General features: G+C 39.3%; 9 protein-coding genes and 1 long non-coding RNA gene across 14 annotated transcripts in view; 6 read left to right on the forward strand and 4 right to left on the reverse strand.

The window, feature by feature from the left end:
- Positions 1-4,301: 4,301 nt before the first annotated feature.
- LOC121854364 lies at positions 4,302-14,497 on the forward strand. The gene is made up of 9 exons (XM_042348986.1): positions 4,302-4,444; positions 5,649-5,748; positions 5,959-6,116; positions 6,604-7,578; positions 7,795-8,284; positions 10,277-10,440; positions 10,709-10,813; positions 11,269-11,385; positions 12,092-14,497. The coding sequence occupies exons 1-9, from the start codon at positions 4,319-4,321 to the stop codon at positions 12,473-12,475; spliced, it is 2,619 nt and encodes an 872-aa protein (XP_042204920.1). The 5' UTR covers positions 4,302-4,318; the 3' UTR covers positions 12,476-14,497.
- A 3,305-nt stretch (positions 14,498-17,802) lies between these two features.
- On the forward strand, positions 17,803-20,890 carry LOC121854392. The gene is made up of 5 exons (XR_006086542.1): positions 17,803-17,891; positions 17,979-18,021; positions 19,663-19,821; positions 19,909-19,956; positions 20,841-20,890. It is a non-coding gene; the product is annotated as an uncharacterized LOC121854392 (long non-coding RNA).
- Positions 20,891-21,364: 474 nt separating this feature from the next.
- LOC121854390 (sodium-dependent glucose transporter 1-like) lies at positions 21,365-57,455 on the reverse strand. Of its 4 annotated transcripts, XR_006086541.1 has the most exons (9): positions 57,301-57,447; positions 54,370-54,617; positions 53,244-53,370; positions 51,563-51,727; positions 49,718-49,905; positions 23,632-23,720; positions 22,902-22,989; positions 22,137-22,223; positions 21,365-21,675 (listed from the first exon to the last, which is right to left on the reverse strand). XR_006086541.1 is itself a non-coding variant. In XM_042349051.1 (6 exons), exons 2-6 carry the CDS (start codon positions 54,541-54,543, stop codon positions 26,089-26,091), a joined length of 729 nt encoding a protein of 242 aa, XP_042204985.1. In that variant the 5' UTR covers positions 54,544-54,617; positions 57,301-57,448; the 3' UTR covers positions 25,967-26,088. The 4 variants fall into 4 exon arrangements, 3 of the variants coding, with proteins under 3 accessions (XP_042204985.1, XP_042204987.1, XP_042204984.1); XM_042349051.1 differs by lacking the exons at positions 21,365-21,675; positions 22,137-22,223; positions 22,902-22,989; positions 23,632-23,720 and adding an exon at positions 25,967-26,163 and having other exon boundaries at positions 57,301-57,448; XM_042349053.1 differs by lacking the exons at positions 21,365-21,675; positions 22,137-22,223; positions 22,902-22,989; positions 23,632-23,720 and adding an exon at positions 39,338-40,095.
- Positions 57,456-67,810: 10,355 nt separating this feature from the next.
- Positions 67,811-71,049, forward strand: LOC121854421 (extensin-1-like). The gene is made up of 4 exons (XM_042349093.1): positions 67,811-67,825; positions 68,114-68,302; positions 68,819-68,929; positions 69,160-71,049. Exons 1-4 carry the CDS (start codon positions 67,811-67,813, stop codon positions 70,408-70,410), a joined length of 1,566 nt encoding a protein of 521 aa, XP_042205027.1. The 3' UTR covers positions 70,411-71,049.
- A 2,034-nt stretch (positions 71,050-73,083) lies between these two features.
- Positions 73,084-76,130, forward strand: LOC121854325. Its single transcript, XM_042348922.1, has 5 exons — positions 73,084-73,322; positions 73,705-73,836; positions 74,171-74,335; positions 74,780-74,864; positions 75,478-76,130. Exons 1-5 carry the CDS (start codon positions 73,155-73,157, stop codon positions 75,570-75,572), a joined length of 645 nt encoding a protein of 214 aa, XP_042204856.1. The 5' UTR covers positions 73,084-73,154; the 3' UTR covers positions 75,573-76,130.
- Positions 76,131-83,579: 7,449 nt separating this feature from the next.
- On the forward strand, positions 83,580-85,245 carry LOC121854345. Its single transcript, XM_042348952.1, has 5 exons — positions 83,580-83,809; positions 84,106-84,237; positions 84,359-84,523; positions 84,771-84,855; positions 84,958-85,245. Exons 1-5 carry the CDS (start codon positions 83,630-83,632, stop codon positions 85,050-85,052), a joined length of 657 nt encoding a protein of 218 aa, XP_042204886.1. The 5' UTR covers positions 83,580-83,629; the 3' UTR covers positions 85,053-85,245.
- Positions 85,246-88,557: 3,312 nt separating this feature from the next.
- LOC121854288 lies at positions 88,558-94,042 on the forward strand. The gene is made up of 5 exons (XM_042348856.1): positions 88,558-88,790; positions 89,062-89,193; positions 89,426-89,590; positions 90,450-90,534; positions 93,163-94,042. The coding sequence occupies exons 1-5, from the start codon at positions 88,620-88,622 to the stop codon at positions 93,255-93,257; spliced, it is 648 nt and encodes a 215-aa protein (XP_042204790.1). The 5' UTR covers positions 88,558-88,619; the 3' UTR covers positions 93,258-94,042.
- A 3,027-nt stretch (positions 94,043-97,069) lies between these two features.
- LOC121854332 (probable RNA-binding protein 46) lies at positions 97,070-124,430 on the reverse strand. Of its 2 annotated transcripts, XM_042348928.1 has the most exons (9): positions 123,688-124,430; positions 110,030-110,198; positions 109,002-109,152; positions 107,234-107,266; positions 106,697-106,799; positions 106,179-106,250; positions 103,253-103,331; positions 100,949-101,161; positions 97,070-98,699 (listed from the first exon to the last, which is right to left on the reverse strand). In XM_042348928.1, exons 1-9 carry the CDS (start codon positions 124,405-124,407, stop codon positions 98,584-98,586), a joined length of 1,656 nt encoding a protein of 551 aa, XP_042204862.1. In that variant the 5' UTR covers positions 124,408-124,430; the 3' UTR covers positions 97,070-98,583. The 2 variants fall into 2 exon arrangements, with proteins under 2 accessions (XP_042204862.1, XP_042204863.1); XM_042348929.1 differs by lacking the exon at positions 107,234-107,266.
- A 4,178-nt stretch (positions 124,431-128,608) lies between these two features.
- On the reverse strand, positions 128,609-129,289 carry LOC121854422 (probable RNA-binding protein 46). The gene has a single exon (XM_042349094.1). The coding sequence runs from the start codon at positions 129,287-129,289 to the stop codon at positions 128,609-128,611; it is 681 nt and encodes a 226-aa protein (XP_042205028.1).
- Positions 129,290-130,449: 1,160 nt separating this feature from the next.
- LOC121854262 overlaps positions 130,450-144,179 on the reverse strand; it is a 20,400-nt gene continuing 6,670 nt past the window's right edge. The window contains exons 5-7 of the mRNA XM_042348803.1: positions 140,967-141,071; positions 139,021-139,269; positions 130,450-138,432 (exon numbers count right to left, since the gene is read on the reverse strand). Of these exons, the coding sequence (XP_042204737.1) occupies positions 138,217-138,432; positions 139,021-139,269; positions 140,967-141,071 (570 nt within the window). The 3' untranslated portion in view covers positions 130,450-138,216. The remainder of the gene's footprint in view (positions 138,433-139,020; positions 139,270-140,966; positions 141,072-144,179) is intronic.

The raw sequence follows: 144,179 nt of genomic DNA on the forward strand, positions 1-144,179 counted from the left end.
AAAATGATCATGACTGGTTGTAGTATAGTGATGATCATACTGGTCATTAATACGACTCAACACCTAAAGAATCTCTTGAATGACTTAGTGTTAACATTTCCAGGTGGGAGAGATGATGTGGCCAACCGCCATGTTTTATCTCCTCGTGTACGTGGCAGGTGAGTAGTCCTGGGCTCTCACTAACACCTACAGTACATAAGTACAGAGATGATAGACAGAAAACATATATGGGTAGAATGGCAATCTGGAAGACAGTAAAAGAGGAAAGTAGGTGTTTATATATATATATATATATAATATATATATATATATATATATATATATATATATATATATATATATATATATATATATATATATATATATATATATATATATATATATATATATATATATATATATATATATATATAAATAAAGACATTGGTACACACATTGATCTATTATGTAATTTAATCATTTTATAAATATATTAATACCATCCAGAGATCTTGTACAGTAAAAATATCAGATGATCAGACACATAGTAAAGAAGAAGGCTGTCTATTTTGTATTGAATAAATTATGCACTGTACTGTACTGTACGTGATGGTAGCACAGGCTCCAGTATCTGTAGACTATTATTGAGTGTTTGTTTCATTATCACACACTCGATAGAACTTAAAATGGTAAAGTTTTACCTTACACACTAGATAGTATTTTGTTACAACAACACAATAGGCGATAAAGAAGCAGGTGTGGTCTTATGTTTTATGGGGCTACCTATCTTCCTCGTCTGGTCACGGTACTGCAGGTTGTACTATTACACTTAAGTGTGAATCATGTACTGTATTGTCATTTTTGACAGAATACTTGGAAGTGGTGAACATTTGATCATTTTTGTGACAATGTTTCCTACAGTTTCCTAGAAGATGATAATTGTCCCTTTGGCTGAGCTGGCCCTCACCCATTACCCTGAAATGTGCAGGTTTTCAAGGAAAGCGTTTATTCAGAAAGACGACACTTTTGAGTGAATTCGGAGGATAATCTATTTGGTTATTACACTGTATTGATTCGTGTGATACTATATTTAATATGTAAGAACACTTAAGTAGGTTACTCACCTTGGTGTGTCCTTGTCCAAGTGTACGCAGTATGTCATCAGTGTTGGCTGGAATAAGAATACATTTAAATAACGAATTACTGTATTATACCTTATAATATATCAGTGATTTAAACATAGTGACAAATACATTTATAAAAATAAAACAATAACAGACAAACCTGTTTCTAAATTGATGGTATTTGTTTATACAGGTTAAATATACCATGACTTACAATAAGTTTATACAGTAATACAATTTCACAATTTTATACATGTTCTTATACAAATTTAATCTTATCAACTATCTTGAGACTTATGTCGCTAACTGTGGGTTAACTAGTAGGTTAAAATTAAAGGTCAACACTAAAATTTTCACCACTTCCCACTAGGAAACTGTGAGACTATGTAAAACACAAAGCAAGAAAAATCAATATAACTCAACGTTTTAATGAGAATTAAATCCTTGTCCTCTCAACTCTAGCACTGTGGTGAAGTAAGAAGCGTGAGTTGGGGGTGGGTACAGTGTAACACGTAATACACAATAAAGACAATATTGAGAAGGAATCACATAGAAGTCCTGTTTTGTTGCACCATTGCAAAATAACTTACCGTCTACCGTACACTGTCATTATCTTTAAATCTTGTACTAAGATTAGCAAAAACTTCAAGAGAAACACTTGAAATGTATAGAAAAAGAAGAGTAAGATGCTTTGGTCATATAATTAGGGATGAGGGGATAACAACAGAAATATTAATGGGCATAGTTGAGGGGAAGATGGCCAGGGGAAAGCAGAGACTGGGATGGATGAATGAAATTAAAAGTTGGGTCCCCAGAGAGATACAAAACCTTAGATGATTGGTAAAAGCAACCCGAGAAGGTTTAGAGTGGAGGACTGTGGTAGCCAACCCTCAGATATGAAGATGGTACACTGATGCCTCATCACCCTCTTGAAAACTACTTCATTTCAGCTGTTACGCTCATTTTGAATTGATAATTATGGTAATTATTACTATCCTTTATATGCCCATAACTGATCAAAGAGAAATAGATATACAGTATATTATTAATGAAAAAATCATTAAAACTCAAACCATCAGTTCACACGGTGAATGAGCCATCCCTATATGTAGGCGGCCAGGTACTGCCATAGATTTTGAAGGCCGGGCAAGCTGGCAGAGCTGCAACTTTTGCTCATGAAAGGCACATCATATGAAGATTAGAAAAAGTCTTATGGGAACTGCACAGATCGCAGGTGAAACAACTGTTATGCTAAGGCATAATTTTGTAATATAATTTTGTAAACTAGGTGTTTTGATTGGATTCTGTCCCATGCAGCAGTTATTTTGGCAAATTTAGTGAAATTTGTGTGTATATACAGGTATTATGTATTAATTAAATAAGAATATTCTAGAATTTATTGCATCATTTTTTTATGATTTACTTATTATTGTAAGCCTTGATCAGAGTAGAACGTTATAGAATCTCCCAGCTTCTCTGGGTGATTCTAGGATGTTTGTAAAACTTCTGACGAGGCGTATATAAACAGCAACGAGCAGGCTAGGAGTCAGTCGATCACTTATGTTCAAAATATAAAGAATAAGCCTAGCAGAACAACTGAAGACAATTGCTGTGCAAGTATCACGGAATTGTTGTGATTAATATAAAGTGAAAAGATGAAGGAATTGTACACTGGTAGTGTGCCGACCACAGTATATCTTCGAAGTAAGAAGTCCAGCTGTGAAACTATTTCCCTCTTAACAGTGTTGTGAAGAATCAGTGCTTATTAACCCTTCCACCACGTCGGCTAATTTCAGCGGTACCTGTACTGTATTCCCCAATAAATGCCTTAAGTCAAAAGAAAATGAAAATGCTTACATTAAAGTTTTAACTATTTTTTTATGAAAAAAGCGTGAGAAATCCACATTTAACAATTAAAAAGTCATGAAGTAATAATGTCTAGGGCGAATTTACGATTTTGTGGGGAAAACTCTTTTTGTTCATAATAATGGGCAATATCATAAGTAGATATGTCAGATAGTGTAAACTGCAATGATAAATAGTTTATCTTCCATTGAAGTCACATGATTTTATATTACTGACCATTATTCATATATACTGTATATTGAAACCCCATATCTTAGGGGCAAATGCAAAAAATCACTTGTGCACAGACGAGAATGTTAGTGGGTAAATGAAATAAAAGATCGGAATGGACTAGTTATTCTATTGCACTTGTTATTTATTGGACCAGAACACTTAAATTAATATTACAAAGATGAAATTGATTGTAAGACAAGGAAGTAAACCAGATGTCCCCAGTCTTTGTTAGGCTTCTACAATGTAGATATGTGCGCGCTTAAGTGTTTTTGCTATAAATACTGTACTGTAACCATTCGAAGTGGCTTCCAAGTGCCCGTCACGTGTTAGTGATGCTAGTGTTGTGAAGAAGCAACGCAAGACCATTAGCCTTGCTACGAAATGAAGGTTTTAAACCCTCCACACACTTGCTCCACCTCTGCCCATCTGTGAGTACAATACAAATTTCTTTTATTTATTTATCTTCTTGGATGTATAATATATATTTTCTATAAAAATTCCATTGAATTTATGTATATGTAGTGTATTATATGGGACAAAGGGAGGCTGGGGAACATAAATAGCATATTTTATCTATTTCTTCTGGGGGAAATTGATTCTGTTAACGTTGTTTCCGTTAATGTTGTGTTTTTCATGAACGTAACCACGACGTTAAACGAGGACTTACTGAACACTGATAGGGCATTGGCTGATCTGCTGACGATGTTGATGTTAAGGTTTTCTTAATGAACATGGTGATGGGAAGCTGTCATTGTTGTTTCTTAAGCTGCTGGAACATATTCTTATACGGAGCCATAAGGTTTGTAAGACCTCGTGAGAAGTTGGAACCTAATCCCCGGTGTAATCCGCGTATACAGTACAGTAGTTGAAACCGCGTAAGCTGCGAGTCTACTGTATATTTTAATATATATATAATAGAATGGATCTATAAAAATGCTAATAAATACTTCTTGTGATAAATACATACTCATACTATACTAAATTATAATAAATATGATAGAATTATAACATTACAATACCATGATTTATTTGCATTTTTATAATTCTTAAAAAATAAATAACTACATAATTATACAATATTAATATATTATTCACCTGATAGAATTACAATAATATTATGTTGCCTCCAGTGTACAATGAATGTGATGCTATGTGTTTCAGACGGGCACAATGTTACCAAGGTAAAGTTCCAGACTGAAGGTTTGGCGTCCATAGCCAGCATGGTGGACGCTGGGCTAATAAACATACCCACACTTACCCAGGTGAGACATAGTGACTTGTTGGGGTATTGAAACTTATTGTCCAGGTGAGGCACAATGATGTATCGTGCGTGGTCTTTTAAGTCTGTGTTCTGCTGTCATGAGAACTTTGTGTAGAATCGATGATCGTTCTCTCTTTCTCCCTTATTGTCTCTCTTCTTTCCTTTCTTTCCCTGATCACTTAATTGCAGGTTTCTATTGTCACCCCCGGCCCCTGAAGCTAATAAATTATTCAAATTAAAGCACTTTAACAATAAGACAAAAAAATACTGTACTAACGATAATAAAATAAATAAAAATAATAGCATCACTAACCGAACAGTAAGCTCATCATGAACTTAGAGATAAATATTAATTATCTGGTATCTCTTTTACATGCTGATGAAGGATCTGGGTTCATAATTGAAAGTTTTGAGTAATCAATGTTAATTAATGACCCTTGCAATAAAAAACACATTTCAAAGATTATTTTAAAACATGAATTACACTGTGCCTGCAAGATTTAAATTCCCCTTATATATATTTTCTCAAGAATATTGACTAACTTCCAGAAAAAAGCTGTAAGTCACCGCAAAAACGCCTGGCCATGCATTTCAGCAGATGAGGTCGTGACGTAGATTTTTACTATTGTTCACTTGGTCTGTTTAATCTCTCCCCCATAAGTTTGCTCCATTCATCCGTTCTGCCGAGCACCATGTTTATTTCTTCTATAATACATAACATCTTACTTATTATTTCTTCCCACGTATCCCCCTTGTAATTAACAACACTTTCCACAGTTAGAGCAGAACTTTTGACAATACATTAAAAGGAAGTATTAGTAAATATCCTCTCGGTTTACCATTGATGAAGATGTACAATAAATAAAGAGTGGTACAATTTTTTCCAAAATTTTTCGGGAGACAATACTATAGAGTATGAACAATTACGCATATCACCGCATCAGATTTGACTCTCAAACACTCCCAGATGTATACAGGTATTTAATTCAACAACCTGTAATATTCTCTCCATGGTCAGTAACACTGTCCTTGAAATACAATTGATAAGGAAATCTTCCATCATTTCTCAACCCATGACCAACTGGCACTATGTACAATTAAGTTTGTTTGTGTTCTTACACCGCACATTAATTATATAGTATACAAAAATCTTTTAAACTTGGTTGGTGTAAAATAACATATATCATTCTCATTTGTTATCTCAGATGACAGTGTGTCTTCATTTCCGGTTACTGCACGGAGGTAAGGGAGTACCAGTCGTCAGCTATTCCAACAAGCAACTCTACACAGACGAGCTCTTCATTGGTGAGAGGAGATAAAGAGAATAGTCTACAGTAGTGGTTGGGTGAAGTGGTCAGATGTAACTTAATCTTAATAGGTTTTGACCTAACATAATCAATAGTAAGTAAATAATGTGTATACACAAGAGTTCTCTATGGCAATCACTTACAACCAAGCCATAAAACTACTGTATATGAATTGGCTTCTCAATTTTATTAAACTGTAATTAACCAGGTCTAAATTGGTATCGTCATACGTTAATGATTGAGTGTTGCCAAGAGGCAGTCATTGAAGATTTGCCCCTGGTGGTGAGGTTGTACGTCTGGCAACACCTATGTGTGACCCTGGACCTGGCAGCAGATGGCGTACTGATCTTCGCATATAATGGTAAGGTAAGTAAGCACCGAGTGATCATCGTGATAACAAATGTACCTCTGACTTTGACTCGCATAACAGAAGTCATCATTAGGTACATTTGGAGACATAATCATCAAACTATCAAATTAGTATGAAAGTTGGGTCTCTAAAGCTTCCTATTTGATTTTTTTGTGTAATTATTATTCATCAGTTGTAAATATTTCTCAATTTTATTCAACACGAGGATTTTCTTAACTTTTTGATGGTGTAATATAGTTCCTTTCTTAGATTAGCCATTAGTTTGTGTGAAATAAATACTTTGGTGAAGTTAGAAAAATGGGTAAAGTAATGACAATTTTATTTTGACTATTATTTACTCAAAAGTTGTGTGGGAAATTATCTCTTTATCCCACCAAATATATTTATTTTTTAGTCACTAAACGACTTGTACTGTACACTCAGTATTAATGGTTAGATCTATTTTGCATCTCTTTGTGAGATAACTTCAGTTTCATTCCCCAGTTAAACAAGAAGGAGAAGATCATAGACCAGTCAAAGATCACACCTGGGCGGAGGGTTCAGGTGCAGGGTGGCGGTCGTCTGATCATAGGACAAGAACAAGATGGTAAGGAAGGTAAATACGACATCACTCAGGCGATGGATGGAGAGATCGCTGACTACAAGTTCTACAATGTACTTTTGACTCCTGAAGAACTGCTCAACTTCACCACCTGTGCAGGACCTTTACCGGCAACCACTCCACCATTACTTACTCTGGATGATAGTCGTCTTGAGATCAAAGGACCAACGGCTAAAACAAATATTTCTGAAGAAGAAATTTGTCAAAATTTGACTAGTTATTTGCTTCTTATTCCTGAGAAAGTGGAATTCCAGGAAAGCATTACTACTTGCAACAAACTGAGAGGAACGCTTGCACTTCCGAAAAATGCCGTAGAGAACATCAATATCATTGAACAATTCCAGCATTTCAGTTCACGCTGCGAGGACACATATGCATGTCTGTACTGGGCTGGTACCAAGGGAATCCTCTCGACTGGACACTGGGTCCAACTAACAAATAATGAACCTGTAGCGTGGCATAATTTCCACAACCCGTCCCAGACTCCCCATGAAATATATCAATGTGTAGCAATTGCCAGCGGGAACCCTTCCTACCGCTGGTTGGCGACACCATGTGTAGATTATACCACTTCATGTTCTCTGTGTAACTTCACATCACATCCTCTTCTGCGGTTGCGGGGACTCTGCCAATCATCGTTGTTTGACCGTGAGTTGTACTTGAACGACTATGAGAAAGAGCGACCCAAGTTTGACGGGGCGAAGCACAGCCGTGTGGTGTGGAACAGCACGAGCTGGGTGATGATCAGCCGCCTTTATTTGGAACTAAGGGCTGTCATGCACGCGGACACCCCCGACACCTACCCCATCGGTCTCCACAACTGGACTATCAGCGGAGATAAATGTGGCCAGGGAGAGGTAGGAGACAGAGATCCTGCCATTTGTTTGAGTTTTTTTTAAATTGAGTCTGCTGGTCCTCCTGTGGCCTAAATTTTTTGGAACTCAACCAAGTGGCTTGTATTTTCCAAAGTTCATTATATTACTGTCAAAATTATATTCTTCCTCTTCTTATCCTTCTCTCTTACCTCTTATCTGGAACAAGCCATTCTCTTGTTAACTCACCTCTGTGGTCAGGTCGAGCTGATGTTGACACTGTGTGGCAACAAGGAGTACACCTGTGATGATGGCAGCTGCATCTCCAAGGACCACAACTGTGACACCTACACCAACTGCTCCGACCACTCCGACGAACTCAACTGTGACATTATTATCGTGCCAAGTGGCTACTCAGAGGAGCTCTTTCCCCCAAGCTCCACCACTGACCCTCTGTCGATCCACTTCCTCATCAATATCACCTCAATCAGGACCTTCAATCTAGCTTCTTTCGACGTTGCCATAGATGCCAAATGGCATACTAAATGGCACGACTCAAGGCTGACCTTCACCAACTTGGCAAATAACTACCAGAACAACAAGGTGAGACACTTGGAGAAGCTGTGGACGCCGGAGCTGCAGGTGACTGACGGCACAAGGAGCCTGGTGAAGGGGGCACAGGTTCCCGGCGATGTTTATGTCATCCGCAGATCAGAACCTTTACCCGACAACGACCAGAGGATAACAGAAGGTAAACTTCAGTGTCTGAGGTTCCTAAACTAGTTTCACCTGGAAGTGAGTAGTTTTTTTTTTATCTTTAATTTTTTGGAGGTGATTAACTTTTAAGATGTGAGCATAGCTTTTAACGCTACTTTCCATGGCTTATAAGCCTTTTTATTGTTCCAAAGCCACTGTGTGAGGTTAACCAATTTTAAGGTATTGTTAGTAGTCTGTAAGTCATGTCAGAAAATGTAATGTATTTTCCAGTCGGTCATTTATCGTAGTTTGAGACATTTTCTCTTAGTTTATAATCCATTTTCTGATATTAATATACAGTAATTTCATGTAGATCACAAGTGTTTAAAGAGTTTAATATATAATTTTCGAGGTTTATAAACTATTGTCCATGGCAAGAAACTCATCTCTTTGATCATTATTTTTCGTGGCTTATTAAACATTTCCCATAATCAATCTAAAAGCCATTTCCTTTCTTAATAAATCACTTTCCATAAGCTATAGCCCATTGTCTGTGGTTTACAAATAAAGCTTTGATTGTTCTTTCATATTCATTCTGTACAGTACAGTAGTTACAGTGCACCATTAGACTCCTGATTAATGGGAGTTTGTTTATATAATTTCTGTCACATTAGAAACTTCTAGTTCAACAGTTTAATATTTACTCAGAACTTCCAAGGAATATTTAGTGAAATATGTAAGTAAGAAGTAAACTAGAAATACCTCTTGTGAACTAATCAGAGTGTCCCCAGTTAATTCAAGTATCAGAAAATTCACTCAGTAATTCTCAGATAACAAATAAGGAAAGGGTAGTTAAACGTGCATCAACAGCTCTTTTCTTATAATTGATCTTAATACTACATCAAGTGGATAGATCGGGTCATGACAAAACCCCAGTCCTATGCCAGGTATAGTCAAATGCACAAAAACTTAAGGAGTAAATGATGACAAAAGTAGACCCAAGAATAAGAGCACTGTGATGGTTCTATATAATGATGCTCCTAAAGTACATAAGTAAGAGTCTCGGACCTGGTATCACAAAGAAATAAGATGTAATAATAAAGGTTCACTGGCAAGAGCACATAATGAGGCTGTAAAGGTCTCTTAGACTATAGAGGTAAAATACACAAAGATAACTTAGCTGTAATGTAGCAGACAATAAGACAGAGACGGAGAGCACTAGAGAAATCCACACACACACACACATGCTGTTGACAGAGGGAGGAGAGTAGAGTAACTATAATGTAGTATGGGTGAAGGAGGAGTGCTCCAGAAGTGATCACAGCATTAAATGGGCCCCCATCGTGGAAAAATTGTGAGATTGTAATGTCATCACTTGGATGTTGATTTTGATCGACTGATAGGTGATGCCTTCTCTTGCTTGAGCCGGTGATACCAGAGGGGAGGGGGGAGAGGTACCTGTGTCAGCAATGCTTTTTTCATAGACGTGATGGCGAGATGTGACATTGCTATCACTGTACTTGAATATATTTGTAGTTTATGGGTCAGGTATTGAAACAGCAGTTTGATTTTTTTACCCTGAAATTGGCTTCTGATGTGTAGGCTGCAGTATTATGTGCTTAATATAAAAAACAGGCAAAATGAACCTAACCTAACTTATTATTATCAAAATTAATTAAAAGTATATTCCAAGAGTGTCATATTATCTTAGATAGATTAAGCATGCATCCTGCTTATGTGGATGTAGCATACATCACTAGTGTGTATATTGCCATGCCTCTGTACACTGTATTGTCTTTCCTGAAAACTGTGAACTATGAAACGTTTTTAATGTGACCACAAATGGTGTAAATGATGCACATGCTGTATATAGTGTGACACACATATAAAGTGTGACGCATGTACAGTAGTGTGTAAGTAATACATGTATAGTGTGACATACATAAAAAGTGTGATGCACATATTGTGTAGGTGATGCACGTAATATAAGTGACACACATATATAGTGTAAGTGATGCATGTATATAGTGAAGTGTCACACGTACAGATTACGCATACAGTGGCGAGGACAACACCTTGATGTACCAACAACATGACACGCTAGAGTTCAGGTGTCACTTCGACCTGCACCTCTACCCCTTCGACACCCAGAAGTGCTACCTGGAGTTCAGCGTCCGGGACCTCAGACACACCCAGGGTGTCCTTCTCAAGGTAGCATCCATACATTCTAAGGGTCCTCAAAGTAGCCTCTATGCAACACACTGTCATTGATTCATATACCAATAATATTTGCTTGTTATTTCTTTGAGTTTATCTTCACTAAGATTGTACCAAGCAAATATACTTTGAGCCTGACTGGAATTGAATATACAATACATAACAAAGCAAACTCTATACAGAGGGTAAATCATTTTACGTTTTTTATGACTCCGTAATTTTGAATTTGAACTGTTTTTACTGAGAACCATGGGAATTGCAGGATGGGCTGGGGGTGGTGTTTGAGGGTGAGCGTAGCCTGCTGGAGTACAAGCTGGAGAAGGAGGTGATCACCTCATACACACTCAACGATGTCAGCGTCCTCCAGGTCAGTCATCACTACCACAACTCACTGGAACTTGAGTTTGTTTATGTGATATGTTTCATCATCCACAATATTTATTTATATTTTTAATTAAATTCTTAAAAAAACAAACAGATATGGCTTTGGCTAAGGGCTGTGAATACTGACACCGAGTTACGGTGTGCTGCAGGTATCACAGTGATACCTACATACAGAAGGTGTGTGGTGGTATGAAGGGTGGGAGATGAGTCGGTAAGTCAGATTGTGTGGAGATGGGTGCGTGGTTGATAGTTGTGAGGGGGATAATTGTAACTTGCACTGGCACAATGCTTAAAAGATCCAGATAGTATATATGAACATGAACGGTCACAGATTCAACGTCAACAGGTCAGTGTGGAGATTATCCCAGGTGGTGCTGGAACTGAAGAACCAGTACTCCTACTACATAGTTACTTAAAAGTGTGGTGTTTGTGTCCCAGGTGCAGCTGGAGTTGAAGAACCAGTACCGCTACTACATAGCCAACGCGTTCCTGCCTAGCCTCATGCTCGTCCTTATCTGTTGCCTCACACTTTGCTTCGACCTTGATGATTTCACGGTTAGTATTTTAACCTGAAGGCAACCAAAATCTTTACAATCTTGATGAAGGGGAATCAAATTTCCATATACTTTGACATGCAATAAATACCACATGTATACAGATGGCTTAGACATATGTAACCTCATTTCAGTCTACATACAAATGTACCTATTCCTTTGACATTTCTGTTTTTAGAATTACAAAGTACAGTATGTTGCTGGATGGGTAAGAGTAATATATGCCAAACTCGTTTCCTTTTACTCTCAAATGTTTATTTTTACTCCCAAATAAATCATTACAAAGAAGAAGGGTTAAACATGTAGCAAGAGGTGATGTGAGACAGTAAGAGAGCACCAGTGACATAAACAAGCCATGACACACACTTGCCATTTATCAAAACACAAAACCTTGTGTAACAAGCCAATGCATCTCTGTATGGTGGACTCGGTAGATGGCATGATTGTTATGGAATGCTTTGATCTCAGGCACTCTTTTTTATATTCTTGTCTTCTATGCTTTTTCTATGCCCTCTTTTAGGTTTGTTTTGTCTCCTCTACAAGCCAAACAAATCTCACATATGTAAATGTTGTTTCACATAATAGTTGGATAATCAGATTTTCAAGGACAAGACAAAAGCAATGGCAGCACCATTGTTTATCATGAAGGTGTATAGTTTACATGCAACACCTGATGTGTATCACCAGCAGCCACACCTCTCCCACAGGACCGCATCATGGTAACCCTCACCTCCATGCTGGTGCTTGCTGCCTTCTTTGCGCAAACCAGTCAGACCAACCCCAAGACCTCATACCTCAAGCTGATTGATGTGTGGTACCTGGTGTTGATCTGCGAGGTGTTTTGCATCATCGTCGGTCTCATCTACGTAGAGAACCTCCGCCTGAGCCCCCAGATTCGTCGAGTGACTCTTGTTTCCCACAAAAACTTAACTAAAGCAAAACTTGAGCCCTATATTACCACTGGAGCCAACCTTGGACACAGAGGGAAACTGATAATGGTGAACCGTTTTCTGCTGGTGATCTTCCTCTCTACCAACATCATCATCCTTGTCTGTTTCTTTGCTGTCGGCATGAAGGCCATCAGTGATTGAGAGGGTGCGCTTGTGTCTTGTTTGTGTTGATTGTTAATCCTGTATCTATTTGATTGTTAACATAACTCCATTCCTAATGAAATGGAAAGTAAAAGACAACAAACCTTTCATTAAATCTTATAAATTAAATTTTCATCTCCAGGCAAGTTTAGAAGTAAAAAAAATATACAGTATAAAGAATTCTTGTATTAAATTTGTTTATAGTAACTATATAAATTATCTATGTAAGCTGTACTCATGAGAAAACTGGGAATGGCATGAGCCTCTATTACCTAAGTCATTCAAATTAATGTTAATTTATTGTAATTTTTCAAAAGCTTTAAATGGTTTAAAGATCACCGAGTTTTATGTTGCTTTACCAGGCATCAAGCCCAATATAATTCTCAGTATTATCACATGAGTTTTACCTAAAGATATGTGAAGGAGAGAGTATTTCATGTGTCTGTGTATGTGCATTCATGTAATGCATTGACCTCCACAGAGAGACATCATCTTGCAAAAATAAAAACTAGGCAATTCAAATTCCAAAGCTTGCACATTCTCACAACTATTCCGCTGTTTGGCTCACAAGTATCACGTGACATCCAAACTTCCCGATTGGCTAAGTAATAAGTAAACAATGGATTTTGTCACAAACTTTTCTTATAAATAGGTGAAATTGAAAAGCCAAAATAGTAATTAAAAACTATAAATTTCCAATGGAAATGCTGAGGAGTAAAGTATTCTATTTTTTCTCTATCTCCCTATACTGTATTGTATAAGAATCAGTATAAAGTTCCATGCTTGGCTACTTTGAAATATTCACACATATGAATTTTTCAACACTGTCTCTATTCCTTTTCAAATAGAAATGTCACCTATTTATCAGTCACGGATTGATCATCAATCTTTACACTGGTTTCTTGGTGTATCCTGGTGGAGGGTTGGGAGGTGGTAAAGATCAACATGATGACCCAGGCAACTACAGTACAGTTCCAACAAAACATATCTTCACCCCATGGTGGTCAAGCTATGTGTGTGTGTGTGACATGATTAACAACAGCTGAACTGTACAAGAAGTGTTTTTCTTCAGGTAGTATAATAACAATACTTCACTAGTCTCTAATTTGTATCTCTTTAGTACCTAATAGTACTGTAACTCACCAGCATCTAACTCTTACCTCACCAGTAGTGCACTAATATCTGATTAAATAATTATAAGGTAATTTTACTCTACAGTTAACCGTTTGTACGAAGGTTTTATCTTTCTTTTGTGTGTTTTTCCCTCTGTCTTTATCTCCATCCACTTATTTTTCTGTCTACCTCTTTTTTCATTTATTTACCTACAGTATAGTGTTTATTTCTTATCTGTTTATGCACTCGTCTACGCTATCAATTCATCCATCTATCAATCAATAACTCAGCCATCTATCAATCTGTTTAATTATTTACGTTAGATGTTTATCTGTAAAACTAAGTACCGTACCTGTGCGTACTTATCTAGCCGTCTGTCTCTCAGTCTAGCAAATTGACTGTCTAGCTTTTTAATCTGATTATTTACAGTAGTTGTTTGTTTGTCTAATTGTCCTTCATCTTTCCTCCACTTCTGAGTAAAGGCTTGAGACTGGACACATTCACCAGCTGAAGTGTTTACACAGGAAATGCTGATGTTCAAGAATATTTCATCCCCTATGAGTGACCAACAAACATCCTCCACTTCTGTAAGGAACTCCTGGAAAATTTGGCACCACTTATGTGATCCTATATTGGAACTTACATTAGAAAATCATAGAATAATTTAATGTGTGGGATATATGAGCAAAAACTATGATAATTTAGGACAGGTAAAGTACCTTATTCTGTGATAAGGAGCCACAGCCACTACCACCCCAGTCCCTTACTGGCTCATTGTTTACCCTCTGTAGGTGTCTGTGTTTCACTTGTCAGTATTGTTTCTTTATGTGTAGGATGTTGTGATAATAATTACTATGATAGTTGAAACTTAGTAAATAAAAAAGAATAAGAATCAAGACTCATCTTTGTCCCAATATAAAGGGTGTTTCATAAATTTATTTCATAATTCAAGGAGTGTATCCCTAATACATATTTAAGGATAAATTACTCCATGACCATGCAGGACCATAGGAACACTGGCAATGTGATATATGTTTTTACCTTTGAGGGTCTTAGCTCTGCACTTTTAAAGATCTGTGGAAATTTAATCAACCAACACTTGACTAAATTGTTGTAAATTAGGTTCAGTAGTTTTGGTTGGGTTGGTATATTTTGTCTGTTTTCAAGAACTGCTTGATACCACAGCTATCATCAGGGAAAAGGCCTATGATGATGATGACTATCAATTATCAAATACTGTGATGTTTTGACTTCCAATTTCTTCACAGTATCAACTTCATGTGAATCACCAGACAACAGAGAGCAGCAGTGACCCTTGTACTGCTGTCACAATCACTGCTCAGCGTTCTGAAGAGAATGTGGTGCTGGGAGACCCAACAAGAACCTTCTTGCACGCTCCAGTAGGGTCTTCAGTGGTACTGGCCGTGAATTTAAATCGTAAGTATAGTATAGTACCTTCCTAAAACAAACTGTTCTTGCCAAAAAGAAATGAAATGTAACAAATGCAAATTGAGTACAGTACAATACATACTTAAGGATATATTCTGTCTGCTTTGGTAGAGTGTTATTTTATGGTATTCCCCTTCCTGGATATTAGATCATAAAAAATGTTTAGCTTATGTTTAATTATGTATACTGTATTTAATTCTGTATAAGAATCCTAGAGTTTAATTTTAAGTAACTTAAGCTATAATTTCACCACCTATCAGCGTGCAGTAATATCTCCATTAGCCAGAATCCCTCAAACCCGGAACACTCCAATAGCCGGAATTTAAGTTTTCTTGGAAAATCATTCCCAAAGCCAGAATTTTCCAGAAAATTATGGCTTTGGGAACAATTTTTTGAGGGGCACATTTTCTGGAAAATACCAAGAAAATTTTCCTGGTACCCGGAAAATTTCAGGGAAAGGGGAAGTTTTTCCGGGTTTCAGAGATAATGTAATGCACAATTTGTTGAACTCTCAAGAATATTTTTACATTACTGGGAAAATTTCAGGGATGGGGATTTTTTTTTCCCCAGCTTTGAGAGTCGTCTTGTTACACGGAAATCTCTCATTCCCGGAAGTGTTCTGCACCAATTGTTCAGGCTAATGAAGATATCACTTTACTAGTCATTCAGGCAGTTGGTCTGTTCTTTGTTGGTACTGTACTTTATGGCATTGTTCAGTGTTAGTACTGGAGAAAACCTGCCATGTTTGGTAGTGTCACACTGGATAACACCCTTCCCACATACTGTATGTCAGAGGTCAGGACTCAAACACAGGACACAGTGGGTGAGAGATATGTGTGTTATCACTGTAGGTAATTGAGTTTTGTTCAGTGGATGAAATAGTAGTCTAAAGCCTTTGATTGAAATGATTTAAACTTATAATTAAAATGACTTAATCTCAGGAGTAAAATGACTTAGCCCCTGAATTAAGACATTTATATACTGAAAGGAATAAATTATTATATTCAAGAGGATAAGTTAGCATACTCAAGGGCTTAAATCATCTTACTCAAGGGGTTAAATCATCATACTCAAGGGTTTAAATCATCATATTCAAGTGGGTTAATCATCATACTAAAGACGATAACTTAGCATACTCAAGGAGTTAAATCATCATACTCAAGATGTGAAGTTATCATACTCAGGGATTAAATCATTATAATGTCAAGGCTTTACTCTAGTGGTCAGCATCATACTGAAGGGTCATACTTGCATCAACACAAAATAAGTAAGCATAATAACATACTTAAGTACAGTATATTATGCGTTTTATTTCAGCTATGGACTGTAGTATCCCTGAAGAGGCTGAACGAGGGTCCCTTTTGTAGAGAAACGAGGGGTGAAAGAAGATTAGAGGTGGGGGAAGGAAGTTATAGTTCGGATATTGAAGAAGTTTAGGAGGAGGTAAGAGAGAGCAGGCTGACCGCCTAGCTAAGCTAATAGTGTTAGGGTTGTGTCATGGGTTAGTTATTGTCTGTCGGTACAGGCACTAGACATTCTACGAGGGTCCCTTATGCTGTTGGGTGGGAGGGTTGGGTGGGTGGATGGGAGGGAGGGCTGGGTGGGTTGGTGGGAGGGAGGGCTGGGTGGGATGCACTGTCGGGTGGGAGGAAGGGTGTATGGGTAGGAGGGAAGGTGTATTCATGGAAGTGAGTGTGTGTGTGTGGATGGGAAGTCCTCCTATCCACATACCCTTCCTCCCAACCACACACCCTTCCTCCCATCAACACACTCTTCCTCCCATCAACACACCCTTCCTACCGTCAACACACACTTCCTTCCATCCACACACCCTTCCTTCCATCCACACACACCCTTCCTTCCATCCACACACACCCTTCCTTCCATTCACACACACCCTACCTTCCATTCACACACCCTACCTTCCATTCACACACCCTTCTTCCTATGCACACACCCTTCCTCCCATCCACACACCCTTCCTCCCCATCCACACACCTTCCCTTCCATCCACACACCCTTCTTCCTATGCACACACCCTTCCTCCCCAGCATCCACACACCCTTCCCCATCCACACATTCTTCCTCCCCACCCACACACCCAACCTCCCACCCACACACACCCACCCACCCAGCCACACCCAACCACCCATCCACACAACACCCAACCACCCATCCACACACCCAACCACCCATCCACACCCAACCACCCATCCACACACCCAACCACCCATCCATACACCCCTCCCATCTACACACCCTTCCTCCTCATCCACCCCCCCGTCCATCCACACACCCCTTCCTTCCCCATCCACCCCCCCGTCCATCCACACACCATTCTCCCATCCACACACCTCTTCCTCCTCATCCACCCCCCCCGTCCATCCACACACCCTTCCTCTCATACACCCCCTGTCCATCCACACACCATTCCTCCCCATCCACACACCCCTTCCCCTCATCCACCCCCCCGTCCATCCACACCCTTCCTCATCCACCCTCCCCAGTCCATCCACACACCATTCCTCCCATCCACACACCCTTCCTTCCATCCACCCCCTGTCCATCCACACACCCTTCCATCCACTTCGTCCATCCACACACACTTCCTCCCATTCACACATTCTTCCTCCCATCCACACACCCTTCCTCCCATACATGTACCCACCCACCCAACCTCCCATCCACACACCATTCCTCCCATCCACACACCCTTCCTCTCATTCACACACCCTGAAGGTCTTTTTAAATCTTTCAGATTGTGTGGCTGTCTGAGGTGGATGGCTGGCTGGCTCAAGTATATGGTTGACTGGTTGAGGTGAACATCTGGCAGGACAAGAACCCCACCAAACAGGTAAAGTACTTGTGACAATATGTAATGTCTTTATGTAAGGTACTTATGAGTACTTATGAACATTGTCTAAAACTCTTTGTATTCCAGGTGTGTGGCTGACTGTGGACCCACAACAAGGTGCTGCCTGGAGGTGAGTGAGGGGAAGGGGGTGTGGGTGGGTGGGAGGGGAGGGGGGGGGGGGCGGAGGGGGAGGGTGGATGGGTGGGGAGGGGAGGGGAGGGTGGGGGTGGGAGGGGAGGGGGAGGGGTGGGGTGGGGAGGGAGGGGTAGGGGTGAGGTGGGTGGAGGGGGGGATGTGGGTGGGGTGGGTGGGGAGGGGTTGGGGATGTGGGGTGGGGAGGGGAGGTGGGGTGTGGGTGGAGGGGGATGTGGGGTGGGGTGGGGTGGGGGAGGGAGGGGGATGGGTGGGTGGGTGAGAGAGTTGGATGGGTAGGTGGGAGGGGAGTGGGTGGGTGAGAGAGTTGGGTGGGTAAGATGGAGGGTTAGGTGGGTGGGAGGAAGGGTGTATGGGTGGGAGGGAAGGTGTCTGCATGGAAGTGAGTGTGTGTGTGTGTGGATGGGAGGTCCTCCCATCCACACACCCTTCTTCCCATCCATACACCCTTCCTCTCATCCACACACACTTCCTCCCATCCTTGCACCCTACTTTCCATCCACACACCTAACCTCTGATCCACACACCCTACCTCCTGTCCACACACCCAACCTCCCATCCACACACTCTTCCTCCCATCCACACACCCTTCCTCTCATTCACACACTCTGAGGGTCTTTTTAAATCTTTCAGATTGTGTGGCTGTCATAGGTGGACGGCTGGCTGGCTGGCTCAGGTGAACGGCAGGCTGGCTCGCTTCGACGGCTGGCTGGCTCGGGTGGACGGCTGGGTGGCTCAGGTGGACGGCTGGGTGGCTCAGGTTGACGGCTGGCTGGCTCAAGTATATTGTTGACTGGTTGAATCGAACCTTTGGCAGGACATGAACCCCACCAAACAGGTAAAGTACTTGTGACAATATGTAATGTCTATATGTAAGGTACTTATGAGTACTTATGAACATTGTCTAAAACTTTTGTATTCCAGGTGTGTGGCTGACTGTGGACCCACAACGAGGTGCTGCCTGGAGGTGAGTGAGGGGAAGGGGGTGTGGGTGGGGTGGGGAGGGGAGGTGGGTGGGGCGGAGGGGAGGGGGGGGATGGGGTGGGGGAGGGGGTGGGTGAGAGGGGAGGTGGGGTGGGGCGGAGGGGAGGGGTGGGATGGAGGGGTGGGTGGGAGGGGAGGGGTGGGTGGGAGGGGAAGGGTGGGGTGGAGGGGAGGGGTGGGTGGGAAGGAGGGTTGGGGTGGGAAGGGTTGGGTGGGTGGGTGGGAGGGAGGGCAGGGTGGGTGGGTGAGAGAGTTGGATGGGCAGGTGGGAGGGGAGGGGGTGGGTGTGAGGGTTGGATGGGTGGGTGAGAGAGTTGGGTGGGTAAGATGGAGGGTTCGGTGGGTGGGAGGGAAGGTGTCTGCATGGAAGTGAGTGTGTGTGTGGATGGGAGGTCCTCCCATTCATACACCCTTCTTCCCATCCATACACCCTTACCTCCCAACCACACACCATCCTTCCAGCCACACACCTTCCTTTCACCCACACACCTTCCTCCCATCCACACACCCAACCTCCCATCCACACAACCTACCTCCCGTCCACGCACCCTTCCTCCCATCCACACACCCTCCTGTCCATCCACACACCCTTCCTCTCATTCACACACCCTGAGGGTCTTTTTAAATCTTTCAGATTGTGTGGCTGGCTCAGGTAAACGGCTGGTTGACTCAGGTGGACGGCTGGCTGGCTCAGTTAAATGGCTGGTTGACTCAGGTGGACGGCTGGCTGGCTCAAGTATATGGTTGACTGGTTGAGGCGAACCTCTGGCAGGACAAGAACCCCACCAAACAGGTAAAGTACTTGTGACAATATGTAATGTCTATATGTAAGGTACTTATGAGTACTTATGAACATTGTCTAAAACTTTTTGTATTCCAGGTGTGTGGCTGACTGTGGACCCACAACAAGGTGCTGAAGGTAGTACAGGTAAGACTTATTTGTGTAATAGTTGTAGTAGTAACAGCACCATAGTTAGAAGTAGATACACAGTAGTAACTCCGCCTTGTTCAACTGAACATGCCGGTCCCCAGCCCGGATAAAGGAGGAGGGCTACTGCAGGGAAACTGTCTTTAATTAATTGATACAGGATTTACAAAGTGGTGGGGAGGAGGGAGGACAGGTAGGTGGGGGCAGGTTGGTGGGTGTGATATTTGCTGGGTTTACACCGTTCAACACCCTTCTCACATGTCCCAGGCTGGAGTTTGGGCCCAGGACACAGTTGAGAGAGACTACCACCAACACCCACTAACTTTAGTAGGGGCAAGTAGATGGGAGTGGGGGGGGTAGGTGGGAGTGTGTGATATTTGCTAGGTTTACACAGTTCAACACCCTTCTCACATCTGTCCCAGGCTGGAGTTTGGGCCGAGGACAAGGTTGAAAGAGCTTACCACTGTACCACCAACACCCACTATACTTTAGTGGGGGGTAAGTAGGGTGGGAGTGAGGGCAGGTAGGTGGAGGTGAGGGGCAGGTAGGTGGGGAGTGAGGGCAGGTAGGTGGGAGTAGGGGCAAGTAGATGGGAGTGGGGGGGGTAGGTGGGAGTGTGTGATATTTGCTAGGTTTACACAGTTCAACACCCTTCTCACATCTGTCCCAGGCTGGAGTTTGGGCCGAGGACAAGGTTGAAAGAGCTTACCACTGTACCACCAACACCCACTATACTTTAGGTCAAATTCAAATTATTTCATTTCAAAACCTTACAATTTTAAACATTACAGCTGGATTTCAAGGTCTTCAACTTTACATCTTGTTGCCCAGTTAATTTATAATTTGATCTATAATTAACAAGGATTTCTTTTCTAAATTTTTAGGCAAAACTGACTTCCAACAATGGGTGTGGTGTCCAGATTGTCATCATTCAGTAAGTAAAATACCCACTGTACTTTATGTATGCACACAATCAAAAACTTATCTTTACGGACATGGCCTATGAATTTAAAAATAAAAACCGACACCTGTTGTCTCGGTGAGGTTGTCAAAATCCTTCGCCCGAGGTGTCGTTGTCTAACACCATCATAAAGATGCTTTTTTGAAATGTACATCTTGTAATAGCTACACTAAATTGAGATATTACAATGCCATCTGTAGGTACAGTCCTGTTATCTTTAGTTTTGATTATGCATACCTAATAGGTCATCACATGGGCATTAGTTTGTAACAGTTCTACTTTGGTTGGCACTTGAATGTCAATTAGTGAGAAGTATGCATGGGCTATCATGTTGACATCACATAGGTTCCATGTACAGTTCATGTTACCGTCATGTTTCAAGTTCAGTTTACAAGATTATTATTATTATTATTCTACTTTTCCAAAATTGGAGTATAAAAGAGGTCAAATTTATTCAGTGTTTATTTGATTATGTATAGATATTGTATAATGAGAGCCAACTCATCCTAATCTCAATACAAGTGCCAACCATTACATAATATATTCAACTTTTTCTTAATCTATGTGGCTTGACTCGAGGCTTACTTATACATTCTTAAATATATTACTTTACTGTACTTTAAAAATTTTCTCAATTGTAGAAAAAAGTTCATGCTTAAGGTGGTACTCTTGAAGGTGTGGGCTGGAAGACAGTACAGTTGTGGGAACACCCTGTGGTCATATGGCCGTCTTGGTTTCATTTCTTGTACACCAACCACCTGCAATAAGAATTTGAATTTAGATTAGTCTTAATTAACATTAATGTAGCTCTACCAATACACAACATTTACCCCAAAATTTCTTGCATTCTATAATTACATCCTTCCATTTATCCATACACTCTAGCACCCTCCTGTAACACCTTATACTGATCACCAGCCTTACTGCTCTTATGGCTGCAGCAGTCTTCTCACAGGCATCATCCCCCAACATTCCTTCATAGAATGTTATTTTACTCTGATACTTATAACATTCACTATTAACCATTGTATGAGCACACCACCACCCACGTACGAGCGCCCCTCCACTGCCCAACGTACGAGCGCCCCTCCAATGCCCAACGTACGAGCGCCCCTCCACTGCCCAACTTTCCTTCTTCCCAACCCTTATCACAAAGCAAGTCACTCATTATCATTCTTTGTTTTTTAGGATAGCCATACAAAGACTTCGGTAACTTAACTGGAGAGGCTGAATTAACATGCGTTACATCTTGCTCAAGGTTGGTTCTGTCACTTCCTCTAGGCTGGCCTTCAAGTACATCTGTCACCTGTAATATATTTTGAGTTGTTATTTATATAGAATGAAGGTTAAACATACAATATCCTTCTACCACCTGTACTTAAAGACTCCTACTGTACACAAGTTATCAAATTTTAATAATTTACAAAAGTCAATTTTATCTAACTTGAAAATTATCTTTCTGTATTCATGATCAGTAAAAGTAAGTGGCTCATAAAATAGTTAGAATTAACGTTTTAAATATATTAGATACAAAATATGTTTTTGTATAATAGATAGTTTAGTTCTGATTTGGTTCAGTCCAGGTTAGTTATGTTTAATCTAAGTTAAGATGGTTAGATTAGTCAAGTTAGTTGAAGCCCACCCACAACTTGCTTTACTTGCTATATGTACTACTATACTACTACTAATTTTCTCTGATAACCAATAGGCATATAGTCCTGTATATTTATACTGTCACTACAACTAATATTAAGTTTGCTCTAATAACAGTCACTACAGTCAGTCCACACAGGCCTCCCGAGCCCTCCATTGCACCCAGGCCTCCCGAGCCCTCCATTGCACCCAGTCCTCCAGAGCCCTCCATCACACACAGTCAGCCAGGCCCTGCACACACACACCTCCCCCTCCACTACTCCATGTAGGAGCACAGTGTGGAGTGGTTTTTTGGATGACCATACTAGCTAAGATATACAAGTAACTTAACTGATGAGGCTGAAGTAAAGTGCAGCTTGTTAAATCTTGCTCAAGGTTCTGTCACTTCTCCATTGGCCTTCAAGTACATCAGCTGTCACCTGCAACATGTTTAAAGTTGTAATTAAAGTAGAATAGACATTAAACATACAATTTCCATGTACAATTAGGCCATGTACAGTACATAAGCTGTCCTTAACTGTACACAAATTATAAATCTTTAATAACTTACACAATTCTCAATTTTATCTAAATTCAAAATTAACTTTCACTTCATGATCAGTTAACGTAAGTGGGTAATAAAATAGTTTAAATTGAAGTTCTTAAAACATTTTTTATCTAATATATTTACTGTATAATAGTTATCTTATTACCGATTTGGTTCAGTCAAGGTAACATTTAATCTAAGTTAGGCTGGTTAAGTTATGTTAGTAAAGTTAGTTGAATAAAAAAAAAACTTACTTTTCTTGCTATATTAACTACTATACTACAACTAATTTTCTCTAGTAACGAATAGGCATGTAGCCCTGTATATTTATACTGTACTGTACTGTCAATACAACTAATACTAAGTTTACTCTAATATCAATCTGTCTACAGTCAGTCCTCTCAGTCCGCCACAGCCCTCCAACGCACCCCGTCAGCCAAGCCCCACACACCCTCCACTGCCTAGTGTAGGAGCACAGTGTTGAATGGTTAATGCCTGGGATGACCATACTAGCCAAGATATTTAAGTAACTTAACTGATGAGGTTGAAGTAACATGCTGCTTGTTAAATCTTGCTCAAGGTTCTGTCACTTCTCCATTGGCCTTCACTTACATCAGCTGTCACCTGCAACATGTTTAAAGCTGTAATTTATGTAGAATGAAGGTTAAACATACAATATGCATCTACCACCGGACCACATGTACTTAAACTGTGTCCAACCCTACACAAGTTATCACTTTCTTAATTTATACAAGTCTCAATTTTATCTAACTTCAAAATTAACTTTATGAATTCATGATCAGTTCACATAAGTGACTAATAAAATACACTGAATTTATGTTTTGTTAGGTTAGTAAAGTTAGTTGAAACCCACCCACAACAACTTGCTTTAATAGCTATGTTAACTACTCTACTATTACTAATTTTCTCTAGTATGAATGTAGTCCTGTATATTTATACTGCCAATACAACTAATATTTTACTCTAATATCAGTGTCTACAGTCAGTCCCCACAGCCCCCCTACAGTGTCTGCCAGGCCCCATACACAGGACACCAGTTTCCACACACGTATCACTAGGTCCACACAGAGACCTATCAGGCCCCAAACAGTCAGACACACACACTTCACTGCCCAGTGTAGGAGCAGTGTTGAGTGGTTTATTGGATGACCATACTAGCCAAGATATACTGTTCAAGTAACTTAACTGATGAGGCTGAAGTAACATGCTGCTTGTTAAATCTTGCTCAAGGTTCTGACACTTCTCCATTGGCCTTCACGTACGTCAGCTGTCACCTGCAACATGTTTAAAGCTGTAATTTATGTAGAATGAAGGTTAAACAACAATATACATCTACCACTAGAACACATGTACTTAAACTGTGTCCAACCCTACACAAGTTATCACTTTATAATAATTTACACGTCAAGTTTATCTAACTTCAAAATTAACTTTCTGAATTCATGATCAGTTATCTTAAGTGACTAATAAAATTCACCTAATTTATGTTTTGGAATAGCTTATGATAGGTTAGGTTAGGTTAGGTTCGGTTATGGTTAGTAAAGTTAGTTGAAACCCACCCACAACAACTTGCTTTAATTGCTATGTTAACTACTCTACTATTACTAATTTTCTCTAGTATGAATGTAGTCCTGTATATTTATACTGCCAATACAACTAATATTTTACTCTAATATCAGTGTCTACAGTCAGTCCCCACAGCCCCCCAACAGTGTCTACCAGGCCCCATACACAGGACACCAGTTTCCACACACACACACACACTGATCACTTGGTCCACACACAGACCTATCAGGCCCCAAACAGTCAAACACACACACACACACACTTTTCACTGCCCAGTGTTGGAGCAGTGTTGAGTGGTTTATTGGATGACCATACTAGCCAAGATATACTGTTCAAGTAACTTAACTGATGAGGCTGAAGTAACATGCTGCTTGTTAAATCTTGCTCAAGGTTCTGTCACTTCTCCATTGGCCTTCACGTACATCAGCTGTCACCTGCAACATGTTTAAAGTTGTAATTTATGTAATGAAAATTAAACTTGCAACTTCCATCTACCACTAGACCACATGTACTTAACTGTCCCCCAACTGTTTACATAAATCATTACCTCAACATTAGTTTACTCAAATTACTTCCCACCAACACAGTACTGCTACACTATACTGTACTGTACTGTACTACACATCTCCGCACTGCTTCATGTACTATACACAAGGTTTACTACAGCTCACTTAGTAGACCTTCCCTCCCTCATGCCCCCTTAGGTGTCCCCCTCGACAGCTTGGTTACACTTGGTTTGAATGACAAACTTCACCACAACTACCTGCCCACCTCGTGTACAATTCCTTCCTATGGGAACACAAACCTATCCCATACACCACCACAGTTCCCCCATCATCCAGTATACAACACCCTACACCGTCTTCGCAAACGTTAAATGACCCTACAACAAGCCACACCCACCTACACTCCAAACAAAGTTATAATGAACCACACCCACCCACACCCCTCACAAAACATTAAACACACCTCATTAGGAAGCCACACCCTCACAAAAACACTAAAACGACAATCTACAGGAAGCCACACCCCTACAAAACACATTAAACGACACCCAGGAAGCCACACCCTCACAAAACATTAAACGACATCTACAGGAAGGCTTACACCCCACCCACCCACACCCTCGCAAAAACATTAAACGACACCACAGGAAGCCACACCCACCCACACCCCCTCACAAAACATTAAACGACACCACAGGAAGCCACACCCACCCACACCCTCACAAAACATCAAACGACACCACAGGAAGCCACACCCCCTCACAAAACATTAAATGACACCACACGAAGCCACAAACATCCCCACACAAAACACTAAACGACACCACAGGAAGCCACACCCACCCACACAAGGAGTTATAATTGACCTCAAGGAATACCGTTGTGTAGTGTGAGAAGCTTCACTTCTCCCACTCGTGTCTGTTGTCCCCACATACTGACCACACCAATAAAAGGGATCTGTGGTCATTCCTGAGCTGAAAAAGAAAGATTCACCAGCACATTGTAATACGTAGATTGGCTCAGGTTAAATTGATCTTCAGCTGAAATAAGCTGGGGGATGAATCTTCAGGTGAGCCAAACATTTTAACATTCTCCAGAGGTTAATTAGATGGTTCCTGCCTTATTTACCAATACATTTTAACGGTGTCTTTATATACATGTTAACATTTTAGGAACCCGGTAATTTTTTTTTTTACAAGTAGACAACCAACGAACCTTTAGGGTACGTTACGTTGCGCCCCGCCCCGCCCCGCCCTGCCCTGCCCTGCCTCCCAGAAATCGTAGTTAAAAGTAAGCAAAGAACTAACCAGTAAAAAATACTACATCGCAATTCCGAAAAAATAGTTATATTTTTGTTAAGCCTAGTCACTACGGCGCAGTTTTTAATGCTGAATACAGTGGTGGTGATGAACGTTTGGGGAAATGCGTAATTATTGAGGTATGACCAACCGGCTCCGCCAATAGTGGGTTGGGCATCGAAGTAAGAGAGAAAATATTAAATTAAAAAATAAATACAGTAATCTAACCCAATCTGGTCATTGTACTCGCTTACTGGTTAATTATTACGTAAATGCTGATGTACCGTTTACGCTCGTTAACCGCCACCGGCTTATAGTTCAGGCTCGTTTGTCATGGCTCGTTTGGCGGTACATTTGCCTAAAACGTTAAGAAATTACTTGTTAGACGTTAGAGAAACACTTAATATAATACTAAACCATATTAATGTGTTTGTTTAAGCTGCAAAGTAGGTACCATAGGCCTTGCAGCCCAGTGAAACTTGGAGATACGACCCTAGGAGGCAAGTGAATTACAACAACCGGCGGGCAAGTTTTTTACTTAAATAGATATTTATTACGCCACAATTAAGAATATTAAACACTACCCAAATGAATAACCTTTTCTCTTTCCCATTTTGACTGTAGACAGTCGGGGAAAAAATTTACGCGTATATAATAGAGACCAGAGGAGCGGGGTGTGGGGCTTACCTGCCTGTCAGCTGCAACCACTCCAGCCAGTGAGTGGTCGGTGAAGAATGGGCCGAGATGACTTAGTCGAGACCTTATATATGAAGGTTGAGAGTGACGTCACGAAGCTTCATTGACTCATTTTGATGCTTCATTGAAGCATTTGAAGCTTCGAACATGAATATACGTTAAAATACGTAAAAACGTCAAATTTATGGCCCAATTTCACTTTTGATTAACTTTTAGTGTATAATACAGCGAAAATAGTTCTCCACAAGGAGAGAAAAAAGAAATTTAAGTAAAATGTAGAAGCGTTGGGAATCGAACTCGGATCTCTAAAATAACAGGATGAATGATTACCCACTGAACTATGATAGGCATAGTTAACGCGCAACCTTTATTATTTTCTTATAGGTCATATGCTCTGCCAATTTTTTGAGTCGTAGGATTAGAGCAGTTTGTCCACATTTGATATTGAAAGTTTATTTAACCAGAAAAATACAGATACAGAGTGGACCAATTGAGAGAGCCTGAGCTCTCCTAGTGTCACCTGGGTTGCAGATAACTATTTTCATCCAGTTTCTTGAGCTTTAAGAATGACGTTAAGGTGGAATAGCTCTGTCATGGCTCATTGGTTAAGAGTACTGCTTATTATTCATGGTGGTCCTGTACTCCTATTTGTATTTGTGTTTTGTTATTTGTATATTTTAAGCCCTTATCAGCTTAATAGCCGCTCGGACAGTTGTATTGATTCTTTAACAAGAGTTTTATTGTTTATAATGTGCTTTATTTATTAACAGCTTTTAGGGGTATTAGAATATTGAAAGCAATCGTATTATTATTATTAATATTAACAATGTCATTATTTTATGCTGTCAGTCCATTAATTTACATATGACGTCTCAATAAGGTTTTACAGAGACAATTTCGACCATTTTATTTATCTTTATTGGGAATTCATCACATGTTCAGTAAAAATACATTATGGATACTAGAGTTGAGCACTTGGAGGCTTTATTAATACATTACACCAGAAACAAGAGAAACAATATTTGTAATACAATACCAAAATACAATAAAGTACACATTAGGGTATGAACTACAGATACAAGATTATTATATAGTACATAATATAATAGAACTAAGAGGGTAACACAAAAAGCCAGATGATGTCTGGGGTCAGGTTGTATTAGGGTGATTAATCTAAAGTTTATTCACTGAAATTTTTTAGTACACAGAAAAACTTATTTTTTAAGAAATAACGGAGCTACTGTAGTATGTGGTCTACAGAGCTGGTGCTACTGTAGTATGTGGTCTACCGAGCTGGAGCTACTACAGTATGTGGTCTACTAAGCTGGTGCTACTGTAGTATGTGGTCTACCGAGCTGGAGTTGTGTCTACCGGGATATTTACACTTCTACTTTACTTTTATCCTCTTCACCACTGATCGGCTCGTTAGCAGCTTGGGGGATCGGTCACGTCTCTGTTACGCACTGTTGACAAGTACTGGGCATGCACCGGCTCCTGAATGTACCTGAAATGCTCCCGCGTTGGTCAAGTTTGGTCTTGAAAGAGCTCACACTCGGTACCGTCACAACACTTTCTGGTAGATTGTTGCAAGAGTTCACAACTCGCACTCCGAAAAAGTTTGCCCTCACAGTTTTCTGGACTTGCGGTGGTCGCCATCTGATTGTGGTGGAGGTAATATAGCCTCAGACATCTGGTGTTGTTGGTGGTGGTGGTGATGTAGCCTCCAGTCATCTGGTGTTGGCGGTGGTCATGTAGCCTGGTGTTATCTGGTGTTGGTGGTGATGTAGCCTTCTGTCATCTGGTGTTGGTGGTGATGTAGCCTTCTGGTGTTGGTGTAGCCTTCTGTCATCTGGCGTTGGTGGTGATGTAGCCTTCTTTCATCTGGTGTTGGTGGTGATGTAGCCTTCTGTCATCTGGCGTTGGTGGTGATGTAGCCTTCTGGTGTTGGTGGTGATGTAGCCTTCTGGTGTTGGTGGTGATGTAGCCTTCTGGTGTTGTGTGGTGATGTAGCCTTCTGGTGTTGGTGGTGATGCAGCCTTCTGGTGTGATGTGTGGTGTGTGATGTAGCCTTCTGGTGTTGGTGGTGATGTAGCCTTCTGGTGTTGGTGGTGATGTAGCCTTCTGGTGTTGGTGGTGATGTAGCCTTCTGGTGTTTGGTGATGTACCTTCTGGTGTTGGTGGTGATGTAGCCTTCTGGTGTTGGTGGTGATGTAGCCTTCTGGTGTTGGTGGTGATGGCCTTCTGGTGTTGGTGGTGATGTAGCCTTCGGTGTTGGTGGTGATGTAGCCTTCTGGTGTTGGTGGTGATGTAGCCTTCTGGTGTTGGTGGTGATGTAGCCTTCTGGTAGTTGTTGGTGATGTAGCCTTCTGGTGTTGGTGGTGATGTAGCCTTCTGGTGTTGGTGGTGATGTAGCTTTCTGGTGTTGGTGGTGATGTAGCCTTTGTCATCTGGTGTTGGTGGTGCGTAGCCTTCCTTCATCTGGTGTTGGTGGTGATGTAACCTTCTGTCATCTGGTGTTGGTGGTGTATGTAGCCTTCTGTCATCTGCTGTTAGTGGTGTGTGCCTGTCATCTGGTGTTGGTGGTGATGTAGCCTTCTGTCATCTGGTGTTGGTGGTGATGTAGCCTTCTGTCATCTGGTGTTGGTGGTGATGTGCCTTCTGTCATCTGGTGTTGGTGGTGATGTAGCCTTCTGTCATCTGGTGTTGGTGGTGATGTAGCCTTCTGTCATCTGGTGTTGGTGGTGATGTAGCCTTCTGTCATCTGCTGTTGGTGGTGATGTAGCCATCTGTCATCTGCTGTTGGTGGTGATGTAGCCTTCTGTCATCTGGTGTTGGTGGTGATGTAGCCGTTTGTCATCTGGTGTTGGTGGTGATGTAGCCTTCTGTCATCTGGTGTTGGTGGTGATGTAGCCTTCTGTCATCTGGTGTCGGTGGTGATGTAGCCGTTTGTCATCTGGTGTTGGTGGTGATGTAGCCTTCTGTCATCTGGTGTTGGTGGTGATGTAGCCTTCTGTCATCTGGTGTCGGTGGTGATGGCCTTCTGTCATCTGGTGTTGGTGGTGATGCAGCCTTCTGTCATCTGGTGTTGGTGGTGATGTAGCCTTCTGTCATCTGGTGTTGCGGTGATGTAGCCTTCGTCATCTTGGTGTTGGTGGTGATGTAGCCTTCTGTCATCTGCTAAGTGTTGGTGGTGATGTAGCCTTCTGTCATCTGGTGGTGATGTAGCCTTCTGTCATCTGGTGGTGATGTAGCCTTCTGTCATCTGGTGGTGATGTAGCCTTCTGTCATCTGGTGTTGGTGGTGATGTAGCCTTCTTGTCATCTGGTGTTGCGGTGATGTAGCCTTCTGTCATCTGGTGGCATGTAGCCTTCTGTCATCTGGGTGGTGATGTAGCCTTCTGTCATCTGGTGTTGGTGGTGATGTAGCCTTCTGTCATCTGGTGTTGGTGGTGATGTAGCCTTCTGTCATCTGGTGTTGGTGGTGATGTAGCCTTCTGTCATCTGGTGTTGGTGGTGATGTAGCCCCCCTTTTTCTTTAATGCAGTATCATATTCAGGTATTTTTGTATAGTAAAATGTAATTAATATTGACCTCAGAATATTTTCTAATATCAAGTGGATATGGCCTCAAAACGACTATGATATTAGTTAGATTAAAAAAAATAAAATTCTGGGGGGCTTACAGCACTCTCCCCAAGACCCCCAGCTGAGTAGGCTCGCTGCACTTACCATGTTACCCCAATTAAGACTTGTTGGACTCCCCTTTTGATATTCCTGGATCTGCCCCTGGAGTTTGTTTTGAACACCAGTGGTATAAGCCTGCTGTATTAATCCTGGCTGTATGTGCTAATGATTTTTCTTGTACATTATTGTGGATGGATTATCGGGAATATAATTGTCCTAGGTCGAGTGTTGAAACCATATTACAACAGTACCACCCAAATTAGTGCTTGTTATACTGTACAGTATATGTTAACAAACCAGCTATACTCATAGTTGGGATGTGCTGGTGTACATTTACATGTTTGTTCATCAAATAAAGACATGATGCTACAAATACTGTAATAACATCACTGTATGCAATTGACAAGAATTTAGTGACCACCATTCTATTATCACTATTGTACAGAATACCCTCAAGGAGGTAGAGAATGTTGTAACTGATAATTGAAGATCTATATTTGCTACTTATAACATATGACCTAGTGGTCAGTTCTATTATGTGTCTTACAGTAACGTAATCAGTAATTGAACCGAAGATTTATTGTTGAGTAAAAGTTCAAATTGTCACAGTATTCTGATTTGATTGAAAATGTCCAAAGAAGGGCCACCAGATTGGTGCCTGCACTACGGCACCTCAGCTACCCCAAGAGATTGGAGCGCCTGAACTTGCCTAGCTTATACAACAGACGGGCAAGGGGGGGACCTAATTGAGGTGTATAGGCATCTCAAGGGGCACTACTCAATCGAATGTCCTTACCTGGAGCTGGCAGATGCTTGCCCTACAAGGGGTCACAGCTCAAGGTTGAAGAAGCCTCAAGCCCCAAAAACTGAGGGGTAACTTTTTTGAAGTGAGAGTTGTGAACTCTTGGAATAATCTACCAGAGTGTGTTGTGATGGCACAGTGTGTCAGCTCTTTCAAGACCAGACTTGACAAGCACTGGAGCAGGTTCAGATACATTCAGGAACCGGTGCATGCCCAGTACTTGCCAACAGTGCATAACAGAGATGTGAACGATTACCCAAGCGGCTAACGAGCTGATCAGTGGTGAATAGGATAAAAGAAAAGAATAAATATTGAAGCAGTAGAATGTATCACCGCTCATTCCTTTAACAATGGCCATCCCTGAAAATACACTCATTAATCATGTGCCTAACCTCTCACATCTATCATGCTACCAATTTAATTGAGAAGGTAATTGTAGAAGTTATACTCAAAAGAAAGCCTGGGTGGTGGCAGTTCTAAGATGTAAGTACAATAATTACCATGCGTGTGCAAGAATAGAGAAAACTGTGGTTCTTCCAGGCTAATACACAAAACAGAATACAGTACAACTAAGTAAATCTGAGAATAAAAGTCAGTTAGAGGAAATAGAAAAATAAGTAATATTATTTTGAAAAATACAATAAACACACTGAGATAACAAAGAAAACCCCCCCAAAAAAAATATAACCAAGGTTACAGATATCCGCATAAAGTGGCAACAACAAACATTAAAACGTTAGCATCTTACATTTGAACCAGTCGATGACCCCTTTGATAGTCGAGATGTCCTCTTGGAGGATTGTTCTTTCGGTAATTTCTTTAACGAGACCACTTGTGAGTTAAGTATCTTTAGCAGTTTAACTGAAGTCTATCTAACTTAAATGGCTAACCTGTCTTTTGGGGGTAAATTTGGACAAGACTGGTGTTGTGATATACTGTAGGTCAAGGTATTCTTGAATGTCAACAAAGATGGGGTGTGACAGGTGCACCAGTGGACGTCCGAGGTGCATGTATACCAGAGGCAGATTGTCTCGAATGTCAACAAAGAGGACACTTCTGACGCTTTCCTCAGTGATCTGCTGCCTGCTACCCTCACTGCCAGCCATGAACATAGTGATGCATGGCCAGTTTTACAGTACTTAACAGGAAAATCAACCATAATGACACTTCCAGAGGTGGTTTCCATATGCTTTTACAAATTTATCTCGATTTTGACCAGTGGCACTTCATATACCTGTAGTAGAATCAGAGAGTAGTTTTGAGTATCTATCTAGTACAATGCAGCACTGGGTAATTAAATGTTGAGAATATGACCTGGACTTTGGCATAACAGTAGGTTTTTTTTGGATGTCTTTCCTTGTGTTTTGAGATTAAAAAAATAATTTCATGGCCATGTGCTAAAATTAATATTAACCCTGCACTGAATGTGGTTATATAACTTAATTTCCACAAAACACTTACATACAGAGTAATAATATTAACATATTTTTTTATTTTTGGGAAAACGATGGAATTTCAGATGGTTGTATTGTACTTCCTCCTGTCTTTCCCACACACGACAGTCATGGGTACTTGTTTTCAGAACTATTTTTACACATTTGACAAGTTGAACATACTGCAATCTTCTTCCCAATGTATACAATCAGCAGTAATGCAGCAAAAGATAGTCTGATCAGTGCCATCTACAATTAGTGTGATATACTCTGAGGCATCTACACCGATATGCAGGAGTAATATTTCCTTCCTCTATATTTCTTGGTTTTTGAGTTGAATCTAGGAGGTATTATGTGTATTTAGAAGGTGAAGGTGTGCCTTTAGTTTTTAAAGGTGGAGTGCAGATATTTCTTAGAATTAAGGCAGATAAATGTGATATAAGTGATTGTGCCACCCTGAGGATTGTATGAGTATCGGACCCATTTGTGAGTGTAATGATATTCAAATAGAAGTTTGTACAGAATATTACTAATCTCCCTATATTTCCTGTCCTGGTTATTGTGGAGTAAGCATTAAAGTGTTGGCACAATGCATGATAAAGATATCTACCTTGGGGGAAGTAACATGGTGCAGTCCTGTGTTCATTTACCATCACTGTTATTTTAGTGTATCCTGATTAGTTGGTCAAAGGAGTGAGGCAGTGTGTTGAGGAGATTCCAACAACAATGGAATTGTGAAATTTTGCAAAAAATATCCTCTGCAATCTTTGTGGAATCAGGTTCAAAATTATTAAAAGCTACTTCCAAAAGTTCCACTTTGTGACCCAAAAGTAAAAAATAACTGTAGTTTTGTGAGTGTGTGTTTCAGGACATTAACCTGCAGGTCCAGAAGCTACAGCTATGCATCGCCAAGTTTTCCTTCATCAACACAGTACAGTATATGGCTGATAATGACTGACCTCCAAATATTCTTCTCAGAATCACAGAAAAACTACCTGTGAATTCAGATTGTAATCGTTACAAACATTTCATGTACAAGACTTGTGTTTGTGTGTAGTCAGCTGCCAGGTATAAAGTTTTCCAGTCTTAAAAAGAGTATCAGATTAGGTGTTTGCTGCATCAAGAGTTCAAATGACCTTATTAACTTCGCCAACCGCTCATCACATATTTTGGATGTCAACATGCTGGCTCCAAATATGGGATGGAGCCAGTTAGGAATTTTGAGGCCACCAGTCTGTGAGGCTTATAAGTGGTGTGAACTGTTCAGTATATGTAGTTGCAATCACTTTTTATGTCTTACACAGCTTTAACACTGTATTCTTGGCTGATTGTGTCCTGGTACAGTAATGTACAATGGAAATTTACACAAATCAGAAGCAAGCGAGGGATTAATCTTGGAGAATGGCAGCAGACTATGAATGAAGTGTGTCATGATGCTAGGCTTACAGGGATAAGCTGGGAGATGCACCAGCCTATCGCAGACATCCCATACAGTCACATGACAGTATTAGCCAATCACAGTGCATAAGCCTATGGTCCAAGTTACTGTGGTCTTCCTACCCGGGCACCCAGCACGTGAGGATGCAGCAGAGCACAATGCAATCTTTCAGAACTCCTGGAACTTTTGTCCCCTGACCTCGAACAGAGAAGTTTGGAGTGATTTTCTGGAAAATTGCCAGAAAATGCAGCTGTTTTTCATCCCTAAAAACTCGTTCACAAACCCGGAACTGAGAGAAGTGTTCTGGAAAAATTACGGGCCGATTTCAATTCCGAATATTGCAGAGTTCCAGGGAGCAGGGATTCCGGCTAAATTTGTCCTGTAATATGTAATAATATTTCAATGTGTCTTATTTCACAGATCAGACCTCACAATTAGACTTGATCTACGAAGGAAAAATGCAGATTTATTTATTTTTTTTTATTAAAATGAGGCTTACCTTATAAACAATTGACTAGTGTTTCCATATCTGGAATCTTCAGTTACAGCAATGATTAATTATTATATTACAAGCTATCTAGTTTGTGATTAGAATTCATATTCCACATAGAAACCTTCTTTATTGTTATTATACCGATCTATGAATATAAAACCATAAACAATGTGAGTTCCACATATTCTACATAAAGTATTTCCTTCCCATTCCAGTGACTCAGGAAAATCCAGCATAAATGTGCAGTTGGCCCAGTATCAACATAAAAAATAGATATTAATCAGAAGCAGCAAGAAGACGGAACATTTACCTGACAGTGTTCTAAAACAATATTTATGAACCATTATAGTAAAAAATTAAGGAAAGCAAGTTAAGGAAGGTGCCAGAAAATGTAATTATTTGAAAGAAATACCTGTAATGTACTGGAAAGGTCATGTTTAGGAGAAAAAACAAAAACAATATTGACATGAATGTGAAGTAAATACCTGTAACAAGAAAACATGATGCGATACTTTTAAAATGATTTATATGACACAAACAAGTAATATTTGCCAATGTTCACAGATATTATTTTCATTGTCTACCTGAGACATATACCGCAGTGCTTAAGCTATACCATACTGCATTGCATGCATGTTTACACAGGCACCTATTAAAATTGTAGTTGGATTTATGTTAAAATTTGCATCCAAATAAGAGGTGTTTAACTGTCACAAACATCTACCGTATAACCAGTGATATTTCTATTTTTTTTTTTACAGTACTGTACTTACAATGGCAATATTATTTATTATTTAAAAGACAGTGGAGTGTGTAAAGGCTCGCTTAGTTACTTGGAATGTATATCGCTTCAATGCATATAATACAAAAATTGCCACACAACAGTGTTATCTTGAATCACAAAAACATAAGTTTTGGCAATCGAGTAAAAATTGTTGTACCTGTACAGTAGTACAGTAACTAAAAAAATTGTGTTAGGTGGAGATTTAAGTACAGCTGCGAAATGAATAAGTTAGATGCTTGAAATAAAAGGTAAATTCAGATATACTGTGTGTGTGTGTGTGTGTGGAGAGAAAGAGCCAAAACATTCCATAATATACTATACTTGTAAATACATATACACAAACCAAAATTTACAGCCATTAGCAGTATACAATATGAAATAAATAAATAAATACAGTATATACAGTACAGTATACCACAATAATGAAACCCAACAGCTTAAAATGCAGCTAGGTGCAGGGAACATCCCTCTAAACAAAATAGAGCAATCATTACTTCAGGTAATAATATGTAGTGATAGAATACTAATCTATGGAGTATTAGGGTGGTACTTGAGCTTAGTACATGAGCTCAAATGATGCTCTATGGTGAAGCCCATTCCGAATCAACTTGTACTGACCACCAAATTTGGAGCGCTTTGTGCATTTTATTCCAGTAATATATTTAGCACAGGAAAAAGCTATTCAATGAACAGAGGATACCTATCTGTGGTAGTTAACAGCTGAAACCCTGTCTCCATACAGAAGGAAATTGAGGCAAATTCCAAGAGGAGTGAGGATAATTTCATATTATCATGGGATAAATCAGGGCTCTGCAGGCACCATCACACTGAGGAATATGGTTAATTTTTCAGCTGGTTATATATCATATTGATAATTATTTGCCAATTTGTAAAATATCATCTCTATGGAAAGCCTTTTGGGTTGAGAAACTCTTAAGTACTTTGCACATAAGAATAAATAATGCTTACAACAACTATCATCAGTATTCAAGGAATGGGGAAGATAATTACATATACTTAAAACAGTACAGTAATTAGTTTGCAAAATGGAATTAACAATACCATAGCACCAAAGTAAGCTTAGATGCATACAATATATCTTTTATCAACTCACCCTAACAATCTTGTTCTGATCATACAACTTATTGATATACACTCAACAGACAAAGCTATGAAAAAAAAATCCCCCCACACAAAACAAGAAAACACTGTTGACACATTATATTGCAGGTTTAACACTTAGTCATTAGTCGTATGAAAAGCTACCACCGTACAGTACTGATATACAGTATACAGTCCTGGTATATAAAAATCTATTATATTTATTCCTATAACACTAGGAAAAGAAACTGTTGTGATCAGCATGATTTTACACCATTAACCTGATAACTGCGACATACATTCTTGAATGATAAGCGGAATGCGACATACATTCTAAAATTCAGAGCATTTTGAATGCAGCGCGCAAAATTTTTTATATCTCGTGAGGTCAAGTATGGGATGTTTACACTCGCCAGTTTCTTGAGTACCCTCACCAAGACATGTGTTTTCTCTATCCTCCGTTTCATAAACCGAACGAAATCTCATGTTGATGTATATATACAGTACTGTATTTAAAATTATGAATGCATACATGTGTTACTGTATGATATATATATACAGTACTGTATTTAAAATTATGAATGCATACATGTGTGTTACTGTACGATATATATATCTACTTATAGCTGAAACATTCAAGATCCATTGACAGTGAAGTTGAAAGCTTCACTATATTTATTTTTAGTGAAATTGTCAAAGAAGTCGAGTGTTGGGGTGAGCAACAGAGGTTATAATCCTTTTTCCGCCCTATGAGAGACTGGTGGCCAAACTAAAGTACAGGGTAAATAATGGTCCCATATTTGGTTATACATGTTTTTTTGCGCACACACTGGGGCGTTGATCGGCGAATTACTCTACCGCAGTTATCGGGTTAACCTTAGCTTTGAGTGACCCAACATACAGTCATGTTACATCTTACGCGCATTCAAATTTACGTGCTTGGCTAAAGAAAACAAAAATGCAGTAAGGGTAGAAGCGTACAGCTGGGGGAAATCCTTCCACCCGCGCCTTTCTCGGCCTCAGTTGCCATGTGTACTGAGCAGGAGAGGGGGTTTGTTTTGTGTGCCTCTGCCGACTGACCCTAAGCTACTTTTATCTTATTTTTCCAACTAACGCCAATCAATCGGTGTTGTGATTTACTTCTTCTTGTGACAATTTTATATTAATTGTGTCGTTCAAATGTCAGTCATACTCTCATTATGTCATCCAATGTAGGGATCAAGCCAAGGTTACATGCAGTAGACCCTATGACAAGACCCTTATCATGGAGGGTGATTAAGCATTCTCTTATGAACCAATTATTCCTCACATTCATCCTTAGTTTTCTGGCTACCATTCTGAGGGACAATACAGCTTGGAGGATTCTAATATCATTGTGAACCCCAGTCACCAAAACACACACTGTCCCATGTCATGATTATCTAATAATGATGTAACCTATTATGTCAAATACCCTGTAATGTAAAACTTGATTGAGTAAATTGTTTTGTGAATTTATTAACAAAACCATGACATCTTTCCCTCGTCCTTATTGAGAAATAGAAATATCAGAGCTCGATTACTGAACTGCGAGGGTGCTTGTTTTTGTGTGTGTGTAGGGAGGGATACAACAGTATCATGAAAATAAAAATTATTTCCGACAGCATTAATGATCGTTCCATTTTCTGTTTAAACTTTACTCTACCTTTTATGACAGCAATAAATACGGCATAGAGTGAACTGGTCACTGTCTCCCTAAATTGAAATAGGCCTAACCAGCCATGGTGTCATATACGCTATTGACAAACCTCTCACTGCTTCCACACAAAATGCTCTTGCTCTTCGTATTTCTTATTTTATATTATATTTTCTTTATTTCTAAGTTCCATTTGAGTATTGAAATGATTTTTACACAATTTTTATAGCTTCATTGTATATACCAATGGCAACTTGCATTACCCTTTCCCTCCCTCACTCCTAAGGCAGGGAGGGAACTGGTAAAGACTTTTAAATTGCCGCTGTATGGATACCCCCTCTCACTCTCTCCCCCATCCCCCTCTATCTACTCATCCTTCCCTTCCCCTTCCTCGTCCCCTACCCCTCTACCTACTCTTCTCTTTCCTCTCTCACTCTCACCCCATTTCCTTCTTCTCTCTCTCCACCCCCACTACCTCCCTTCTTCCTCCTCCTCCTTCTATTACTCCTCCACTTTTTGTCCCTCCTCTCTCATTCCCATATACCTCCCCCTTTTTTCCATCTCCCCATTGCCCTCTACCCTTCTCCTCTCTCCTTTATTTCCTCTCTTTTCTCTCCATCTCACTCCCAACTCCTTCTTCCCCTACTCTCTTGTTTCTCCCCATTTTTCTTCCACCTCACCTTCCTGATCCTCTCCTCTCCCCCTCACCTCTCCTCCAACACACACCCATACTCTTCATTTTTTTATATTTTATAGTTTTATATTATTTCTAAACAACATTACAGTATAGGTTTATATACCCATGTACTTTATGGGTGATTTAAGGGATTTTCATGGGTAATTTTGCCTTTACTCGCCCTCTTCGGAATGTAAACCCGCGTAAGATGCGACATAACTATTTTTTTCAGAGATGGATTCACGTTCACAAAAAAAACAATCGTTATAGTTGCCTTTACGAACACAAACATACAAAGTATAGATTAATATTTTCAGTTCTTCCTCCATTACCTATACACAAAAAATTACCGTACAGTACTAAGGTCCTTTAAAAGTCTATGGTGACTGCTGGTATTATTATTAATATGTAATAACAAATTCACAGCATTACAATGAAAAAACACTCTACAGCATGACAAGAGTAAAAGGATATCTCCAGAGAGTATTTCTGCTGGAGTGCTAAAGATAAACTGTGTCTGCACTAGTGCACCAAGATTGTTAAAGAAAGAGGGTAAATATGTATCGTCAAATATTTTTTTTTTATTCCAGATCAGTGCACAGTTACTTTTTGGGGAGTCCTTGTGTTTATTGGAATGTTCAAAAAAGAATTATTGGACAAATAACTCTTCTGACAAAACGGTACTTCTGCTTATTTTAACAAGAGGCCTTAGCAAAAATATATTATTATACAGTACATACCTGTATTTCTAATCACAAGGGGAACCTTTTCACATATGCTTCTCACATTATTTTTCTTTTTTAAGAAATCCTTGGAATATCAACTGATCTGTCAAATATATACAAATCTATTTAGAAAATGCAGAAATTTTTATATCACCCATTAAAAGCTATATTTTTTTTATTTGTATCCTTATGTTACATAATAAAATATGTGAATCCTTGGCAAAATCCAGTTCAAGGGAAATATCTTTGAAATACCTGTACAGTGAGATAATCATCTGAGCTCTGTAAATAAGTAGACAATAAGAGCTATAAAAAAAAAAATTTGGAGTAATCTGTGTGTTTAAAGAATGCCATCAAACAATTCCTAGCATAAATAACCCTCTATTGAAACGAGTTTATACTAATGGTACGTTTACTGTACTATACATTAGTTACCTCCTATTTAATAAACAAAATGAGTGACCATAAGACATTTTTATATACTGTACCTAGTACCTGTACTGTAGTCAATTAAACAATAAAATTTGACGATCTACAATACAAAATTTGTATAAATCATTAAAAAAGTGAAATGTTGCATAAAATGGTTTTGAGGGATGAAATATATTTTATCTATTGGAAGGGAGGCCCTGTGAATATTCTTGAAATGCCTCTCCTGGCCATTCATGGGTTAATGTGCTAACTCCGCCCCTTCTCTGGTTTATATTCTGCTAAATAAGACTGCTTCCACCACTAGGATGAGCAATACTGTACAGTACAGTACTTATTATCCCAACTGTACATAAGACTCCTTCCCTCCACTACAGTATCTCTTATCCCTAGCTCCTACCAGCCCATGGCCTTATGAATGCTCATGAGAGCAGGAGCCTGTGAAGGATGGTCCACTAAGAAACCAATTCCATAAAGTTACATAAGGGACAATGCCAATAGCAAAGGGATATGGCCAGGCTGCCAAACACTGCTAATCTGTACAGCCTGCTCAAGACCCCATATAGCCTAACTTAGAGAGGATTTGCTGTTTACACAAACAAATTTATACTGAAAAATGGTGATTATAAAGGTTGGCTGACATGGTGGAGTGTGGGAATGTACTAGATGTGGAATTGGAATTTCTTAGCACTACCATGAATGGATTTCACTGAGGTGGACTCGAGGCCTAGAGCAACATAATTGTCCATTGCATGCTGATCAGCGTGAAAATGCAGTAAGACTTCTAATTTAGTACCCAAATTAATGAATTTCCTTTTCTGCTTTGAGGAAGGCATACCACTACAACTTCCTAGGTACTTTGCACTCATCCTAGGATAGTTTGTACTGCATGTGGAGAGATAATAAAGGGTATACAATAGATCCAAAATTTTCAGAGGACAAACACTCAGCACAACATGCAGTACTGGACTCGCCAGACCTTTACTCTAGAACAACTTAGGGTAATTTTCCAAAAATTACACATAATATCACATAAACTAAATCTACATTATTAAGTAAATTAAATAAATTTTCAAGAAAGCCCAGGAAGTTAATTACAGTATGTGATACTCCACTATCTCCACTGAATAGTGGTGGTGTTGGAAGCTCTGGGAGACGATGGCAAGGACAGATCCAGGGGGGGGGTCTGGGTCCCCCTTTTCATCAGGAAATTCCAATACCTTTCCTTTAATGCAGAAATGAACTCTGGCATTTTTGTAAAAAGTAATTACTTTTGACCTCAGAATATCTCTTAATATCAAGCACACATGGCCTCAAAATGTCCATGATATTGGTCCAATACCCACAACTTCATGGCCCACCCCTTTTGATATTCCTGGATCTGCCCCTGGATGGGGGGTTCAAAGCAGGGGGTGAAGGGTAGTTGGATTCAAAGCCTTCAATATCAACTGCAGAAATTTGTAAAGCAACTTCAGCTTTATCACCAATATCCAGGGTGGCAGAGTCATCGCCACTGGATTCTCCTTGAATTGTTGAGGCATAAAATAGGCAGAGAGAGAGTTTGGCGGTGGCGTTTAATAAACTCCTGATAACGTTGCCCGTAGGGTTCCACCAAATTGTCTAACTGCGCACTGAGTTCGTCACTGTGTTGCAGGCTGGGCTCAACACTCATTAAAGCATCCTTGAGTTCTTCAACATTGCTCACAGCTTGCATCACCTGCTGCTGAGTCATGCCTCCCTCAATCTGCTCTGGTACCGCCACACCACCAATACTGCTTTAGCTTGTTGTTTTATTTTGAAGTTAAATTATATACCGTACTTTGTTCTATTATTTAATATTGTATGTTATATTATTTATGATGAAACATACACCATACTAGGCTGATCATACGAGAAAATATTAATGAATAAATAAAAACAAACTAATGAATGAGGCAATAGGCCCCCCCCCCCCACCTCCAGCATGTTTAGACATGGTGTCATCTCTTGTTGATACCGGGGTCTATAAAATCAGTTCTAATTAAGTTACAAACACTTTTTTACCCAAAGAATCCTAATATTTATCTAAAGTTTGATTAAAAAAAAAAAAAAAAAAACTATATGATATGGCGTGCGAGGAGCATATACTGTACTCGGTTACAAGGGACAAAGGACAAGCGATCATTGTTGGGGAGGTGAGGGAAAAGTGATCACGTCAACCCTTCCTCCTGCACTACACCCTGCCTCTTCCACTCTCTCCTCCACCTCTCTATGACCTCCATAACTGCTTAAGTAAATAAGAACATGAATCAGGAATAATGTATGAGAAATCATGTAAAGAAATAGAGTACAGGTAATTAAAGAATAAAAAGAAAATAGAGATAAGAAAGAAATATTATGTCTGTGGGAAAAAGTAAATTTCTCCTCATTCTCTAATGTAACTGACCTGACCTGATGTAATATCAGGCCACCCATTGTCATGGTGGTTCTCATGATCTGAAGATGCCTTGAATAACGACAAAAGCAATATACAGTACGCTGTACCCTCGTTAATTTGTATTTTGGCTTAATTTGTATTTTTTCTAAATGAATAAATAATTTGAATTTGGGTTGAATCTGAAATAACCGTGCAGTTCCGAAAAGTCGATTATCATTATAGGAATATACATGTATATTGAAATAGATTAAGATGAATGAATTATAGGAATAAAATACGAATCATATTAAGATACAAAACTACGTTTGGGTATGTATATGAGGAGTGGCGGAGGAGGGAGGGAGGACACCTTCTGTTTGGCAGCCTGCGATCCCTTTATAAAGACAACATGCAATTTCACCATCATTCCTCTATTATTTAAGCTCATTTGGTGCCAAGCTTAATAAAACATTATAAAAAAATCACTAATTTTCCTCCCAAAATCCAACACTCAATCCCAGATGAGCTATTGTGGTCTCTTTTATACAGTACAGAGTGGTATCAGCTGATCTGTTCTGCTCTCCTTAACAATGATGCCAGCACTCACCATCTCTCAAGCACTGTCTTTTTCAGTGACCCAGAGCCCATTTTTTTTCGAATTAATCTAAATAATAATAATAATAAAAAAAAACTAAATTAATGCTATACCGCTACTTGCGTTATCCATTGATTTCTACGTAAGCTATAACTACGGTCATGTTTCAACCAATTGCGCATGCGTTGACCTTGCAAACGAGACCTGTGTAAGATGAGACCCCGCTATGTGTGTGTGAGATGTACAAATTCACTTACAAAAAATCAATAAGTTACCTTGAAAGTAATGTTTTCAAGTAGTTATATCTTTACATTCATTAAAATCAGCCTTAACATGAGCCAGAATTAGGTATCCTTAACAATTTTATATGGATTTATTTATAATATATCTATAATAATCAAATATTATGTATCAGCCAATAAGCTACCAGGGGGTTGAGGCTTGTACCGTCAGTTAAAAAAAAGAAAGAAAAAAAAAACTAAAAATATGAGTGTAGCTAAATATAAGAGTAGTTAAATGCAGTCTAATTAAATATGCAGTATGAATATAGTCACTATAAGTGTAAGCAGCCCCCCCTCATCCTCCACCTCTAGATTCATCTGCTACAATAAAAGTAAGTGCAGTGTAAAATGTATCCTGTACTGTCAAGTTTAGTTTTGTTTTTGGAAGGTATTTTTCAGCAAAATGATGCTTTCAGGGGGAAGTTAAGTTGCAACTTAGGCATAAAGCAGAATTCTAGATACTGTAAGACACAGTCTCTCGCCTGATATTGTCTGACTTGGGAAGGTTTTACTGTACTCAGCATCAATTTGGCACAGACTAATAAACAAATAAAGAATAGCAGCAATTTTTAGTGTTGTATTAAGAAGATAAAATGAAAAGTCCTGAGAGAAGACTATTGAAAATATATAAAAATATATCAATAAATAAGAAGGGTCACACACTATGCCATTGTATTTACCTTGCAACATGTGTGCACAGCATGCACACACACTTGCCCTCACATACACACAAACACTCTCCACACATACTTGTGCCCAAATACAGTGATAACCCCATTAGCCGGAACAATTGGTGCAGAGCACTTCCACGGATGAGAGATTTCTGGGTAACCGGACAACTTTCTCAAGCCCGGAAAAATTCCTTATCCCCGGAATCTTTTCCGGTTACTGGGAAAAGTTTCCAAGTTTCTAAACTGTACATCTTGCACAGACAGACACTAACCCACATCCCCAGAACGTTTCTGGGTGCTGGGGATGTTTTCCTCGAGTCTAAACCACTGGCGTCCATAATGCAGTTCTAATTAAGTTAGAACTCCATTTCCTTACTATAATAATCCAGCATAGTTTATCTAAAAGTTTGGTTAAATAAATATATTTAAAAACTAAAAATCTACATGATATGGGCATGAATGAAGCTGTGTGTTACAACAAAGACTGGTATTTTCCACTCCCAAGGAGCTGTGGGGGATTAGTGGGTCTGGTGTAACTGACCTGACCTGATGCAATGTCAGGTCGAGGTAGGATGGGGGATTAGTGATCTCATATTACAGTACTGACATTCTGATGGAAAGTCAGGTCACCCTTTGTTAGGTGGGAGATTAAGCAGGTTTCATGACCTGGAGATGTCGTGAATAAAGATTGTGATAAGTGTAAGTATAAATAAGCAAAGTTGTATCCCTTCAACATTACATTACATAACATTTTAAAATATGGAGTGAGAAAACAGAAATGTGTGGGTGATTAAAGAGATGGAGTGGTAACATGCACTGTATTGCCAAGTGCTTCTCAGCAGCTGATCTTATCTCGCCATCACACAGTCACACAAGACCCTCTTTCTGGATGCTTCTTGTCTTAACTCCTGTGTGTGTGTGTGTGTGTGTCAAGAACACATTTCAACAGCAGCAACACCACACACACTCTCTCTCTCTCTCTCTCCAGCACTGTGTGAGACACGGCGCCTTGCCTCATTGCTAACATTTTTTATTTGCCTGAATTCATTATCATATATTCTTGTATGATCAGCTTCTTATGGTGTATGTTTTATCACTGATAAAATAAAATATTAAATACTATAGAAAAAATACAATAGATAATTATTAATTTGACATCAAAATTAAATGACAAGCAAAATAATAAGGAAATTTCCCCCCAGACCTCTATGCACTGGGAGGGGGGAGGCGAGTAAGCCTAGCCATTACCAAGTTTCCCACCTTTTTTATTTATTTATTACAGTACTGTATATGAAGGGTACAGGTATTAATAAGCTCAAGTTATTACAGTAATATATCTTTACTAATTAATAAATAACAAATAAACAATATCGTGTTGAGTTACAGAAGGAATGACAGAGGCAGGGGTGGGGAGTGGGAGACGAACCTTTTTAGGGGGTGAGCGGTCAGTTTCTTCCCCCAAGGGTCTCTCCCCTTACTCCATACTGTATTTTAAAATGTTATGTAATGTAATTTTGAAGGGATACAGTGCAGGTATTAAATAGAAAAATTTGATATATAACTTATGATAAAACATTTTGTAAATTGAAAGAAATTGAACAACTCCTTCTGGTGGTAATGGTTTCCTCATAAATTACCGACGAGTAAATTATAGGAATAGAATATGAATTATATTAAGATATTGTACAAAACTATGTTTGGTGTATAGCCAGGGAGAGAAGGTTGGGAGGAAGGAGGACAACTCACCTCCTCCAGCTCGGCAGCCCGCGATCCCTCAAGAGGGTTGGTGCTTACCACAGGGTCTGTCTTGAGAACTGAGTAAATAATATTGTAGCGTATTTTTCAGAACTTAATAATTTTTTTGTAGTATATAATGCGTCACCATATGCCCTGGTTTATTCACTGATGAGTTGTCTAGGTGCAAAAGTAGCCAAAATGAGCCATCATGTATCAATTCATTTTAAAATAGGAATTATAAATTAAAATGTCATAAGACAATTGTTTGGTAGGGCTGTTAAGTGTGCGCTGTGTAAGTGTTTTGGCATGTCACTTCACCTACTGCCTCATCACCTCACCCTTCGCCTGGTCAGCTAAGCTTGGAATTACACAAACATTTTCATTCACATGCCAACACATACACATACATGTGAGGACACTTACTTGCACATACACACACACTCATGCATCCCCTTACCACACACACATTATAGTGCTCAATCGTACGGAAATTTAAAGAAAATATGGAAAAATTTTTATAAAAAAGAATAAAACTGAGAAGAATTTGAGCAGATAGCATTAAAAGCATAACAGCAAAGAGTAGGTAAGTGAGTGAGGTGTAATGTATGGATGTAAACAAGATGTACACTCAGTAAGAAATGTATCTTTACAATTCTTGGAAGAAAGAAAATAGCACCATGAACGAGTTTTTTGATAAAGGCCCATGAGGCATACTGTTATACACCAATCATATTACAAGGAACTAATTTTATATTTGGAATGAAAAAACTAAATTTAGACTACCATAATAAGTAGGAAATGTCTCACAATCATGCCTACCAACCCTAGCAAGAAAACAGGACTGTTCAGTTCGTAATTCATTGGAACCCCTCCCGAAAGATACTTTTTTTTACAGAGTGCACACATTACTTCAAGGGCAGTGAAGGCCATCTCTGTACTTCTGAGAACATTAATGACAATTATTGTTTGGTATGCTCACTATCTATTGGGGGCAGACTTGTGGGAATGTTAATGCTATTTGACATTATACTTAAATAACAAACTATTCAAGAAAAATTAAATCCTGTATGATTCCTTGAATATCGACAGTAAGGATTATATTCTAAGATTGCATTAACCACATCAATCATGGACATAATAAAATGGGTTAACCTGGCCAAGGGAAACAATGAAATGTTCAGAGTATCTATAATATTATGAACCCTAAGTACAGTTTTAGTTCTTAAATCCATCTTCCTTATGTAAGCAAATCTTGATGCTTATTACATTATAAACACTAACAAGTTAATTTAGTGAAATTTTTTTTACTGCTATTATTTAAATATACAACATTACATGAAGGACATTCCATTCAGCAGTAGCATCTTTAAAATTTGTGGTTGAGAGCTTGTATGTTTGTGTGAATTTTGAAACACTAGCGTCTACCAATTTAAAAAATTATATATGAAAATAAAGACTAGATTCATCAATATACACTCTTCTACCACCCATGTTACTTTAATGTATGATACGAGGTGCAGCAGCTATTCCTAATAATACCACTAATCTATCAACAGCGACTGTCCGGCCTCTCCATTCTCTCGGACTCTTGGGTCATTAGGAGTAAAAACTGCACTTCCTGAGGGAGTTAGTTCAATACTATCTTCCTCCTCATGTTGATTGGCCAACTGGTAACCAACTGGAACGCCGAGAGTTTTGCTACGTTGGGCAGCATATAAATTACACATTGATAAAAACAAAAAGAAGAGGCATACAAAACTAATTGTCACAAGGATATATGCATAAGAGTGAGAGTTGCCAGCCACTCTTGTTAAAAGTGAATGTGTAAGTGAATTTCCAAATGATGCCAAAACTATCATAAGAGCACACATACGATGAGTCACTCGCATGTACTGAGCCATCCATAGTAAACTTGTTGGTAACACTGGTGCCAAACCAATGGCCAGGAATATTACTCCACCCCATAAAAAGTCTTCTTTCCCGAAGGATCCTATTGCTAGGAATATCGATCCAATAAATGATAAAAGGATTGAAATTACGAGAAGTTTACCAGGTTTAAGGCGCAGACAGCCAGATACCAATATACAGAGAAATCTTACAAGACACACTAGTCCCCAAAACAGAACTTGACCATCCATTTTTGTTTCTTGGATAATTGCAAGACCTGTCCCTGTAGTTGATGAAGCCAGCAAGTGATGGACGGCCCCTTGCAAAGCTTCAGCCATAAACATAAAAACAGAGAAAATAATAGTGAATACAACAATTCTACCTTTCTGCATCTTGTTCATGTTGCCATCATCTTGCTTGGATCTTGTTTCTCTTGGATTATGACACAGAATCACAAGCGAAATTAGAGCATTAAGAATTATAAAAATCCCAATGCAAATGTAAGCTAAATGAACTTTGGTCACTCCGTAAACTTTAAGTCGTAGTGCCACATTGTCAAGGAACTGAGTATTTTCATCACTTCCATTGCTGAAAGTGTCAGGCTTCCCTGGAGGGCGACTTAATGATGGCATTTCTGATTTACCTGGCTCATCTGATGGAGTATTCATACCTGCTGGTGTACTTTTTATTGACTCTTTATACTCCAGCACCTTTGGTTCGTGAACATCTGGACTTGTATCATCTTGTTCTATGCGTTTCTTTGCTGTGCCAATATGATTATCATCATCATTATTATTATTGGCATAGTCAGTGTATTGCATAGGAAACTCAAGATCACTTACATTATCTTGGTCCTCACCATTAGAATATACTATTGGATAACGTTGTGGAGTGGGTGTAATAGCCACTCTTGTAACTGGGGTAGTTGAGGTGGTTGTAGTTGGGGACTGTGTTGTAGATGTTGTGGTTGAGGTGGTACTTGTCGAAGTCTGTTTTATGGTAGTTGTGGGAGAAGTTGGAGATAATTCTGATTTTTCTGTAGCCAAACTAGCTTCTTCTGCAGTATGGACAGAGGCACTATGCGTTTGGTTCACTTCTAATGCTTTAGAAGCTGAGTTAATTTCTACTGCATCAGAGAGAGATGAATTGTATGTCTGGTGCTCAGGAGCAGTACTGACTGTTTGTTGTGAAGAGGTTATGAGATGAGTAGTAACCTCAATGGCTTTTGTTGTTTCTACTACCTCCGCTTGTGATGCTGTAGGAGGGTTAGTGTCAATGTCTGATGAACTCGGGTTTGTAATACTTGGATTCAATTCTTGTTCCTTGTTTTCTCCAGGTTTAGGAGTATTTGACTTGGATTTAGAATCACTATGAGGCCTTTTCCACTCTTTGACTAAATCTGGCTTTAATCTATTTGCATCTGTGAAAGGGGGTTTCATTTTTGGTGTCTTCAAAGTGGAAGATATATTTGGCGCTATAATTGTTACTGGCATGACTGGGGTTGTTACTGGAGAAATGGATGTCTCTCTGTCATAATAATTGGTTGTAACAGGTAAAGTCAAGTTTACAGTATTATTGAACAGTGAAGGGATCTCATGGGTTGGGGCCTCTTTAGGATAAGTCAAATGCTTTATTTCTTCAAGAGAAATGGATGGTAAATCCAAAGAAAAATTCCTTAAACCACCTGCAGGAGGATCAGTATCCTGTAACTCACGAATAAACCTCATTACCTCTTTATCTGTAGAGGCCAGATCCTGTCCATCAGAGAGATTACTGTGGAGTCTGGTGTGCAGGCTTGCAAAAAATGGCTGGATGACAAGAGGAACTATAAAAGCTCCAACAGCAAAACTGAAATGCAGTGCCTGAAGAGAAGCTCCGCCCTGTCGCCCCCACAGGTCCAGACATAGGACATTCCCACCTGGAGAAAAAAGAAAAATAGATTGTCTATAAATTTGGTGGTTGAGATAAAGTAGTGAAGTACTATTACATTTTTATTCCAATCATGTCACTAAAAAAACTCTTTTGAAATGGCTAACACCATCTAAGGCTGAAGGAAATAAGTTGTCACATTTGCTGTGTACTCTGCTCTTCTCTGCTGTTCGGAAGCAACATCGAGATTCCAGATCAGTCCCAGCTACCTGTTTAACAGTTGCCTCTGTCAGCTTGTCCTCCAGTTTATGGAGATAAATAAGAATCTCTCCAAATTCTTTGCACTACAGCAGCTTTGCCAAGTGTTATGCAGTCCTCAGTGTTCATGTTAGTTACTTTATATGTAAGGAACAGTTTGTTTCTGTTATTTTTACACTGCAAGAGTACCTTCTGTTTTGCCTTATGGCTGGGAGAACTGTTGTCACCGACATTATATCAAGGAGAGAAGTCTTTTGATGGTGTGTAACCCAGTCAATTTTATTAAATACAGTATTGTAGTTTGTTTACTTCTGAACAGGTACGGCATAAAGATTTTGAAAGGCATTCTTGGGGGTGAAATGGCCCACATACAATATATTATTTTCCTTTCTTGGATTTATTGCATGTCCCCCCAATGTCTGAGACAGAATGTAGACATTGTAGAGGGATATATTAGAAACCATGTTATGGGGTGTCAGGTTGGATTGTTTTCAAATACTAGTGCAAAAAAGTTTGTAGTAGTTTACACTGATTTACCTTAATAGGTTTGCCTCAGCACTGTTTTTTCCCAGCCATTGTCCTCTTTACCCGAAATCTATTCTTGGTTACAGTTTTGAACTTTTGAACTCACTAAAGGAGGGGAGTAATAAGACGAAATGCCTTTGATTCCACCCTAACTAACAGTTGGACAGAAGAAGAGCAACCCCAGATATGAGAGCAGTACTCCAAGTTAGGATGAATGAATCCCTTATATACTTGGAGCAACTGCTCAGGAGTGAAGTAGTTACGGCATCTGTACAGCATTCCCAACTATCGGGAGGCAGCTTTAGCATTGCTGAGGATGTGTGGCTTCCATGACATATTAGAGGAAATGGTGAGGTCTAGCATATCTATTTTAGAATTTGGCAGAATGATTGCTTCCTAAAATGTGACTGGTGTCACAGACTTCTTAATTGACATTATAATAAAAGCACAACTTTATATCATTATACTGTTCATAAGAAGTCTTATATAAGAGGAAAACTGTACTAAGCTCAGACTGACAAGAGCTGGGGAACTTCTCCAAAATGAACTTAACTTCAGTAGGAGAGGAACAGGGGTGTCTGGAGAATATGTGACTGGCTGGTGACACAGGTGTACATGGATAAGGTATGCAATTTATGCACTTTGGATACCTCAGGGTTGTGATTTGTTAAAATATTTGGTGCCATACATAAGACAAAAAATGAAGAGTTAATAAACAAAGAATAGTACAGATGAATTAAGACTGCAAAGGAGAAAAGAAATACAAAATATGTCAGAGAAAGTTTTGATACAAAATAGAACATGACAATTATACAAGACCTAAACTGATAAGATAAACCTAAGAGACTAGATAAAGTCGGCAACAAACACTATAACGATGAATTCTCACATCCATTACAATTTTCTAAAACAAACAAACTTACCTGTAAAGAGGAATCCAAGACCCATGCCCAAAGAGGCAGTTGTGGTGAATGTCCACCAGAGGGCAGTTGGGACAGTGAAGGGTAATACTGTCACTGACACAGCCACCCATATAAGACTCACAAATATCAGGAACTGACGGTTGTACACCTCAAATAACAGTGAACCTGCAGGATATGGAAATTGTTTTCACTTTTTAACAACATTGTTCCCACAGCAAATATTTTGTGAAAGAAAAATTTTTTCCCTTAATAAAATAATACAAATTTTTCCTTTTTCTTGTTCTACAGGTATATCAACAGTATCTTCCCAAACAATACACAATGTCTGCTGAGCTCACCAATTTTCACAATAGAAACTATCAACAAAGCGGATGGCTCAGAATCTTTTCCAAATACAGTGCTGTACTGTACAATGAACTCTCGAAGATTCAGACCTGGTAAATCAGGATTTCAGAAGATTCTGACAAAATTTGGGGATTCCGGAGGCTAAGAAGCCTCCCCTAGAAGATTTCCCCAAACAGAGCAGAGATCATCTTAGGCCCATGTAACTAAGATGTCAGCGTGCTGGACACAGGTGCCCGAGGAGGGTAACATGAACAGAGTTGACAATTGTTGTTTGTGGGAATATTATTTCATTCACTCAAGTAATGATACAATGTTTATTATTATGTTATCGTAGGTAAGTGCATGGTTCATATAATTTGTTTATCATTCTGCCTGTCACCATTTTCACATTAGACTACAAGATATGTATTTCTCCCATACATATTTCCATCACACGCCTGGCAGTGAGTGACCATTAGTTAGTGTGGTCTGCTCATGTAACTCTCCTCCCTCCCTGCCATACTTCACTGCATTCACTGATATTATTAGTGTTTACTGATATAATAGTGCTTAATAGTGATTAATCATGGCATTGTAGACTCTTCCCTGTAACCACCAGGCTACTGGGTCCAAGCTGTGGGATTATTGTTGTTTCTCGACTCATATTTTCGGGTAGATATATGTAGCTTTCTTCATTTATTTTTACTCAGTTACATGCACACACCATCCTACATACATACTGTATTGTGAAAAAAAGTCAAAGTAATAAATATCCTAAGGGCAAACACATAACGGGAGGAGAGCGCAGAGTGTAGCTGGTGGGGAGTGTTGCTTGGGAATCGGCATCCCAGCTGGTCTTCGTTACTATGGTGAAGCAGGGAGTGTTTGCAAATAGCAACTGTGTTAAACTTTCACTTGGCTTTTATTTACTGATTTGGCAATACAGTACAGTATGAATTTTGTAACTTATTTATTGATATTATTTTTATTTATTCCTCACATTTACTGGTACTGTATACAGGTATATTATTTTAAGGAAACTATGGCTTCAGGAGGAAAATACTCACAAAAGTTTTTCCTCAATACTCCCTGCTAAAGTGGGAGCACCATGTCTTATATGCCATAAAATATGGTACTGTAGTTTTGGTGGGTTTTTTATATAATTATTTATCATTTTTATACATTTAGTACATTCGATGGAAGATACAGGGTACAGACAGTTGGTTTTTTTTGGACAGATGGTCCCCATTTTTAGTCCAGATCTTCGAGGGTTCACTGTACTAGATTTTAAACAAGCAACTGCAGCCCGGTGGAATTGTTATTCTAAAAAAAAAAAAAAAAACGAGGGGGCACTAACCTAAGATTCCTCCAAGCAGCATCCCAAAGGAGCGGGCAGTGAAGGTGTGGAAGGCTGTGTCTACTGACGTCCCAACAACCAACTCCATTTTTATCAAGGGTTCCCCACTCACAGACATACACAGCCCCTGGATATTTTTTAAAGAAAAGATTGCATAGAAAATAAATCTTATCTTTAGTAGCTATATACAGTTTCAATTATGACATGCCTTTAGACCAATTCTCATATGGAAACATCCATTAAAATATACTGTACATACCAATGGCAGAAGGAATTGCACAGATACAGAATAACTTCCTACCCTGCCCGCCTGCAAATAATGACCAAGGAAACACAAACTTGGTGAGTCAGGCCCATAAGACTTTATCTCCTCCTTAAATAGCTATTTTTTCTCTATAAATGTATTTCCTACCTTCTCTACTCCTTAGCTCCTCTTCCATCAAGAATTGTTATACAGTATCTTCAAAATATTCCTACAACCTACTTAAATATCCCTCCTATTTTCATTTCTAGTCTTCCCCCTTGATCTTTCATTTTACTTTTAGTCATTTCTCCTCCACCTTTATCTTTTGTAGTTTTAATACATGCACACTCATTAATTTCCTAAAAATTACCAGCTTAAAATTTTTCCTTATTCCACAGACCTTTCCTTGAATCTCTCAAAAATTTCTCCCCCTCTCAATATTCTATTTTCTCCTCTTCCACTCTTCTTCTGGTACATTTTATTTTGAAAGGATTTTATACACCATTCTCTCATCCTTTCATTGCCTCTTTTCATTTATGAATTCCACTATGAATTCCCTCTTTTATTTCTAACTACTGTAAATTCTTTTTTTAAGCAGGCTCTACTGCCTCATTTATTTATATCCTCACTGTTATCCCCCAACAGCTCATTCATGTTCCCATCATATTCCTTCTCTTTTGCAGCTTCATCTAATTCCCCCAGTTTTTGAATATTCAGTACTGTATTGTACTACTGTACTGTATTGTTCAATCTTAGCCTCTTCCAACTGTTCCCAGTTTACTTTCATCCCTTTTGTTTTGCTTTATATTAGAAATTTATAGATAATAACTACATAAAAAACTGGTCATTACAGCATTAACAATAAAGTTTGATATTACTCACCAATCCAACGAAGGCTGTGCAGAGAAACACAGTCCTTATAAAGAGCATAAATGTTGGCAAGAATCCCACAGTGGATTGCTGACGAGAGCGTGGCATTTTCCCACCCAGTAAGCCAGTCTCATCAAAAACAATATCCTCTTCAAAAGGATCATTATCTTCTGTGTGGTCTGCCATGGCAACCCAGCGTTTGAACTGTCGGTAAATTGTGAAGTGGTCCAAGGGCTAATTCTCTCAAATCTGAGGCTCAGCTGCAAGGTAACAGCAAAGAAAAGCTATTAATAAGAAGTCTGATAAGTCACTAAAAGGTACAACACAAAATCCCTCACAAAATCTGCACACATCAAAAATATACATCAGTTAGTCTAGAGAAGACACAAAACATAGGATGGTCAAAAATCAAATTAAAAGATGGAGGTTCATGGGGGCCAAAGAGATGACAATGGTCAAATACTCAACATTTTGGGATTTAAGAACTTTATGGGTTTTTATGAGATGCTAGTGGAATTATATTGGTAATCATGAAGCCTGTGAGTTGTGTATGAAGAAGGCCAGCTATAATCCTCATTATTTATTCTAAACAATGCCAACTATTAAGTGATTATGATGCCAAAAATCACAAGACATTCATTACTAAATCATCATTCTGCCATCACACAGCTGTACTCAATTGCTTACCCAATAATGATATTGAATTTTTTTTTACCTGAAAAATACAGGTTCAGTGGAAAATAACAACAATATTGACATGGCTGAATCAATTGAGAGCCTGAGCTCGCTTAATGGCACGTGATATTATATAGTGCATTTATCTCAAGGAAGTATTATTAGTACATTTATCTCGAGGAATTATTATATAACATTTAGTATCATCTGGATTAGTACAAATGTAACATAGTGTTAGTAAATACATATGAGAATGTTATCATGATTACAGGGGGTCCCCGACTTACGAACGTCCGACTTATGAATGAGTTTCACCGGTGCGTTGTATGCTGCACAAATAAAAACAAAAATAAGGACCTGATATTTCATTACTTCCGAAATGGCAAGAAAAGGTAAGTAGCTATATTTAGTATGCGTAACACAAGCTTAAGCCATACTGTATTTTGAAAAGCAAGCAGAGAAGATGTGAGTAAAACTCATGAACCAAGGCTCATTTTCAAAAGTACACAAAATGGTAATGTTATAGGACAATCGACTTTTTCAGACAGGTGGTCCCCCCTTTTAGTCTGGATCTTTGAGGGTTCACTGTAGACCTGCTTCTAGAGCTGATAAGGTTTCATCTATCAATGCAGATCTGTGCAGCATCTCCGAATGGGGAGGTAGAGACTTGGTTAAATTCACCAGTAATTAAACACAGTATTTACCAAATACAATTTCCAAAATAGAAGATCTCCCACCAATCACATTTCAGGATGCAATCATCCTGTCAATTCTAAAATAGATATGTTTGACCACTCATCCACAACACTGCTAAAGCTGCCTCCCAAAAGCTGGGAATGCTGTACAGATGCAGTAGCTACTTCACCCCTGTGCAGTTGTTTCAAGTTTATAAGGGATTCATTCGTCCTAACTTAAGAGTACTGCTCTCATATCTGGGGTGGCTCTTCTTCTGTTCATCTGTTAGATAGGGTGGAATCAAAGGCATTTCGTCTTATTGCTTCGCCCTCTTTCTTTTACAGGTACTTTAACGGGCAATGTTCGGTGGATTTGGCATCCTGTGTATCGCCGGCAAGGTCATGAGCTGGTAATACTCGCCTGGCTGCGGTGCCCACCAACTGTCTGTCACACCAGAATAACCCATTATAGTACATCCTTCTTTCCTCACACAGCCAAACTGTCTCTCTCCATAGTACCTCATCCTTTATGCCTGGCTGTCAGGGGGGGGGGGTTCCTATGGAGTGGTGTCCGGACCCCCTCTTTTCGTCAGAAAATTCCAATACAGTATACTGTATTTACTTTAATGCAGTATTGTACTTAGACATTTTAGTACTGTAAAGAATAATTACTCTTGACCTCAGAGTATCTCCGAATATCAAATGCACATGGCTTCAAAATGTCCATATATCGGTCAGAATAAAAAACAAATTCTAGGGGGAAGGGGGGTTACAGCACCATCCCCTAGACCGCCCCAGCTGGGTGGGCTAGCTTTGCTCGCCATGTTCTCCTACCCACAACTTCTTGGACACCCCCCCCTCCACCGCCCTTTGATATTCCTGGATCCGTTCTTGCTGTCTGTTCTATAAATTTTTTCTTGTCTGGTTAGATATCTCCATGGGTACAGATGGATGCTCTCACATCCACAAAAAAAAAATCAAGTTACACCATATCATAGTAAGTTCTTTTCGTTTAATATACAGGGGGTCGAAGCCCAGTGGCTAGGAAGTTAGCTAAGGTTAGGTAGGTTTGTTTGGTTAAGTTGGTGAGGTCTTCTAACAACACTTCTGCAGCTTGTTTTTTATATCAACTAAGGTTAGGTTAGGTTTAATTTACAAATGACCACTTTTAACACATTTGCACAAACTACAAGTGTCCACAATATAACAGCAAAATTGCAGAGTTTTAACAATCATTTTTTAGGGGAAAATCGGCCGCGGGTCAGTCATCAATGATTATCTACACCTTTACCTGGACCACCAAACTGATCTTCAATTACCTTATCATTTCCTTACTCCCATATCACTAGGTAATACGTATTTGGCTCTTAATATACATCACGCCTATATATAAACACTTATATAGATAAATACTATTTTTTAAAGTAAATATGACGTACAGATAAATATATCTGGCAGACAAACCAAACACATTGATAAAAATAACAAAAATGAACCTTGACCTGTCTTAAGAAATTCAATACATCCACCTTAACTACGTACTAACGAAAATTACTCCAGCTTTTATAACCATCTGAGTTTTAGACATACTCACCTAGGTAACATGTAATGCATAAGCCCTGGATAAAGAGGTATAATCTTGTGTTATCCTGACCCCTGGAAGGACCTGAAGATGACACTCACTTGGCAGCCACTGGATCATGAGCGTCGTCTGCTGCTCAGTCCTCACCGTTCATCATGATCCACACCGGATTCTCGCCACCAACCATAAATTGATAAATATTCAAGTAAATCGTCATATAAGTTCACGTTGGTTCACTAGAAAATGTCGTACACGTTCACAGTGGTTCAACATAGATGGTGATGGAAGTACATGTATATCGATTTGATTCAACCAAGGATAGCCCAAGAAACCAGCTAAAAACTTATTTCCGTTAGGTTCTATAATTTTGTTTATTAAAATTGTGACAGGGTATTAAGATAATCAGTAGTTTCTTTTAATAAATCAGTATTTGTACTTATTCTGATATAAACAATCAATAATTCTTATCTGCATTACCATAGATATCATGAACTACGGTACGAAAAATTGCGACATGTTTCCTTCAATATATTTATTATTTTTTGTAACTTTCATTCCGATAAAAACTGAATAACAGCACAGGGAAACTTAAACTAAGTGTTTTAACTCCAGTAATTATCAATCAATATAAAATAATTTTTTTAATGTTCACAAAAAAGGTGCATTCTTACAAAAACACACTGACATACATACAATTAAACTAGTCACAAGTCACCCTTGTCTAAATCCGTCGCTGACTCCCCTCACGACCTCCCTCCCATCGTTATAAACATGAGGAAGGATTATTGTGGGTTGGGAGGAGGGGGTGAGTAGTTAGGTCCAAATTAATACAACTCATGTTGTATTGCTTCCCTCCTTTATCATATTAATTTCTTTGGTTCCCCCTCTCCCCCTACCTCTACTCTCCTTCCTTTCCCTAGCCCCCATCTCTCTCTCTCGGCTAACGAGCCGATCAGTGGTGAAGAGGATAAAGGATTCTCCATAGCAGAGCTGCCGCTCTCACTGGGTGGAAGTCGGGCATGGTGAGTGCTCGCCATATAATAAAAAACAAGTGGGGGGCGGCAATATCGCTCTCAATAATAAATTTGCATTGGATCTCCTCCAGTATACTGTTACCTGTCACATTAACTTTGCCAAAGAGAGACAGAAAGAAAGAAGTAAAGGGAGATAAATAGGCGCAGAAAGAAGGACAAGGAGACAATAAGACAGATGTATGGAAAATATAGAAAAGAGACTCAGAGAAATCTTTCAATATCTATTACAACGCAAGAAATACGTCACAAGTTGGCATGACACTGTCTCTACTGTGCATCACCAGTCACCACACTATTATATTGCCGAAAAGTGTGTGTGTGGGGGGAGTTGGGGGGGGGGGGGTACAAATTGGTTGCGCATGATTGTGCGCAGTTGGGTAACATGTAAACGAGGAACACATTACTCAATAAGTATTAATAAAGTTAATTTCAATGTTGTTATTGTTGTTCTTCTTATTATTATCATTATAAGCCTCAACTGTTATTATCTGGGTAATATCATTCTCTCAACGTTACAACATCGCACCGTCGCAGCGCTACACACACTCACACTACTAGATTTCAGTAAAGTCAAATGAATATCGTATGTGCATAATTAGGGTCATAATGCTCGTGAAATATGACTCACGGCTGGCCCACACTGACGCATACTGAGGCTGTGTAAAGAGGATCTCACAGCTGTTGTTTACTTGGGAAAGATCCCGGATTTGGGAATAACATACATACAGTATATAAATTGTTGTCTTGAGGGCCATCATTTTCAACAGGCACTTAATACTCAATCAGTCCCTAATTTGGGAATTCCCCGTAACACACACACACACACACACACAAGTATGGACCAAGCCCCGTCACGAAAACAATCAAGCAGTATAGCATGGCGCTAGAACTTCGTGTTAATGGTTCAACTCACTTGGAGTCGTGAGAACACCTCTGGCTGACCCTCAAGGCGTTTCATTGGCAAGTGTTGATGTGGGTGTGGTGTGCAGGCAAGCTATGGCGTGTGTGGGTGTGGACTTGGGTGGGTGTAGGTGGATGTATGACTCACTTTCTCCCCCGCAGGTGAGTCAAGCAGGTGGGCGACCTCTCACACGCCCGGACCGGAAGCTGCTATACCTAGTAATGTGTACAGTTTGCTTGAATGTAAGTGTCGTACACATGTAAACAAACACATTTGCATACATTCATACACAACACATGCGTGTATACATACATTCACGTTATTAATTTATTTTTCCCTCGATTACTCTCTTTCTCTTTCCAGACTTGACCAACACTGGAGCAGGTTCAGGTACATTCAGGAGCCGGTGCATGCCCAGTACTTGTCAACAGTGCGTAATAGAGACGTGACTGATCGCCCAAGCGGCTAACGAGCCGATCAGTGGAGAAGAGGATAAAAGTAAAAAGTAAAAGTATCTCATACACTCCTTTTCTCTCTCCTTCTCTCTATCTCTCTCACTCTTTGTATCTCATACTCTCCCTTTCTCTTTCCCTCTCTCAATCTCTCTTACTCTTTCTAGCTCATACTCTCCCTTTCTCTCTCACTCTTTCTCTCATACTCTCCCTTTCTCTCTGTTGTCGTCTGGTCACGCCCCACTCACCCATCCTTCACCCTCCTATAGTCTTAAAATATCGTTAGTGTTGTTACTTCACGCTGGTGCCCTACACTAGCTCATCCCTGACCCCCGAACTGAGAAGTGATTTCCAGCACCACCTAAGTGGGGATTCCCACGGACCCGCCCACTCCAGAGGTTCTCACGACGTCAAATATCAATAGGTGGTAATTTCTCCGGATAAAAAGTGCAATATCATTTACGTGCTTTTGGTAGAAGACGAAGATGTGGCCTCTCTCTCTCTCTCTCTCTCTCTCTCTCTCTCTCTCTCTCTCTCTCTCTCTCTATATATATATATATATATATATATATATATATATATATATATATATATATATATATATATATATATATATATAGAGAGAGAGAGAGAGAGAGAGAGAGAGAGAGAGAGAGTACATTATTTTTGCAACCCTTTTCCAGCTTAATACAAGGTGGTCGGATTCGAAATCAAACACACACACACAATTTCCCTTTCATTCGATGAAAAAGGAAAGAGACAAAATACAGGAAGTAGCGTAAGTGACACAAGGAAAATATAATTATAGACACTCAAACAGACGGATACATAGACAGGCAGACAGATGCAGCATCGTCATCATCACACCATGACCTGTCCTAACCTCCAGGGTGGCCCCGGGGAATGCCACCTGCCACGCCCCGCCACCAAGGCCCCTCAGGAGCTCCAGTAATTATTGGAGCTCCTCCCACGCTAATTCCTAATGTTTGCTTCTGATGGTGTAAGATTATACCTCTGGAGGAGAAAGGCACCTTCAGTAGATGTACAGAAAGTAGTGATCGATAGGATGACGACACACACAAATCATATATATATATATATATACTTTTACTTTTATCCTCTTCACCACTTTATGCGAATAAATACCCGTTGATACACATGATCCCTGTATATGCTGATAACCACTAAGGAAAAAAAAAACACGAATTTCCTAAGCGCTCTCGTGCTATTTACAGTCACCTAACTAATAGTAAACGTAACGCTGGCAGGCAACTAAAAAGGTATAAGGATAGTCTTATGACAAACCTGTAAAAGTGCCAAATCGACCCCCTCACCTGGGAGACGATTACTTCATATCGTAACGCTTGGAGGAGCACCACACGAGGTGTCAATCCTTTCGAATTAGCCCGACTGCATACCGAGGCGGACAGGTGCCAACGCCGGAAAGACACTGCCGCCGCCACTGCCGCACTAGATGTAAACCCCCACACGTGCAGCATCTGTGGACGACACTGCCGGTCCCGTATCGGTCTTTCTAGTCACCTCAGAGGTCGCCAATGAAGGTGGCATCCTTAATAACTCATATCATTGGATCATAGCTGGATGATCGTCGTACTCGATTCCGTGTAACAGGAAAGTATTAGTATTACTGTGTGTGAGGTGCAGGAGTTATGCAAATGCGTAGTTATTATTGCCCGAATATTTGACTGCCCAGGAACGTCGAGGTGTTCATTTGGTATATGTGTAGAAATCTGATGCTTCGTTTTCCTTGAAATAACTGACAGTCACTTGATTTAACTGTTGTTTTCACCGTATCTGTTATACTGCATTTATATCTTCTTTTTTAACTGCTTCCTTTGGCCTCATTGTGGAGTCTGGCGATGTTTAGTGGTGACTGTTTTTAGGTTTAAGATCTGAATTGCCATCACTAGTACTCATCATTTTCATGTTCTTGAAATATAAGCAATATAATTATTCATTACATTAGCATGTTTAACCTTACTCTGATGGGTAGCTTATCCAGCACTAGAAAACGGTATAAAGAAGTGTGTCGGAGATTATCCCAGATGCATTTTGGACAATAAATTTTGTTAAATGACAAATCTTGACAAAATTACTCTATTGAAGAACACTCGCCCTTTACAAACATCTGAGTAATATTTGTTCATAAAAAAAAAATCAACCACTATTTCATAAACAGAAGTTGATATAAAAGTAACTGTCATAATCATTACTGAAATGATATGGGGAATTTTCACACACAGTCATAAGAATTTTTTACTGCCAACATGATCATAAGTCACAGATTTGATGTTTTAACTGAAAATAAAATTGATTAATGTCAAACAGTCATCCTCATCTTGTGTTTACCCTCCTCACATGATTAAATAACTGACGAGATGAAGTTCCTGGATATTATCGTCGTCAATATGTGTTACTTCCGACTCTAATTTGTTAAACTAAGTTATTGGTTTTATCTTGTTGTTTCTCCTCTTCTTCTACCTTCAATTCTTCTAATGCCATACCCACTTTTCCTCTTGTTTATCATTCTACTCCTACTTCTTCTCATCATCACCGTCAGTTCGTGCCCTTTCCCGCTTCCCATTTCTCTTTCTTCTCCTATTCCTACTGTTTATCCTGTTCCCCCTCCTCTTCTTCGTTACCCCAATAACCTTGACTACCAGGAACCATAAAAAAAATATATATATATATAATTGGTGTCAGAGTGAATGATGATTCCTCAGTACATAACGTGAACAAGAGCGATGTAATGCCGGAGGGAAGGGAGGGAGAGAGAGAGAGAGAGAGAGAGTGAACTAGGGAGGGAGAAGGTGAACGAGGAAAAGGAGGAACGGAAAATTAAGGAGCTAATTGTAAATGAGGATGGTAGGAGTAATGGAGGAGAGAGAGAGAGAGAGAGAGAGAGAGAGAGAGAGAGAGAGAGAGAGAGAGAGAGAGAGAGAGAGAGAGAGTTATGGTGTGGATACTGTACCGTCCTTTGCACATGGGTCCGATTCTCAACAGTTACGGAGCTATGGGTACTTGAAGTTCATGAGGGATTTGCATATAAGTGAAATGTTTTATCTAATGAGTACTACAAATGTATAGTTTAGTCTACAATAGTTGTTTAAAGTGGCCGCCTTTTGTTTGGAGGGATACGCATTCTAGTTCATTATAACATTGAATGAGTAACCCTATCAAAAATGTCAGCATCCATAATTCGTTGAAGCAGGTCATCTGTTCTGCTCGGTTTTAGTTCGTATCAGGTTTAATTAAATGTTAAGCATGATGTATATTATTAGAATTATTCAATGCATGTTATCAAAGGTGCAAATAACTTCGTAATTCAACTTCTCTAGAATATTTACTGCATATTTGTTTTTCGTTTGTCTGTACTTTGCTGTTTCTTTTTCCATAGCTTGTTCTGAAGATGGTTACTGCGACGCCCGAAACGTTAACCAAAAAATGCAACGAAATAGAGGTAAGAGAGAGGATGACACAGGTGGGAAGGGGTCAGGTGGACCAGTCAGAGGGTGTAGGTATATAAGGCTGAGGCCCCAGGGGATCCTTCACTTCCAGCCATGGTTCTCCTGCAGGTGAGTCTCTCTCACACTCTCTCTCTCTTCTCTATTTCACTCTTACTGTATAAACTGTGCACCAATATATCTCTATTTAGCAGTGTCACTTACGAGTTTTTTCATTCGTTCTTTTTCTCTTATTTCATAAATTTTTCTATCTCTCCTACTATATGTTCCCCTCTCTCTCATTCCATCATTTTCTCCCTCTTATTATTTATACTACATTTTAGAATCCATGTAATTGTTATCCCTATTATCAAACACACATGAAGACAATTTTCTGTGCTACTGTTCGTGCCCGTGTATGTGCAAAAATGTGAAAATCTGGGCCCTGGTGATGACGTGCTATCGGACTTCAACGAGTGCAAAGATCGACTTGGTATCTAGTGACGTGAAAATCCGCTGAAAACTGGCATACGAGTTTATATATATATACGAATGCTGATGGATTCAATTGGGCAAGGATTTGCTTACCCTTGTCAGCTTTTCATTTTCTTGCTGTATTTATACCTGCGTCAACTTTGTTTACTTTTGTCAGCAGTGTTTACATTCGTGTGCTGTTTTTAACGTTTTTCATCTTTGTTGATATTTTTCATCAGATGTGTTTACACTTGTCGACTGTTTACTTTAATTAAGTGTTTATATTTGTGAATTGTGTATTATTACGGGGATTAGCCGACCTTACTCACATATATTCTGGCAGAAGGCTTCAGGAATTTGTCAGGCAGTTGTAGTCATATTAGTCCGCTGTAATCTTTATCATATGTAGTTATCTTACGTCAGATGTAGCTATTTTTGTCTCATGTAATTACTTTTGTTAGTTATGAGGATGCTGAAGGGCTGGGTGTGGGCGACCTTGTGGGGTTGACTCCCTGACAGGTCAGAGGTCACCTGGATCGTGGGGAACTTATCTCACGGACAAAAGCTTCCCACCTTAATTGGCAAGTCGTTTAAGTGTAATGGGATAAGTGATGGAATAAATCTTCAATAGCCTCATTTCCTGTATCAATAATGACAGGGAAGCAATATATCTAAGTTTACCTTCCCAAATCGCGTCTCAGAATGACAGAAAATGAACGTTCTGTCTCATTGGGATTGTAAAGTATTTTGAACGTTAATTATGTCTCTTCGAGAGTTCTATCTCACATTTTTTTAATTGTTGATGAACTAGTTAATTACTAACCTTGTTACAAGTTTAAAGACCTTGGTTGTTGAAGCGGAGTAAAATCATTATAATATATCTATCCGAACTTGATGTGAGAGAACGTACAGTACTAGTATTTTGGAAGACTACATTTTGGCGTGATTAGGGCCACCATACTTGAGTTCTTGTATAGAGTCAGATACGTTCTTACATCGACGGTGAAATGGAAAAGTCTACTGAAAACGCAGTACACTCATCAGACAAATATTAGTGCCAAATACTGTTACACATAAATACTAACATAATGTATATACTTGTACTGTTATCCTCTTCACCACTGATCGGCTCGTTAGCCGCTTGGGCGGTCGGTCACGTCTCTCACAAACACCTCAAAACGTTTTCACCCATACAGACAATGCAGAACCACACACATGACCTCATTATTACACACCACCACCATACACCCGAACGAATTAAAAAAAAATACCGTGGATAAGTAAACAAACACTTAAAACACCATACACCCAAACATAAAATACAAGCACAATAAAACACCACGCATTCAAAATACGATTAATAATATTATATATATATATATATATATATATATATATATATATATATATATATATATATATATATATATATATATATATATATATATATATATATATATATATATATATATATATATATATATATATATATATATATATATATATATATATATATATATATATATATATATATATATATATATATATATATATATATATATATATATATATATATATATATATATATATATATTGCATATCTTGGGGAACAGACGGGTAACGGGGTCACTCGCACTGAACGACCTTCTTATAAGACCTAACAATTTAGTTGCCTGATTCACCTTCTCGCAATGGCCCGAGAGCTTCAGCTCCTTGTCAACATACACACCTAGGTCCTTTTCACATTCAGTCTCAATTACAAAAAAAAACAAAAGTAAACGAAAGCAATTGACATGCAAGAAAGGTACATTTCGGATTTTCGTAAAATCTCCTTCGATACAATTTCATTCCCATTTTGGCCATGAATATTTTCATCGGTAGATAAGATGAGTTTTCACATCTACATTATCTTCACGGGGAAAATAGTATGTAAGAACACCTGAGAACCGGAACACAAACACAAGAATAGACACAAAGCGCGCAACATGAGATCAAAGGTGACACAAATTGAGCAATCCAGGTGCATTATGAGCACCTTTCATCCCCCTGAATCTACATGTTGCTCCTCTTAACTTTCTCTTTTAGCGGGGTACCTATCAATTACTCCTTCCATTATTTCCCTCGTCGGCTCCTCGACATTTCCAGAGAAAGCGTCTGTCTTTTTTTTTCGCCTGCAAATAAATCTCTATTAGTTTGATTACACTTTAATATAAATCAGATTCCATTTGTTTTCATCTGCGTAAATCATTCGTTATTTGAATTTGCTTTATATAAGACGTATACCATTTGTTGTTTATTTTTATAAAGTGTTGTTTGCTTTCATCTATGAATCAACTATAGCCACGACCCTATTTTCATATCCGGCTTTTTTTACTTGTGATCTTTTCATAACTTGTTCCTCATAAGAACATAAGAACATAAGAATGGAGGAAACTGCAGCGGGTCTATTGGCCCATACTGGGCAGTCCCGTTTACACCCAACCCCTATTGCTCATATGAGCATCCAACCTATGTTTGAAGCAATTCAGCGTATTCGAGTTAATGATGATATTTGGTAACTTGTTCCATTCATCCACTACTCTGTTTCCAAACCAGTGTTTACCTATTTCACGCCTAAATCTAAATTTGTCTAATTTAAACCATTGTTACGAGTTCGCTCCTGGTTGGATAGTTTGAGTACCTTTGTAATGTCCCCTTTGTTTAGCCCTGCCTTCCACTTATACACCTCTATCAGGTCGCCCCTCGCTCTACGTCTCTCAAGGGAGTGCAAATTAAGATGCTTTAACCCGTCTCTACACTCAAGGTTCCTAATGCCCGGGATTAGTCTTGTCATTCTCCTCTGAACTCCTTCCAAGGACTCTACATCCATTCTGTAATACGGAATGTTCGTTTACATTTTAAGCACTAGTCATCGGCATATCTTCCGTACAGCTGTGCATGGGTACCTAATATTATTGATGGGGCAGTGAAGACGGTAGAATAATGTGTCGACCACACAGCTGCCTGTGTAAAGAAAAAAGGTTTAGTCTAGTGTGCTGTATCCACACTGCCTACAACCAGCTATCAGGCCTACGGAACCCATTTTTAACTAGACAGTGGTCGTAGATGGTACAATAGCTTAAAATATATCGATTGAGGTAAATATCTATTCTTAGGACAGGTTTTATGAGAGGAAATCAAACGTTCAAGAAAATAGGGGACATGAATGTCCTCCGCCTCCCTCCTTCCCCTACGATACATTCTTCATTGTAAACACATCATAACTATTCCTTCACAAGAGTTGGAAATTGACTGTGTTGCGCTGCCTCGTCTGAGTGTTCATGGAAATATCATGTTTTCAATCAATCTTATAATCGTAACGACCTCTATTGTTTTACCATTAAATGTACTTAGTTGTGCTTTTATTTGCTTTGTATTGTTGTAGTGCTTTTTTTTCTAACATATTTTATTGTGAGATTTTGTGGAATGAAGAGCATAAGTTTGTGTTAGTGATGAAGACAACTCTCCACATGTAAAAACGGAGCAGCTGCGAGAAACTGCTTGTCTCACATTCATCTTTAATACTAAGGCAGGTTGTCACATTAACAGGAGCAATAAGCAAACAGGAAGTTGACATAACGTGAACGAGGAACAAGTGTTCTATTCCTCGGGCCCTCTGAATGAAATCCGCCTGGCGTGTCAACAAGTTGTTCAAACTAGCCATCATTGCTCCCAACTACTGCTACTTCCGCCTTCATGGCTGTTAGCTAGGGTTCCTGTACATTGTCTTTGCTTGGGTGTGTGCGACGGGTCAACCTCCCACCTTTCAGTGCAGCGGATGGAGTGTATGATCGCTTTGTTCCTCTGTTGGGCAAGATCTGCTGCTACCTTCACTTCCTCAAACACGGGAATTTTATTCCCCTCAAAAAGTCACGTTAGCTCTGGATTCTTTTTCGATAGTGTGTTCTTAGGTGAATATTATATTCTATTACACACACACACAAACTAAAATGGGTGTAAATTATACGTATTGTTACACAGTAACAACTTCTCGTAATACCCGCCGACACGCACACACTGAGCGAGATACAACTACCCTCAAGATTATGACGCAACCACCTGCTGCACACCTCCACACTCCCTAGATATTGTTAATGTCACAACTAGAATAAAAGTTACCGCCAATGATAACTACTTAAAATTCTCAAGTATTCGACGATGATAGTTGCTCAAGTAACGAGAGACTGACGTAAGGGAGACAGAGATCGCAGTACACACAGGCTCTTGAGGTCATCACGTCATATTATGTAATATCATTGAGTTCTTATATGTTTCAATGTTTTTTTAAGAATAATAATTTATGCATAACTGGTCTCTCATACTATTCTCAGTATTTGTCATGGTCTTTTCAAGTTTTCATACCTTTAATAATTCAATTTCTATACATTTTTTCTCAACCTTTTCCACACGTAAGCGCTTATTCATTATGTCCATATTATCCTCCCGTGACCTGGGCTACAGATAACCCTGGCGGTGGTGGCGACGCAGGTGAAGGCCGACCATCTGACTGCCCCACATGACCCTTACTACGCCTATGACCCCATACCCCACCATTCCACCTACCCCCGTAAACTGTACTACTCCACCCCAGCAGCTCATCACACTCCTCCACCACCACCACCACAGTACCACGAACAACCCGTATATGAGGTAAGTTTCCAGTATAGTGTGTAAATGTATAGAACAAAATACAAACGTTCTCAATCTTCCCTTAAAGCCCGAGGGTCGACGGATGTGTTGTCAGTATTTTGTTGTGGTTAACAGCTCATAATTCTCACATGGAGTTCATAACCTGAATCAATATTCTCTCTCAACTATAAGTCACAGCGCCAACAAACACCTTACAAACCAACTTATTCAGTCGTTCTTTTTACCTCTCAATTTGTCGTCTTTCTCGGTCAACACCTTCAGGATTAAGTGTTTGATCACGCAGTTCGCTACCTGATGCTACTGTCACGCTATGCATGAAGGAGCAAAACTCACTTTTATTGACGTGAAAACAATTACTTAACTCCACAATTTTATTGATTGAAGTGTAATTGGTGATTCTCAGTGGGGCTGCTCGCCATTCTTGCACACTCAGATGTATCCCACAAGTAAACGTTTACCCATTTTTCCTTTCAAAAACGGCTACCACTAATACTCCAGTTCTTTTCCTTCCCGCAGGAGTCAAAGAAGTCGTCGGAGTTTCAGTACAGCGTGAAGGACACCTACCACGGCACCGAGTACTCCAGGCATGAGTCAAGTGACGCTACAGGGACCAAGGGACAGTACCAGGTAGTCTTCGTCTAGGTCAAATCCATCAATTATCAGGGTCAAGATCATGAGTTATATTAATCAAGGTTCAGTTGGTCTAAACCACACACACACACACACACACACACACACACACACACACACACACACTCATTTGCCACTGAACAATGTGATTTGGTTTGGTGTCATTGTATAAGACATAGTTGATCTCTGTATGACTGACTTACATTCTTTATGACTCCCTTTGGCAGGTTCAGCTTCCTGACGGTCGGTTACAGACAGTAATATACCACGCTGACGAGGATGGATTTCACGCTGAGGTTCTGTACGACAGAGAACCCCACCACCCAGAACCCCAGCCGGACTACTACACCACACCCAAGCCTCTGTACCACTCCACACCCGGGCCCGTGTACACCTCAACTACTGGGCCAGTTTACCACTCCACACCCAAGTCAGTGTACCGCACAACTTCCAAGCCAGTGTACCATTCTACACCCAAGGCTGTACACCACACTACGTCCAAGACAGTTTACCATACTACATCCAAGCCTGTCTATCACTCTACACCTCGGCCAGTTTATCATTCCACTCCTAAACCTGTTTATGACGTAACTCCTAAACCGGTGCACTATTCCACGCAGGACCCCCTCTACCATACTACGCCCAATTCCATTTTTTATTCGACCTCTGAGGCGGTGTACGAATCCACACCCGAGCCCCCTTACCACACCACCTCTGCCCCCGCGTACCACTTCGAGGAAGCAGATTATAGACCTCTAGAAGGTGAACACGGAGAAGAGGCAGAGTATTCACCTCACGATGTCGTAGTGTACTCAGACTCCCCAGCCCCGAGTCGTCAAGGAATAAGACCTGATTATAAGACAACCACTGTCTTTAAGCCCTCCAGGCGTACCAATGGCTTCACCCGGGTATTATTTCAGCCGTCTTACGAGCTAACGCAGCTCTCAGCTGAACCAGATGTTTTCAAACCTGTATTCCCTCCACCTCAACCTTCTCATCGGGTCGCTCACACAACACAAGAGGTGTACGAGGGAAGCAGAACGTCTAAGCCTGTCTACGACTACGAGATAAACCGCCTCTCTACCCAGCACAATACTCCAGTGTCCTTCATACTTGCTGAAGACCACGAGACAGACTCTGTAGATGCGCCTCATCCCCAGTCTCTTAAAGTCTCACACACTCACCCCTCAGCAGGGAAGTCTATCAACATTCACTCCCAACCTGTACATGATGACTCTGCTTCCTTCATCACAACAGAAGAACACTCAGTCGTCTCCCATCATGTTCCGGCACAGCACCCAGACCTTAATCCAAAACCCATCATCACCCCACACGCCCACGCCACGCCCACCGATACTCATCTGAGTCTACGTCTCAATGTGGACGAGCCGCTCTTCCGCTCTGACACGCGGCCTCTCACACCAGCGCCCAGGATCACCTTCGAGGACTCCAGCGTCCAACCTCTGCACCACCTGTAGACTAACCCAAAGACGCCTCCCAAGGGCCGACTGACGGAATTACTCTCTCCGTGATGTAACATAACGGAGAGAGAATATCACTGATGTCTATAGAAGTTTAAATTGCTTGTCAGTATAACCAGAGGAGAGAAAAAGTCCGTCACTTAAACTTCATCAATGTTTGCCACCTGTTCAGATATTCTCGAGATACAACAATTAAATTTTTTTTGTATCATGATATGCATTTTACAAGTTTACCAGCTGGGTACCGTAATCGAAATTAATGTAGCACATACAACTTTAACCACACCTGATGAACGGTTCACTTGTTAGTTGTTAAATCGGCCTGTGGTTAAGTTAGTATGTCCGGGTCGAAGGTCAGCATTGTTCCAGTGCTCTTGGTGTGGCTGGTCTGTGTCCATTCTGTTAGTTCATCGACTATCTCCGAGTTAAATTAGTTTATTTTCCGTAATTACTCTGACTGGTTCGTTTTCGACTAATTCTCGACCCTATAGTTCACATTATGTAATTAAATGTTCTTCTGCACCTACTGTAGCTGCTGTGGCGTCACGAGGAAGCTGCTTGGGTAGATACAAAGTTTATCACTGTTCTTTTTGGTCAGTATAATGTTTTTGTGCCATCATTGGTGTTACCTACTGGAGGGGAAGGAGTGCCATATGCACTTTAAATCTTTAATACATCACACTTACCGACTCACTAAATTTAATTCTATATATTTTTATCTCTAAAAGAAAAAAAAAACATTCAAAGTTGATCTATTAAAGGAAATATAATGTATATCTTTGCTATGACAGGATTAGCTACAGTTACATTTTTCACTGTCAGTGTTATGTTGTGTTCGTCTATATGTTGCGTCAAAGATAGAAGTTTATTCATTCAATGACCAAATTGAACTCAAATATCATGTGTATTTTAACTATTATTAACAAAGGTTATTCAAGAGATTTTTTGTACTTTTAGTTTATCATTGTAATTAACTATTAAGTGTGATTCATGTGAAGCAGGATTGTAACGAGTGGCTCAGTTTTTATCCATACTTTTCAACGTTATGTAAACTCCCAAGATCAATTTGACAGTCATGTATGGTACACTTTACTCTTCTCCGTCTGTGATACTGCTGACGGCTTATAGGAAATCTGTGAACTTTTAGAAATCATTGTTAAGGTCGTGTCTATATGTCTGGTGTTCTTATTGACCTCTCACTACAGTCGTCTCTGCGTCAGCTTATTTGTATGAACTTGTGATAAATAAACAAAAATATTAAAATTTGCTAGCTCTGTCGTGTACCATTTTAATTACATTTTATACCTAATGTGTGTGTGTGTGTGTGTGTGTGGGGTATGTATGTATGTATGTATGTATGTATGTATGTATGTATGTATGTATGTATGTATGCGTGTGTGTAGACTAAATATGTCATGATGGAAATAAATGCAGCCCTTCTCTTGTTATCAGATTCGAATACCCACTGTTGTGTTTCTCACTCCCACGCATGAAGGACGCGATAACAATGGCTAAAAACAACCCTGTATTTTTGTTTAACTCGTTACCAAACACGTGACAGTATGGCTCCTTCACATGCACTTCAGGTTTAGTTTATTTCCCATTGAGAAAAATACACGGACAGTAATCATTATGAGAGCCAGGGTGAGAAACGACACATGTCTCCCTCTCGTATGGTCTGAATACTTATGAAACAGTTGATTTTTCTTCCTTTTCTTCATCGCGTAACACTGTACCGCCATCTCATTCTTACAGTTTTCCCGCTACTGAACTCTTACACGTATGCAACCTTTAACGACCACCATCCTCTTATCCAATTACAAAGCAAATTCTAATTGTATTTATTTCCCAACATTGCTTATGCCATTACTACTTGAGTACGCTAACAAAACACCACAAGAATAAAGGTTATGCTGACGGTCGGGCGTTGTGTGGGTTGGTGGAGCCCCGGTCAGCGACACAGATAAAGTAAAGGCTCCCTCTCCACCCCCAGTGGAACATAGTCATAGTTCTCGGCTATACTATTTTAGCCTCTTCACCACTCGACAGCTGACCAGCCGGTAGAGTGTTCGCTCAGTTTTCTGATATGTACTACTGGGTAGGTAGCTGTGCAGGGGCTCGTGAACGTATCTGAACATGTCCCAATGTTGGTCAAGAATGGACGTAAGGAGCTCACAGTTGGTACTTACAACCCGTCTTACATTGGCATCCTCAGCCCTTCTGTAAGCCTCAAGCCCAAACTCTTTGCTTTTTGACGATTTAAACCTCAAATAAACTCCAGTATTCGCTTATCTCTATTTACATTTTCCCGCGCGTGGCCTTCCCCCTATCCTGCCCCTTCCCATAGAAGTGGTTAACTTTTTCTGTAGCGAAGAGATACACCGGCAGTTCGCGGAGGTTAACTTGGTTGAGGCGCACCACAAACGCGTCAGCATTACGAACCTTATGTGAGAAGATGGCAACACGGAGTAAATTTTAGTCATCGTGGTTCTGACAGCTCGGATGTTTACTGAACACCGTGTGATTAGTGAATGTAGGTTGTTCTCACTACCTGAGACTCACCAGCTGTCCCCAAGTGCTCCGACATCACCTCACTGCCTTCCTGCCAACTGGGAGGGTGAGTGACCTTGCTTGTGTTCCTCCGCCATTGTATGTATATACTGTATATAACGGCACTGTTTACCGGTGGACTAGATTAGATTCTTTCAAGGCTTAAGAGCCTTCGGCCGACCGTGACGAGCATGGGTAAGTGCGTGTGGATGTTGAGTGTGGTGGTGCTGTGGGCGGCAAACGGGGGGGACGGTCATGGGCGGCTGCTAAAGCCTGCCTCTCGCTCATCAGCGTGGAGGATGGGCTTCCCTACACCAGTCAACTACAACGACAACCATATCGACTGTGGCGGCCTCGCAGTAAGTATCACCTCGACTCACTTTATGAGGCACAGTATATGGAAATTAGGTTAAAGACAACTAACTAGTTCTTGCAATGAATTGTCCTGATGCGTCTTCCACTCAGAACGTTGTAAAATTAAAACGGCTATGACAAGGCTCTTTTTTAAGCTACCAAAAACCACTGGCAGTAGTAAAAGTAATACAACTTTCCTTTGCATTTTGCAAACAATCTACAACACAACATTATGTTATTCTATCGGAAGACACACAGCTTCAACAGCAACTTCCACACTAGGAACATGAGGACCCCCATGCTTACTTTAGCTTCTCAGGAGAACCAAGCAAAATCAGTGAATGAGTTTATCATCATTGTGTATTAGTGTTAACACCCTCCACACAGGTGCAGTGGAACCAGAACGACGGCAAGTGTGGAGTATGTGGCGACAACTGGGCCGACCCCCAGCCCAGGGACAACGAGGCTGGTGGCGCCTTCACTATAGGCTACATCGTCGCCAACTACACCAGGGCACAGGTAAGGACGAAAAAGGAGTGAGGTAAATGGGTCAAGAGAGCGGCAGGAAACATTAGGGCAGACACAGTGATGTTTACGTACACAGGAAACACGAGCGAGTTTAAAAAAAAAAATAATGAGGAACGTTCCCGAACTTTCCTAAAATACATTCGTGTGTGTCTCTCTGTCTGCTTGTGTCTCGAGATATTCTTGTTGTTTTATGGCCAAATTATTATCTTTAACTATTGGTATTATTGTCACTTTTTAAAAAAAATCCACTAAATAAAATATGTCTAACCAATAGTAGTCTTTCCTAAATTGCTTTCTCTCACCACTGTATCACCTTCGGTCTCAGGATATGATCATCTACGTGGACCTCACCTCCAACAACCTGGGTTACTTTGAATTCCGTCTGTGTGTCAACAACGACGTCACCAAGATCATCACACAGGAGTGTCTAGACGAGCACCTCCTCGAGCACGCTGACGGCTCCGGCACCAGACTCTACATTCAACCAGATGTAAGTCGAGGCAGAGGCGAGCAACCTTCACAGAGACAGTTTTATTCACTCCTCTAGTCTCAACAGCAGCTCCCATTTACTGAAAAGCAATGGACATCGGCTTATCAATTCTTCTGGAATGACGGCGTTTCTTAAACTACTACTACTACTACTATATACTACTACTACTACTACTACTACTACTATTATATGCTACTACTACTACTACTACTATTATTATATACTACTACTACTACTTTGCTGTCACTCGGAGTCGAGTATGACGATCATCCAGGTATGATATAATTATATGGGTTATTACAGATTTTACCTTCGTCGGTGAGCTTTGAGGTGCCCCCTGATAGTCGCCACAGCTTTCTGAGGCTTCCTGCCTATAACCACAACCCAACTGTTTTTAAGGTCATCTACATGGCAGAATATTGAACTATTTTTAAATAATTCCAGGACCAGCCTTGGCACAACACCACCGTGAAGCTGCCAGATGACGTGGTGTGCTCCCAGTGTGTTCTCCAGTGGCACTACTATACAGGTGACACACCTACAACTTTTTATGGGACCTCTATACTATACAAAGAAGCTAGCCTAGTACACGTGTCTGACCAACAACAGAATCAAACTGGAACTCACTGTGGTAGAATTGGGAACCCAGATTTTATCCTTATACAAATAAAGTACAGTGTGTGTGTGTGTGTGTGTGTGTGTGTGTTATCTATGGTTACAGTTTTTAATATAAAATCCTGAAATTTGACAGGTAGATGTACATGGACCCCATAAGTGTCCCGAAAATTAAATTTTGGAGGGAGGAGGTGGGTAGCCGACCACCACCTGAAAGTGACAATGTAGTTGATGTAGTATAGTCTCGGGCATAGGCTATAATCTACACCTAAAAGGGGGAGGGGCAACGCAGAGGTACCCCAGCTAGTTTATAATATAGAACGCTAAAGAGAGATTACATGCTCACAAAACTAGCTGCAAAATTCATGGTATCGCAAGAACCACGAACCCTGCAAATTAAGCTGCATGGATGATCAATAATTGCCAAAATAAAATTCTAGAGCAGTATTTATTCACAGTAAGTTGGCTAATTTATAAATGATGCTCCGAAGGTTGAATCAAAAGTTAACATGACTTAACACCCACAGGTAACAACTGGGGCGACTGCGGTAACGGCACCCAGGCACTCGGCTGTGGGCCCCAGACCACATACCGCGCCTGTGCTGATATCGGCATTTACTAGAAGCTTTCCTTGTGTCCTACAGTGATATCAACACACCGTAAATTGACTTTTATCGATATTAATGTATTATTATTTGTTGATTCATCACCATAAAGTCATCTAATGATTCTTAGTGATATCAGGACCCCGTAAATGGACGTTAATCACTTGTTACTATCTTAATTCTTAATGTTAAATGTATGTACCAACCTAGGTTAACCTTAGTTGCTAAAGCACAGCAGCATATTAAAACTAATTAATATACCGTCCTCTGTCATTATGCATCACATTTGATGTCTCGCTGAATTTCTAGAAATTATTATTTTTTTGGTGTTTTGTATCTTCAAGGTGGAGCTTTCTCGACTTTGGCTGTTAACTCATCATTCTTGATTAACTTTGTTCATTTTATATTGGCACCTGATCTCTTAAAAATACATTATTTTCATGTGTTTGTAACGTGATTCTTCAAGATGGACACTTTCTCCAGACTTCCTTATGAGTATCTATCAACCTTCCTGGTCAAATAAATGAATAAAAACAACCCTGTTATCATAAGACCCATTAAAGTGTATCATTCGTCTCTGACTTTAGCTTTCAAAATCCTTTTTTGGTAAAAATAAACTGCATATAACAAGAAAAATGCAGAAATATCTTCAAAGTAACATGTGGAGTAGTACCGGATCTCGAAATTTATCAGAGAAAGGGCACCAACCACTATCCCTGACGTGTGTGTGTGTGAGAGGTAGAAAGTAAGATGTTAACTTTCATTGTAGAAAAGACATACGTATCTGGGCCATTGGGGGGAGGGGGGGCAGATTCCCCCCTCTTGGATTCATTAATATGTTGGTGAACAACAATAGAGTCAGAATTAGGTGAAATGATAACAATGGTGGTGCTGAAACTGAGTACACGAGTAAGAACTAGTAACCTGCACATAACACTTGGAATACATACCATAACTATTTTATCAAACTTAATCATCTATTGTCTTCTGCGCTCTCATGGCTGTTCTGAATTTTCTGATTTATTTTCTTGGATGTCCGACACTAATGTTATCAAAGTTCAACAACTTATCCGATATTCTAATTAATTGCTACACAGTTCTGTCTAATTGTGGAGTCAATTTACAACAAGGTGATAGCAGTTATCTATAGCCGTGTTCAGAACCAGCAAAGATCGTACACCGGGTAATGCCCCTATATAGTGGTCCTGATCAAGGGTTAATATACTGTTTGAAGTCCTTGGTCCTGATAACTAGGGAGTCAGGACTCAGAAGTAATTTTCATTCTCGTTCACTTTAACACCACGTCTTTCAGTCACTACAGATACAGCAAAAGAAGTGGAAAATACTCATACATGCATCAAATCTACAACAGTAATTCTCTCCCCCAGTAGCACCTTCATGGAACGACATCTGAAGAACAGGTTTACCCGAGCCGCAGTAATATCGTTCAAAGGAATAAGGGTTTAAATAACAACCTTAAGTTTACTATCCGACTGTCAACCCCAGAGTTTCCCGAGTAATGGTGAGGGAAAGTGCTGAAGGACATTATTTTTTTCGTTCCCCTTTCTTTTGCGAAAATTGTCATAAAGATATATTCGACTGGTGCCTGCTGTACGGCACCTCACCTACCCAGAGAGATTAGAACGACTGCAACTGCCTAACTTATATTACAGACGGTGATCCTAATTGTAGTTTATAAACATCTCAGAGAGCACTTCTCAGTCAGAGTGTTGTGACGGCACCGAGTGTAAGATCTTTAAAGACCAGACTTGACCAACACTGGAGCAGGTTCCGATATATTCAGAAACAAGTTCATGTCCACTTGCCAACAGTGCGTAACAGAGATGTGACCGACCGCCCAAGCGACTAACCAGCCGATCAGTGGTGAAGAGGATATACAGTAAGTAAAACATAAAAAGGGTCACTGACAAACGCATTCAGCAGCGAATTGGGTTTTTTTCGGTTTCATGTACCGTATAAAAAAAAAATTATAATGTAGATTTGTATGCTGACTCCAAAGATGTGATTCTTTTTTGAGGAAAAAAAATAGCCCTTTAAACTTTCAATGTTGTACAGTTGCCAGCAAAAGTTCTCCCACATCCCTGTGTAGCAGGTACAGTAGCTACATATCTAACATATGCCGTGCCCGAAGAAATATTTCCTGGGGGATGTCACAGCGGGACCAAGGTTAGGCAAACTAGTGGTAGGGTGTGTAGTGGAATTCTCCCCTACAAACGCTGTTTGTCGCTGCCTAGCCGACCCCACCAATTCCCCAGTGTATGCCTCGTGGTCTAGGTCAACCAGCGCCGCCATACATCACGGAGCGGGGGTCAACTACTAAGCCACGCCTACCCCCGCTATTTATGACCTGACCTCGTGGTGACCTGTCTCTTTCTACCTACAGCCGCAGCCAGCAACACCTCCTCCTCCTCCGCCGCTGCCTGGCGGTACTCTCTCCCGCCGGCGAGCATGGCGACCCACAAGCTGTCCTTCTCTGAGCATCCTCACAAACCAGCTCTCTCTACATCACGCTTGTAACCATGCTGCCTTCCCAGCACCAAGCTGCATTGTACATCCAGTACAACATGTATATAGAGAGCACATTGTGAGTTTCCTTTCTCTACCCCATCCTGAGTGTGAACCAAACACCCTGAACCCCACAGGTGCTTCAATTTCGTCCTTGAACATGTTTCATCAATATCCTTATTATCACTGTCTGTGATATATTCAACACCAGAGATTCAGTAATGATATCCATAACACTCACCGTGTTTAGATTGTCATTAATATCACGAATAAAACGTCAGATTGTGTTGCAAAGTCAAAGCAGGAAAATACACCTTCCTTCACTCCCATTAAAAAAATAATGAGGTTGTGGTACGAAAAACAGGGATAAAGTGTGGCAACACTGAGGAGATCAACTTTGTGATTGGTTGAGGCACTATTGTCAAAAACAAAAGCAACCCAGTAACTATTTGGTCAGTAGTTTGTACTGCACATAATATAATCATTTCCCCATTCACCATCACAATTTTATATTGTTGAATAATAAGGTATGTACTAACCTAGAATATAATCCCCGTACCAAAGCTCAAAGCCTTATGGTATTTACGTCACTTGGCAACACTGCATCACTTCTGCGTACGGAAGTCGGAAGTTCTGACTTCCGTCTTTTCTACTATACCTTTTGACAGTTTTCTGGAATGATATAATAGAAGACTGTGTTATTCCATAGACAAACAACGGATAGCTTGTAAAATACGATTACAACGGATATTGGCATATATTTCATATGTAAATCATCTGCAGTTACAGGCACAATGTTAATTGCGCTGATTCAACAGTAGTGTGTGATTATATGTTGCTGTATGTAGTGGAAACTATTTATTAATTAATTTATTTATTTATAATAGTACCGCTATTCTTTGTTATCTTTAGTGTCCGGAGTAGGCCTACTTGGAAACGAGTGAGGAACCAGAGGCGCCTCATGAACTCTGGATTCACAGAGATGTTGGAAGTGTTGAGCATTTATTTTCTACCCAAAATGAGATATTCATCTCCTCCTCATGAAGGTAATTTGTGGTATAAATAACTAAATCTGAAAGTTGAAAGTAGGCTCAAGACTAGGTAGATATAATCTGAACCAATTGGCCAATCCGACTCTCACCCTCTCTCACTACATCCTCACTTGCCCTATGACCTCCTCCTACAGGTCCCCAGCCGTTACCAACACCTCTTTCCTCCCTGACCAGATATCCCTCCTCCTAGTGACAGGCCTGGCACTTGACATTATTAGGGACCTGCCACGCTTTGCTATAAACAGATGAAATGTACCGGAAACTTTCCCCCACACACTCATCATTCTGTCACTCTATGTAACTTGACAAAACTTATGACCCTTCTGGCTTTTACGCCCTTAATGCACGTGTCATAAAGGCAAGTATGAACTTTGCATACTTCCCAGATGGGCGCTGTAAACGCTTCTGCACTTCACCTTGCACAGGATGTAAGGGGGTGCCCAATAAACTAGCCCCTCTGGGGCAAATCTAAAATCTGAGCCAAGATCATGTTATTAGCGTTAATTTTTTATGTCCATTTTTAATTGCTTCCCTACAGCTGTTCAAATAATACAACTCTCTTCTTAGTATTTACACTGAAAATTCTTCTGTAACCTTCATCAGAATATATCAACATTCACCCACCACTTCTCCCGAACTCTAGGAACAGTCCAGAATCATCCACATACAATAGATGTAACAACCTTTAACATAAGTACAGTGATCGTCGTGAATAGCCCCAGTAGTTAATGCGTCTAAAACAAAACAAAACACTAAGGAAATATGTCACTCTATCGTGTTGCAGTTCACGGTGATTCATTCTCTCTTTCATGTCTCGAATTGCTTCCACACACACATTATATCTATCATAAAAAGTTCATGATTGCCTTCAATTACTTTCCACGTACTATACTAGTATACAGTATCCAAGGTCACCATTCAACGAGTGCTTTCTCTATGTCCATAGTACAACATGGTAGTGTCGTGTGCATAAGACTGAAGGTTTGCCGTCACATATTGGGATCCTTGCAGTGAAAAAAGGGATTAATTGCCAGGGGTTTGGGCTCAGTTCAATAAGCCCAGACAATGCCAGCGACTAAGTGGCAAACAAAATTTTACGAGGAACTTTTCGTCAACATCAAGAGGCATGATGGCTATAATGAGTGCACACGGCACCAAGACTCGCCCCGTTAGTGTTGAAGATATGCAAGCGCCCTCGGTGACGGCGTGCACAGTGTGTCCCTAATGAGAAACATGGTGATGGGAACCTAACAGGCAGCATGGGAGTGTCTTCAAGAGATAACTAGACAACAGTTTTTAATTCACGGTCTGATCTGAAGACTCGATCATAGACAAGTGGATGAGCTGTGTCCAAGTCGAGGTACAGGTATTTTATGCAAAAAGTGAAGAGAGGAAGGGGACGCATGATTCGTTGAAAAAAATATGCAGGTGAACAAATGTGCTTTCCTACTTTACTTTATCCTCTGCACCTGACATGGTGCATCCTAGAGTGCTAAGGGAGCTGTGCAACGAGCTTGCAGAGCCCCTGAAGATTCTGTTTTGTAAATGCCTGGATGAACAAATGGTCCCCAGTGAATGGAAAGTGGCTTATGTGAGTCCTATCTTCAAGAAGGGCGATAGGCACTCCACGAACAACTATAGACCGGTGAGCCTGACCAGCATAATATGTAAAGTACTTGAGAGTATTATCAGAGATGCAGCGATGGAACATCTACTACGAAACAACCTTGTAAAAGATTGCCAACACGGTTTTATGCCGGGGCGCTCTTGCTTGACACAATTGCTCAAGGTATTGGATATTTGGACCCATATTCTAGAACGGGGTGGTAATATCGACAATATTTACCTAGATTTTGCCAAGGCTTTCGACAGTGTACCCCACGAAAGGCTGAAAATCAAACTGGAAGGGTACGGAATTCGGGGAAATGTCCTAGCGTGGATAGAAGACTTTCTACATGACCGCAAGCAATGTGTGGTGATTAATGGCACGAAATCGTCATCTGTACCTGTAACAAGTGGGGTACCGCAGGGTAGTGTATTGGGCCCGCTGTTGTTTGTTTGTTTCATAAATGATATGCCTGACGTTGTACACTCCTCCATACAAATGTTTGCCGATGACGCCAAGTTATTTCGGGAAATTAAGAACCAAGCGGACTGTGAAGAGCTGCAGAAGGACCTCTGTGGGCTCCAGGAATGGTCGAAGGAATGGCTGCTGAGATTCAATGTCACGAAGTGTAAGAGGATGCACCTGGGGCGTACCAACGGTAAGGAGGCGTACCATATGTCCCAACGGGATGAAGAAAATGTACTAGTTGAGACTGTGTGTGAGAAGGACCTAGGTGTGTATGTTGACAATGAGCTGAAGTTCTCGGGCCATTGTGAGAAGAAGGTAAATCAGGCAAATAAATTATTGGGTCTTATAAGAAGGTCGTTCAGATATCTAGACGGTCCGTCCCTCGTGACGATCTTCAGGAGTGAAGTGCTTCCCCATCTGGAGTACTGTCACCCCATCTGGTCCCCGAGATATGCTAGGGACTGTCAGTTGGTTGAAAATGTTCAAAGGAGGGCCACCAAGCTGGTGCCTGCACTTCGGCATCTCAGCTACCCTGCGAGATTGGAGCGCCTGAACTTGCCTAGCTTATACTACAGACGGGCAAGGGGGGACCTAGTTGAGGTTTATAAGCATCTCAGGGGGCACTACTCAGTTGAGTGTCCTTACTTGGAGCTGGCGGACGCTCGCCCCACAAGGGGTCACAGCTCAAGATTGAAGAAGCCGCAAGTCCGGAAAACCGTGAGGGCAAACTTTTTCGGAGTGAGGGTTGTAAACTCTTGGAACAATCTACCAGAAAGTGTTGTGACGGCACCGAGTGTGAGCTCTTTCAAGAGAAGACTTGACCAACACTGGAGCGGGTTCAGGTACATTCAGGAGCCGGTGCATGCCCAGTATTTGCCAACAGTGCGTGACAGAGACGTGACCGATCGCCCGGGCGGCTAGCGAGCCGACCTTTTGGTGAAGAATATAAAGGAAAAGAGTCGTGACCGATTGCCCAAGCGGCTAACAAGCCGATCAGTGGCGAAGAGGATAAAAGTAAAAGTAAAAGTTAGCCGCTTGGACGGTCAGCCACGTCTCTGTTACGCACTGTTGGCAAATGCTGGGCATGCACTGGTTCCAAAATGTGTCTGTACCTGCGCCAATGTTGGTCCAATCTGGTCTCACTAGCTCACACTCGGTGCTGTCCTAACGCTCTCTGGCATATTATTCCAAAAGTTCACAACCCATAAATGTTTACTGTGTTTGGGCATGGTGGAGCCTCTCAATCGTGTCTCGCAGTCAGCATCAGTTTATAGCATGAGAGATTGAGAGGTTGTAGTTAATACAGTATTATTTGGAACCTAGTCAAGATTTGCATGCCTGTTTAAACACAAGAAAAGAAATTATAAGATGCTAATGATATATATATATATATATATATATATATATATATATATATATATATATATATATATATATATATATATATATATATATATAAACAAAAAACTGCAGCCTTTGTCTTGATTTGGTATGAAAAAACACGGTGGTAAATGAGGGCCGTAAGTATTGAAAACATAACAGATGCTAAAAAATATTAGATAAGCTTGTTGCCTCATATCCGTCATCGTAACGCATTCCTTTGACCTGTATATATGGATACTGGCCACCAAGTCTTCATGAGTCAACTTGCACACTAACAACCTTCACCTGGAGCCTAACCTTCCATGTTGCCTGACGATGGAGAGGTATAGCCTACATCCTCTTAGATTTCGAAATATAGTGAACCAGCTGAGTTTTACTACTGAGTGCAACTGCATGGTTATACTAGATTTTAGTCCAAATGTGCCAGAGGGCGGCGGTGTGTATCTCCCTTGTCCATGTCCAGGATGAACTACAGTGATAAGGATCTGTGGGAGGATGAAGGAGGCTCTGTATTCCGGGGTAAGGAGGAAACACTAGCTGGAACCACAACACGTGACCTCCTCCCTACGATGTCATAAAGCACTTCATAACTCAGACAACGAACTTCATTTTATTGATATAAATGAAATGCTCTTTCTTCTTCTGATGCCACCCTTGAATTTCAATCCACCTTTCCAACTTCCTCTTTGAACATTCTTATTGTCACACTGAGGTGATGATAATGAATTAGCTTGTGTTATCTAATATTGATGATGTACAATATTAATACTAAGGTACCATGAACCTTATTGAAGACCCTTCAGAAAGCTGTAAGTAAATCTCAGTTAACGTGGATTGGTTACCGAGTATCACAAGATAAGCGCCACGTCGTCCTCGCTGTGGGACCCACCAGATGCCTCACCGTAACCACGCAGCCTGCCTTGCCCAAACGACTGATAAAGTGACCTTACTTACGCTCATCCATTAGTATAAATATGGGCACTGCTTGCTACTGAACTAGATCAGATTTGTACCTATAAATTTCCTCCAGTTAGTCGTGATGCGCGTGGGCTGCTGCATTTGGGTTTTGAGTGTGGGTGTGGTGCTGTTGTGGGCGGCAAGTCGGGGAGATGGCCACGGGCGGCTGATGGAGCCAGTAGGTCGATCGTCCGCCTGGAGGAAGGGCTTCGACACTCCAGTCAACTACAATGACAACGAGCTGTTTTGTGGCGGCTTTGGTGTAAGTGCAAACTTCAACTAAATGCAGTACTGTAATTGGCAATGGTTGACAAGTAAAATGTAATTACAGTATGTAGTTTTGACCCCTCGTTTGTTTCATTTCTGAAGAGAGTGAGGATTGATGGTTTCAAATTTAACAATAGTTTTTTGGTGTAATAATGGAATAATGGCTTTACGTATTTGAGGGTTCCATCCTTATAGCTCGTTATTAAAAAACAAAGATTGCTAATTTATGTTGAGGTCAGAATCTTGCTGCTTTTATATTGACACTTAGTGTGCCCACTCCTTCACACACAGGTACAGTGGAACCAGAACGACGGCAAGTGTGGGGTGTGTGGCGACAATTGGGCCGACCCCCAGCCCAGGGACAACGAGGCTGGTGGAACATATGGCAAAGGTGTCATCGTTGCCAACTACACCAGGGGGCAGGTAATAAGCACCTGGGGGGAAGAAACACAAATTGGGGCAAAAAATATTGAATAAGCTATGTTTAATATATTGTCCTCTATTAATTTTCCTTCCTCCTCTCTCATCCACTATCCCTCCACAGGAACTGGAGATTCAGGTAGATCTCACCACTAACCACTTGGGTTTCTTCGAATTCAGTCTGTGTGTCAACAACGACGTCACCAAGATCATCAAACAGGAGTGTCTGGACGAGCACCTCCTTGAGCACGCTGACGGCTCCGGCACCAAATATTACATTTACAAAGATGTGAGTTATGGCTCAGACCTCTGACTCACTCTGTGTGTGGAGGGAGGGGCAGGGTGTGTCTTGGCATAATAATTACTCGGTTATTTCTTGAACACAGTACTTTCATTAATGCCAATGGAACATGCTTTCAACGTCCATTCTTTGAGTAATTAATTATTTGATAAAAAAGTAAAGCATCTTAGATGAAACTACATTAAATGTATTAATATATAAATCATTAAGTCGTCAAACACTAAACCCACTTCAGGACCCTGAGTGGCACAGCACCGTCGTGAAGTTGCCAGATGATGTGGTGTGCACCCAGTGTGTTCTTCAGTGGCACTACCATACAGGTAACTATAAGTGTATTATTGAACAAATTATATATAAACTCATCTAACATTAATGCTTAGAGTAGAAGTGGACAGATAAATAACAAATACTCACTCCCACAGGTAATACATGGGGCGACTGTGGTAACGGCACGGAGGACATGGGCTGCGGACCTCAGGAGACTTTCCGTGGCTGCGCTGACATAGGCATCTACTAAATGTTCCTGCAGCTACTTTTGCTGCTGCTTGGACAACATACTTGAACTTCAAGCAACTTTTCCTCATTTCTGATCCTTCTAGGTGAACTCCTGCCTACTTTTCTGATTATCTGAGCTTTGCTGTCGTCAATGGTGGCCGGAAGAACTGCTTTCTTAAAACATTGTATAAGAATAATAAATGATACCTCCTGTGCTTAGATGTATCAATATACACAGTAAATACTAGATGTTCAGATTGTTCACAATGTACACAGTAAAACATTCTTGTGGTTTGCAATATTATACTTGCAATTATAAAAATAGGGAACACAAAGAAAACATCCCCATTGTCCAAAAACTCATAGCATACACAGTCAGAAGCAGTAATTGTCACCCCCTCTAGTAGCCAGAGCCATGGCAAGTGAAGGCCCTGTCTAGACGTTGTTGGGTAGTTTGGGATCTATCGTGGCTGGCGATGTTGCTTTGTGTCAATATCTGCCATCAATAGCTGTGGGTCAGATCACTAGGTAGCAATTACTGCTTCTGACTGTACAGTATATAATAGACTTAAGAATGGTATAGTTGCCTTCGATGGTATATTTTCAAGAAGAGTTAAAACTAGAAGCAGAAATTTTGAGTATCTTAGTTTTTAGGTAGGTAATGGAAGGAATAAAGGTAATGAAAATATAATTTTCTGTATTTACATTGGTAACCTGTACATTGATACCACGCCATATGACGATGATACTGGGGAGAAAAAGAGAAGAGGGTATGAGATATTGATGTCGATAGTAAAATGACAAAGGTTTGTACTTTCTAAATTTTATTATTTATGTAATATTCTTCTTCTTGTCTTAATGACTATTCTGTAAAGTAAAAAAAAAACCTTATTACAATGTGACTCAACGACAATGTTTTTTTTTCGCTATGATTGTAAATTTCTTGATCACCTGACACAATCACCGCTCATCACCTTCTTTCGCATTCTCATGATCACCACATAGGCATAGTCACCATCTTGACGCCTATTTCACGTGAAAATTATTCTCCTCCAGTATTTGTGATTTGCATCTTCTGTATTGTGGTGCCTGAAAATAATATTACATACACGGCGCGTACAATCGCCCCCTGAACTGTGCTAGACACTGTGTCACTGAAGTAAGAAGTTGTCATATTTTATTTTACATTGTCTTTGCAACTAATTGATTTGTTAGCCGCTTGGGCAGTCGGTCACGTCTGTTACTCACTGTTGGTAAGTACCGAGGGCTTATCGCTACTTGCGTGATAAAAGTACATTTCCGTTTCCGGCTGTCAGTACAATGTATTGTTGAATTTTCAAGCTCAATGTGGAAATCCATGATCTTCTTCTCTTGAGGTTCAATGTGAACTTTGGAAACAGCATGGCATCCCAGTGGTCCCCCACCCTCCATACTCTCCAGATCGGGCCCCCTGTGACTTCTGGCTGTTTCCAAAGTTTAAGTTGAACCTCAAAGGGAAGAAGATCATGGACGGAATGGGGATCCAGGACACATCGCAGAAGATGTTCTCCAGCCTCACCAACAAGGACTTCCAGATCTGCTTCCAGAAGTGGGAGGAGAGGATTCAGCACTGCATTGAGGCCTCTGATGAATATTTTAAGGGTGACTAAAGAACCTCTGTCTTGCATGGCAGGACATATATATATATATATATATATATATATATATATATATATATATATATATATATATATATATATAACATATATATATATATATATATATATATATATATATATATATACTATACTGCTATATATATATATATATATATATATATATATATATATATGCTATATATATATACAGTAGTACTGCAGCTTAGCGGTCAATTGAACCCACAGAGGTACCCGTTAAGTGAAAATCGGATTAAGTGAACAACAGAACATGAGTTAATTCCAATAGAGACTGGCCCGACCCCAAACTCCGCACGGTGACACACAACTATGTTGTAGTAAAGTATCTTAACGCATGATGGTATGCACACACAATTAATGGTAAAATATCAATAATATTGGGTTTTAACACTTGCATTGAAGCAGAAAGATGAAAACAGGCACCTGCGAGGATGGGGAGTTGGTTCGAGCAGAGGGAACGCGATTATTGGCCCTCACCTGTATCACTTGTATCACTATCCACCACAGAGGCTTGCAGGGCCTCTTTGTCAAACCCCTCAAAGGCCATATAAGTCCATATCCTCACTATAATTATCACTATCACTGACTTGGGCCGGCTGTGGTGGGTGGCGGGTGAAGAACTCGGTAATGTTTTGATGACTGGGCGACCTTGTGCGCATCGTGCCCGCGCCGCTTCCAGCGTATATGATGAAAAATTCCGCGTTAAGTGAAAGTTCAGCTCTGGCGAGGCACCGCGTATATGATAAAACGCGTTAAATTATGAAACACACGTTGGCGGTAATGTATATATATATATATATATATATATATATATATATATATACTACTCTTATATATATATATATATATATATATATATATATATATATATATATATATATATATATACATATAACTTACATATATATATATATATATATATATATATATATATATATATATATATATATATATATATATATATATATATATATATATATATATATACAACATATATATATGTAACATATATATATATATATATATATATACTATATATATATATATATATGGCACAACTAGATCCCGACTTACGACGGGGTTAGGGACCCAAATCCAGGTCGTAAGTCCGACATAGATAAAAAAAAAAAAAAAAAAAATCTACAATGAAATACAGTACAGTAAAAGTAATAAATAATGAGGAATGGATACAGTGTGACTGAGCACTTACCTTTAATGTAGTCAGCTGGATGCACATGGGGCCCCCATAATTTTCTAATTATACATGGAGACTACATTAACTGGAAACGTTTCGGTATAGAAAATGCGTGCGTCATTTGAAAAAAAAAAATTAAAAATGATTAGGTAAAGAAGCAGTGGTAATTAGAGGTCACAACTGTGTGTGTGCCTTATATATATATATATATATATAGATATATATATATATATATATATATATATATATATATATATATATATATATATATATATATATATATATATATATATATATATATATATATATATATATATATAAATATATTTGAGCTCATAGCTGTTTTCACTTTAACACTATAAAGGACACATTACCCTCGTCTAACATCCAAGAGCATGATTAGCAGAATAATTTGTAACCTTAATTTGTCCTCCACGTACTTTCATGGTTGAGAACGCCATAAGTTTATTACATCACGAGTCTGGCAACTCTTTTGTTTACTGAACATTGTCTGGTGAAACACCAGCTAGGTTATCTTTGCTGGCTGAGACCCATCAGCTGTTCCCAAGTGCTTCAATGTCACCCCATGCCTGCCTAACCCAACTGGCTATTTCACTGACCTTCATTTTTCCACCTATATAAATAATGACAGTTTTTGCCAGAGGATCAGAGCAAATTTCTGCTTCAAGACTGTTACAGGAGCCTCTTATCAAGTGCAATGAGTTACCTGTGGGTGTTGAATGTAGGCTTGTTGGTGTTGTGGGTGGCAGGTGGGGTGGATAGCCATGGGCGGCTGATGGAGCCAGTGTGTCGGTCGTCTGCCTGGAGGAAAGGCTTCAATACCCCAATTAACTATGATGACAACCAATTGTATTGTGGTGGCTTTGGTGTAAGTGTTAACCTCAATTCCACATAGCTTCTGTTGAGGTCGGTTACAATCGTAATTTTTTTAGAAATGGGTTATGTTGTTAGTTTTTGCCAATGAAAACATTACAATATAAGTCATGACATTAATATTTTTTAGATATTTTATAAATTTTCAAACTGAAAACCCTTGATCTCCCAAAACACCTGCATTATCTCTCATACAGCTCCTTTCCCAAAAGCTCAGAACTAACACAAGACAATGAAACTTATGGAGCTGGCTGCTCTCTACACAGGTACAGTACAAACAAAATGACGGCAAGTGTGGCGTGTGTGGCGACAATTGGGCCGACCCCCAGCCCAGGGACAACGAGGCTGGTGGCACGTATGGCACTGGACTCATTGTTGCCAACTACACCAGGGGACAGGTAATGATGATCGGGGATGAGTTTTCATAGATTATGGGGGGGGGGGCAAGGAATATAGCCCAGGAGTAACAGCTGGGTGAAAATAATGGGCAGTGAAAGTAATGAACCAATAACCAAATTTTTTAATGATTCTATATTAACACAGTATTCCTGAAAGTAAACTGATAAAAGGCTTTTTCTTAACTTTCTAAAGTACTTTTTCTCTTCATCTGCTTGCAATCTTCCTAAACAGGACCTAACAGTTGAGGTAAATCTCACCAGGAACCACTTAGGATATTTTGAATTCAGTCTGTGTGTCAACAACGATGTCACCAAGATCATCACACAGGAGTGCCTGGACGAGCACCTCCTTGAGCACGCTGACGGCTCCGGCACCAAAGCTTACATTTATGCTGATGTAAGTTGTGCCTTGGCACATGTAGCTCACTTTGTATATACAGTACTGTATACACGTTAAGCCATGGTTCAATGATCACCCATTCATTAAGATTTCCTTGGTCTCAGAGTAGAAATACCCACTTAAAGTTAATACACAGACTTTTGCTACCAGTTTCCCATTTCTAGTTGTTTATGGACTTCCAGTTAGGAACGTCTCCTTTACAGGAATACTTGATTCTCACTGTTTTATGCCCATTTTCCACACTTGTGCAAGTTAACCATGATTAACCAATTACCGGCTATCATCAGGCAATTTTGAAGCAAGTTTTATGGCAGGATACCCTTTCTATAGCCAACCCATTTTTCCAGAGTAGGAACTTCCAAGCACCCTGAAGCTGTTGTATTCTTATTTGAGAGGAGTTCACCGTACTGTACAGTAATACAGAGATTCAGGATTCTCATTTATACAATTATACAACTCAAAACTGTAAAGCAGTGTTTGAGTGGACACAGCGACTGCTTCCTGTTCTGGGGGTCAGTGGTTCGATTCCCGGGCGCTCCTAGTTCACCCAACTATAACTTGCGGAAGTGAAGGCGGTCGAGTGTACTACCGGCCATGCTTCTTCCTTGTATACCGAAGGCTTAGTATAGAGTGTGCTGTATCCACACTGTCACTAACGAGCAGTTATGTCTATATGGGATCCACAACTCAAAACTCAATGCCTCATAAGTCACTTTTTATGAATCTCTGTGTTTGTGGTACAGTTCTCCTCTTAAAACTAATAAAAAATTAATTTCATGAAATGAGGGTAAAAATAAATGAGCTCAATAAGTTTCAAGGCTTTCAGCAAGTGACAGTTGATTAACTTCAATTTCAGGATCCCGAGTGGCATAAAACTACTGTGAAGCTGCCAGATGATGTGGTATGCACCCAATGTGTTCTCCAGTGGCACTACCACACAGGTAATACTACCACTTATAGACCCTTAGCACAAAGCATCATGTATGTAATTTTATGATCAAAGTCATCTTGGGGAACATAACATAACATAACATAATGAAACTGGAATGTTGTTAGCATTGATGAAGTTTAGTGCATTTTCAGCTGTTCTAATCATTCGGAGAGAGAAGGTGGTAGAATTGTGATGAAAAACCCAAAGATTTAGCCAGAAAAGATGTGAAAAGTGGCTGGCCAAAATTCAGACCAACCCAATGTAACAATGCTACAGTATGCAGTCATAACTTTATTACTTGTAAGGAACCTCTCCATATGGAGTACATTATATGGTATCCTCAGGCATGTAAGGCATTACAGTTTATCCATGGAAGTTTTTTAATATACTAAAGGTTTTTAGTTCTAAACATACACTCCTGACAGTGATCTTTAAAGTTCATTGTTAATGATGTAATTTTTACTTAAGTTACATGTGCCGTACTGTACACTATTTCTGTTTTCCAGTAAAACTATCCACAACATATTTAAAAAAAAATCATGACTGGACTCTTTCAATGGATCTAGGCTATGAATCCGTGAAAATGAGTCAGGGGGAATGAAATAAACGTTCAATACAGTGCAAAAGGAACAAAAAGAGAAGTGAAACTGTTGAGGCATGAAAGGTATGATTGTCAAAATGAATTTCAATTACAGGACTGAATCAAAAGCACTGTGATCTTAAGCCATTTTTCAGTGAACTTCTTCAGTAGAATCTCATTTACCCATCCATTGGTAAATATTTTATTGCCGTCACCATTTCTGCAATTCATTAGCTGCTCTTTTGTATACGGGCTTTGCAAAAACAACAACTACTGGTATATGCCAATGTGGATGTATGAGATTGATGGCTATTTCTCGATTTCATCAAGCCACTTGTTTCTTGTAACTGTGTACAACTCATTGGAGTACAAATTCCTTAACTTCTCTTCATATCTTTTTCCCAGATTTTGCACTTGTTGGGCTGTTGTAATATTTTGCTAACAAGCCCTTTTTAGCATTTCCTATGCTTCTTTTGTTGCAAAACTTTGCAGCCATCCTTGCTCACCTATCACTCAAAGTAACACTTTTGTTCCCAAGCAGGGGCGGATCCTGCAGTTCCGGACCCCCCCCCCCCCTTTCATCAGAAAATTCCAATACTTTTTCATTAATGCAGTATTGTACACAGGCATTTTTGTATAGTAAATAGTAATTACTATTAACCTCAGAATATCTTCTAATATCAAATGCACATGGCTTCAAAATGCCCATGATATTGGTCAGATTTCAAAACTTTCTGGGGGATTACAGTGCCCCCACCAGCTGCATGGGCTCGCTCTGCTCGCCATGTTCTCCCACCCACAACTACCTGGACCCCTCCCTTTGATATTCCTGGATTTGCCCGTCAAGATGGTGGATAGTAATGTTTTCTATAATGTCTATGATGTCAGTGCATGGTTTCTATACTGTTTTGTCTAGAACCAGTTTGACCTCACACTACATAACAGATTTAAGCGATAAAAATAAGTTTAGTTACCTTAACCCATTGTAGGACAGCAGCACACTTTGGTTTTTTATTCATCTGAGAGAAACCCCTGGCCTACAAAGGGTTAACATAACCTGCTTGCAAGACAACTTTAGTCAGTTTTGGAAACTGTGAATCCCTGGTACCCCTGAAGGCCTGAAGTAGTATAGCTGATGCTCCGTGGGATACATATCCTTGCTGTATGAACACAGCAGTTCCTCCACACGTCAGCACCATACACTTACATACAGTACTTACACACAGAGGCAGGGCAAAATGACATGGCTGAATCACTTTTCTTAACAGTGAGATTCACTAAGATGGTAAGCCAAACTAGAAACAGCACTAAGTACCTATAACTTTTAACTTTTTTTTAACTTTTATCCTCTTCACCACTGATTGGCTTGTTAGCTGCTTGGGCGATCAGTCACATCTCTGATTACTTTTCCTTTTCTTTTATCCTCTTCACCAAATGATCGGCTTGTTAGCCACTTGGGCGATCGGTCACGTCTCTGTTACGCACTGTTGGCAAGTACTGAGCATGCACCGGCTCCTGAATGTACCTGAACCTGCTCCAAAGTTGGTCAAGCCTTGTCTTGAAAGAGCTCACACTCGGTGCTGTCACAACACTCTGTGGTAGATTGTTCCAAAAGTTCACAACTCTCATTCCGAAAAAGTTTGCCCTCACAGTTTTCTGGACTTGCGGCTTCTTCAATCTTGAGCTGTGACCCCTTGTGGGGCGAGCGTCCGCCAGCTCCAAGTAAGGACACTCAACAGAGTAGTGCCCCTTGAGATGCATATACACCTCAATTAGGTCACCCCTTGCCCATCTGTAGTATAAGCTTGGCAAGTTCAGGCGCTACAATCTCTCAGGGTAGCTGAGGTGCCGAAGTGCAGGCACCTATAACTTGCAATAATATAGAAAACATTAACCTATCCTAATATAGAGCAGGTACTTATCAAGTACAATCACAAGAATATATGTATGGGAATTTAATAGCTAAAGGTACACACAAGGTGAAACAATATTCATATGATATTAAGCTAATAAGAAGAATGAATCTGGACATGTTAAGTGACATTATTTCTCCTCCAGCAAACAGTTGGGGAGACTGTGGGAACGGCACTCAGGCACTAGGCTGCGGCAACCAGGAGATTTTCCGTGGCTGTGCTGACATTGGGATCTACTAGTTACTGCAGTTATTACTTCTCATAATGCCTGGGTTAAATACAGGAATGTCTGTCAAGTTTTTGTCACAGATGGACTTCTAGTAACTTGTCACCTGGTTCTTCAGAATGGCTTTTCCTAAGCTTTTGGTTGTCACTTCACACATCAAAGTGGACATCTCTCATTTTTCTTGGGCCCATATAAGACTCCTGGCAACTTCACCAATCATCATTTAAAACTAGTCTAATAAAATAAATTTTAATTCAGGAGAGGCCTTACCAGGGAAAATAATCAAGGAATAGGAGTCCTGAAATGATGCGGAGGATGACTTCAGTGCTGTACTGTACAGTAATGTATTGTAGAAGTGTCAAAATATAAATAGTAATACAACATTACATACAAAGAATGTAATGATTTGGGTACAGTGTTATGGCAAAGAGCGACCATGTACATTTAATAAAAGAATGGTTAGTAATAGACTAAGATTTATCACAGAACAGTTTCTAGAACAAATATTTTAGATACTGCCAAACTAAATTCATAAATATTAAAAAAAAAAATACTACGTACTATGAATATCACTAACCCTCAAATACAAGGAACTATTTCGTGTTTGAGGGTGAATTACATGATCAGGAACCTGTGAACAAAACCGAGAATTGAGTAATATGGTCAATGAAGAGGGTAGGGATGTAGTGTATATGTAAAACTGATTCATAGGTAGTAGGTACATGTAGTAGGTAGCTATCAAACAGGCATTAAATACATTAATAAATAATTAGTGTTCAGGAAATTAACACACAAAGAAGAGACTTGTCTTTATTTCCTTGCACTGACTAGCTTATTGCATCTATAACTCTCCTGTCTTACTATACACCAATATTTTATCATCAAATAATATGATTCTGTAATGATTCACCCATGATAATTACCATCCAAAATTATTCTTCACTCAGTAGTATATATTACAGAACTTTGGAGTTCTTAACTACTGTGCAAGGAAAGCAAGATATGACAATATTGTTAATTAGCTAATCTCCATAATTAAACCCTTCATCAAAATTTCAAGTAGATTTTAATGAATCTTTCCAAATTAAACTGAGCATGTTCTTTATTGTAACTGCTTTAATGATAATTTAGTTGTTAAAAAAAAATAAACAGCAAATAAAAGGTTTAAAATACAGAAAATAAAAGTTTAATATGAAGTAATGTTCAAAACATTGGGAACAAAAGGCATCAAGGTTTTGGTAACTGATCAACAACACAGTTCTACAGTGTAAACTTATTGTGTATCTGTAAAACAGTTCTTGACGCCTCCATTAAATCTTAAGTCATAATACAAATACTAAAAGTTTAAGTTGATTTTCAATATATGCTTAACTTTGACATACAGTACTGTACAGTTATTAAACACTATAAAAACTAAGAATGTTATTTTTTTGGTTACATTATATTAATTTTAAAAATTCAAATACTGTAACTATTTTTGATACATAAACTAAAAATTTAATGACCTAATTCTACTATGGTATTAACCTAAATCATTAACACTGGGAAAAAAATGTTTACCAAGAGCAATATGCCCAGAGTTTTAATTACCCTCCTCTGTTGAGGAGTTTGTCATATTTGCAACCAGAGTTTTACAAAATTCGAGTCACGAAGGACACCGTGCTACAGTGCTTGACGGGGAGGTGTGGTGGTAAAATTAAATTATAATATTGGAATTAGTTCGTTTTTCATCCACACCTCCCCATCAAACACTGTAGTGCAGTGTCCTTTGTGGCTCAAATTTTGTACAACTCTGGTTGTAAATATGACAAACTCCTCAAAGAAGAGGGTAATTAAAACTCTGGGCGTTAATCTCTTGCTGCTGTAGCTAATGACTATCAAATCTAATACAGTGGTATTAAACAAGTACAGTACTGTACTGTAATAAAAATTTTCTATGATTATTATGTACAGAAATGGCAAGAAGACTAAAATGTTTATACAGTATTATACATTAAAATTAGCAAGAACTCTAAATGTTGAAATAGCAAATCAAAGCCAAAAAGAAAAGTGCCATGGAATGACCTACATCACAGTCTCATGTATGTAGACATACAGTATACCCTGCATGCTCTTTGTTAACCTTGAAAATAATGAAGTTTCAATATAGTGTTGTACTCTTGGATACATTTTATATACTGTACAGTTGTATCATTTTAGTTATTTTAACACTATAATTCTCAAAAATAACTATGATTTCTTTTGGTGGACACCCAACAAGGTAATTTATTATGTTCACCAGGGAAGACTATATATTTAGCTAAATTAGGCTCCTATGGAAATTTCCTCCACTCTTGTTTGAAAGGCTAACTGTGTTATAAAAATATACCTTGTTCTTAAAACACAATTTTAAAATCTTTCTTTCATTCTGTCAACTAATTTAAGGGAGCAAATCTAAAATAAAGCAATAAAACATATTTTTGTTGGCATTCATATCAAGAAAGCTTCCATGGCACTAGGCATCAGCAGTTGGGGACATCTTAAACTTATCAAAATGAGGATACAGTATATATATATATTAGAAATTATTGCAATATCCATTATTTTCTTGACCACTATTAATGATTCAGTGGGAAGAACATGTAGCAGGTCTGTAGCAAGTATCAGTTCTATGATATTTAATAATTCAATTACTTTGTATTTAGTGTGTGTCACTATGTAAATTTAAAATACCTGTACACATTTATTTTTCTTCTTTCTGATTATTCACTATAAGAATAAAAAAAAAATCATGCTTGAGAATAAAAATCGACCCATACACTGCTTTGTTAACATCACCAATACTTTCACGATTACTGCACAGTACTGACACATGGTACACCCACCAGCTACAAGAAATTAACCAAATGGTGAAGTAAATATGATACAGTTTTATAATATATCACTGGCCATCTCAGCTTCAAATTAACTCTAAAGATTATTAAAGAACCTAACAAAGAAATTGTACCATAAAAAAAAGTCTTACTGGTCAACAAGATAATACCCAAGTGGACACATGAAAATTTTACAAAGAAATTTTAATTTGTGAAGAAAAATATACCCACATAGAAGATATAATCAGGTTTTACTTACTGGAAAAATCAAAACCAAAAACCTTCTAAGAAACAATATGACTGCCGGTATCATTCAAACAAGTATATGGTGTTCCCAATGTCAAAATCAAACTGATATGAAAATCACCATCAACAGGATCATATGCATCTTATGTTAGTCAGATCCTTGTAAAATACTGGCTTTTTAGAATGAGAAATTTGACTTGCAAACTTTTTCTCATAATTAGACAAAATCTAGACACTTCTCTGTTTATATTATACTATAAAAATATTAAACTCTCTACACACTAAGCTTTGGTATAATAAAATTTTGTTCCTCAGTTGCACGAGGGAATTGAGTCCAAGTCATCCTACCTTTCATGAAATTGCCTCCACTGTGTGACTGTTAATGAAAAAAACTTCTTATGAAAAACCTAAAAACAGTTCATGTATACCCCCCTGTACTGTAATGTAATACAATATATATATATATACAGTATATACAGTATATATATATATATATATATATATATATATATATATATATATATATATATATATATATATATATATATATATATATATATATATATATATATATATATATATATATATATATATATATATATATATATATATATATATATATATATATATATATATATATATATATATATATATATATATATATATATATATATATATATATATATATATATATATATATATATATATATATATATAATTTTTGTGCATCATAATATCACTACATTTGTCAATACAGTTCTTATTTTTTTTTTAGAAAATCATTCTGAATCTTGTCTACAACCTGCTTTTTGGAATACCTTCTTTGATGAATCTTATAACAAATACTGGAGATATTATTGCATAGTTTTCATAACCTGATGTAATATGTTGAAAAAAAAACCAACATGTACAATACCCTGTACAGTAATTTCAATGACTGTTAAACATTATAAAAAAGTTATGCTCAAAATGCATAAAGGAATAAAGTATCCAGTATTTCATTAATGTATAGTGTTTTACACCCATATTTCACAAGTGTACTTCATGTTTGTAATGCACCTACAAGTACTGAATAAGCTTTTACCTAAATAGTTATCTTACACTGATTCTCAATAAATAAACACAAGTACTGTACTGTATTGCATATACTCGGTATATAAAATGCAGCTTCATCAAATATAAAGTTGACAGAATTCATTGGACAGGTCTCTTATATAGCGAGTCTTGACTATAAACAAATCAGCTATCACAGAAAATATACTCTTTTCTAATGGCAAACTGGGACTTACTTTTTGAGGGTCTTATATTTTCATTAACAAACCTGCTGACTCCCCTCTGTTGACACTTTAAGCTGCACACCCATCATAAGGATGACATATATCCTTACTGAAATCTTATTGTTTATTCATGTTTACTTAAGTATGGGTGTAGCAACTGAGTGGATATTGTGCTCGCCTCATGCCCAAAGGGTTACTGATTTTATTCAAGGGCATCCTCAGTCCACCTAGCTGTTAATGGGTACCTGCCTTTAGAGTAAGGAAGTGAAGGTGGTCAAGTGCAGTGCTGACCTGGCTGCCTACTCATGTATTGAAGGTTTAGTGAACCATATCGACACTATCCCTAAAGGGCTTTCAAGACCTTTGGGACTTGCTTGCACTTAATTATATAGCACAATCTTATTCCCACAATCTAAGTCGAGTGGTACAGGTACTTATATAATGTTTCCCAAAACAATTAATTCTGGAGATCCAATATAGTTGTAATACTTGAAGTATTTGCTGAAATATCCTACAAGGTGACTTGGCGATCACATGGGTGACACACTCCACATCTGCTTGCATATCATCTAAATTTTGCCTAACTTTGCCTCAGTTGTAAAGTCTAGATATAGCTACTGTATGCAGTAACAACTTATTTGCTGAAGGATTAAAGTTTTGGTATGCATTGAGGTGATGGTATGTGCATGGGCAGCATTTGTTTTTATATGTGTACTTCAATATCTGGTTCATGGGGAATAATGTTTGATAAAAATGGTTTTTAGGCACTGTTCCCTGAGCGGCTTCATTTTCTTACTGGTATGATTTTAATACGAGTTATACAATTGGATGTACAGTATGTTAATACCACCAACACCACAGTGTTCCACATGGTACTACCATTGTTTTAAACCAAATGTATAACAGAAGAAGTACATGATAACTATGATGCTACTTTCTGTGGACAGAGAGTGAAATACCTGAGCTTACTCCCCAGTGGTACTGTAACGTAGCCTGTCCATTGCTGCAATACCTGGCTGGGCCATAAGAGCTTGCTGGTAGAATGCTGCTTGCAAGGCATAAGGATTCAGACTTTCATATCCTGAAAAAAGAGAATAATAATATACTGTAGATAAATTTTTTCCGGTGCCATTTTTTCCAAGTACCCAATCAACTACCCCTAATTTTAATTTGTAACTACATGTACTGTTTGTGTCCAGATGAAGGGTGATATTCCCAGGAAACAACTTAAATCATGTAAAGAAAGGCATATACTGTACTACCTGTACGGTATAAAAGGATAAAGAGAGGGGTATAGATATATTATACAGTATATGCCCCTATTTAGTGACACTTAATAATGATGATATAAGATATATACGACCTAATATATAAAGTGATATTCCAGTTAGCCGGAACAATTGGTGCATAGCACTTCTGGGAATGAGAGATTTCCAGGTAACCAGACAACTTTCTGAAACTTGGAAAAATTCCTTATCCCCGGAACCCTTTCTGGTTACTGGGAAAAGTTTCCAAGTGTCTAAACTAGACAGCTTGCACAGACAGACACTAGCCCACTTTCCCAGAACGTTTCTGGGTGATGGAGACGTTTTCCTTGAGTCTAAATTACTGAAATCCGTAAATACAGTTCCAATTAAGTTACAAACTTCATTTCTTTTCTATAATAATCCAGAATAGTTTATCTGAAAGTTTGATTAAATAAATATATTTAAAAATCTAAAATCTATAGGATATGGGTGTGAATGAAGCTGTGTGTTACAACTAAGACTGGTATTTTCCTTTCCCATGGAGCTGTGGGGGATTAGTGGGTCTGGTGTAACTGACCTGACCTGATGCAATGTCAGGTGGAGGTAGGATGGGAGTTTAGTGGTCTCATATTACTGGCCTGATGGAATGTCAGGTCACCCTTTCTTGGGTGGAGGATTAGTGGGTCTAATGACCTGAAGACGTCTTGAATAAACACGAAACCTACAGTATTTTTAGAGAGGTTGTTATAAGCCAAGTTGTATTCCTTCAACATTATGTTACATAACACTTTAAAATATACAGTCAATTGAGTGAAGTGTCTGCCTATTCTAGGGTAAAGATGACAGGATCTGCTGGAGTACAATATATACAAGAACACTTGCCAACAGTAACAGAGACGTGATCGATCGCCCAACGATCCAATCAGTGGCGAAGAGGATAAAATTAACATGGCTCTATTCACGCCCGTATCATATAGAGCTTTTGTTTTTTAAATATATTTATTAAATCAAACTTTTAGGTAGAGTATTCAGGATTATTTTGATAAAAACATGGTGTGTCTAACAAAATTAGAACTGATTTTACTGACTCTGGTATCAATATTTCTTACTTTTTTTATATAAAAGAATGGAATTCCCATCACTATATTAAATAGAAATACAGTATTTTGTTTAGGGATATCTTCTTGGAAATGTTTCGTAGAGAATTTATTAAGGTTCATTATGGTATCAAATTCATCGCCTTATCACAATTAGCCATGTAGGAAGGGGGGAGGGGGGGCTGACCATGCGACCCTACCCCCCAAAAAGGTTTGCCTCTGTCAACAACACTCAGCTCATAAAACCCACACTTGTTTTCTTTTTCTTTAGTTCTCCTTGACGAGATATTGGTATCTCTATGTGTTGCCACTATGAATGGTGGATCATATGCACAATCACAGTACTTTAGAATACACAGAAAAAAAAAAAACTTTCTTTGTGGTGGCAACGGTTCCTTCGTGACAGTTTGACTTTTTCAAAAATATTATTCACGTTTATTCTTTTTTCTAGCTCTCATCAATGAAATTATCTTCATGTACTATCTCTATGCACATTTAAGAAAACACACACAAAAGAAAAACTTCCTTTGTGGCACCAAATACTATGTCTTGGCTACTACGGACTGTCTTAAATAAAGGCACAATACTACCCTCACTGATCGACCTTTGGATAGTCAATCACAGCCATGAGCACAACTCATTTAAAATTTTCTGAATAAACCTTGCCATGTGGCAATGATTTTGTGGTTGTATACCTCCTGGCCTATTCCTCTGGTCAGTAGAGTGTTATCAAATATACAATTGGGAATAACGATAAAAATCCTACATTGATTTACACATTCACATCACTCAGACGATCTTGATGCTCTTATGTAATAACTGTCTCATTGCCGTCCCTCAACAATGAAAGCCCGAGTGCCAACACGCTTTGTTACAGAGACGCTATCCGATACGACCCTCATGCTATTTTGATGAATACGTATGAGTAAGTTATAATATAAAATAAACAATATAATACAAACAATATTGTGTGCTAATTTACATACCAGTTAGTGGAGCAGAAGGCACCAAATATGTGCCTGGAGACACTGTCATGCTCTGAGGGCTTGCAGTAGTCATGGCAGGTGTTATAAGAGGTGGCATGTTCATTGGAGATGCCATGAAGTACTGTGGGGCAAGAGGAACTCCACGTAAGGCCTGGTTTGCTTGCAGCAGTCTTGAATTAACAGTTGTTATACCAGAGTTGGTTTGCAGAGTACCTGTAACAACAATATTAAGATTATTCTACTTTACCAGTTGCCAGATTCATCTTAGTTGAAGCAGAAGACAACTATCTTATTGATATAATCAAGAGACAGATTACTTTGGCTAACCAGTGGCAGAGAGCAAAAGTAAAAATGCCAATGTCACTCTTTTTATACCTCTTAATATTGGTTGTAGATTTACACTGGCCACAAGGTCTGGGCATAACTGCACACTCTTTAATATCAGTACAGGTTGACAACCTTTTATCCGAAATTCCGAAAACCGAAAAGCTCTGAAAACCGAAACTTTTTTTTGTGGGGCATTTTTATTTTTTTTTTAAACAGGGATTAGCCCACCCGGGCATTGATCACTGACCCACATCAGGGCCTTGGGGGGCGAAATGAAAATGTAATAGTAATAATAATAATAATTATTCATAGTAAATAAAAATTTTAATAAAAATACACCAAAATAAAATAATATGATAATAATAGTAATATTAATAAAATTTAATAATAAAATTAATAAAAATAACAATAATACAGGAGTACAGTCAACCCTCACTTTACGCGGTTAATTCAACCCACAGGGTACCGCGGAAAGTGAGAAACGCGTAAAGTGAACAACATAACATATGGGATTAATTGAAATAGAGACCGGGCCGACCCCCAAACTCCACTTTTTGACGACACACAACTATGTTGTAGTAAAAATATTATCTTAACTTTATGATGGTATGCACACACAATTAATAATTAAGAGAAATAGCAATAATATTAGGTTTTTTAACACTTACATTAGTAGAAAAGATGGCTGGGCACACGGGGATGGGCGGTTGGTTCCGAGGCAGAGGGCAGATTATTGGCCCTCACCTGTATCACTTGTATCAATTGTATCACTATCCACCACAGAGGCTTGCAGGGCCTCTTTGTCAAACCCCTCAAAGTCCATATAAGTCCATATCCTCACTATAATTATCACTATCACTGACTTGGGCCGGCTGTGGTGGGTGGCGGGTGAAGAACTCGGTAATGTTTTGATGACTGGGCGACCTTGTGCGCACCATGCTCGCGCCGCTTACACAACATGGCGGATGGCGGGAGAGGGCGGGAGAGATGGCGGGAGGTTTGGATCCAAAAATGGCGCGGCTTGCCAGCCGCTCTCCGAGTAAAGGGGTACACGCACTGCGGAATGTGAGCATTCCTGTTTCGGCAGGGTACCGCGTAAACGTGGAAATGCGGAATGTGGGACCGCGTAAAGCGAGGGTTAACTGTACTGTACTGTAATAATAATAATAATAATAATAATAATAATAAAGAAATACAAGAATGAAAAAAAGATCAAAAGTGAGAAACACGACCTAGACCTATGAATTATTATTATTATTATTATTATTATTATTATTATTATTATTATTATCATTATTATTATTATTATTATTATTATAATTTTTATTATATTTTTGCACCCCAGGCCCTGATGTGGGTCAGTGATCTATGCTCAGGTGGGCTAATACACATTAAAAAAAAAAAAAAAAATTCTGAAAACCGAAAAATTCTGAAATCCGAAATGTCTCTGGCCCCAAGGATTTCGGATAAGGGATTGTCAACCTGTATATGCAAAATCCTACTGCTACATTACACAGTATTTGTCCACTGCTAAAAGTTTGCTGTTGCTAGGTCAGTTATACAAAAGCAGATAGGAAAAGCTCTACAAGAAATCCCTTGTTCTCCCCATTTTCTACTTAAGTAACTAAACTAATTATGGTTAAGTTACCACTATAGTTAGAAATCCTAAACACATAACTTTTTAGCATTCAAAATCAATATCATGTAACAATTTCACATAAAAATTTGAAGGAAGATTTTTCAAAGCAATTATTATTAACTTTCTGAAAGCTTTCCCTTCCCTCAAGATTCTTATTTACTTTCTAAATGTTCAAGAGCTATAATGTTTTCTCCTCTAAATGTAATAGGCAGTATATGAAGGTAGCCCAATCATTAAATACAGTAATTTGATGCAGAATACTGTAATTTAATACTGTATAGAATGTTAAAATACCTCTGACCTAATTGATAAAAATCACAGTCTTAAGTCAAACATACCTCGAACTTCTCCTCCAGGGCTGGCTATCTTCTCTGATGGAAAAGGGATACCACCACTTGGAAAGCTAGGAATGATGACCTGAAAATTCCAGTACTTTTTTTTTAATGCAGTATTGTACTCAGGCATTTTTGTATAGTAAAAAGTAATTACTATTGACCTCAGAATATCTTCTAATATCAAGTGCACATGGCTTCAAAATGGCCTCAAAATGCCCATGATATTGGTCAGATTTCGAAAAAAATTCTGGGGGGTTTACAGCACCCCCCAAACCCCTCAGCTGGTTGGACTTGCTGTGCTTGCCATGTTCCCCCACCCACTACTTCTTGGACCCCCCCTTTTTATATTTCTGGATCTGCCCCTGATACATATCCAGATCCTTTTCGTATTTGGTATCAGTTAATGATGTTTCTTTGTCATGTTGAGACCTGAGATATACCTCGTTACTATTGGTAAAACCCATGTACTGTACATCTTTTTTCATTTCACGGTGTTGAATCTTAACCACTGTCTTTGACCACTCCTGAAGCCAACAGAGATCTCCCTGTAACACGTCACAGTCTGCCCGCCTGGTTCTTAATTTCACTAAATAACTCAGCATTGTCCACAACATTTGCATGGAGGAGCATACTGCATAGCATCTGGTATATCATCATTGAAACAAACAAACAACAACAACCATGAATAAAGTCTCTGATCCATGCTAGGATTTTCCCCAAATTCTGTACCCTTCCAGTTTAATTGTGTGTCTGGGCAAAAAACTTTGCTGGCATTTCTTTACAAAGTTGTTTTATAGAAGATATGAGATTCTAACATACAGAACACCCCATGATAGTTTGTCAGTGTCATGGTAGCAAGTAGTGTTCTCACCTCTTCTCCTGGAAATGAACCAGATTCAAGAATTTTCATCATAATCTTGAAAATAGGTAATAGAGCTGAAATATAAATAAAATACTAAATAAAATACTGTATGAGGAAATAAGGTGAATGTTTGAGAGTGTGGTCCCAGATGACCCCAAATTATAATACAGTATGAGTACAGTACCAGATTTTTTTTACTAAAATATGATTGTAAATTGTCACTGAAAGAAACCAAATGAAATAATTATCAATATAAATGCTGCATTGATAAAAATCTAAGAGTAATAGCCTCAACTTGCTTGTTGCTAAGCTGCATTTGTTTCCCAACACTTACAAACACTACAATGAACTACATTTCTTAGTTTTCTTAGGATCTTGTTACTCTTTACTTTTATCCTCTTTGCCACTGGCTCCAGAATGTATCTGTACCTGTACCAGTGTTGGTCAAGTCTGGTCTTGAAAGGGCCCACACTCGGTGCCACCACAACACTCTCTGGTAGATTGTTCCAAGAGTTTACAATTCTCACTCTGAAAAAGTTTGCCCTCACAATTTCCTTGACTTGTGGCTTCTTCAACCTTGAGCTGTCACCCATACTGGTGCCCTCTGAGATGTTTAGAAACTTCAATTAGGTCACCCCTTGCCAGTCTACAGCAAAATCTAAACAGTTGCAGGCGTTATAATCTCTTTGGATAACTGAGGTTCCATATTGCAGACCTAAGTCTGGTGGCCCTCCTTTGAACTTTATCAATCAACTGACACTCTCTAGCATATCTCGGGGAACAGATAGGGCGATGGTCCAAACGAAGAGGCACTTTACTCTTGAAGGAAGTTACAAGGGATGGACCTTCTAGATATCTAAACGACTTTCTTATAAGACCCACTAGCTTAGTTGCTTGATTCACCTTCTCACAATGGCCAAAGAACTTCAGTTCATTGCCAACATACACACGCAGGTCCATTTGATATTCGGTCTCTATTAATGCTGTTTTTTCTTCCCGTTGGGATTGTGATATGCCTCTTACTGTTGGTACGACCTAGGTGCATCCTCTTGCACTTCGTGACATTGAAACTTAACAGCCATTTCTTCGACTACCCGAGAAGTGACAGAAATCTTTTTGTAGCTCTTCACAGTGCATTTGGTTTTTAATTTACCTGAATAATTTGGCATCGTCCGCAAACATTTGTATGGAGGACTGTATAACTCTTGCATGTCATTTACGAAACAAACAAACAACAAAGGGATCAGTACATTGTCCTGTGATACCCCACTTGTGATGAGCACACATGACAATTTTGTGCCATTAGCCATTAATCACCACATGCTATTTGCGGCCATGAAGAAAGTCATGACTGCAAGCAGTGTGTGGTGATTATTGGCATGAAATCATCATGTGTACCTGTGACAAGCAGAGTACCCAAGGGCAGTGTACTGGGTCCATTGTTGTTTGTTAATAAACATTCAATGGCTTCTGAAAGATAAAATTAAAGTATCAAGGCTATATGAGAGCAGCAGCGATTTACAAACAGATTTGTTGAAGGATTCCACTAGCACCACCTATCTGAACATCCAGGCGCTCTAGAATTACTTGAGTAGTCATGACCGGAATTTGGGGATTTCAGAAGTCTGAAGACAGGGATAATCAATATATCCTCTGTATCTTCCTCTGTCTTTGCATTTGTATGGTAATACTTAAAATATAAACACTCTTGAGTTTTTCTCTGCTATACATTTCAGTCAATATAATTTCAGTACAGTATATACTATTGTTCACTTTTTTGTGAGAACGTCTAGATTTGGTGAAAACTATAATTCTGTAGTGGTGATACAATTAGATAAAAACAAAAATTATTACTACTAAAGAATGTACAGTAATAAGAAACTTCCATACTGCCTTATCCATTAATATATCTATTTATCATAGTAAAAAATCCTTGGTCTTCTATGTCTCAAAAACTGACTTCCCTTATTTTTTTTAACACAGACCAGATATTGGCACATAATTAAAAAAAAATTATACATAAAAAAAAACAGGAAACAATATAAATATTATAAGACAGTAACTAACCTCGTGTGGGCTTTTAAGTTGCGGTTCCTGTGGCGCAAACATTGTAGGAGCAGGGATCCCCACAAGCTGAGTCTGAAAATTATAAAACATTGGAACATAGGTTTAGCACATTTAGAATATCTTATAAAATAACAATTTAGAAGGGTTGCTTTCCTGGAAAATGGCATTCAAAGTGACACCAAACAAGAAAAGACCAGTTTTATATAGTAAAAAGGGTATTTGGTTTCAGACCACCTCACCCAGACCAAATACTGTACCCTGTACAAAATATGTGCTCTTCACCCTCCCTCTCCAGGCCAAATATTCACAGAACTCGTTTATATTACCTTGTTCTACTGAAACAATGAAGATCATAAGAACATAATCATAAGTAATCACCAGTATGCAGCAAGTATGACCTGAGGGCCAAATGGAATTAGTCCATTAAAACACTGCAAATTGTAGAGCTGGCTTACACATAATAAGAAAACTGAAAATGATAATTCCTTCAATTTTATTGACACAATAAAAAAAGTTACCTCTGTAGCTCTGACCCGTGAAGAGAGTCCTCTAGTTGGGTAGTGCTGAAGTCCCTGAGTACCAGCTGCCCTGCGTACTTGTGGCATAACAAGGACCGACTCCCTGAAAAATGGACAAGTGAATAAGATGAAATACTGTATTGTACATCTTTGAAAAAAAAAAAAAAAAAAAAAAGATCAAGGTGTAATACTACAACACATCTAAGCCCACACACATATACAATACTGTATACAATAGACTTACATTACAGAAAGGTACTGTAATAGACTCCTAGATTATGTTGGAACACCTGATTCATACAAAATTACTGTATCAATGTAATCAAAGGGAATCACAGGGCTACATTCTAACCTTAGTAAAAATCACCAACTCCACCTTCAAACCACAAAAAAATCTGACATGTTTAATATATATTTAGGATGCCTTCAATACTTTAGTAAACTCAAAGTTATGTCATGATATACTTCATTCAAGTCAGATATCACTGAAGGCATAAACATAATGCTCTGGACAATATACTGTACAGTATCAATTACCTGGCATGATTGGGAGAGGACACAAACCAGATTCTGAAATTTCCAGAATTTTAGTAATAATAGGCCTAGAATATACATAAACTATAAATACTGTAGGGGAAAATAGGCCAAAAGTTAAATGTGGTCCACAGACAACCCAAGAATGAAATACAATACGTACTGTATATACAAGTTTGTTGTTACCAAAATCATTCCCAAATTAAAAAAACAATTAACTAAAGAAAAATTATATATATGTACCAGTAACTGTAAATATAAATGCCTTAATTAAAAAAAAAATAATTGTTTTTCTCATTCAATCAATCAGAGTTCGGTCCTCATATCTGAAGGTTGGCAACCACAGTTCACCACTTTAAATATTCTCAGGTTGTTTTTACCAATCCTCTAAAGTTTTTAATTTCATTCATCCATCCCAGTCTCTGCCATTCCCTAGCCCTCCAACCCTCATCTTTGCCCATTCATATTTCTGCTATTATTCCCTCATCCTTAATTATATGACCAAAGTACAGTACAGGTATCTAATTTTTCTTTTTCTGTACATTTCAAGTATTTCTCTTGAAGTTTTTCCTGTCAGTGTAACTAATTCTTAACATTCGCCTATAGCACCACATTACAAAGCCCTCCAACCTCTGTCTGGTGTCTGCTGAAAGTGTCTGCTCTTCTGAACCATACATCAGTCCTTGCCATATACAGTACAGTAAAGCCTTTCAACAGCCTTTTTCTAAAATTTAAGTTAATGTCCCTTCTCATTAGGTATTTTAGATTATTACAAATGCTGTTTTTGTTTTAATTTCTTCTATACATCTAGACACACAGCTGTTACTTCCCAAATACTGTACAGGGTACACAAACTTTTCTGCTTGTTTAAGTTCCCCGTTGCCTACCATAATTTTTATTTTAGGATTTATTTCTAATTTGAAACAACCATTACTTCAGTCTTTACAGCATTAACTCTTACACCATATTTTTCACCTTTTCCAACTAATTTGCTAAAAAAAAATTGCAATGCCTCTTGACTATCTGTGATAAGAGCAGTATCATCTGCATAGCTTATGTTTGATATTAAGTTACCATTAACTTTTAGTCCTTCATTATCACTTATAACTTCTCTCATTAGGAATTCTGAATATATATATATATTATATATAATAATGTTGGAAATGGAACACAGTCTCTTTTTACATTTTTACTATTGTCCTCTTTGCCACTGATCAGCTCGTTAGTTGCTTGGGCAGTCACTCACATCTCTGTTACGTACTGTTGGCAAGTTATGGGCATGCACCGGTTCCTGAATGTATCGTCTCACTATAAACCTTTTTTTTCATTTCAAGGGTTACACAGTTTTGCATGGACATGGTGTTCAGCTGAACCCAACACCAAGTTTTACTGAAGGGTTACTGTATATGTACGTACTGTAATACTTGTACTGTATATTTCCCTTAAATTATGAGTGTACTGTAGTGCTAGATATTGCATGTAAAAATTCTTTCTCATATTCCCGTATGATTACCATAAACAGTACAAGTGTATAGAAAATGTTTTGGCTTTGATTTCACCTGGATTTAGTCTACTTGCTATCTATGGTTGTCAATTGGCTAAAGAAAATTTTGAAAAATAATTATTCATGGAATGACAAATTACTCCACTCATGTACTTAACTTGTATAAAATGTAAGGAAAGCAAAAATTTCTGAGTTTTGTGATTCATATTATCAATAAAATAATAGTGAGACCTCAGTCTATTTACAGTGTTGTTGTGCAGTACATACCCTCCAGGAGTAACATGAGACACATAGCCAGTCTGGTTCTGTCCTGCACTGATCATGGAACGGGCCAGGGATTTCCGCTGATGGTATTCCTCACGGTTCTTTACTGGTTTTGCCCATGTAATTTCCAGTTCACAACCATGAACAACACGCCCTGTCAATGGCCATCAAATAACATTGTTAAAATCATTAACATCTCTAAGAACATGAATATTGAAGTGTGCATAACAAATAATTAGCAAACATGGCAGAGGATGTAATATTATACCAGTACATAACAGAAGGCAGGTACAGTACTGCACTGTACTGTATATCTTTCTGGTTAGAAACAATAAGACAGAGAAATGCACAATACACTGTAGCCCCTTCAAGAGAATTAACGCCAATTACCTCCCATGTGTGTATCATGGAGATTACCCTACCAGACCATTATACTGTACTGCCTTAACACAGTCTAAAAGCCAAGTGACAAAATTATTCAAAACAAGATGGTGAGGTTCATTTTTGACATGAATGCAACAAATCAGATTGGTTATGAAGTCTTATAATCACAGGACATGTTTGTGACATAGAGTGAAGACGTTGATCTTACTCAACCTTAGTTTATTTCTTAGTGACCCACTGTAACGTTTTCGTAGTTACTTACTCTTTGGTGATGAAACAGTAATGGCTTATGTGTGAAGATTAATCTTTTAGTAAATATTGCTTTACTTACTATAAAGTGGCTGCATCTTCCTCAACCATGGGCTACATTAAATACAAATATTCATTCACTGTGGGCCGCACAAAGATATGGTTTGGCCCGCATGCGGCCCATGGGCCGCAAGTTGCCCATGCCTGATAGAGGATAGTGTGAACAGTTCCATTTAATAACACAATTTTTTTTTTACAGAACATTGATGATCTGCAACGGAACTGAGATATGATGGGTAGTGTGAATCGACCTTTACCCTTCATTTTCTACACTACTGTGCCATGATCTTACCACATACATTAAAAACACTTCATGATACTGTACAGGGTCAACCTACCATTTAGAGAAGCTTTGACAACTTCAGCTTGCTCCCTTGTAGCAAAATGGACAAAGGCGTAATCTTTTTGTTTCTTGACGCGTTCCACCCCATTGGAACTGTTGCAGAGATTCCTTATGTCTTCTTCCGTGGTAGTTAATGACAAATTGCGCATGTACAACACCCTCACCTGAAGAGTACAAAATGATCATTATTAAGTTTCACCCTTTATTTTACCCCACTCACTTTTTGTCAAGCCCCCTATCAGCTCACTGGCTCAATTATTAAATGCCCAGTCTATCATTTGCATTGAGGTAAAAACAGGGGGAAGAGATGCATACAGTAACCCTAACTTCACGAATTTAATCTGAAGATGGCCATTGAAGTCCTCGTGAGTCTCTAAGACAATGGTGGATAGTCATTATAGTATTTCCACGCTAACCTGGCCCGTAAGCCACGCCCCTCTTCTATAGTGACAGCTGATTAGTTCATAGAAAATTCAAACTAAATGTGTCCACAAGCAGATCTGTTATTATCTAAAATAATGTTAAATATCTGAACTATCAAAGTGCAAATAATTTCAAGGCATCAGCACTTCAGAGAGGCTGTTATAAAACTTTAAATATTTATCATAAGAGATCGATATAAATACTACACGAGCAGTCCAGAGGGAGGCAAGACGCTCAGGGAACCAATCAGCTACAGACGAGGGGCGTGGCTTATGGGCCAGGTTAGAGTGGAAAGGGTATAGTCGTGACCATCCATCATTGGTGGTAGTAGTGATAGTGGTGGTGGTAGTGATAGTGGTGGTAGTAGTGAGTAGTGCTGGTAGTGATAGTAGTGGTAGTAGTGATAGTGGTGCCCATAGTAGTAGTGATAGTGGTGGTGGTAGTAGTGATGGTAGTGATAGTGGTGGTAGTAGTGATAATGGTGCCCATACTAGTAGTGATAGTGGTGGTGATTGTTCCCATCCTTGGCCAGGCAACGGATAACAAGAGGGAACAAACTGGGTAATGTATGACTCGTGACCTTCAGTAGTTTGGTATCTAGTAATTATGGAGGGTATTTTAGACACAGTTTCGTTTGCTGATTACTTGTGTAAATGCTTAATTTTCAAGATATAGGAGAGGTACTACTGCCTGAGAAGATATCGGAAGCATAATGTGTTGTCTAATGGTGGACCCTGCTGCCATATGGCAACACGAAAATTGTGACCAAGTCCCAGGTTGCTGATCTGACTTTCTGCTTCATTTACACACAATTGCAGGGTCTCAATTGTTTCTCTTACTATTGACAACACAAAATACATATAATGTTTCTCACTTTTGATTTTTTTTTAATTTTTGTATTTTTTATGGTTCTTCGTTATTATTATAATTTTTATTTTATTTTGTTTTCAATTTTGTATTTTATATTATAATTTTATTTACTATGAATTATTATTATTAATATTAATAATAATATTATTAGTATTAATATTACTATTATTATTATTACATTTTCGCCCCCCAGGTGCCGATGTGGGTCAGTGACCTGTGCCCAGGTGGGCTAATCCCCGTAAAAAAAAAGAAGTGAAAACTGGGTATTTTTAAACCCAGTTTCAATGAAAAACAGCGGCCGGTCATTATCCCAATAAAAATAACCTACAAGATTCATCTATTCATCATCCTGTCATGTCATCTTAACATAATCACATATACATCAGCTATACATCCCCATACACCACACTTCAGGCACAGTAGTAAGAGCTGTATCTCCCTAAAAAATTTCTCCGGCCAATATATAAACCTAACATTAACTAATTAGCATGGTCCCCGATCATCCATACTCTCGTCTGCTGGTTGACTCTCCCTTTTACTTTTATATCCTCTTCGCCACTGATCGGCTCGTTAGCCGCTTGGGCGGTCGGTCACTCTGTTAAGCACTATAGGCAAGTATACTGGGCATGCACTGGCTCCTGAATATATCTGAACCTGCTCCAGTGTTGGTCAAGTCTGGTCTTGAAAGAGTTTACAATTCTCCGAAAAAGTTTGCCCTCACTGTTTTCTGGAATTGTGGCTTCTTCAACCTTGAACTGTGGGGCGGTCATCCGCCAGCTCCAGGTCGATTTATTGTTGTTATAATGCTATTATGTAATAGTAAATGATGTGGCGGTCATCCGTGTAACAGTAGTCGTGATAATGTTGGACCATTGTTGGTGGTAGTGGTAATGGTGATAGTGGTGGTAGTAGTGATAGTGTTGGTGGTAGTGGTACATGGAGGTAGTGGTGGTAGTGTTGGTGTTAGTGATAGCGTTGATGGTAGTGATAATGTTGGTAGTAATGATAGTGGTGGTATTGGTGGTAGTGGTAGTGGTAACGGCGATAGTGGTGATACTAGTGATAGTAATGATAGTGGTGGTGGTGGTAGTAGTAGTGATGGTGGTGGTAGTAGTTGTGATGGTAGTGATAGTACATTCGTAATGTTAATAGTGATGGTGGTGGTTGGTGTGGTCTTGTTGCAGGAAGCTCAAGATAAGATAAGCCGCATCATCAGATACAAAGCTCCACCATGTCCACCTCCTTTGGGGGTGCATACACGTCGGCGAAAATTAAATTTGCTCCTGAGAATATAATATTATGCTTAAAAATGTACATGATTGTGTCTCGAGAACATATTTATTGGCACCAAAATGCTATATATCGTTTTAATAAATTTTCAGTTAGTGTGCTTCGAGATGCCGAAAGTTACGGTTGTAAAATGGGTTTGCATATAATAATGACAAACTTTTAATAAGTCTCTTTGTACGGTACTTATACAATTTTTTTATGAAATTTATATGATTAACAGTAAATTCTCATAAAGTTCTCTATAATAACACTGATGTTTGGGAGAGTTCTACAGGACTCAACCTAACTTAAACATTTGCATTATGATTTGGGAGCCATTTGTCCAGAGACCTAAGAGGACTGCGGCCCTGAGATTCACTCATCGCCTCTCTAACATTTCTGACCAGTAATTCTTCCGGGAAGGTGATAACGCTTATCACATTACTTCAAGGATAGTCTTATCTGTCGATGAGGGGGAGTAGGGGCAGGTTAGGAGGGAGTGGGGGGATAACGGGTTGAGAAACAGTGGCGTATATAAATTTCTGGAAAGGGGGATCCAAGACTCGAAAAAAGGGACATAGCTAATTTGATTTTCACTCACTTATCTGTTTATTTAATTTTGTGTTTGAGGACAGACGGTTCGACACAGCACTGACCCACATTGTGTTCACAGAAGAGGTTATAAGAAATAAACTGTCAAAGCTAAAGGTTCCAAATAGTCCCAGCCCTGACATGGTGCATCCCAGTGTTAAGAAAGTTGTGCAACGAGCTTGCCGAGCCCCTGAAAATCCTGTTCTGTAAATGCCTGGATGAACAAAAGGTCCCCAGTGATTGGAAAATGGCTTATGTGAGTCCTATCTTCAAGAAGGGCGATCGTCACTCTACGAACAACTATAGACCGGTGAGCCTGACCAGCATAGTATGTAAAGTACTTAAGAGCATTATAAGAGATGCCATGATAGAACATCTACTACGAAACAACCTTGTAAAGGATCGCCAACACGGTTTTAGGCCGGGGTGCTTCTGCTTAACAAAATTACTCAAGGTACTGGATATTTGGACCCATATTCTGGAACGGGGTGGTAATATTGACAATATATACCTAGATTTTGCCAAGGCTTTCGACAGCGTACCCCATGAAAGGCTGAAAATTAAACTGGAAGGGTACGGGTTTCGGGTAAATGTCCTAGCGTGGATAGAAGACTTTCTACATGACCGCAAGCAGTGTGTGGTGATTAGTGGTACGAAATCATCATGTGTATTCGTCACAAGCGGGGTACCACAGGGCAGTGTATTGGGCCCGCTGTTGTTTGTTTGCTTCATAAATGACATGCCTGACGCTGTACATTCCTCCATACAAATGCTTGCGGATGACTCAAAGTTATTTTGGTAAATTAAGAATCAAGCAGACTGTGAGGAGCTGCAGAAGGATCTCCGTGAGCTTCAAGAATGGTCGAAGAAATGGCTGCTGAGATTCACTGTCACGAAGTGCAAGAGGCTGCACCTGAGACGCACCAACGGTAAGGAGGCGTATCATATGTCCCAACGGGACGAAGAAACTGCATTAATTGAGACTGAATGTGAAAAGGACCTAGGTGTGTATGTTGACAATGAGCTGAAGTTCTTGGGCCATTTTGAGAAGAAGGTGAATCAGGTGACTAAATTATTAGTTCTTATAAGAAGGTCGTTCAGATATTTAGACAGTCCGTCCCTCGTAACGATCTTCAAGAGTGAAGTGCTTCCCCATCTGGGGTACTGTCACCCTGTCTGGTCCCCGAGATATGCTAGGGACTGTCAGTTGATTGAAAATGTCCAAAGGAGGGCCACCAGACTGGTGTCATGCACTTCGGCACCTCAGCTACCCTAAGAGATTAGAGCACCTGAAATTTCCTAGGTTATACTTCAGACCTAAGTGAGGTGTATAAACATCTCAAAGGGCACTGCTCAGTCGAGTGTCCTTACCTGGAGCTGGCGGACGCTCGCCCCAAAAGGGGTCACAGCTCAAGGTTGAAGAAGCAGCAAGTCCAGAAAACTGTGAGGGGTATCTTTTTCGGAGTGAGAGTTGTGAACTCTTGGAACAATCTGCCAGAGAGTGTTGTGACGGCACCAAGTGTGAGCTCTTTCAAGATCAGACTTAACAAGCACTGGAGCAGGTTCAGATACATTCAGGAGCCGGTGCATGCCCAGTACTTGCCAACAGTGCGTAACAGAGACGTGACCGATCGTCCAAGCGCTAATGAGCCGATCAGTGGTGAAGAGGATAAAAGTAAAAATATTACTTATATACCCCACACCGTGTCCTTGCACAGGATAAGTCCTGTAGATTTCTGTAAAAATACACATCAGCATATGTTTCTAGCAATAAATTAGTCCTTATCTTTATTATGTATTTTTTTATAGCAGTAGACAAGTGTGTTCGGAGCGGACACCGAGGCACGCCCTACCTACCACATTACTGGGTATTATCAAAATACATAAATTAAAACAAAATATATTTATAAGGAAAAATAACAAAGAAAATCTATATACAACTCAGGACTTATTCATCAGGCAGCTACCAAACAGGGAGGTACTACCGCCTGGAAACATATTGAAAGCATAATGTATTGTCTAATGGTAGACCCTGCTGCTTTGTGGCATCACAAAAATTGTGACAAAGTCCCAGGATGCTCTTACTTTGACAACACAACATACATATATTGTTTCTCACTCTTCATCTTTTTTTTTCATTTCTGTATTTCTTTATGGTTCTTTATTATTATTATTATTATTATTATTATTATTATTATTATTATTATTATTATTATTATTATTATTATTATTATTATTATTATTATTATTATTATATTTTTATCATAAATTTTATTTATTATTATTATTATTATTATTATTATTATTAATATTATTATTATTATTATTATTATTATTATTATTATTATTATTATTATTATTATTATTATTATTATTATTATTATTATAAAATTTTCGCTCCCCAGGCCCCGATGTGGGACACTAGCCTGTGTCCGGATGGGCTAATCCCCGTATTAAAAAAATAAACTAAACCTAATTACTTTGGTAACTCATTACTCCGTTGTCTCAATTTGTCTCCTGCGTGGCGCTGTAAGCGACGTGGGCTGAGCGTATCTCTCACGTTTTTCTCTCCAGTTCGATAACTTTCATGCCGGAACTCGAGATATACCGTTATACAGACTAATATTCACAGGCTTACGGTATAATGATAACCTATGAAACGGGGTCTATATGAGAGGCAAGCGTTCTTATCGGAGTTTCATTATATCGTGTTGGTGTTGTATGCAGGAAGCAGATGAAAACTGTACCAACCTTCCCATATCAGGTAAAAATAACCATGATATAATATTTTAGGTGTGACTCGGCTACTGGCTGTGTTATCTGTGGTTTCCGGGTGGGATTCCATCGTAGCCAGAGACCCGGTACTCTCCACTCTGGAGTACAGAAGAGGACCGAATGACAAGGAAACACACTCACTTCCAGTATAAATTCAATAACTGGGAAGATAAGTGCCCGTGGAGCCATAATATCTAGTTAACCAAATACTCGATGACCCCCAATCTGTAGCGGTCTAGACAAGTACCCTAGAGTGCACTAGAGGTACAGTACCTTTCCAGTCCCCACCAGGAGACAGTTCTCATAGATGAGTAACTCGTTTAGCACTCAATGAGAACCAACAACACCTATTACGACCCAACAAGCTGCCGGAAGCCTCTAACCCACCAGAACCTTTTAATATCCGTCGGAAGCCTCTAGCGCCCATTGAAATCCTTTTGCATCCTTCGAGTACCTTAGTGCCTATCGGAACCCTCAAGGATCCATTGGAATCCTTTATCATTCAAAGGACTCTGCTAGCACCTATCGAAATCCTCAAATCCAGTCGAGGCCGTCTAGTACCAATGATATCCTGACGGAATCTTCTAGTGTACATCGTAATCCTCTAAAACCAATGTTAATTCAATTGGAACCATCTAAGAGCCACTGAAACTTTTTAATGCCAGGTAGAAACCTCTAAATACCCACCGGAAACCCACAACATCAATTTGAACTCCACCGGAACCTTTCAATATAAATTTGAAGCCCATTTGAACCCTCCAAAAACAAATTGAATCCTAAGACGAATACATCTAACACCGTCGAGAATCTGAACAAGGAGGAGTAGGGTGGAGCTGCAGTATACGAGTGTACCTGGTGCTTAGGGAGGGAGGCAGAGTCGGAGGGATAGGGATGAAGGGAGGTGTTTTATCAGTGGTTGGCGGGTCGTGATACTGGCTTTTGTTCACCAACAGGCGACACTCTCGTTATCTCCTCCTCCAGATACTGAACCACGCCCACACTCACTCGTTCACGCCCCTAGACACATGTTAACATTCAGCACTTAGGCCTTTACATCATATCAATTTTCAAGACATCTTGTTAAAAATCACTCGCTTACGCCTCTACACCACGTCCACACTCACTCCCCTACAACACCACCCTCCCCCCCACTCATGGTGACGCGGGTGAAAGACGAGATACATAGAGACCTGAGAATAATACCCATCAACCAGCAGCTGCACACCCTGGCCAGCAGAATCTGGCAAAAGATAGAACGATCAGAACAAGAACTCCTTCAAAGACTCCCACCAGATAACGACAACAACCATACATCGTTCCCAAAAAGTTACCAAATCTCAAAAGTTCCATTACCACCCTCGATCTATACGGCCAGGCAATAGACAACCTCCCAAGAGCAGCATCCGCCACGGTCGGCGGAATATGAAATAAGGCCCTCGAAACACCCATATATGGGACAGGGTAGGATGTCTAGTGCCTGTACCGACAGACAATAACTTACCTCCTCCTAAATTTCTTCAATTTCCGAACTATAACTTCCTTCCCCCACCTCTAATCTTCTTTCACCCCTCCTTTCTCTACAAAAAATAAAAAAGACAATGAAGGAGGGATTAAGAAGAGGAAAAGAGAGGATGGACGAATTGAAGAAAGAAGAGAAGGAGAAGAGAGAGAGAGAATGGAAGATAATGATGCAAGAATAATGTAAAAATGTTCTCCATATTGGAACACCTGATGTTTGGCATTAAATTCATAAAAAACACATTAGATAACATAATAACAAAGTGAATGTATATACCAAACATGTAGGAGTATATGTGCTTCAAACGCTTACATTCCCTCACATACTGTACACATATCTTACACCCTCTCCCTCCCGACATACAACACTTCTCCACCTACAGTGACGTGGCAGGAGATTAGAACAGCTATCTTAATCTTCTTAAACTCTCTGTCTCTCTCTCTCTCTCTCTCTCTCTGGTACTCGACTGTACTGACCACTCTACACTCACTTGCACTCTTCATTATGTTTTTTTAACCATCACAATTTAAAGGAAATCTCCCCGTCTTCCCTGTGATACTAGTTGGGGTACCCGGCATTGCCCGGGTTTGTTTTTGACGAAGTATAGTTAAAACAGAAACACTCCATAGACTTAGACGGCCTATATCCGTCCTTGATCGAAACAAGTGTAAGCTACATGCATGAAATAACCATAAAAAATTTCAGCTCTCTCTTTAAAAACAGTAGAGCATCTCCATAACAAATTTCAGCTCTCTTATATTCAAAAGTGTAGCCGTATACAGTAGTTAACCAAGGAAACAGACACTGCTTTATATTATTACATATTTAAATCACAACCACGGAATATCACAACTACGAGTTTTGACAACAAGGTGGGTAGGTAGAAATCATCGTAATATCCAATACTGTACTGTATTAATAAAAAACTGTTCGAGTTCGCTTCTTGAGGTCCTAATCCCTAAAGGCGTGCTTACCAGCTGTCTTTACCGAGACATAACCTACAATTTACGTTACTACGACACAGGTATACAATCAACATTATCGTCAACATTAATATCGATATTTAAAGTAATGGTAACGGTGGAACAGACGGCTAACACCAGAAGGAGTTGTTCGATTTCGTTAATTTTTTTTCCACAGATGTTCTTTGGATGATAGTAATAAAATCGATACGACAATGCACACAATCTATTTATAGAACATGACCCAACCAAAGAAACCAACTAACGTTACCTACAGTAACTTCCTAGCCAGGGGGGCTCCACCTCCAGGCATATTAAGCAGAAAGAATTTACTTTGGTATCTGGCACCAATGAAAAAAAAATCTTGAAGCGCCGCCATGATGTAATTTTACGTTTTTATTTTTTATTTTTTTTATTTAATTTTTTTTTTACGTGAGAGTATGATCAGTTACTGGAATAATTACACTAAATAATTAATTTCTTCGCATACAAAGCACAGACATAATTTTAGTATCATATGATTATTTTTCGCCGTGCTTTACCCAGCAATTTCCCTCATACTTCATGCCCTGCCCACCACAGGTGATTTATGATCGGTGATACAGAAAACTAAACCCCAAAATACATCTGTGGAAAAGGAACGAAATCGAACTCCTTGTGTTAGCCGTCTGTGTTATTCGTCCATTACCAAATTAATATTTCAAGAATATCTTTTTATTCAAAGCTAACCAATAAGGGTGGCTATCTTGAAGCCTTTTGTAGTCTGTCGTATAAGAAGCAAAGATATTACGATGAAAAAGTATTTAAACAGATGGATATTTGTGAAACCCTTAGCAAACTAACTTGTGTTTGCAAGTGTTGACAAGAGCAGTGTGGTGGTTATCAGGAATGGGGTCGAGGCGGTTGCGTGTTATCAGAGGTGGTGTGAAGCTATGAGGCCTCGCTCTTATCGCCACAATCCCTCACGTCTCACCCGATATTTTTTTTCTTCCTTAGGGTTACACAGGACTTCGATTATCATACGTCCAAATACACTAAATACGTAAGTTCCGCCACGTAGGGTTACACAGGACTTCGATTATCATACGTCCAAATACACTAAATACGTAAGTTCCGCCACGTAACGATTTATAAATGAAGAACTGTAGTTTTAAAGCATTCTGTAGATATAGCAAGATGGTATTTAAAACAAGGAACTGGTATATATCGTTGTTCCGACATTTACAATAATCGGCCCGACTCTGAACGTTCGTAATGGGAGAAAAACTACTTGGCGGAGATGACCACATTGATACCATTTTAAAATTGTGTCGTAAAGCAAGATAATGAGAAGAAATCGGTTTCCTAATTTTGAAATTAATTACATGGGTTCAACTCTTCTTGCTTTATCTACAAAACAACGGTTAGAGCTTTTAAACATCATTTTACAACAAAAATTAAATGACAATTTAACATACTTGTACAAACCAAGGCCAGTAGGTCACATACTGTACATGACCCGGATATCATTTTCCTTTTCTGGGTTATCTATCCTTATATCAATCAGGAAGAATACAAAAGTAATGTCAACTTATACGCTTTAATACACTAGACTGGTACTGTGCTTATTTCACGAGAAAAAAATCACTCTCTAGATCAGTTTATGGCGCTGAAGGTGATAAAGTGCCTCAGGTGATATGAGTGACATAACTCGTGTAAATTATGTGTAGACAGCCAGTAATAAGTGTGGATGATAAGAGGTACAGTAAACATTTTGTGAGAATTTCTATGGGAGTTCTCGTTAACGAAAATAACATGGTAACAGCGCACTGCAATAAATCTGAATTAGTACCGGTAATGATAGAGCCAATGTGAAGGAGGATACAGGGGTTTTAGGGTTAATGAGGATAAGGGGTAGGAGGCAAGGACTATAAATGATCCTCGGTAGGACCTTCATAAACCAGAGGCTTTAAAAAGCTAGGTCGATGCAGGTGGTATCAAGGTTACTTAAAGCCCCTATATGCTAGAGGGTATACAGAAGTCCCGGGGTGCTAAATTAACCAATATATAATATAAATTCGACGACTGGAGAATTAAACTTTAGCTAGTAACAGGGGTGGGGGGTGGCACCATTTAACCTCCCGCATTTAAATGCCACGATAAAAACACTTTAAAATACGACCTAAGAAAAATAACGCTATTTTTTTAGAGAAACATTAATGAAAAGCAGAGGGAAGTTAATGAATAATACACCCTTTATAAGACTAGATCGGGTAAATTCCTCCCAATCTTGTATACAGAATTTACAGTATATTAACCGCTCACAAACTCGTAACTGGAACACGTATTTTCCTCGCATATTTATACCCATATGAAGATTGGGAACATTTGCATAAATCAATGGTAGACTGGTCCCGTGTGGGCTTTTCATAGGTAGTCCATGTTGGTTAAGAGAACAGTTAAATAATGTAACACGTAGCCAGATAAGGAAGGTGAGGATTTCGGCTGTCAGCTGATAAGAGACGATACACCCAGGTCGTAAAATACCGAGAAAAAAATTATGGAGAATGATGAAAGGAGTCTTCCCTCTGGTGATTCTCACTACTGATAGTGAGAGAGAACAAATATAAGAGGAAGAGAATGAGAGAGAAAGATAAAGGGTAACAACGAGAAGGTGGATTACAGTGTATGTCAGCTGGCGGGAGGGGGCGTGGCAGTGGCACCATCTTCCCATCATGATTCAGGAGCCAGCATGATACCACTAACCATATTCGTTTAATCATGAGTAGAAATATGGTTGAGTGCCTAATCTTCTGGTGACAATACAACCAGTCAAAAACCTCCACAACTTTAACTTAACCCAATAACTGGAGATGAATACCTACCTTGTTTGTTGCTCTAAATTATTCAGTAAGATAATGAAAACATCCATTTGATTATCCATAAACAATAGTAAGAATTTAAATCAACGGAATAAATTAAGTCGTTAATATATGGGGTTTATTTATTTGTTAAAAGTTGATGCCTAATGTATGTGCTAATTTATCGTTCTTGTCGGTTACTATTTGGTTAATGTTTTGGTTAAAAGGTGTGTTATGCTTTAGGTGTTAAGTGCAGATGCGTTGAGGTGTGGTGCGTTGAGGAGGTGTGATGCGTTGAGGTGTGTTGTGTGATGCGTTGAGGTGTGTTAGTGTGTGCGTTGAGGTGTGTGGATGCGTTGAGGTGTGAGGTGTGATGCGTTGAGGTGTGTGTGTGCGTTGAGTGTGTGTTGAGGTGTGTGTGGTGCGTTGAGGTGTGTTAGGTGTGATGCGTTGAGGTGTGTTAGGTGTGGTGCGTGTGTTGAGGTGTGTTAGGTGTGATGCGTTGTTAGGTGTGGTGTGTTAGTGTGATGCGTTGAGGGTGTGTTGAGGTGTGATGCGTTGAGGTGTGTTAGGTGTGATGCGTTGAGGTGTGTTAGGTGTGATGCGTTGAGGTGTGTTAGGTGTGATGCGTTGAGGTGTGTTAGGTGTGATGCGTTGAGGTGTGTTAGGTGTGATGCGTTGAGGTGTGTTAGGTGTGATGCGTGTCGGTGGCCAGAGTTATACCATCACATCCGGGACCCAGCGGAACTTCCACTTCCTGGCAGATCAGCTGATAATAGTACCCCCTAGCGCTAGTACGTGTATGGCAGTGTCACATAATATAATGTTTAACCTAACCTAACCTTACCAAACCTTACCTAACCAAGTCTGTTACTGCGCTTCAATAATTAAGTCTTTAAGCCCAAATTTTACGGTAGTATATACTGTTAGTTATCAACAATAAAAAATAAAGAGAAGTACAAGGTGTCCAAAAGTCCCTTTCTGATTTCAAACTTATATGATGTATAAACGGCATAAGATAATGAAATGCATTTTTTTTTTGGCATTTGCTAAGGTGAAAAACAATACTTGAATAGGTACTCTTTCAAATGGCCCCCAAAACTGCATTTCAGTATCTTATGCCGTTTATACATAATATAAGTTTGAAATCAGAGAGGGACTTATGGGCACCTTGTACAGAGATCTCGCTCACGGCCCCACCCATGGTAATACAGTATAGACACTCCATCGTAATCGGACTCACCGAAAGCTGGCAACAGTCATCATCCATACCATCCCACTCACGTCTTCCACAGTGTTATTCTATTTAACGGGCTACGTGGATAGGAAAGTCTGTTATGTCTTGGTCCGTTAGACGTGACGCTCTCATCTCACGGATTATACGGAGAGGAAGTCCCTCTCATACCCAGCCTCTCACTCGGTCACTTCAGCATTAAGGAGAGAGCCATGAGAGTACTTAATACGATATTGTGGAATTAAAAACGTATGAGGTGGATATTTTTCAGTAAATTGGAAATATTAGAGTAACATGCATTTTGCCATAGAGCGCGCTGATTGGACACGTTAACGAGAACCAGTAGAGATTTGCTTTGTATTGGTGAAGAGGCGGCTAAGCAGCTGGAGAGGGAAAATAAAATCAGTTTTTAGAGTGGCTGCCGAACGATCACAGCCACCCCCACAAAAAAAAACGCAATGAGACATCACTAAAATCCGGGTCTCGTTGCATTAGGTTGGATCAGGTTAAAAACAAATTACTGATTTATGCTATAGGTTAAGTTACGTTTCCCGGTAAATGGTTAGACTGGGAACTGTGCCGGGGTCATAGGCTGTACATTACCCAATGAGAAAGCTTCTTGGTGAAATAGCGTGTTTGTAGTGATAGAGTTTAGGGCAAAATATCCGGTGCCAAAGACATACTAAAATACCTGTACAGTGCCAGTGTGTTGGAAGAGAATTAACCAATAACTATACTAGTAATCTATGATTTTATAACTCCTGTGTTAGCTTCAATATATACCTTTAGCTGTGACGAGGTGAAGTCAGGAGCAGTGAATGTGATATTCTGGAGCAAAAATTTAGGAAATAGCTGTTGTGAAGATGGCAGTATAGTGACAGACGCCACCACTTTCCAACCTTGTTACGCTTCTAATTTCATAACATCATAAATTATACAAGACTCAAGCGACTCTACCTCGCCAGAGCTACAGGAAGACAGTGAGAGTATACAGTAGGTGTGTGGGGGGGGGGGAGAAATAGCGGTTTCCTACTCTGAAGGTTAAGAATGAGAAGTATGACACAACCAAAACTCAACAAAAGTTTTGATCATAAAATGTGAAGCATTACAAGACTCCCGGGTGTTAAGTGTAACAATCTTATTGATCACAACTTAAGGTCTGGAACTTACCTTCGACATAATGTCATTGTCGACGTCGAGTTCAGGTTCTGCCCAGTCAACTTTAACTTCTGTGTTGCCCCATAAAAGGATGCGGCCTGAGAAGAGTCTCCTGCGGGCCATTGCCGCTGATTTGTGGCAGGTATACTCAACGAAGGCGTAACCGCGGTTCTTGGCGCGGTCGTTGATACACGCGTACAAGATGATCTTAACAACGCCCTCCGTAACACGCTTCATCTCCTCTTGCACTTCCTCCCGCGTGCGGTTCTTGGGGATGCCGCCCACAAAAAGGCGGTTGTTGTCGACGCTGCGCATCACACCAAGGTACCGCTTGGGTCTGATCTCATAGTTATTGAGGCGCAGGGCATTCTCGGCCTCTTGGCGGGAGGAGTACTGGACGAAGCCGTAGCCGCGGTTATTGCCGTTTATGTCCATCATGAGCCGCACCTCGTAAATCTTGCCTGCTCGCTCCATCACCGGCACCAGCTCGTCCTCGTACAGGTCTCGAGGAATTTTGCCAATGAAGACCTCGCACCCCTTGGGAGGCGATGGCCCCTCCCAGCCTGGCGGCGGACCGTATTTGCGCTGACCATTCTCATGCACCAGAGGGTAGCCCGTGCGTAGCATCAGCTCCTGCAGGGCTTGTGGCACGTGAGGGACGCTGGCCAGGTCCACAGTGTCGTAAGAGACGGAGCTGGCTGCGCTGCTGTTACTTTCGGGTCCGCTATTCATGGTAGTTCCAGACCGAATAGAGGCGGTGCCGGCACTGACGGTGAGCTGGCAACCTTATCTTATCAGCTCGGAGCCACGCCGTCACACACACATCAACGTTTTCTACCATTCACTGCTGATCCCTCACCGCAGGCCTCTTGTGAAACCTTCCATTTGATACCTGGCGTTAACTGACCTGTGACTACCCTTACGCCCACCTTACCCCGCCAACCCCATGACAGCCACACTACCGTCTGGCACTCACCCACCCTCTGATATCCACTCTAACACTGCCCATCCACTGACACCTACCCTACACCACCCACCCTCCCATTCTCGTTATCCTGTCAATAGTAAAATCAGCAGTAGCACCAAGTAACAAAAACAGTAAAAGTTGCAGCCACACAATCATCAGCAATAGAATTTGTTCTAATAATATTGGTATCAGCAGCAGCAGAAACAGCAACAGCAGAAACATAGATAACAGCTGTACCAGTACGTGTGCCTAAAAGTATAACAGTAGCTACACTGTATCACTTAGCTGCAGAAATGCAGAAACAACACCAGCCGTTAGTAGCAACAGAAGCACTGGCAGTAAGTGGTATCACTCAGGACAGCAACAAAAATACGGTATTCTTGCATACAGGAAGACACGATACCAGCAAGATTACACTTCCTGCTATGTGTGTGTGTCCATTGGTGTTACTAAAAAAAATCAAAATGCAAAACCTTTTTTCAGTTTTCAGCTACGATATTATTTCTTCATTTTCGGTCAACCATTTAAGGCGCGAGCATTGAGTGGATTTGTCAGCTGTCTGTTGCTTGTAACATTCTTTGTAATATTACTTGATGAAACAATAATTATAATGTATGTGACGCAGGCAACTATGTAAGGACAATTAGCTTCTACTGCATACAGTGCTTGTGGTCGCGGCTGACTAAAGTGACTCACAAGGTGAAGTAAACACAGCTTCGCAAAGTACCCAATCGTCCCAACAGGTGAAAACAGGCGTTAACGATAATGATAACCATATATATATATATATATATATATATATATATATATATATATATATATATATATATATATATATATATATATATATATATATATATATATATATATATATGCGTACTGTATATTGCAAATACAATCATCAAAGTGTTTTCTATCAGATTAGATTTCTAAGCCAACGATAAAAGAATGACTAACTCACATACGGTCTTACTGAAGTACTGTACCTCTTGTTATCTATCAAGTGACAAGAATTTATCAAAATTCGGGTAATTTCTCTTTAACCAAGCATCCATTACCAACTCCATGAGATACCAGAACAACAACACAAGTAATGTTCCGCTTTAAGAAAGTAATCTTGGTGTAAAATATTTTAATAGGGGAAAAATGTTCCTACAAGGGAAATGCAACTTAAACATGTGTCAGCGTCTCTCAGGCACTGATTGGTCTTAATGTGTGAAGTGTTAACATTCCCGAGTAAATAATATCAATGTGCTCACCCTGGGTCGTCTGTAGTGGCATAAAAGCACCAATACTGTACACTATGGCTGTGTAATATGTGCCGTATTTGATCCATCATGTCAGTTGAATTAACTTTCACAACCTACACCTTGACCTCCTCCCCTCCCATATAGTCTTATCTACTCTTTGGTCTACTTGGCTCCTCTTTACTAATCATTCATTTTTTCCAACATGGCGATAACTTTTTAAAGTTTTACTTAAATTTTTCCAGTTTAATATTTTTAAGTACACGAACCATTAAAGAGAGAGGTAATAGTTTTTATTAAAACTTATTCGCTGCTAAGCAAAAATTGGCTTTGGTGGGCAGACCTTCCCTGCAATTAGTCCCTAATACATAATTTTACAGAAACTGTAAATATCGATATTCGTGGAGGAAAATCCACACCAATATAAAGTAATCTATGATTGACCTAGATAATGTTATTTCTCTCTCGTAATGTTTATTACTAAAAGTTAACAATAAATTTCATAAAATTCATAATATGTAACAATGAGTCAACAAGTGACAAATAAATGTTTTCTTCGATGTGGCTCAAGCTCTCAATTGGCTCAGCCATGTCAATACAGTATTGTTATTATTATCGACTTTGTATCTGTATACTTTCTAAATAAACTGTTTGAATATCAATATCACTCAGGACCGTCTCTGACGTCATTATCGTCATACTGAATCAGCTGGTCGGGTGTAAACAACTTTCTTGCCTGTTATCACCTTCAATTATATTACTTGAAGTAAATTTGTCACACCAACCTTGATTAAAATCACCCCTTTGATGAGCGCGCGCACACACACAGATGGTATTTTCTCCATTGAATTTTTTCTTGGGGATTTAATTTAGTGGAATTTTGTTCTTTGTGATTATTACTGTATATGGCAGGAATGTGTCTTGAGCGACACCCCCCTCAGGGATTTTTGTCCTTCAGGTTTTATTTGATGAGAATTTGTCAAGTAGGAAATTTTTTTTGCAATATGTAGCTATATCATTTCACATGTATAGAACCAAACACACAATGTTCCTGAATACCTCTCACGCAAATGTGAATAAGAAAGTGTGAGGCCAGACATATCAGTGGACCAGCCACAACTCAACAATTTAACGGTGTTTTTTATTAACGACTGGCAACCATGTTATATCCATGTCCTGTATCTGTGGGTGAGGAATAAAATGCAGCTTATTTCCCCCAATGATTTAAAGACTTAAACGATACCTGAGGAGGTTAGGTACAGTTACCCAAAAAAGTCCTGTCGTGTACCGTGAACCCCGAGATTCAGACTCGTGAACCCGAAGCAGTAGACACTGATACATTATTCTGTCCATAAATGCTTCGGATTCAAGAGTCTGAATCTCGGGGTTCATGGTTCACGACAGGACTTTTTTGGGTGACTGTACATATTAATGTATTATATATGTATATACAGCACATTATATTATGGATATTAGGTATATATAGAAATACTTTGGGAAAGAAACAGGAAATTCAACATAAAAGAGAAGCACAAACAAACTCTTTAAAATATTTTTGACCTTAATTTGGTCTTCTAACTGGAGTAGATTTAGATGCTCAGTGAATTTCTGATGCTATATTCTAATGTTAGTTTTGTGTTTTAACTAAGTCGGTGAGGTGTTTTCCTACATCTTCATTCAATAGGAATATTCATGGTACCATAACATGGATAATCTTGACCCCGACCTCTACCATTGTACTGCCTCTTGTCTTTATCCACTGTTCCTTCACCACGTACAGATAACCGTTATTAAATTGTAAGTAGCTGGTTTCAAGCTGTAATCCTCCTGTCAACTTTTCTTCGTGGATTTGTTGCTATCTAAGAAATAAATCCCATTAAATCCTAGCTAATTCTTACTGGAGATTTACCCGACACTACTGATAATCAACTCCGCAGCCAAGTTACGAAACATACACATATACAGTATTAAGTTCACGCTCTTAATGTGTTTGCCCGAAATCTGTCAGTGAAAATGGTCTCAACGATGGGGGGAAGAGGGTGAGAAAAGATACCACACTTACGGAACTAAATCTCAGTTGCCATCAATACGGGGCTAGGAAATTACGGCAATAATTACCCCATTGTTTTATAACCCCTGTGGGATTACCAGGTGGTGATGATACATGAAATCAACACCAGAAACACATGTTCACATCATATCATCAACACTGCCCAACCCTTCATCCTGACGCTAAAGGGTGGGTGGATGGGGCGGAGATAAGGAAGGGAGTGAGATAAGGAGGGGAGATAGGAAAGAAAATATGAGGGGGGGGGGGAAGTAAGAGGTAGGGGAGGTGAAGGGAGGGAAAGTTGGCGGTTATCCATCTCATTGCTCTCTCATCTCCGCTACGTCTTGACGGTCGGTCATCAAAAGCATCGCGGGGTATATATAATATATTCGTGGCGCTAATTCAACAATGGACCCCCCCCTCCAGCAAACTACACAACTCGACAAGACTCAAGTGTGTGTATGGATGGTGAGACAGGCGAATGATCTCTCCTCAACTCACCTGTCTCTCCTTAGACGTCTTTATCTTTCCTCGTACCTCTCTCATTCCTTTTACATATGCCCTTGCATCTATTCCACCGACCGGGAAGGTTGTACTCCGGTCATCACGGAAGACTCGGGTCACCATAAGAATCCAGTCATCAAAGAATATTTATGTGAGCTTAAGTCATCACAGCCTTACCTTCCTCATCATGATGCAGTTGTCGTCCTTTTTCGGTTTAGCCCATTCGAGAATGATTCTAACTGACCCCCATAGAGTCAGTTTGGCTACGAAGAGGTCACGACGGGCTTGAGCTGCCGCGCTGTGACTCTCGTATTCTACGAAGGCGTAGGCGTAGTTGCTCCCCAGTGAGGCGTGGTGCATGGTAACTTTCACCACTCCCACCGTCAGTCGCTGCATCTCTAGAAACACCTGTTCTTCTGTAAATTTCCTCGGGAGGTTGGCAACAAACAACCGGTTGTTATCTATGCTCAGCTTAATGCGTAGGAAACACCCAGGACGAATTTCGGTTTTGTTTAACAACTTTATTGCACTGTCCGCCATTGCTGGAGAGGCGAACGTAACAAAGGCGTAGCCACGGTTGGCGCCGGAGAAGTTCATAATGAGGCGTAGCATGTAGACAGGTCCTGCGCGCTCCATCACTGGTAGAAGCTCATCCTCGAGTAGGTCTGGCGGAAGATTTACGACATACACCTCGCTTCCTCGCTTTGGTACTGGTCCACTCCAACTTGGGCGAGGTCCATACACCCGTTGACCCTTAATTTGAACCACCGAACAACCCCACAGACGTTCAACTTCCTCAGCAATTTGGTCTGACCTTTGCCAAGATTGAGATAATCCACTCGCCATCGTTACCCAGTAACCAACACACAAGCTTGAGAGTGACTGTCTCCTGCCTAGATCTCCAGTAACCAGTTTCTTCGTACAACTCGGCCACCCAGTTGACGAGCATAAATACCCTGACCCAAAAATGTTTTTCCTACATCAATGACAATACCTCAACTTCATTCAAGATCTATAATTTCGTAGTCCGATTTAAATCCTGTATAGCCTTTAAATCAAATCTTGAAATTTTACATAAAAATATCGCAAACATCGCTGTGACGTCTTAAGGAAAATTACGAAAGCCAGGGAAAAATTTGACAAGACTGAGCTGGCAGTTTCAATTTGCCATAAATACGCCATTTAACGTGACAGGCAGTAGTGTTAAGAGTTTTATAATAACTCTCATAACATAGGTCAGCTTTTATTTCAAGGGCTAATTACATAATGGGATTGTTTTATTTACACTAAAAATACTAAAATTTAATCAATTATCTCTCTCGGACAACAGGTTTGATACACGTACTCGGGCCGCCTGGCGACAGTAAGCAAACTGAGCCAGTGACCACATTGTGACAGCGAGTGTAGGACAACCCCCCAGGACTAAACCCCCTTGAACAAACCTAACCTAACTTCGTAACGTAACTTTACTTCCTAACTTAACCCAAGAGGGTTTTGTCCTAGGGGGGGTTTTGTCCGGACCCCAGGGGTGACAGTAGCTCTACAGGTACACTTATCGCCACCTAATATATTTATCATAACACTTTTCGTTTTGTGTACAGAAATGTTTTATATTCCACAATAACTAACTGTTTTTATTCCACCCTATGACTCTAGTCTTCACACCAGCTAAGTGTAAATAACTTAGGTTTAATGTGCTTTACATTTACATCCCCTCCCCCCTCATGCCAAGCATGAACGAAAAGTACCTGAAATATTTCGCGTACAAACTAGATGAAAAAAATAATAACCATTAATAACTCCACTTTCAGAACTCATATCCTTGGGGAAAGAGCTTGGTGCTGTACCTGGAGACGGCTGGGGAAGGGAGAAATACATTGAGGAGAAAGTTATATAAATGTTTTTTATAAGATAAATTATGAATCATGAAATTAGGTAAGTATAAACACAATGCAGAAGAAATGGTTATAAATTATGTCATTAATCAGCTTCATAAAAACAAATTGTATCATTGTACATGTTTTTATTTTTTCTTTATATATTAAAATTTATGCATATTTTCACTTTTAATATCATAACAAAACATGTTAACATATCACTCAACTTCTTGCACAGAATAATGATTTCACTCTCCCACTGCTATTTGTCCTATAACATATTTCGTCAGTCAGTGTAACCCTAATAACGCAGTACACACAATTAAGATAAACAATGTTCGAACCATTAAACAATAAGGGACAACGTAACAAGTATCACTGACCAAAGAGCACTGTAGAAGTAAGACAATTTTGTTTTGCCATTATTTTCTTCCACTGGTGTGAGTTACGTTACAATCAACACTACGCTCAGTGATCCCTCTACACCGAGTCTACAGCTTCATTGTTTTGCACTTACGATTTTTTTTTCTGACACCAGTCTGGACACAAAATCCATATTCACTTATTTTCAATAGTTTTATTACCTAGGGTGTTCAGAGTTGAGTTTTCGTCAAGAAAATATTTTTTTTAACCTATTCTTTGTCTCATGGAATCAACATCACGATCTACAGTATACTGTACGATTACGTAGATGTATTGCCGGAATATGTAGCGTAATGGTGAGTTGTCGTACACTCACGCAGCGGAAAAAAGAATCAATAGCAGGTACAAGTCAACAAAAACATTTACAGCCTTCACTGTCTACTAGTCAATTAAAAATATTTACACCTTAAACATGGGAGTTAAGTATTCAAAGATCGCCGGTACTCGGGAGTAACAATGGTGTTGTGCTTCACTAGATAACATGAGGTTAACATATTGCTTAGGCTTTATAACATGTGAGTAACGTAATAGGGGATCCTTAATAAATGAGGTTAACTTTATGTTTATACCTCAATAAGCACGGGATTAACACAATATTTACATCCAAATAAATACAGATTTAATAATATAAATGGTGTTACCATAATGTTTTCATCTCAATAAACATGGAGTGATAACAACATGGGTTAAAATGCTCACAGATGGCCACAACTTTGGATTAACAAGAATATTAACACCATCATAAACGTGAGGTTAATATAATGTTGGCATCACAGTAAACCCGGGCTAACTAACATAAATGTTCATCTGGTACCAGAAAACATGGGATAAAGCAAATTACTTACTTGTCAATAGTGAATAGGACAATGTCATTAGGTACATAAAAGGTGTAAACTTTACCAGTGAATTCATAATAAAGTTAAGAAAAAAATACATGTAAATAATGAACATATTTAACAATGTCGGCAGCTGACGATACAACAACACACCAACAAAACGTTCACACATAAACACTGGGCATAAGATTAACAAAATGTTTAAACAATACACAGCAAACAGATGATTTATTGAATGTTCAGACTTACGACTTATTAAATATATGATAACAAAATTCACACAAAAACAGTTCTAATATAATATTTATAAACATTGAATATAAGGTTAACAATTATTCACGCTTGAACAATGGCAAAATACTCATATCTGAGCACCAAGAATGAACACTAAATAGGGTCAAACTAAATGTTCACACTTGAACAATGAGAATATAGCTAACAAAATGTTCATATCTGAACACCAAAAATTAACACTATAGAGGGTTAAACAAAATGTTCACACCTGAATAAACATAGGATTAACAAAATGATCACAGCAGTTGTCACGGTGAACTGAGGTTCACGTTCAAATTTCTCTGGTCTAAAATATGATCCTCAAACATTTTCCAAATTTAAAAACCATAATCTGTCATCTTCATTTAATCACAACAACTTTAAACTCGGCCAAGTCAGCAATTTTGACATGTAGCTTTCACCAGTAGTCGTTAGGGAGGGTCTTACTGTTACTTACCACCATCGCTTGACAATAACGCCTTGATACCTTATTATTAACCTTGTTAAACTTTCAGGGCGTAACTTTTCAACACAGTAGAGCCAGATGTTGAGAAATAAAGTGACATGTGGTTTTTGCCGGTGTGTGAGAGCACAGAACCGGACCAACACATGACTGTTTGGTTCTGATCTATGATGATTTTGATAAGCCTTTACTAATTTCTGAGATAATTACCGTAACACCTACATCACATTCTTAAGTTTAATGTTTAATAGAAAATGATGTAGATGTTCCGTAAATACAGTAATACTAAATTGTAGTGAGATAAGGAAGTCAGATTTCAAGAGAAATTTTAACAGTGAGAGCTGTCAGTGTCCACAATGGCAGAACAAGTATGTCAGTGATATACTACAAGTATAAGAAAGATGTTCTGTAATGAGAAGTATAATCAATATGATTTATATAAAGGTAATATGCATTGTATAACATACACATGCCATACATGGGAATACAAGTGTGCAGTATAGTACATAGGAAGGCAGTTAATTATGCAGATTACACTTGCAGAATATCTAATTAAGTATGAGTAAAAAATAACTATGGTGTACAAGGGGTGACAATATAGTTTGTGGCTGACACCTTCACGCCACACACATTTCATCACCTTTCGTACATTACTTATAAATACGAATATTAATGATCTGTTTCTACTACTGATTAAATAGCTACTGTAAAATACATGTTCTACTGAATTAAAATATTTTTGATTTATTATCCTGACCCTTATAACCGAAAATTTTTAGTGGTCCACCGAAAAAGGAAATGTGGAAAGTAGCATCATTAAAATATCTACAAAGGTACTTTATATGGGTCTGTCTTTGTATGTATGTGCACATCACCATAAACACTTCTGACCACTATGTCGAAGGTAATGCATTAAAACTATAATGTATCACCTCAAACCATTAAATCTCACCATTTGTTTATCTTAGAGACTTCGCTTGTTGTCAAATGTCATGTCAGTACTGTACTGGGTAATGAATTAGAGAGACTTAAGTAAACCAAGGGAAATATCAGTAATGCTTCCCTAACAGCTGTATTTTAAAAGTTCTCTAGTGTTGAAGTATATACAGTAATATCCATCAGAGTTAAGATCAATGGACACTTCAGGTTTTCAGCAGATTATTCATTGTTTTCAAGTATTCGACCCATGTGCTTCAGTGTAGTAGTATAATAGTGGGTATATACCAATTAATTGGTTTTACAAATACAGTAATCGTAAACGTGTGTGCTAAAATCTCATATAAGAGGAAGGGCTTGGGGAACGACTTACACATGCTCTAGCCAGCTACTCATCTTCAATATAGTAAAACCCCTCTGAAGAGAAACGTGGTGGTCACCTGTTACATGCAACTGCCTTGTCTAGTAATCATTCAGAAGGAATGTTAATTGTGCTTATGGTTTCTAGAGGTTTTCGATTGGATTTCGAGAGATTTCTACTTAAAATTTCGATTCATACATTCTACATTTCCTAATCTATAGTCTTTTAGGCAAATGATGCAGAGTAAGTTTATGGATAAGTGAAGAACTACTTATTTCACAAATATAAAATGTGTGAAATCGTGGAATCTAGACCATTCAACTTTGACAAGTTATGTTCCAGAAACAACATATCGTATGTTAACAATAAATATACAAAAAATCTGCGGTGTAATCGTGTAACCTAATGTCACATTAACTTTCGCTAGACGACATCTAACTAATTGTTAATCCTTGTTCTTACATTATTGTCGTAAGATCACACAATTAATGACTATAATCCAGTGGAATACTGTTCACAAATGGATGGGATGTTGATGCACTGAGTACATAATGCATTGCTGTGACAAAAGCTCATATTATTGGCCAGGTATAAACTTATTCTTACCTGTACCTATACACAAAATTGTGGACACCGTACACGTTACAAGCACTGTACTGTATCACCTCACCGTCCACCACACAAAAGTATTCCTTGGTACAAACAGGACTAAAATCTACTGTATAATGAACATCAGCCTAGAAATAATACCAAACTAACAACAGTCATTAACAAAGAAACTGATAAAAAGAGTTTTTGTTAATTGGTCACAGGTAAATGTAAAGGAATGAGGGAGACAATGAGAAAGAATTAGAGTTTTCAATTCTATATTGTTGTCAGACACTATGATGTAGAGTACTTTAACTTCATATAGTAGATTGGAGATACTGTACCGCATTAATTTCCTTCTACAGTATTATGTATTTTTGACCAAATTCTGTAAATATACTGCAATTCAAAGAGTACAGTAGGCTACTCTACTTTAAAGATGTCTTCTCAAAACAGACGTACTGTATTATAGTAGGTAACTTGCCAAAAAGTTGAAGTATGGCTGAAAATGATTTGGGCAATTCATTAAAAGATACTGTACATAAAATTGGAGATGCAAATTTCATAAACACCACAGTGTGTGTAGAGAAATACTGTACCTGTATCATGCATAGAATGGACAGAATTTTGAAAGTAATATGGAATGTACCTGAAATCATGCACTTTAGATACACACCAATAAAGGAATGAAACATACACAATAAAAAAGTTAAGCTAATATAACTGAGTGTACAGTACTGTACTGTAGAAAACTAGTAACCGAGATTAAATATGGTTACTGATAAACAGAAAATAAGATACATCCTAGCGGAGACTAAAATCCATACATACTGTACTGTAATTACCCTGTATGAGCCAAGAAAGTGCCGAGGTGGGTCAACAGTCACTGATGTTTATGTTACAGTGATTATCTTCAGAGCAAATGGCTCTCTTCTCTCCATCTCAACAACAACAACATGTTGCTTTGTAATAAATTTAAGTTTCAATGGCCAAGACCTTGAAACATTAACTCAGTTTTTACTCCAAACAACAACTTACCCTGTATTAAAAATTCAGAAACATAATTCTTCTTAAATTAAATTAAAATGTAATAACATACTTCCTAATAATCATTTAAATAATTTATCTACCTCTATATATATATAGTTTTGAAGCTGTACAGTACTGTCCTGTAACATGAGAGACTCTATATATCATGTACTTGCATATGTCTGTTTTGTTATTTCAATTTTGTTGTTGTTGCCAGGAGATAGCCTTTGTTATCAGCGAAAGATTTTAAAATGAAACCTGATGCAACATAAAGCTTCTTTGAAATAACACAGTACAATAAGTCCTCGTTTAACGTCGTGGTTACGTTCATGAAAAACACAACATTAACGGAAACAACGTTAACAGAATCAATTTCCCCCAGAAGAAATAGATAAAATATGCTATTTACGTTCCCCAGCCTCCCTTTGTCCCATATAATACACTACATATACATAAATTCAAGAAGATAAATAAATAAAAGAATTTTGTATTGTGCTCACTGACGGGCAGAGGTGGAGCAAGTGTGTGGAGGGTTTAAAACCTTCATTTCGTAGCAAGGCTAATGGTCTTGCGTTGCTTCTTCACAACACTAGCATCACTAACACTTGATGGGTGTTTGGAAGCCATATCAAATGGTTACAGTACAGTATTTATAGCAAAAACACTTAAGCACGCATGTATGCTGTGGAAGCCTAACAAAGACTGGGGACGCTAGGGGACGCTGTGACACTCCGTGAGAGAGCGTAACGCGTCAAGATGATAGAGGGTGATGCACCATACAGAGTAGTCCGTGATGACGTTATAACGAATCGGTCAGGACGTTGTCGGAATCATGGGTATCTAAAGAGTAGCGACGTTATAAAGAAACAACATTGTCTGGGACAATGGTAAACAAGGACTTACGACAGTATTGTACTGTTGTATTCAACCATAAACATAAATACTGTACATAATAGCATTTAATCATTAATGCAAATTTAGTCGTATTTATCACGTAAAGGAGGGAAGAATGTACCATATAATATGCCTGAATTTTATATACCTGTACAGTGTAATATTTTACTGAAGTCTCCCAGAGTACATCACTATAGTACTGTACAGTATACTGTACAGTAAACACTGACACCCGGTCAAACTAAATACTGTGCAGTAATGCCAACTTAAAACCAAAATCTATAAAACACTAGAAAATTTTATGTTAAAATAAGTTAATCCCTTTAAATAAAAGATACTAAATTCAACAATTTAAATAATCTTGGAGGTATGATAATCATAATCATACATTACATTAATTTCACCATGAAGATATGTACTGTAATAATAGTCAGCCACACTACTTAAGGCAAGTTACTAAAATCAATCACAATTTAAAAAAAAACAAGCTTTTTAAATTATGCAACGTCATAGACATAATTTAAGTCTTTTTAAATTTGGCAGCCATGTACAGTATTGAGACTTAACCATGCTGCTTTATAAGGATAGATCACTAAACTCAAGAACAAGTTAGTTAGAATTACCTGTAGTTTATAGTCTTTGTTGAGTGAGGAATCCTTTTCATATTTTTTCAATCAAATACTGTATATGTACTGTACGGGTACATTGAATTTTTTACTAAAAGAACCAGAATTCTACAAACATAATACTGTAATGTTAAAATAACCAAATTTCGTTGGTATGTTAAGCTATAAACAGCCATAATTCTGTAAATGTACAGTACTGTACACGAATAAAATAAAAATACATAAATTGTGATATATTTGTAAAAACAGTAACTTCGAGTGAAATACCAAGATGAAAAAAAATCACCACAACCAGTTCCATATGTAAATACGTACTTGTAAAAAGGGTGATTATTATTCTGGTTTGATATATTTAATAAATATTATGCTAAAGTTATTATGAAAACAAAACAAAACAAAACTAGGTTCTCCAGGCTCGAGGTATCACAGGAACGTGCAGTAAGCAAAACCAAGAGCAGATAAACTTACAGTTTGCACCAAGCAGTTTCTTCACGTTGTGTTCATATCACAAGTTAAGAGGTTCGATAATTAATTATTGTACGTATTCCAATTTGTATGCAACATCTCGTCATTGAATCATTGCTAACAGCACCCAACTTGCACTAAATGTCTTGGAGAGTATAAGATGTCCTACTTATTATGGCCAGGCAATAATTACATAATGAACAACTAGAGATGGGATCAGTACGGTATGTACTGCACAAACTTTTAGCTGCAATATTCAGGCCCTATTTTAGCAACTGGAAGATCAAAGTTAACTTTTAGTAATTCAAAGAATCTGTCCCATGTTCTTCTTAAATAATCACTAAATAAAAAACGCTTCAACTAAATTTTAACATGAAAATCAAGCCTAGTAGCACACCCTGGTGCAAAACACAAGATCTCTTATATATTACCATATGTACTGTACTCAGTTACCTGTATGCTAGAAGAATCCAGATATCATGGCAATACAAGTACTGTAATGTATCAAGGCGATTATTATTATGCTGGCTAGATAATATGCAATCTTCACAGTACAGTTATGCAAGGTTTTTATGCACTATTCCATATGCTATTATAATTCCAGAATTATGTGGAATAATCCTGATATTACATGAAATACTCTAAATTACAGACCTTGTTAATCTAAGTTTTTCCTTTCAACAATCCGTTCATAATTAGTTATCTTACACATGCAACCACTTATGGATCCTTTCCTGAGATAGCCAATCAGCAGTCGTCTTCTAGTAAATAGTCCGTAGTAATTTTTAGGTAAATAATTGTCCTCTTTAGGTAAACAATGAGAGGTCTTCTTGAAGTATACGTTAAGCAGTTGTCTTCGGGTAAGCAATTAGGAGTTTTGTTCAGGTAAATTATTAGGAATCTCCTTCAGATAAAAACTCAGTGCTCCATCCAAATGGCCATGCAGGAGCCTTCAGGTACCTAGACAGTAGTACTCTTGAAGAAGTCAGTCTTTAGTGGATTTCAGGTAATATCAGTAACAAGAAGGGCTCTGGGGGGGTTGAGGGGTTTGGCGTGGTCCCTGTTTGGCAAAATGGGCGGTGCTCCAGGTTGGGTGGGTGTGGTGAGAGGGCGAGCCATGCAGGACGACACCTCACGACCTGAATTGGACGACCAGGTAGAGGTGGTCGAAAGGGCTCTCTTGCGGGGACGTCTGATTTCCCCGTCATCTTCCTCAAACTGTGGACAATAAGGGCCATGAGTCCTAGAGGGATGCAGCAGTGTACAACTACATCTTGCTGGCACCACGTGAATTAATTTACCTGCCCTTAAATTATCCAACCAGGAACGAACTCGTAGCAATGGTTTTAAATAAGACATATTTAGATTTAGGTGCGAGATAGGTAGAAATTGGTTTGGAAATAGAGTAGTGGATGCGTGGAACAAGTTACCGAACATCATCATTAACTTAAACATGCTGTGTAGCTTCACTTGGACGGAGAAATGAGCGATAGGGGCGCGGGGCCCGGGGCGGTTGCACCGGTTGCCATACACTTGGGACGGCTCTGGTGACATCTATTACTACAAGAGGCAATTACCTTGATTTTGTTTATATTCAGTAATTCACAGAATGAATAACTAACACAAGCTTCATCTATTATCCGACTCTTGACATCATATCTTTCCTCTATTTGTCTGTCTCTCTGCTTCTATGTATACTTATATCTGTATTTCTATTCCACCATAATTATCCCCACTGTGACCCCTCTCTCTCTCTTTCCCTCCATAACTCTTCCTACATGCCCCTTTCCCTTGTCATGTTCTCACCTCTGTCTGGATGGCCACACCCACAGTACCACCACTGTCAGAGACGCTCTTCCTTCGTCGTATCTCCGTCAGCAGATCGGTAAACTCATCCTTAAGGTTCTGGACCCTGGTGGCCAGTTCGTACCTACTGGTGGACGGTCTTAGCCCACGAGTCACACCTCCCCCACCACCGCCGCTCAGCAACGCCACTTCTGACGACGCACCGCTCGAGGCGTCGTCCCCGTCGGTAGATTCACCATCGCTGTTTTGCTGGTGAAAATGGGCGCCCTAAGTACAGATGCATACAGCTACTGATGAATACAGATTACAAGTGAATACACGTACAGATATAAGTGAATATAAAGAAAATATAAAAGGGCAAAAAGACACAAGTGCCCAAAGGTACACGAAATGATGAGGTTATGTGATATGGGGTGTTATATTGGGTGTATGAGGCACATATTGAATACAGTTAATAAGAAGTGCATAGACGAATTGGGGTGAGTTACAAGGGACACACACACACACACACGCACACACACACACACACACACACAGTGAAGGAAAGAGAAGGGCTGGTAGTAATGTACAAAACACTATTGTAGTTTGGAATTAGAAATAAGTTCTTAAGTGAGACACAGTAGAGACACGGCACAGTGTGGAGACACGCAGGTAAGATCTCACTGAAACAGAGTAACGAAGGCGGTACAGATATAAAACAGACAAGTGTTTCACTGTTAAACAAGTGATAAGAAAGTGACATCATCAGCAGGTGATAAGAGGAGTATGAGAGGTGACGTTGGTGACATAACGAACACACACACACACACACACACACACACACACACACACACACACACACACACACACACACACACACACACACACACACACACACGCCTATATCAGTAAAGAGGAAAATATACATACATACACATAACACACATGACAACACATAAAGAGAGTCGGTAAAGGAGGTGTAACAGGCAGGAGGTACAATACAGGAACTAGCCGACAGAACATTTTCAGAGGAAAGAGTGACAAAGGAGGATAGTAATTAACATGATAAGAACAACATGATACATGAGTGATATGAAGGGCAGGGCACGAGGCAGCCTGTGGCTACTGTTCTTTGTTCCCTGTCGTGTGTGTGTATGTCACGTGGGGGACAAGGAAACACAGGTATCACCACCACAATGATAGTGCCTATATAATAAGCTGCCACACTACAGTACTATAGTATTTCCACGCTAACCTGGCCCGTAAGCCACGCCCCTCTTCTATAGTGACAGCTGATTAGTTCATAGAAAATTCAAACTAAATGTGTCCACAAGCAGATCTGTTATTATCTAAAATAATGTTAAATATCTGAACTATCAAAGTGCAAATAATTTCAAGGCATCAGCACTTCAGAGAGGCTGTTATAAAACTTTAAATATTTATCATAAGAGGTCGATATAAATACTACACGAGCAGTCCAGAGGGAGGCAAGACGCTCAGGGAACCAATCAGCTACAGACGAGGGGCGTGGCTTATGGGCCAGGTTAGAGTGGAAAGGGTATAGTCAGATACTGAGAATGCTGCACACACACACACACACACACACACACACACATATATATATATATATATATATATATATATATATATATATATATATATATATATATATATATATATATATATATATATATATATATATATTTTTTTTTATGTACAACTATTATTTCTGTAGAATAATAAGGAGTTAACTATTGTTACTCTTATTATTGCTGTACACCGTCACGCCACGGCCCTCGGTGGCGACCTGACCTGGTGGTGGTGACGTTATCTACGTTGTGGTGGTGGTCATTAACTAGTTACCTGCTGGTGGTGATGACGACCCGTCTTGACCTGGTGGTAGTAAGGTTATCGACCTAGTGGTGGAGACGTTATCTAAGTGATGGTGGTGGTCGTTAACTAGTTACCTGCTGGTGGTAACGACGTTCAGCTAATGACGACCTGAGCTGCGCCTCGTACCGCTGCGTCACCTGCTGTAGCTCCGCCTGTACCTGCCCCAGCTTACTCTGTAACTGTGTCACCACCATGGTTAGTGTCTCGCTACTCTCACGCCCTCGCCCACACACCCGTCAGTTACATCTACACCCACACCCGTATACTATCTCCAGTCCTACGCCCATCTCTACCCTGGTGCCCACCATCCACTCCCCCACCCCCTCACTCACATCAGCGTTGCCCCTCCCGACCACCACATTCATAAGAACATAAGAAAATAAGGAGTCTGCAATAGGCCGGTTGGCCTGTGCATAGCAGCGCCTGTCGAGAGTTACTACCACTCTCTATCATCCATGAATCTATCTAGCCTCCTTTTAAAACTTTCCAGCGTTCCAGCACTTACTACTAAGTTGCTAAGCTTGTTCCACTCGTCCACCACCCTGTTTGTGAACCAGTTCCTTCCTATCTCCCTCCTAAACCTAAATGTATCCAACTTAAATCCGTTGCTACGAGTCCTATCCTGCTCGGATATTATAAGAACTTTATCTATATCCCCTTTATTGATTCCTTTCATCCACTTAAATACTTGTATCTTATCTCCCCGCACTCTTCGTCTTTCTAGGGAATGCAAGTTTAGTTTCTTTAACCTATCCTGATATGGAAGGTTTCTAAGTCCCGGAATCATTTTCGTCATTCTTCACTGCACCGACTCCAGTGAATTGATATCCATTCTACAATAAGGGCACCAGAACTGAACCGCATAATCGAGGTGCGGCCTGACTAGCGCAAGATATAGTTGCAATGAGACCTCTGCACTCTTATTACTTACACTTCCAGATATAAAACCCAATACTCTGTTTGCCTTATTTCGAACATTAACGCCCTGTTTTCTAGGCCCATATTATTGTCAATACATCCTACATCTACACCCAACACCTACACCCATTACCCACACTAACGTCTACACCCACCACTTACACCCACCAGCACCTCACTCCACATCCACCATCTATACTCATACCCACACCCACAACATCTACCCACACTATACCCACCATCCACACCCACACTATACCCACACAAACGCCCAATCTCTCTACATAAACTGAGCCAATATACAAACATTAATATAACACATAAATTTCAAACCTTTCCTAAGTAACATTAAAGTCACTTCATGCAAATTATCCCTGACGACAGTTAATTAAATAAATTTACTTGGGTTGATTACTTAAGAGATCGTTAATGGGAGAGGTTTTGAACAAGGTCATTTGACATTTAGCTTTACCAAGAAAAAGTGAACACAAATAAGTTCAAGGAATTATTTTATTATGAGTGACGGATTATTTGAGAAATCGTGCAGTGAAAATGCAGCTGCTTATGACGTGCTATTGGTTAAAGACGTGCAGCTGCTTAGGACGTGCTATTAGTTAGAGACGTGCAGCAGCTTAGGACGTGTTGTTAAAGACGTGCAGCTGCTTAGGACGTGCTATTAGTTAGAGACGTGCAGCTTCTTAAGACATGCTGCTAGTTAGAGGCGTGCAGCTGGTTAGATAGGAGCAGAAGATAAAGATAATAATTTCAATTCATCAACTCTTTCACTGCTTGGGAGAACACCTTTTGTGTGTGTGTGTGTGTGTGTGTGTGTGTGTGTGTGTGTGTGTGTGAACAACAACAAGCGGTGGCATCCATGGAAGACAATAGGTGAAATGGGTGGCAATTACGAAAAGACAGACAGGGATGCAGGCATACATCCATAACACAGACAGACAGGCAAGGGGACAGAACAAAGTCAAATAGGCAAGCAGATAAACAATCATCCACAGAGACCAGTTAAGTAAACAGACAGACAAGCACGTAGGTAGGTAGGTGGGTAGGTAGGTAGGTGGGTAGGTAGGTAGGTAGGTGGGTAGGTAGGTAGGTGGGTAGGTAGGTGGGTAGGTAGGTGGGTAGGTAGGTAGAGAAATATAAGGTCAACAGGCAGACGACTTCCCCTCCTTCGTTACAGGTTCAAATACACATCAGGTTAATCAGGGCATCGCATACCATTCTCACCTCTGTATTGTCAACCTCCCGCAGTCTGGTGAGAACTGACGGGACGGTAACATGTAAACACTTGATTGAAAACAGACCCAGTGATTTCCTTCCCTTTACCGTCAGCTCGCAACACAGTAGAGGTCTGACATGTTAATCAAGCTCGCAACACAGTAGAGGTCTGCGGTGATACACTAAACAAACTTCATAATTATGTTGTGTGTGTAAGAGACAATAATCAAGATGATGTATTATGACAAGATCGATAAAAAATGACGTAAGGAAACACGATGGTTTATGTAGCGCTGGAAGCTAATGAAGTGAAGAGCTCGATAACAAAGGAGCGCAATCAATGACAAAATCTGAAAGGAAAGACTCTCGAAGGATGAGGTAAAGCAGCATACCACAGTAGAGAGAGAGAGAGAGAGAGAGAGAGAGAGAGAGAGAGAGAGAGAGAGAGAGAGAGAGAGAGAGAGATATCAACCACAGGAGCTGCCTTTACTGTAGGGTCACACACAGCAGCGTCTCAACATGACCACCATCATCATGCACCCATCATCAGATAAGATCAATAAGCCTTGTGTGTGACTGACCCTGTACACAGTTACGGGATATTAACAACAGGTAGTATATTCTCCTATGTGTCTCTTTTATATATCTCTTTTACTTCTATAAATGTACTGACGGTGAGATATTGAGAGACGGAGAAGTGAGACAGCAAAGAGATAAGCGGAAGGTAATCAACACACCGTTAAGTTGGTTATTCAAAAAGGGAATAATTTATTACTGCCAATATTCATTTGATGAATTTTACTTAAAGGCGCACACATCAAGCGTGACCTCTTGTCGAGACACGGGTACCACCATGAGACATGAGACATCACTGGCTTATTAGGCGAGAAGTTCCAGGAGATGATTATGGAGGCAGAATAACAAGGAGATAAACTTGGAGGCAGAAAAAATGGAGGAATGAACGGTAATACAAAACAAATGCTCGATAAGTAAACGCGGAGCTTTGGAAGGAAAAGGTGCAATTAACAAACCGATGTGCAAAATAACCAGCCAAAAATACAAGAAAAAACGAGTGCGGGACATAAAGTAGTGCAGCTGCAGTGAGCACAGCAGGAGAGACATAGGCAGCATCACACAGT

This window comes from Homarus americanus, unplaced genomic scaffold, assembly GCF_018991925.1.
Source record: "Homarus americanus isolate GMGI-L3 unplaced genomic scaffold, GMGI_Hamer_2.0 scaffold54443, whole genome shotgun sequence".
Taxonomy (NCBI): domain Eukaryota; kingdom Metazoa; phylum Arthropoda; class Malacostraca; order Decapoda; family Nephropidae; genus Homarus; species Homarus americanus.

What these genes read in the sequence shown, in the direction of transcription:
- LOC121854325 (XM_042348922.1), top strand. Translation starts at nt 73,155, where the DNA reads ATGGGTAAGTGCGTGTGGATGTTGAGTGTGGTGGTGCTGTGGGCGGCA. An exon ending in TCGACTGTGGCGGCCTCGCA is followed by an intron (nt 73,323 to 73,704) that starts GTAAGTATCACC and finishes CCCTCCACACAG; the next exon opens with GTGCAGTGGAACCAGAACGA. An exon ending in CCAACTACACCAGGGCACAG is followed by an intron (nt 73,837 to 74,170) that starts GTAAGGACGAAA and finishes CTTCGGTCTCAG; the next exon opens with GATATGATCATCTACGTGGA.
- LOC121854332 (XM_042348928.1), bottom strand. Translation starts at nt 124,407, where the DNA reads ATGAATAGCGGACCCGAAAGTAACAGCAGCGCAGCCAGCTCCGTCTCT. An exon ending in TCTCATGTTACTCCTGGAGG is followed by an intron (nt 107,267 to 109,001) that starts GTATGTACTGCA and finishes TGGAAATTTCAG; the next exon opens with AATCTGGTTTGTGTCCTCTC. An exon ending in GCCTTCTGCTCCACTAACTG is followed by an intron (nt 98,700 to 100,948) that starts GTATGTAAATTA and finishes CTCTTTTTTCAG; the next exon opens with GATATGAAAGTCTGAATCCT.
- LOC121854345 (XM_042348952.1), top strand. Translation starts at nt 83,630, where the DNA reads ATGCGCGTGGGCTGCTGCATTTGGGTTTTGAGTGTGGGTGTGGTGCTG. An exon ending in AATATTACATTTACAAAGAT is followed by an intron (nt 84,524 to 84,770) that starts GTGAGTTATGGC and finishes AACCCACTTCAG; the next exon opens with GACCCTGAGTGGCACAGCAC. An exon ending in TCAGTGGCACTACCATACAG is followed by an intron (nt 84,856 to 84,957) that starts GTAACTATAAGT and finishes TCACTCCCACAG; the next exon opens with GTAATACATGGGGCGACTGT.
- LOC121854422 (XM_042349094.1), bottom strand. Translation starts at nt 129,289, where the DNA reads ATGGCGAGTGGATTATCTCAATCTTGGCAAAGGTCAGACCAAATTGCT.
- LOC121854288 (XM_042348856.1), top strand. Translation starts at nt 88,620, where the DNA reads ATGAGTTACCTGTGGGTGTTGAATGTAGGCTTGTTGGTGTTGTGGGTG. An exon ending in TGTATTGTGGTGGCTTTGGT is followed by an intron (nt 88,791 to 89,061) that starts GTAAGTGTTAAC and finishes CTCTCTACACAG; the next exon opens with GTACAGTACAAACAAAATGA. An exon ending in CCAACTACACCAGGGGACAG is followed by an intron (nt 89,194 to 89,425) that starts GTAATGATGATC and finishes CTTCCTAAACAG; the next exon opens with GACCTAACAGTTGAGGTAAA.
- LOC121854390 (XM_042349050.1), bottom strand. Translation starts at nt 54,543, where the DNA reads ATGGCAGACCACACAGAAGATAATGATCCTTTTGAAGAGGATATTGTT. An exon ending in GCTGCTTGGAGGAATCTTAG is followed by an intron (nt 51,728 to 53,243) that starts GTTAGTGCCCCC and finishes CATATCCTGCAG; the next exon opens with GTTCACTGTTATTTGAGGTG. An exon ending in TCTTGGATTCCTCTTTACAG is followed by an intron (nt 49,906 to 51,562) that starts GTAAGTTTGTTT and finishes TTTTTTCTCCAG; the next exon opens with GTGGGAATGTCCTATGTCTG.
- LOC121854364 (XM_042348986.1), top strand. Translation starts at nt 4,319, where the DNA reads ATGAATGTGATGCTATGTGTTTCAGACGGGCACAATGTTACCAAGGTA. An exon ending in ACATACCCACACTTACCCAG is followed by an intron (nt 4,445 to 5,648) that starts GTGAGACATAGT and finishes TTGTTATCTCAG; the next exon opens with ATGACAGTGTGTCTTCATTT. An exon ending in CACAGACGAGCTCTTCATTG is followed by an intron (nt 5,749 to 5,958) that starts GTGAGAGGAGAT and finishes GTAATTAACCAG; the next exon opens with GTCTAAATTGGTATCGTCAT.
- LOC121854421 (XM_042349093.1), top strand. An exon ending in ACGAACAACCCGTATATGAG is followed by an intron (nt 68,303 to 68,818) that starts GTAAGTTTCCAG and finishes TCCTTCCCGCAG; the next exon opens with GAGTCAAAGAAGTCGTCGGA. An exon ending in GGACCAAGGGACAGTACCAG is followed by an intron (nt 68,930 to 69,159) that starts GTAGTCTTCGTC and finishes TCCCTTTGGCAG; the next exon opens with GTTCAGCTTCCTGACGGTCG.